Source organism: Erithacus rubecula, assembly GCF_903797595.1.
Source record: "Erithacus rubecula genome assembly, chromosome: 2".
Classification (NCBI taxonomy): domain Eukaryota; kingdom Metazoa; phylum Chordata; class Aves; order Passeriformes; family Muscicapidae; genus Erithacus; species Erithacus rubecula.
Window position 1 is genome coordinate 80,674,964 of NC_136685.1, and position 121,654 is coordinate 80,796,617.

The following is a 121,654-nucleotide window of genomic DNA, read 5'->3' on the forward strand; positions in this document are numbered from 1 at the left end:
AAAAATGGTATGGATATGAGGTTGTCCTATGGTGAACTGACAATACGTCCCTCCTGTTGCCTCTGGGAAGCCGAGGGTGCCACACTAGGGCCAGAGAAGACACAGCTGATAACCCAGCTCTGCTGGAATGGCACTGCTTTTGTAAGTCATGGCAGTATCAGGCTGCTTGGGAATCCTGGCCTTGCCTTGTTATAATACTCATGGCAGCCTTGGTTTAGTGTTGACAGAGGTTGATTTCTGCTTTGGCCTCCAGATGCTGGGAAAAAATTTCAAATGGCACTTGTCACAGAACCACAGAACTGGGCAGATTAGAAAGGACCACAGTGGATCTGTTCTAATCTCCGTGCTCATGCAGTGTTATCCCAAAGTACATGGATTGTGTCCAGATGGCTTTTGAATATCTCCAGTGGGGGACACTCCACAACCTCTCTGGGCAATCTGTTCCAGGGCTCAGTCACTCTGACATTAAGAACTTCCTCATATTCAGGTGGAACTTCCTGTGCATCACTTTCTGCCTTTTATCCCTTATCCTATTGCTTAGCACCGCAGAGAAGATTCTGGAAACATCCTCTTGGCACTCCCCTCTTACCCCCATTTCAATATTTATGCACATTGAGGCTCTCTTTCAGTCGTCTCTTCACCCTCTGGAGTTAAGCGCTGTCCTTTAGTATAAAAATATCATTTCAGGCCTAAGAGAGAAGGGTAATATTTCTTTCAAAAACGCAGAATGAAAACCAGGATTGAATGGGAAAAATTAGAACTCCACACGTTTTTTAATCGAATGCGAAGCATTTTCGCAGCGTAGAGCTCAGTCTGCGCTACCCAAGTAACTTCCACAGGCACATTGAACCACGCCAGCCGCGGGCGGGAGCGGATCCCGGTACACGACACCTTTACGCTGGAGTGTCGGTTCGGATTCCGGGGGTCCGATTTTGGCCGCCCGAGGCGCGGGCACGGCGGGCGAGCGCCGGGAGCGCGCTCTGAGCCCCGCGGGCGCGGCTCCCGGGCGGGCGTTGGAGCCGCCGCCCGAGCCCGCCCCGCGCCGGTTACGGGCTCCCGGTACCGGTACCGGCCCCTCCGCCGAACCGGCAGGAGCCTGTGCGGACCGCCCGCCGAGGGGAGCGCCGGTGGCGCTGCTGTGCCCGGGGGCCGCGCCCCGATGCCCGCCCTGTGAGGAGCCCCAGCTCCGGCCAGGTCGGTGAGGATGCTCGCCTGCACCTCTCTGCCAGGGCTGAAGTGCGAAGGCAGCTCAGCTGCTCAGAAAAGAGCCGAAAGGCTGTATTCCCAATGCTCAGTGTCCGGGAATCCTCCACTTCTTCCCTCTCTCTCATTTTCCTTCATCCTCCTAAGATGCTGCATGCTGGAAGCCAGTCCTACTTTCCTTGAGTGAACAGGTCCTGTAGAGAAAGTCTGGGGCATCCTGGAGGGCAGGAAAGGAGTTTTTGACATAAAAGCAAGTTTGTTATTCCAGCCGGTGGGCAGAGGGAGCTCATGCAGGTTTTTGAAAAGCGTGAGAATCTCACCTGAGGCACCAGCTATCTTGAGTATAGATTTCGGAGAGCCGTAGAAGATGCCAGTATGCAATACAGTCTTTGTGGATTTTTTTTAAAGGAAGCTGCAAAAGCTCTCTGATCTTGTGCTTTAGGGGAAAGTATCAGCTAAAAGCAAACCAATTAAAAGGCAAGGAAATTAACATCCAACCTATTCCACTTGAGTGGAATAATGAAGAGGGAAAGCACCTCTGCTGCTAACCTTGTAGATGACCAGGCCAGTCATGGAAACATGAAGAAAAAGAAATAAATATAATTAATTAACTTGTTTTGTTTTGTGGTTTTCCTAAATTTGTTTTTTGAGTTTTACTACAAGAAAGAAATGAACACTTTCTATAGCAGGTGATTTCATGCCTGTTTGTCACCTACTACATGGGCAAAAATAAGGAGCTAGTAATTTACTACCAGGTGTTACTTTTCAGGTGTTGCTTTTCATGTCAGCCTCACCTTTGATTTTTTATTTCCCCAATCAGGTAATAGTATCTAAGAGAGTATACAGTTACAGCAGTGGTAGGCTGACCTTAGGCCTCATATGAACTACTGAAGAATTCTTGATAGTTATCTTGATCCTTATTGTAATAGTACTCTGAGCAGAATAGCAATTTCTGTATGCAAGTACTTTTGTAAGCTCAGTTGCTGTGTTTGGGTATATATTTTAGAAACTAAAATTTAAATAAGTAATTCATATTTGAAACAATTTGTATTTCTCAGTAATCAGATATGCACTGAAATGATTTCTAGTTTAAAACATTTTTGCTATATAGAGAGGCATTCAATCCACAAAAGGCATGTATATAAAAAATTGTTCTGAAAAATGTTTCCATCTTCATCTTGACAATTTTAACCTATCATAAAAGTGTATATAAATGCTTGGCATTTTTATAACTAGAAGAGGGCTTGATGAGGCTATTAAATTTATACACCTGGGAAGTCAGTTTGGTGATGCTCCTGTCTTCTTGAAAAGGTAGACTTGAAATATCTGGATGGTTATGGACATAATCTTCTCTTTTGAATTTCAGATTTTAGAATGGCAGGAGCACCAAAAAATACTAAAAAAGTTTCGGTTGTTGGAGAAGATATAGCCAGACCTTCTCAAACTGCTCAACGATTAGGGAGCATTTCCTCTTCATCTCGTTCTTTTGGAAGTCAAAGTTTGAATAAGTTTTACCGTCCTAGTGGAGTTCAGAGCCTGCAAAGTTACAAAGCAAGAAAGGTTTCTGATTCTTTCCTCAGATTATTAAATTCAGTTTATCTTAATCATTAGTTAAAATGTTTTATTTATTTATTTTATTTTTGTTTAGACTGAGTTATTTTACTAAATTACTTCTGCCAGAAAGTGAGTATTTCTTTCCATGTTTGTAATATTTTAAAATTTTAAAGTAATAGAAGTGAAAAGCAGGAGATATTAACTGAATAATTTACATTGAAGCAAAGCTGTACTCAGCTTAGTTCCTGCATTATTTACCCACCCTAGATACTTTATTTTAAATGGATGTTTTAACCTTTCAGTATTAATTTAATAAACTGAAATTTTGATCGTGAACAAGGAAACCAGTTAGTGTCACATAAAAATGATAAAATCTAACTGTGCTATTCTCAATGTTTGTTTATCCTTGACATATCCTCAGATTTGACTTCACATCTTACAGTGATTTAATAATTTGTTCTTCTGTTAGCCTCTGAAAATTTAGGTATTTTTAAAGATTAGGGCATTTTGCAGCTATAAATACAAGACACTAGATTTCAGCATTAGTAGCAAGTCATTGTGATTACTTTGTGTATTTTTATCTTGAAAGTCTTGTTTAATATTTTAGATTCAATATGAAAAAGCAAGAGAAGATCGAAGAGCAAAAATTAATGCTACATATAGATATATATTTGAAGCTCTCAGTGCCAGGGTAGGCTTAGACTTGTCAGCTGTGGAAGAAATGATATTGGATGTCCCTTCGGTGAGTCAGTTCTGTATTCCTGTTGATTTAAATTATTAGTTAAAATACGTGGCAGATTACCCCTTTGATAGGAAGTGTTATCCATCATTTTGATTGTTTCTGTCAGAGAATGTGGTTACTAAGGCACACAATCAATCTAAAAGGATACCTGACTAAATCTTTCTACCGAGTTTCCTGGAAGGTTTGCAAACATTCCTGAGGTTTTTGATTGTGGCCTCTTCATCTTTGTTACCTCTAGGAAAATATCAATACTGCTGTTATTTTGACCAAAGTGTTTCTTTTCACATGTACTCATTCCAAACAGTTTCATCCATCTCAGACTGACTTTATTATGCTCTAATTGCATTCACTTTTGTTTGTTAGGCAACTTCTCACTGAAATTTCGAAGATTCTGCAAAAATCTGTAACTTATAGAAGCATTTTGAAAAATAGCATGCTAGTAATAAGATGGAAGATCAATCCTACACCATTTGAATGCTACAAAAATGTCTGAAAGACTCACAAAGCAATTTAAGTTTTGAGCTTTTTATTTATGTTTGGATGTTTAAAAGATTGGGTTAAGTGGGTTTGTAGAGTGTACAGATATCAAACCTGTGAAACCTCTGAAAGCTTTAATTATTTTTGTCTCTGTCGTGTTGTCTTTCATGAAGTTTCAAAGTGATTAAACAAATGGGAGGAAACAGTTAAATTGTACTTTTAGTAGATTATCAAAACTCAGCATGGCTGTTGTAAGAAGATATTACTTAACTTCTCTGATAGTGTTATTTGACTGTTGCTTCATCTGATTGATGTTATTTTTGTCTGTTAAGAGAGACTTGATTTAGCATTTAAAACTCAGCCAGATAATATCTCCTTTGATAAAACAAATAAATTCTTAGAACTCCATTTCTACAGTTACAAGCCAAATTTAGCCTTAATCCAAATTTGTTTTGATTTTGTTTGTTTATTGATATTTTTGTATCATAAAATGTAATTCACCTCATTGGGTTTTTTTTCCTGCTTACACAACATAGAGGTTTGCTAAGTATTGCCCATTTTTTACATTTGCTAAAAGATACATTGTTTTAAATCATTCTGATTTCATGTGAAACTGCTGTTCTACACTAAGTTTGATTAATCCCAACACTTGAGAAATTGAGAAACTTTGAGTTCTTGGGGGATTATTTTTTTTTTTTTTTTTTTTAATATATGGTTTTGGTTTAGGTTTTTCTGTTTACTTTTGTTTGGGTTTGCTTGGGTTGAGGTTTTTTTTTTTTTTTTGGCTGTCACTAGGACCATCAGAAAAATTTTAAGGGTGGCATATTTTCCTATTCCCAGTTTTAGTTTATCTATAAACACTTTAGGGTGTTGGGGCTGTGTCAACATTGTCCCTCAACAAATTGTCATTCAATAAATTCCCATAAACATCTGATGTCTTTGATATCCATGAGTTAGATTTTGCCCTTCGAAGTGTTAACCTGAATATATATCCACACAATGGATGTGAGAACCACATGGGCTTGAAGCAGCAGCTCTTTACAGATTCACTAGCTGTTGGGACAGCTCAAATCTTACCTCCTGTGTAGAATCATACAAGCCCCAAAGTTACTGTTTGTCCTCCTCTTCCTCAAAAGCTGAAGTGCTTCTTGTAGTATTGAATTTTTTCCTGCTTTTTGTCACTACATTTTCAGCACTTTAATGATTTTTTCTTTCACTATTTTGGGAGTGGTTTTTCTTTTTTAATGTATTTTTCTCTGTTTTAACCTTATTATTCACTAGTGTTGTTAACAATAGTGAAATGCACTTCTAGAGCTGGCTTGCTTCTTTTATTTTCAGGCAGTGTTGTCTTCTCACAAGAGTGGCTTTAAATTCTGTCCACCTGGATGTCACTCCCTTTCCCATCACTCTTCTGATTCAGCTTTATTATTTGTTTATTTTGGGGGGGAAAAAAAACATGCTCATAAGAAATACACCACAACTAGAAGTGTATCCTTTGTCCCTGAACAAGTGATGCATCTCCACATATGCTTGCTAACTTTGACCTTTATTTCAGATGAGGAGGAAAAAGGAGATCTCACTACCATGGCTGAGTCCTCCAGATGGACACTTCCTATCTTCTCACAAGATTTGAGGATAAACATTGCATGCCAACAAAACCTTAAACAGCAGCATGGTCAAACTACTTTTGTACATATTAAAGGCACATAAAAATGTTTTGAGTAACACGTGTTCACTCTTTGATTTAACAGTTCGATGCCTTTGATTCCTTTTTTGCCAAGGGAGGAAGAAAATCATTGATAATTTACTATCAAGAAACAAGTGCACGAGGAATAGGTAAATGTTTAGCAATAAAAATATAGGCACATGTAACAGTACATTCTTTCGTTCATTCTGTTTGAGATTTCTCAGAATAAAATATGCTTTTGCCTGTTCAGAATTTTGCAACTTTTGCTCTGAGGGCAACAAATTCATATTTTAAATGCTTGCTTCAAATCAAATTGTTTAGGGAAAATAAAAAAAAAAAATCAATTTTAGCCATTCCTGGAAGAAATAAAAAGTATTAAAAGTGTTATCCTGAAATACTGAATTGGTTGTGACTTTTTCATGCATGAGTTTTGCTCGCAGTTCATTAGAAAGGGCTTCCATCAAACCTGTCTCTGAATTTGCATTTATTATAAATATTTGAAAATTTTCAGGTTTTACATGAGTGGTAGAGAATCAGAATGTAATGTCTGAAATCCCTAATGATTCACTAATTACTGCAAATATTGTTCTGTTACTTATTTATATTGAACTATGAAATTGGATAGGAATATAACCCCAGAGAACCTGAGACCATTTCATTGTCTCTATTTTCTCATTTAGACCTGACATCTTTTTAGTAGGATAAATGAAAACAAAGTACCTTAATCACTAGCAAATTGTTTCAATCTATGGGCCTGAGCAAATTCCCTTTTCAGTGCATTACAAAGCTCCCAAATAGATTTGTAAGATACACATTACATGTAGGTGTAGTTTTCTAATAGTGTGATTAATTACAGCTACAAATTATGCTGGTTTTTGTTCTCTGAAGAAAATAAGTGTTTTATATGGTCAATTTTATTTCCTTATATTGATGTTAAACAATTTATAATACCCTCATTTAAAAAGAGTCATATCTGTGAAATTCCTTTTCAGAGAGTGGTCGGGTAATTCCAAATGTTGAAAAAGGAGATAAAATTTGGCAATTTTATTTGGAGAGGTCACCAGACAAGCTCATAGGACTATGCTTATATTTTGTTCGCTATAAGAATGACACGTCCATAAATGAAAAAACTATACATGAGGTACTCTCTCATATGTTTTAAAAACTAAAAGCTTTATAATCAGCTATTTTTTGTTTCATTATTTTTTTTACTGTTGTCATGTAACTGAAGTTGCTGGTAACTGCTTTGCTCTCCATTTTGGGTAAAAAACAAATAGCTGTATCTCTTCAGCAAAAGCTTGTGAATTTAGTGTCTTACAGGATTCTGGTTAAAGAAATAAACATTAACTTCTCATTCTCCTTGATATTTTTCAAGAGGTTAAAGCTGCTATGCATATTTTAATTGTGTTCAAAATCTCTGAACTACAAGGAAACACTGACAAGACTTTATTGCAATTATCAGGAGACAAAAAGTTTACCTGTACCTTTCTGATTTAGGTGTTTTCATAAATCAAATACAAAATATGCATTTATCCTGTGTGGCATGAGATTTTCTGCTTTACAAGAAAAATTGTTATATAAGTGTGGGCTTCATTATTGTTCATAGCTATATGTTATATGTTCCTAGATATAGTATTTGGGCAGAGCTTAAGGGACTGTAAATTGATTACTAATGGTTTTAAATATGTAAATTAGTATTCATTTACATATGCTAATTAGTATTAATTAGAATTATTTCAAATTCTTCCGACAGAAAATCCATTATTAGTTTACTTGGTTTATATTTCTTATTAAAATATTCCATTCCTTTTGAGAGCAAAGAAGGTGAAAGAGAAAAATGCTATTAGAAGATACAAAGTCCGTCTTTATGAAGCACCTTAGTACTAGTCATAAATATTGCTTTTCCTTCACAATTATTTCCAAATGCTGAAGGGATGAGGAAAGGCAAGATTATGTTCTAGGAAGTTTGTCACATGATGTATGTTAATACTTGCTTATTTGAAGGACATTTAAAAGACTGGAATATTAGAAATAGTTGACCTTGTAAGGTTTTGTTTTGGAGAATAGGAAAAACTTGAACTCAAAATAATATATATTTAGTCAGATAATTTCTTCTAAAATAATTTCAGATAAGGAGATTCAGAGTCTTTTTTGCTACTTCCAATTCATGAATTAGTACCTAATTGTGGGTGAGGACATATTTCTACAATTTAAAAATTTCCAAATTGTGTGATAGATAAATAACTCGTATCAAAAGCATAACTGGACAGCTTTTTAAAACTGTATTATTAAATAATTATTGACTTCCCTTTTTATTGAAAGTAGTATCTTATGGGCACACTGTAGGTGTCTTATGTAATGATCTTTCTTTAATTTAAAGTTTTGTTTGGCACATTGTAGTTCATTTATAAAAATGTGTTGAACTTATAATACTGTTTCTAGTGTAAGTTACTGCTTTGATAGCCTTAATATTTTTGCACTGCAGGAAGTTTCCTTTGGTGTTTTGGATGCCACTGATGGACTGCTACCTGGTGTTAAAGAAGTAATAGAAAAGGTTTTTCTCCCTGCTATCCTTGAAACAAGTAATTGGGGTAATTTAGGTCAGTCCAAAGAGGATACAAAAGACAAGCAGCATTTTGTGGAAACAATTACCAATTACATTTCGTTTTTAGGAGGTAAGCATTGCATTTAGGAAACATATAGGAGCTCTGTTTAAGGATTTCTATTTAAAGGCAGTAATGCATCAATAAGGAACTTTTCTGAGTCTGCAAGGAAAAAATAAAAATACTAATTACTCACATAATATGTACATGGGTGAATTATTTTCTTAAGAAAATAGTGACACATTACTTTTAAGGAGTATCACTGCATTTAAAATTAGATATTTCTGCTTTATGTGAGTGCAGTCAATTGCTATTATATCAAAACAATACTGACTGCAGAAGTATATTTTCAAATTTAAATTGCTTTGTGTGGTGGAAATTTGTTTTAAATCTTAATTGGTTATATATTGTAATTGCCCTTTTCTCAGGTGCTGCAGCATGCATTGAAGGAACAGTTGAGTTGGAAAAAGTAGATGACATTGATTTTTCTGAACTCCAGACCTTTGATAAAATAACTGCAGCTGCTGACAATTATGACACTGTTCATCAGCTAGAGGAAGTACTTACGATATGGTATAAACAAATTGAACATGTAAGTTGCTGTTTTAGCACATCAATTCAGCATAAATATGGATAAAATTTACCAATTATGTGTAAGACTTGCCTGAAGTTAGCCAAAGGCTTCAGTTACATCTCCACCCAAATTAAGAGAAGCACTCTGCTTCCATGCACAAGTGAAGTTAAGTAGATTTTAAGGAATTTGCAGTCTAGCAAGAAAAAGAGTTTTTGAACACTTAATACACAAATAGTAAGAAGAGAATGGACTTATGACACTGGTGAGGACCACATATATATATAGAGTATACCTAATTGTACATCAGCTGTTAGGTTTCTGCTGCCACTTTTGGTTGGAAATACTGCTCTGAAAAAGATTTATGAGCAGGTCCAGAAGGGCATATTTTATCCTGTGTAAGTCTTGCATGGTAAGGTCTCAGTTACCCAAGATATTAGTGTCTGAGAAGTTCCATGAAAAAGAGAGAGTCCTTTGTCAGAATATGAATCTGTGTAGGCAGGGATATATTCTACTTACATGGCATACTGTATTTAGTGTGTTTAGCTCACAAGAATAAAAATGTAAATGACATGTAAAAAGAGCTGATTGCACATTTATCAACATACAAATGGATAAATTTATGACTGCTATCTAATACTTTCATTAATGAAATTATACTTGGTGCATTTTGATCTATAGGTTCTGGTTGAAGACTTTTCTGTATATGCTGATATTCACTCAGGCTATGACACTTGAACACATGTATTAATTGCCCTCATTTCAATTTAAGAATTTGATTAAGTGCAATTCAGGCTTAGAAAACTTTTCCAAATGGGAACTATTTTTGTGTGTCAGTAACTGCAAGCTTGTTCCTTTCTAAGTGAGTTTCCTCAAGAGTGTTTCTTCTCTATAATGACTTGTCAATTTGCTGTAGTAGACATTTGATTTCTTTTTTTTTTTTTCCATTGGGTTGCAGGTTCTGATTGAGAGCAAACAGTTAAGGAGAGAAGCTAAGGATTCAGGTCCACTGATGGAACTGGAGAACTGGAAATACACATCTGCTAAATTGAACTTTATTATCGAACAGATCAAAGGACAAAACTGTAAAGCTGTTATTAATGTTCTGAAAGTTGCACACTCTAAAATGCTAAAGGTAACTTTTTTCTTTTTTATGCTGTATTTTACTATCAAGATTATTCTTTGTTTTTTTAATTTCATCTAAGAGAGATTTGCCAAGGAGAATTAAAAGAGGAAAATTTAGGTATGTTGCTGGTGTGCTGAATGTATCCAGACAAAGAAAAAGACATTTCAGAGATACAGCCAAAAATGAATATAACATACATTATATGTGTAATAAATACAATAAATTAACTTTTATTGCCTGCTTTGACGCTGCCTCTTAAAAACTCATTTACCAAAGTTTAATTCTGGCAAGTGAGTGTAAATTAAAGAAATAGTTCACTATGAAGTTTTTCACAGTACTCTTTTCCCACTAGATGTGGCAAGAATTAGATGGCAAAATCACAGATGCAGCAAATGAATCAAAGGATAATGTGAAATACCTACGCACACTTGAAAAAGTTTGTCAGCCACTTTATACCACTGATGTTGTAAGTATGCCTTTCACCATTCTTTATTCATAGTATAGGTATTTATATAGAAATTCCAGAGCAAAATGAATTTTCCCGTCCTTATATTTGCTTTAAAGTAATTTTTTCTAATTTAAATTTCTAATTTTCCTGTTTTTCTTTTTAAAAGCTTGTGAAGCTAAATGTTGAAGCATTATTTTATTATATATTTCATAAAATACAGTATTTTGAAATATGTATTTAGTAAATAAGCATAAATAATAATAATAAGCTTCTGGTAGTATTTTTAAAAGCCATGAAACCAGCTACATACTTTATAATACAAAAATCTCCAAATATGTCTTCCTCTGAAAATTACAGATATGTCAATGATCACATAACTGTAACTAAAGTACCAAAATTTCTGTTATATACAAAACAGTGAAACCTTATGAGGTCCTAAATGAGAAAATTATTTTTTTAATACAGCATACAGTATTATCTGCTTCTATTTGTAGAAGTACCTGCTAGTCAGAATTTAGACAATTGGTTTTCCAGGTACACCATCCAGTGCTAGTTCAAGATATTAGTTTTTTGGTATAATAACTATGAATTATTATAACAGGTATATTTTCCTATGATTGTTTCAGAATAGGATGAAAGGAGTAAATACCCCAGAAAAGTAGTTCTCATTCTCATTTGTTTTTGAGTCCTTCACATTTTGTTCTGATATGCCTCCACCCCTCTGTCAGGAAGTGCTTAATTTCTTTTGAATCTCTGTCAGCTTAGGGTCCTACTGCAAAACTGTAACTGGGGGCAAGCAAAAGGACTTTGATAATATTTGACATAGAGCTCATATTGCATGGAATATATAAGAGGCAAGTATGATAAGCAGTCACTGAGCTGTTTATCTTCAGCTCTTCAAGGTATCACTAGAGGGTGCCAGGTACCAGGCCATAATGATTAACTACTTCATAAATGTTATGAAAATAAAATTCATTGCATCATGAACAAAGACAGGCATTAGTGGGTGCAAACTCATTGAAGAGTTCATAATTTTACTAATACAGGATAATTAGGCTTGTTTAGTCGGGAACAATTTGGATACGTGATTTTCCGTTTAATTATGTTCCTGAGATCAAGTTAATTTAGGTAGGATTTTCTATGATATACAGCTTAAAAGCAATGATTTCCAAGCTAAATATATCCTGTTTTATACAGACTTTCATTCTGTGTCGAGTTGCAATTATCTTCATTCTGTGTAGAGTTGCATTTAGTATCTGGTATGGACAGCTCTTTTACATATTAGTGAATGAGGAATGGCATACATGTGGATTTATGATGATATTTGGTATGTGCATAAAATACAGCATTTAGTGTACGCAGTACCACACAGTGACATTTGTGCTGAAGTAGGTTAATATATGACAATTCAGACTGAACATTTAACTCAAGTCTTTGAATCAGAAAATTTTCTACACAGTACAGTAATTCAGCATTTTATTTTTGTCAGGGGTTGAAAAAGAAAACCTATAGACTCAGAATCTCCTGATTCCATTTCAGAGATGGTGTTGGTGATGAACAATATGGACACAGATGATTGTTTTTATACTATATAGCATTTATTTCACAGTCTTGCTAAGTGAAAATGCCTTCTATGTCTATTCACAGTATCAGTTTGAATTTGCAACTCAAATTTAATTACAGGAACACGACTTCTCCATTGAGGGGTGACAGCCAAAATAACTTTCTTGATGTTCTGAATTGCAACTTTGACAAGTCCCTGATAATGTTAATGAATTATAATGTTTTACCTTTTCTTTTTCTTTTTTTTTTTTTTTTTTTTTTTCTCTTTACCCTCCCACCAAAATACTTTGGAAGTGTTTGAGCTACTGAGTACTTGTAATTCCAGAATATGATTTTAACAACGTGAACATTGATCTCACAAAATATATGAAAGATTTAGATGTTTGATATGATGCTTGAAGGCATTTCATGAGGTTTTGAAGTGTCTGAATGAAACATTTTATGTAAAGATTGTCATCACAATTAAACTACATTAGCAGCCTTACCTGAAGGAAAACAAAAACATCCATCACAGACAACTGCTTTCAGAAAAATTCTTAAAATTCTTCCTATTGCACAAAAATTGCAACTGTTACATTTTGAATCAGTGTTCAGTTTTGTTAATCAAAATAGGATATTACAGTTATTTTATAATGTAGCATCTTTAATCTTAGCCAATTATTAAGTGTAGCCATTTATTGTTCTTGTTAGTTGATGCTTGAAATCTTTTTGAGCATGGTCTTTTTTCATAGGAAAACTTTTGGTAAGATGCCATGATGTTTTAAAGACTGATTCATATGACTTAGGGAAATATATAATTTAGAAGTTGTGAATAGAATGGAAATATAGTTGCTAAGAATAGGATGTAAATTTTTTCTTGAAACTCTGCTTTGAGGTATTAATGACACAGGGAATACCAAAGTTGATGAAAACTGTGCAAATGATCCACCGTGTATCAAAATATTACAATACTTCTGAGAAAATTACATCATTGCTTATAAAGGTAAGTATACTAAACAAAATAATATTTACAAAAATTGTGTGACTTTTCAGAAGAAAAATTAATTTTGTTTAAATCAGTAGAACATTTGTTTAAAAATGTTAGTAAATATTGGTGTTCTGCATGGGAAAGGAAGATAACTCTGAAAGGCTTAAACTTGGATTATAGACTTCTCTTCTGAAAGGAATGTTGTTTATTCTTGGTTCATCAGTGTTAATTTTTTAATATTCTTGATTCATGTTCTGATCTGAATTAATCTGATAAATCACAAAATCCACAAAGGCTCTTTCGTTCTCAGCTTTGAAGACCTAATGGCAGATGGCCATCGATCTGACTGGGCTGTTCCTCCAAAAAATGTGAAAGATAAAAGGCTCCTGCTTTCTGAACAAGTCATACTTGAAAGTTAATTGAATTTCATGTCATAAACTTTCCCTTCTTAAAGAGTAAATGAAGACTGGCTGTGTGTTTATATGCAATGTCTTTTGCAGAATCCAAGTATTCAGTGCATGCAAAGATGGTTTGTTTAATGGTTTTATAGCAAAGAAATTCTTCATAACTAAACCACTGCACCAAACATTCAGGAGAAATTCACAGTAGATCCTCATTACACAGATAAATATTTTTTGTTTCCTTACACTATGGGATTCAGCATAAAATTTTGTTACATTTCAATTTGAGCTAGGATACTAAGAAGTATGTGCATCTATTCATGGCTGTGGCTGTTTTCTATATATCACATTAGGTAATATATACTTATCATATAATGGATCTTTGTAGGTTTGTATATTTACTCTTGTTACTGTCTATTATTTAATATTATAAGGGAGTGAATATTTCACTACAAAGGCTAATAGCAAACTGGTTACATGAAGCTATGCTTGAAATAGCAAGGAAAAATCTGCATTTTAATCCAGTGGTTTAAGGTCCCTAATTACTGTTTTTTTCCATTTAATGATCATTAGAAGTGACACTAGAGGTCCTACCTCCAACTTTGTCAATAATTTTCTTAAAGTTTGAGGCTCCCTTTGGTATGGGGGTTTCCAGTCTTTTTTAGTTGTAGGAACTTAAGACCTGCTTTACAGTACTCTCATGTCAGTGTTGCCTTTTTCCCAGCTTGCAAATGAAACCGTTTTACTCAATTTCAGTAAGGAGATAATATAAAAGAGGATCTTTAATGTAGGCCTCCAGAGGCAGCTATGGAAAGATGTCCTCAAATGCTCACCCCTATGAGGATGAGTACACATTTATAGCTTTTTGGAAATTAGCATAATTGATAAAAATCACCTATTAGGAGGACAAGTGGTGATGCAATTTTCCCCCAAGTCAAGCCCTTTTTCTGGAGTCCCTCCTCCTCAGCACTAGCTGTGCTTTGTCCATGAGAATATATCTCAAAGAGTTGTTCTCATCCTTGGTTCCCAGGAGAAACCAAGATAGGACTGGGGCCTTGTACCCCTGGGGGTTGGAGCTCTGGAATTTGTTTTGTCTTTCTGCTTAGGGAATGGCCATGGAAAACTCATGGAAGATCCAGCTACTGATACAATAGGTGACAGAGTTACTAATACATGTGTGAAAAATACAGAGCACATATAAAAGAAAAATGGCAAAACCCAAGTGGCATCATCAGGACACTTGTTTTGAATTGTTCATATTATTTAACAGACAAAAAAAATTGTATACCGGTAACTGTTCTCTGTGATATGTCTTCTATATCTGCATATACTCATCTCTTTCTGACATTGCTAACTTTGGATTTTTGTGGTTAAGAAGTAGAAGAATGTTTTTTCTTTTCTATAGCCACAGGAATTCAAGGTAAAGCCATACTGCTAGGATACAAAATTCTTTGACAGCAATTTAAATAAGTGCTGCAAGTGTAAAGACAAGAGTGTAAGTGAAGAATAGTTGGAATTCAATAAATTTCTTTTGTTCTTGAATTTTGATTGATGACATTCTGTGTTTATGTATTACTGAACTTACAGGATTTACAAATATGTCCTGGGACTTAAATATATTTCTGGGAGTATTCTTAGAGTTTTTATAGGGTGTTTATTGTATATATTGGATATATTTTTTAGCCACTGTAATTTCCACAAGTGAGATTTATTCCAAATCTGATAGTATTAACACATATATATGAGAATTTTATTAGATTTTGTGAAACAGCAAATTTACTGTTAAGCTTAAAATTACTGTTAAACTTTTTCCATTTGTCTGCCCTAGGTTACAAACCAAATGGTCACAACATGTAAAGCATACATTACAGATGCTGGCTTGAATCGAGTCTGGGATCAAGAGACACCAATACTCATTGGAAAAATCAATGTTTGTATTTTGGTGTTTTATTATTTACATGTCAAATGATTTCCTCTTGATATGTATCAATATCTTGATATGTATCAATGCTTCAAATCACTTGGCTTTTTTTATGTCATCATGCTTTGAATGTTTTCCAGATTCTTAGCCCATGGCATTGTTCAAATTACAGTAGCTTTATTTTATCATTCACCTTTTTATCTATCACTCACCTTGGAATTGGCATCTTTGTTTTACGTGCAGCCAGGGAATTAATATTCCACACTTTTCCATCTTGAGGAAGAGGGGCTATGGAGGAGAGTATAGCTCTGATATGGTACCATCTTCCTCTACCATGGAAAATCTGGTATTTGGATAGACCCTGACTTTGTTACAGTAGTTCCTTTCCATACAAGATTTCCTTGGCATATCGTGAAAGGGCAGTGTTAAGACAGTCTTCCTCTTCATCTGATTGTGATTAAGAACAAATTAAAAGAATGCAATATGCTATGGCAAAATATGTGCAGCTGTGGTAATACTGGTTGCCACTGTTAACTTCATTTCCACCTTCTTTTCCAGACCTCAGTTTCTGAATTCCTATCTTCCACAAAATATAGGGGAAGAATCACTTCCCTAGTCCTGCTGGCCACACTGTTGCTGATGATGCCATTGGCCTTCTTGGCCATGTGAGCACACGGCTGGCTCCTGCTCAGTCTGCCATCAACATGTACCCCCAGGTCCCTTTCTGCCTGGCCACTGTCCAGCCACTCTGTCCCCCAGCCTGTAGTGCTGCAGGGGGTTGTTGTGGCCAAAGTGCAGGACACAGCACTTGGTTTTGTTAGACAGCAGATTGTTGGATTAAGCCCATTTATCCATATCCAGTCCATGTTCCTCTGCGGAGCCTTCCTACACTGCAGCAGATCAACACTGACACCTACATCTGCAAATTGGCTGATGGTGGACTCAATTCCCTTATCCACATCATCAGTGAAGATATTAAACAAGACTGGGCCCAGCACTGATCCCTGGGGACAGCATTAATGACTGGCTGCCAACTGGATGCAACACCATTCACCTCCACACTCTGGTTCACTGTGCTGTACTACTGTGTGTTCAGTCGTATGTTGCAAACACTTTCTTCATATACTGAAAGAAAACCACTGTGTTTAAGTTGTTGTTGCCTGTTGACTGAAGCCAAATTAAATGATAATTAATGGCTTTGGAAAGCCAATAGGTTTGAGTACTCTAGTCACTCACTCATAAGCATGGCATAATGAATATGGTATTTATTCCTTCACTTTTTAGGAATGCATATGTCTTTTGAAAGAATATCAGAAATGCTTCCGTGAATCTAAACAAGAGACTTTGGCAAGTCTAGGAGAAAAGGCATTGGAAGTATCAGAAGTGTACATTTTTGGAAAATCTGAAGCTTTTTGTAGGAGATTAGAAAAAGTGAGTAATGTTGGGTGCTGTCATTATTGGTAAAGAAGCATTTCTCTGAAGAACAGTTTACAAAGAACAAAAAAAAGTGGATGCTTGCCAACATGCATTCTCTTAATCATCCTTTAAAGGAGTCTGTAACTGTTGAGAAAATTTAGGCACTTCCACAGTGTAAGTTATCCCAATACTTGATGCTATTACCTTGCAATTGCCTTCTCAACTTGTAAATCTATCTCTTTTAGTGTTGTGAGAAATAAGCTGATTGATAGAGACTTAGAGACTTAGCTCATTATTTTAAGAGGTTTAAAATTATATGAGAAATAGCATACTTTTGCTTTACTTGAATGATGTTGAAAACTCATGTTTACTGCCAAACACAATTCTTCAGATGAATTTGCTGCTTGGTGTCATCTTAACATTTAGCTTAGTAATGAAGTGAAAGGATTTTAAACTAACATTCTTGAGTGGAAAAGGTAGTAGACGCTTCTTGGTACAGAGTAAGGTCAGACAAGGGATAAGATAATTGTCTCAAAGAAGGAATTCTGTGAGTCTTTGATGTACTTCATTACTCAATATACATACTAATTTGTAGGGTGTGTTTTTTTTATTCTTTGAGATGTTTTCGTCATCAGTGTGTGCATGCCATGTTTTAACTCCTTTTCTGTATTGTCCTATTTGATCTAGGAGTAAAACATAAAAAACCCCTCTTTATAATTCGGAAAAACAAAGATTATTTTACTTTGTCGTGAGAACTGATGTTGAAAGCTGAATTAACCATGCTTCAAATATTGAAGACACTTGACTCAGAAACATTTGTGAATATTGTGAATGCAATAGCTAGAGGAGTGGACGTTGATAATTTTATTTTGCTCGGGTTTTAGTTTATAGAGGAAATAACAAAAAATTAGTTGTGACCATGAATATAACATCTTTATTTCAGATAATGAGGATGATAGCCATAGAAGAAAATTTCAATGCACTGACTAAGTGTGCAGTTGAAGGTATAGATATTATGGCAGTTAAATTCAAAAATATCTACCACATTTTTCAAAAGAAACAGTATGACAACCTTGATCCCCAAGTAACAGAATTTGATGTGGATTTTGCGAAATTCATGTCAGAAGTTGAACGTTTAGAGGTAAGTAATATTATGACTTAATATACCTTGCTTGGGAAAGAGTCTATCTAACTGGTCAAGAGTGACTTTGGATTGTGAATAGGCTGCACTGTTCTTTGAAACAGCATGGGCTTTGTGTTTGTCTGGAAGGAGTCTTTTTCCATTCCTTCTCCTTCTTTCAAAGGAAGGTGTAAAATATATTAAACAGTGCTCACGGATGATTTTCATTCTGCTGCCAAAATGACAAATACGATGAAACCTGAGGGAATGATCTATGTGGAAGGCGTTTATTAGCCTGAAGAAATGTGGTCAGATTTTGGGCAGAACAAAGTTGCAACTAATTTTGTTTATTTCATAGAATTGTATGACATTATAGAGATTATTTGACTGAAACTGGCTATTTATTAATTATATTAAGCATGGCCTGATGAAGGCTGCTATTCTATGCTTTAAGTAATAACACTTTAAAATGCTACTATGTTAAGAAAATATCATCAAAATGCTAATCTCTGACCTGAAAAATCACACTGAATTATGTATTCTTTAGACACAGCTACAGAATTTTATGCGTACCTGTTTTCGGAAAATTGTGTCTTCACAGAATTCACTTCAGTTACTTCAAAGGTATTGGCAACTATGTTTTAAAATTTTTTTAAAAAACTTGAAATTACTGATTAGCACAATTTAAACAGCCCAGCAAATTTTAGAACAAAGGGCCTAAATGAGAATTTTTTATTACTGGCATAATGAAACACATAATTGTGATAAATATATATCTTATCTTTTTTATGGCAATCAATATATATTGTTTCTTAATTTCATTAGAATATATTTATACACAACATACTAAAGGAAAAGCCTAAAACATACTAAGCAACAACAACCAAAACATCCACCAGGCAGAAATTTTAAACTTCCTCAAAGCAAAAACGTTTACTAAATTCAAAAGCATTTCCTAGATTTTTTTGCTTATTTCACTTTATGCAATGTTCATATTCTCCCAAATCACTTAAAACGATTATTATTTTTGAAATGTTATTTTGGGTATTGATTTTTAATGCAGGTTTCAAAATCTGAATATGTCATGCCTTCAAGAAGAAATAGTAAATACAATTGGTTGTATTCTTCAACATTATGTAGCAGAACTTGAAGCTACTAAAAAGGTATTTCATTTCCTTTCAGTAAGTTGTAAATATCGTGTTAAAATAAGAGCAAGCATTTTAATAGGAATAGTTTTAATTTATTTTATTTCACTAATTTACCTTCAATTCTCAATTTATCCTACTTCTGTTTTCCTGTTACAGAAAACAGGCCTTAGTGAGTGGGCAACATGATAGCACAACCTCTCTTGAAGGCACATTTGTCATCACAATTTTACTTTATAAGCCAAAATATTTTCTGTTATGCCTTCATGAATTAAATTCCAAGAAGCATTTTCTTATCTGGCTGTGTACATTGCTTGCATGTACCTTTTGGATTTATTTATTAAACAAGGCTTCCACAGTTAATTTGTGTTTATAAGCAGTTGTTATCAAATGCTGTGGCAACATAAAATACATGTAAAATACTAGTGAATTGCATTTATGTTCATTAAGAAGTAATTTTTCATTATTTTTGTGCTGCATCCTGACTGAAGTATAAATGAGAATCAAGTTCTGGCAACTGATTGTAACACTTGACTGTAAACTTTTACTTTGTCCATAAAATGTCCCTCCACATCAGAGCTAGATGTCCAAACTCCTTTTCTACTCAAGAAAGGAAGGAAGAATTACTCTAGATAAGTTAATGTGATCAATTTTATGCAGTGTCCTCCAAATTTACCATTTTTATTCAGTGAATATAAAGGGAATCTGGAAAACCAGACTGTTGAAAAAAAAAATTGAGATGTTTACATTTTGTAAGATTAATGATAGAAGTTTGTACCAGGAGCCAATATCTATAAACTCTGTACTTATTAGAAAATTTTTCCTCCAAACAGTGACTTAAAACTGTAGCCTAACAAAGCTGCTCTGAACCACTTTTTACAGTGTCCTTTCCCTACCTACACACTGTATATAGCAATCCATGAACCCCTAACTACTGTCTTAACTAGATGAACAGATTTTCAGCAGCGTTGCTGGCTTTTAAAAATCATGTAGCTTCCCCTTAGCTGTATTTTCCCAAGCAAAGGAAAAATAGGTACATTTACTGAGAGGGTCTCATCCAGCTCCTCTCAAGGTCACTATGAAGCTGCTTGTATTTCTTTGGTTGGGACTGTGCCAGAGACAAGGTAGGGCTAAGAAGACATGCTAGCTCGTGAAGAGTTGTGTTATCAGAGTCTGTGTTGCCACACCCTGAGCTCACATGCCTGATATTGGGTACAAGTACTCCTTTCTTCTGTCAAAGAATATGTCTTGATTCTACTGGCTAGTTCTAACTATTTCTTAGATATTATTAGATTGCCTTTTATCTTTGCCCAGCAAATTATTTCCAATAAAAAGTTGCTCCTACTGCCATGCTGGTTCTAAAGTGACTAAATACTTTGTCAATACAAATTTTGTACAGTATATTTTTTTTTTTACCATAATGCAGCCATTCACTGAGCAGGGGACATTTTTTCTTGTCATAGGCACAGATAAAGCATGGGCTGTGTATCCAGGAGTATCTACATGCATTGTGATTAAAGTTAGTAGACCCACAAGAAGAACTAAGTTCAAACCCTGTAATATTATCTAATAGTCAGATATATGTGTCTGAAGATCTGTGTTGGTGTTGCTGTTAAGGAAAAAACTCTCAGTTAACAATCCATCTTGGGCCTTTCCTCAGGCCAGTTCCCAAGCAAGGGAGGAAAAGCCCCACAAGAGTTCTCCTAATACCACTTCATTAAACAGCTTGCTTTCACAGCAGATGGCTTCAAAGTCAGGTGTCAGACTTGATTCTGAATACCCCAGCCCTGGGGCTCACAATGCCTTTTGGTGCACTCAGGACTCTGTCATAAGTAATCACAGCTGAGAAACAGATGAGATAATGGAGACAGGAAAGGTACCAGCATTGATATGTGGGCATCTTGGACATGTACCAAATGAGGGGAGAAACAAGTGTTTCTCTCCATGAACTGTTGTGTGACTCCACATGAATTTAATCTGTTTGGGAAGAGGAAGAAATTGTGGTATCAGAGAAAACAGTTTAGTATTTAAATAGATTTTTTAATACATGTGTTTAATGATCTTGTTCTTACTGTAGCTTTACCAAACCCAGAAAGAGGACCCTCCTCTTGCTCGAAACATGCCACCTATTGCAGGAAGGATATTGTGGGTGAGACAGCTATTCAGAAGAATAAATGAACCAATTACCTATTTCCATGTAAGTTGATGTGCCAAAAAATTAGGTGTTTTGTGCAAGAGTGAACTGTCCTACTCAGTAGAGTGATCATGAAGTTTCTGGTTCTGATTACATCATTTGTTATATGCTGAGCAACATTTTTTCTTTGTATGTTTATACTGCTCTGCAGTAACCCGTGTTGTAGATCCAAGATGTAGTGTTGGAATAGAACAGACTTATTTCAGTTGAAAATAACCTTGAAGAATTCTTGAAATGTTTGAGTGATTCTCCTACAAAGCATCTAGGGTCTCATGCCAAGTTAACTTCTCTGTGAGAGAGGTTTTCACTTTCCTGTTTCCCTCAGATGTAAGTAATGATAATTTAAATCTGTTTCAAGGAAAACAGGTATAAATATCATTACTGATTAAAAAAGGAAACTTTTACAATAATTTTTCAGTTATTAAATTTTGAGTAGAACTGAGTATCCATTTCACAGCGAATTGCAGATATTCATGACAATGTATTAAAATAATTGCTCATACTGATGTTAAATATTTAGTATTTATTCCTTACAAATTCTTACTGACTTTATTGCCCTGTAAATTTGAATCATAAATATTTGATGCAGCTTTTAAGAACTCTGTCAGTATAATTCCTAGTATTAACCTACACTGTGTGTAGACAATAGTTAAATTGAGAAAAACCCAAGTGGTATGCCAGTTTTGGATATGGTTTTAATTTGAATATACTGTGTTTTAATAGAAACATTCAGATATCTTGGCAAGTCCAGAAGGTAAAGCAATTGTTCATTCATACAACAAACTTGCATATGTATTGGTGGAGTTTGAGATAGTCTATCACAGTGCATGGATGAAGGAAATTTCAAAATTACAATATCGTAAGTAATTAAATATGTGCTTGCCTCTTTAAATTGTTGTTGAATATTAAGTTAACATAAATCAGATACTTTTCTAAGCCTCATTTACCCTTAAAATGTGCAAGTTAGTCATGATCCAATTAGCAGGCTCAGTAATACAATCTCAGTGCCTTACTGACCTTGATACTTGGTTTCGATGCAGGGGATTGCAGATTTGGTATGCTGTTTGACAGATGACCATAAACATTAGTGACACAATTTTAAGACATATATAACCCTGGTATTTAAATTCTCCATGTGTATTATTTAATTTTTTCTGGGTTGGTTTTTTTTGGTGTAATAATTCATAAGGACAAGTATTACTTAATGCCCAGAAATGTTTGAGATTCAAGCATTGTGTTTCTTTCCTGGTCCTTAGAGAATTAGTTAAATAATTTTTTAACTTGAGCTGAGAAAAATTATGACACAAATAAGATTGGATCTGAGACTTGTTTAGTTTATGAAAAGAAAGGCAGAAAGTTAATATGATGGAAGCTGGTTGCATATGTTCTTTGACTGAAAACAATATGAAGCTATTTCACAAGTAAGCCTACATACTTAATCACTATATTGTAATTTTAAAAATCTGGATTTCATAACAAATTATAGAATTTAAACTATTGTTTTTCTGAGAAACTGATAATAGAATGTCTTTTCAGCCTTACAATCCACGATATTTGTGCGTCATCCTACAACCGAGAAGTTCCTGGTTAATTTTGATCCCCAAATTCTAGAGGTTGTGCGAGAGACAAAATGTATGTTAAAGCTGGGCCTGGAAGTACCAGAGCAAGCAGTCAAGATAGCAATAATAGAAGATAAATTGAAGTCAAACAGGTTGCAGTTAGAGGTAAACTTGAAAAGTATCATGATTGCTGTTTAAAAAAATTTAAAAGGAAGTGTTTAAACATGGAATTTTTTTTTTTTCTATAGCTAAAGATTAAAGCTGGATAAGAGGTAGTTTAAGGTAAATTTGCAGAATGCACCTCCCACTAGGTACTGTGTGGGCTGCTAGATACTTAAATATAAGAATATATACTTCATAAACCCAATGGCACACTAAGTATACTTTGGCCATGAAATAATTTGAGCTATACAAAAAGTTTTCACAGCCTGAAAATCAGAAAACTGCATGGTTTTAGAGTTTTTGTGAAGAAATATTGGAGTTAGTCTGGTTTGTAGTATATGGTGAGCCACAGAAATGTGAAGAATTTTGCAGTTTACCTGCAAGAGAAGCTACATTTGTAATACAAAATGTAGCCATGCAATGCACAAAACTGGCTTTCATTCCTCCTTCGGTATCATGATACAAATTCATTACATCCCATAAATTATGTTCATAGGTATGTAATGTCTGTGGAAAATTCTACAATTGTTTTCAAATATAGCATTGTGCCACTTTCAGTATCTTTTTCAGGTGATTTGATTGTATGACAAATTGTTTTCTTGAGTAAAGAAATGCTTGAAATATTCTTCATGATACTACCTGTTCTAATAATCAACAGGGTCTCATCCAGTCTTATGAAGATTTGCGTAAAGCAACACCAAATGTGTTTGTAAATCTCTTGACACCAAATATTGAGAAGGTTGGTAGTTCTGCATGCACTTCAGTATGCTTAATAAGTTAAAATAACTTAATAATAATAATAATCTATAATTCTGGAATATTTAGATGGATCTGCATGTTATGAGTTTAATGGATTTTATTGAGGCCTTTAAGACTAAAAATTTGTTCTTTGCATCCTTCATACAATTCTCAATGTGTTTTACAATCGAATAATCTTAGTGCTTATGAGATAGGAGACCAGTAGAACAAAAAACATGGTCTTTGAGGTCTATTTATCTCCACAAATCTCTGGCATTAACATGAGAGTTTGTTTAGAGTGAATTATTAACCTTGTAAATTCAGTGGTGTAGAATGCTAAACTATGGCATTTTATGTTACACAAAAGGTGCAGTTTTATTGGAGATGAAGAATGTCTATCCCACAACCCACTTTGTTTTGCCATACATTTACAAGTGTATGTATGTGACTCTTTAGGTAACACTCCCCATTTTGGTTGTAAGTAGTCACACCAAAAGGCTGCAGAGTTTGTGTAAGATTGTATAACTACAAAGTTGGACAGAAACGTGAGAAACAAAAAAACTGAGCCTGTAGTATGCACTAACTTCCCCTTCCTTTATTGCATAATTGCATACATTTCTTTGACCTTTTTTGTTGGAAACGTGTAACCTCCCTTGCACACCATTCTGGTTTAAAAGCAGTGTTAGTGATTCTAATAATAGCACTTGTTTTAATTTTTTTCTCTTCTTTTTTTTTTTAATATATTAAATTATATCTTTATGATTAGGTGGAAGCTGTGTTGAGGCAAGGACTTACCTTGTTGACTTGGTCATCTGTCACACTGGAAACTTTCTTTCAAGAAGCTGAAAAAGATCTGCATCTATTTAGACAGCTTTTGAGAAGGGTAAACTCTTGCTCACTAAAAGCTTACAGAAATTATTTCTAGTACAGTATTTTTCACATTCGAACATAATCTGTACTTATTTTTGTACCATACATAGAAATTGTGTTGCTTCTTAAAATAGGTTCCTTTTTTTGGAGTTGGGATACACTCAATGATTCTCTCCTATTATTGCCATCATGTTTGATTTTTGCTTCTGTCCATAAAATACAATCTATTTCCACTTCTTGTCTTCAGATTCTGGGGCTTTCACTCTGATTTTCAGAGTCAATGCCTGTCTTTGAGTGCTTGTCCATTACTGCAGCTGCATAAAAGATACCTTAATATAAAAACTGTAGATGGGGAACTTTGGAACATAAGCTCTATTCATAACGGGCATGTCGTGAAACTCTGTCCTCTTTGAAGGACAGTTTTCCTTTTAATGGAGGAAAATATGTTTTCCCTCACATTTCTGTGCATGCTGCTCTGTGCTCTTTTACTCTTTTGGTATTTGTTGCATAATTTCTGAATTCATTCAATTTCATATTTAATATGTACATAAGTAATCTGGATGATGGGATCAAGTGTACCCTGACAAAGTTTGCCAGTGCCACCAAGCTAAATGGGAAAGTGTAGAGCCACCCACAGGAAGACCTGAATAGGTGTGAGGAGTGGACTAACAAGAACCTGACAATGTTCAGGACAATGAACCTGACAAAGTTACAAGGACAATGTAAGGTCTTTCACCTGGGCTGGCATAATCCAGGAGTGCAGCATGGGCTGAGGTCTGCCTGACTGGGGAAGATGGACCTGGGCATCCTTGTGGATAGCAAGTCCTGTGTGAGTGAACAGTATGCTGCACCAGCAAAGAAAGCCAGCAGGGTGCTGGGTTGCATTAACCAGCAGTGATAACAAATCACCATCCTCCTCCACTTGGTGCTGGAGAGGCCAAACCTGGAACTGTATTCAGTTTTGGTCCCTGCTATACAGAGAGATTTGGAGAGGGGTCAGAGAAGGGCCACAACAATGATCAAGGGACTGGGAAGCCTAACAAATGAGGAAAGGTTGAGAGAAATGTTTTTTTCGGCTTTAAGTAAAGAAAGCTTAGGAGATCATGGTGTAATATTTGAAGATTAGGTACAGAGAAGATGGAGACCCCCTTTTTACAATGATTTACAATGGAAAAGATGGGGGTAATGGGGGTAAATTATTCATGGAGAGATTCCAATTTTACACAAGAGGAACATTTTTTGAAATGAGAACAGTCAGCCACTGAAATAATCTTTCACTGGAAGTGGCGGATTCCCCAGTGTTGGACAATTTTAAGATTCAGCTGGACATGGTGCTGGGCCATCTTGTCTAGGCTGTGCTTTTGCCAAGAAAGTTGGACCAGATGGTCTTTGAAGTCCTCTTTCAACTTGCTATTCTATGATTTAATATGCTTGAGGACCAGTATTGACTTGTTTTTTATCTCAAGAATTTACCTTGACAGTCAGATTGCCCTTTTGGCTTGATGGTTAAACTGTGTGATTATCTCTTCTATGAGTACTATAAATTGTAGCTTCTCTAGTAGGAGATTGTTAGTCACTGCTCAGGGTATCAAGTTCTTTTTATGTATGGCACAAAATCATATTTATGATTAATGCTTTGTTTGCCACTGAAACCCAAAGCTGGCAAAAAGGTTATCTGTGTCAGAAATTAACAGTTTTGTAGGTCTGTTTTTATATAAAAATACTGTTTTCCTTAAATATTTAGGTTGTAGGCATTTTTTTTACCTCTCCTTCCCATAGCAATTAAAAAAATTAACCTTGGTTAGATTCTTGGTTGCTGTGAAAGGGTATTATTGTCAAATAGGAAAAAAGTGATGTGAAATGGAAGCATGAGGTATATTGTGGCAAACAAGATGGAATATCATATATGCTTCAGATAGAAGATTTAAAGATGGACAGAAGTCACTTTTACTTGGATTCTGCCATAGCAAAAACAATTCAGTGTAGTTGATTGTATACTAGTGATGCTGCAATTTAGAATCAAACATCCAGCAAAAAAAAAAAAGAGAAGAACTGAAGATTAACCCACCAAGCAATTTATGGTAGACCCTCCCCTTGCCTTGCTGCTAGACTTGTGGTCAGTAAGATCATGAACGAGAATCCAATTATATTGATGTAGCTTGTTCTATTACTCTGTTTTATTTAATCTAGAAGCAGTGTATCCTGCATGACAGGAATGATCTGGGGTCTGGCTTTTTATTACTGCCTGTCTGCCTAAAAATGCAGTTAAACCAACCAGGGTTCTTTGGGAGTCCAGCCATTGTAAATAACCCTTAAGTTACCATAACTTTTGTTATTATTAATTATCTTAGACAATTTTCTGCTCTGTAGCATTCTTGAATTTATTTTTTCTGCAAAACATTTTTATCTGTTAGAGCTCTCTAAAATAAAATACATTATGCTTTAAAGATAAGTGTGTAGTATTAACGTGATTTTCTATTTTTAGGTTAATGTTATAAGTGACGTGCAGATTGGCTCGATATTAAGAGAAATTTCAAGTACTTCTTTAATTAACTTACCAGCAGATGCTCCTATCAGAGTAGATGATCTCTTGACTGAAAATGAGGTGTGTGCCACTTTACATCTTTAAAATTGAATTCTAGGCCATGTTAGACAAAATGCATTATAAATGAAAATAAAACCAAAAAAATTCTCTATGTGGAAATACAGAGCTTTATTTGTAATTAAATTATTTTGATTAAAATATTTTATATGAAGATACATTGATTCTTTGATATTTGAGATAATTAAGCAGTAATATTTCTTAGATAATCTTATTTAACTGCTTTGTACTTAGATGAGATTTTTTTGTGTATGAAGGACCTCAGACATATATAACCTTTCTTCTCCCTTATATTTCCTGAATTGTTGTTTTTAAGGAGAAGAAAAAAATAGTTTCAGCAAGTATATTTGAAAGTCTGAAAGTTTTCTCATTCCAAAATAGGCTAAAAATGTTTTAATTATGAAATCAGTTCTAGTAAATAAAATCATTAAGCACAGTGGAAGCAGTATTTGGTAATTTCAGATTCAGACTGTGATATCCCTTCAATATTCAGGACATTTTTGAGCACCTGAAAGTACCATTGCATTTCAAAAATGGGATTTTTCTAGGCTTTAAAGATATAGTGATAATACAACAGAGGTTTTTATAAATGTACAAGTAATTTTTAATAAATATATATGTTTCATTGAAATAGTTTTGATCATAGGAAAATGTTTTGAATCTCCATGAAGAGAAACAGTAATAAGATAATCAGTGATACTAAGACAATGCATTGATATTTTTATTTGACAGAATTACACCAAAGAATGTGCTGAGTTACTGAACAGCAAAAGCATGCACGTCGAAGATGCTGTTCAATATTTAATAGATCTACTTGAAAAGAATTATGAATTTCCATCTAAGTCAGAAACACAAGGTAATTAATGTTGCTTAATTAAATAAAAAGTGTTGTAGACTTAGCTAGTTTTTATCAAAACAGATCTGTTTTAGCTAATTTGCTTTAGACTTCTCCCTCCCATTACAATTTCACCTGTTTTCATTTCTGTCACAGTTCTACTTTCTTTAACCACTGTTAAACTAAACCATTGGTTCATGAATAATGGAGGTAATTCATTTTGGTGGGGTTTCTAGAGTTAAAAGATGTCCTCATGTTTAGATTAGCAAAGTGTTCACTCTGGAGGGAAATCCAGAGTTTCTCTTTCTCAGCTCTGGCAGGTATCTGGTACTGTCCCTCTGTTTTTAACTTTCCTGCCATAGTAGAATTATGTGCTTCGCTCTCTGGTCAGTTTAAATTAGTACTGAGTCAACTGCTGACACTTGTATGCCTGGTTCCCACTTCTTTGGGGTGTCTTACATGATTTTAGAAGATCTCATATTGTTGCAAGAGAAATAGTTTATATTTGGAAGAAAAAAATATTTTAAGAAAAAATTGTTTTGAGGTTTAATCAGTAATGGAGCTCATTTCATTAATGGGATTTTTTTCCTTCTGGGTTTTGGTTTCTCCAGCTAAAGAGGCATAGGCAGGGTCAATACTCCAGGTGGTTCAACAGCATGCAAAGAGAAAAAGATGACAAACAAATACTTCTCTGTCTTTTGTTAAATTTTTTATACTGGTTTTGATTATTTTGCCATTTTCACTGACATATTTATGTCTGCCTATCCATATTTAGTAACAGATTGGTACTGCACAGTGTTTGTTAAGCTAAGGCTTATAGGTTGGACTCTTAACCTCATTCCTGGTGTGAAAAAGTGTCATGAAATAAAACAAATTTTTGGTGATCCAGATATTACTCAAATAAAAATCAGTATTGTCTTGCCTTCAATGAGGGGATAGCATGCTGTAAAGCAGAATATATATGCAATTACAATTTTATTATTATTCACAGGAAAACATATAGCATTTGAAAAGAAAGAAAAAACTGGTGAAGGACCTCGAAGTGATGATAGCAGGGCCGGTGATAAAGAAGAAGAGTTTAGAAAGGTATTTTACGAAAATAAGGAAATTATTTTTAGAGCAATTGGATTAGTAAGCAGGATCTTAAGTTTTGGTAGCTGCATATCTGTGTTAAAGAAAGACATCACATGGACAGTATCAAATGTAATGTACAAGTTATGAAATAGCTTATCTAAAAAGTGCATTTAAGATGGTTTTTAGTTTTCACAAGTGTATTTCATGTTATCCCAATTATCACCTTTATTAAGCAAATTCTTGACATGAGTGGAAAGTGTAAAAATTGGAGACTATAATGTGCCTAAGCCATAACACAGGCTTTCCTTCTTGGGTTGGCAGGATCTTTCATCCTATCTATCTTCTCTTACAACTTCATCAATAAAGATTGTCTTTATACTTTTTGCATGAAGAATGCAATCTTGTCATGTTCAGCAGAGAAGGAAAGTAGAAGTAAAGAACACTCTCAAACTTGCAAGCACAAATGCAATAATGCTACAGTGTTGCATTTTTTTCCAATGGCAATAATTTCATATTGCTGTATTTCATATTAATCCAGTTGGATTTTACTGTATTTGTCTCTTATTCAAAATGGGGATGTGCACCAATATTCTTGAGTAATTAATAATCTGCTTTTGTGGCTTGGTTTTGTTCTTTTTTTAATATGCAGAGCTTTTCTGAAGCAGCATTTTTCGAACAGATATCAGTATTCTGTATCTGAATAAGACACAGTTTCTTCACTATTCTCTTTTCCATGCTGCTTTTACTTATTTACTTACTTACAACCTGCCAACTTCTCACTTGTGTTTTTCATGTAGCTTACAGCATAAGCTCCTTCTGACAAAATCTATTAAGTTTGACTTGGAATGGTTTGCAATAATTTTCAGGTTCCTATGTGAATACAATGCTAAAGAATGAATGGTTTATTTCTTACAGAACTGTAAAGACTTGCTTGCCTATTTCAGTCGCCGGCTGCTAGTCAGCCTCCAGAAAGCAACCAGAATGTCTTTGGATCGGATTAAAAGAAGAATGAGTGTTCCAATGTAAGTTGCAAATGAAAGTTTCCTTCAATTCCTTCAGTCTTCCTTCAATACTACGCACTCTTTATGAATTCTTCATGACAATGGCAAGATCCATACAAAATCAGTCTCCTGTATTCAGTATGATTTTTATAGATTCTTCTATGAGCAGGCATACACTTTAGAGACAAAATTGTTTCAGTATAATATATTGTATATTGAAAAGTCTACTTAGAATTCTATTAATAGAATTTATTTCAAGCAAGTGAAGTTTGTGATGTTTTGTCATTAATGTTTGTTAAAGTCTGAATTACTTTTTTGTTTTTCTAAGGACATTTTTCATTAGAAAATATATTGGAGTCCTTATCAAAGCCAATAGGAATTTTTTGGTTGTTTCCTTCTTATTTGTCTATTGTATCATATTGTTGAATCCTCCCTTGTTTGGTCACTATATCATACCACAGCATTTAAAATTTTACTTTACTCCACATTTTTAGGTTTTAATTTTAGTTTTGAGCATTTTTACATAATGTTTTTATCATTTTGCACTAGCTCATCATCTTTGAACCTTTTTTCCATTCTGCTGAATACTTATCTAAAATGGAATGGGGCAGCTTTTGCTCTTGATAGGTTGTTGCATGTAATGATCAGTGAGACTTTCTTATGCCCTATTAAAAGCACTGGCAAAGTTCCATCATTCTGAACCTGGGAGATCAAAATCCAGAACCAGAAAATACTCTGGATAAAAAATTCTGAAAGTAGTGGCTGGCACCAAGCTAACCTTTGTCAGAATGGCAGAACTCTAGCTATTTTCTTTATTCTTTAAACAAGAAACTTCTGTAAGTTTTGGAAATAGGACATGTGAAAATTCCCCATGTGGGTTTGGTCAGAAAATGTAACTCAAAATTATATTTCTCAGACAAACTGAGAAGGTTTTGTGATGAAGTGTTTATGATATGTGTTAAAATTGTTTTACAGCAAATCTGAGGACACCATTGCTTTTCTAGAAGCAGAAATACACCTTGATATTCCCAATCTGGTAAGTTTTATGTCATATAGGTAAGGTAAGAGACACTGTCTTATGGTTATCTCTGCATTTGCCCAAGTGCAGGGTGTGGGCATGCTTCCACTGAGCCAGCAAAGGAGAGCTGTTGCTCACATCTTCTTTGATGAAATGTGCTCACAGTCCAGTGCTCCAGCCCCTGCCTCAGTGGTGCTTGCAGAACCCTGGTTTTTAACTTTGTGTGGTTTAGCAATTACATTGCAATCTGTTCATCCATGTTCTTTGCAGAATGATTACAGTTCTCCTCAAATGCAGTAGTTGCATTACTGGAATAGGTTCATCATCTTGCTTTATTTTTATTATTACTATCACTATTTATTTTAACTCTTACTTGTGTAATCTAAATCCTTTTGTTGAATTTCAATAATTAACATTATCTTTGCTCAGTTTGGTTTTAGTCACCTAAATGGGAAGTTAGATGACCAGAATGAGGAATGCTGAACAAAAATAGAAGATTCAAAACCAAAAGAAGGAGTTGTGGATTTCTATGTACAGGGGGAAAAAAAAGCAGCTCATTTGCAAAGAACTAAAGCATTGGATTGTTTTCCTTTTGTAGAGTAAAATAGCTATGTATCAGCAATATATATTTTTTATTTTATGAAAGAAGGTAACAAAATTTCTCAAATGATATTCCTTTGGCATTGAACTGGTGTTAATACTGTCATTCTGTTACACAATCACACTGTATGTGTGTGTACACATGATATGCAATTTCTGTCAAAGTGTAGAATGTTTACCTTGTTGATATTTGCAGAAGCATAAAGCACCAAGCTCTATCCACTGCAAAAGAATTACATCTTGCTTTCCAGTGCTAAAATGCTTGGCTGATGCAGAGCAGTAATCAAGTAATTCTGGGTAAAATACCACTTTGCTAATGCCATTAATATTTTGCAAGAGCCTTGCTTTTATATATGGAGCTGGTCATACATAAGGCCCAAGAAGAATGGGAAGTAGTGATTGCACTATACATGCAATTTCCAAATCTTTGTTATTCCAGGGTGTGAAAAACAAGGCTTGTAATGTATACCTACATTATATAAAAATAATTATAAAAATTATGCTTAAAATATTGTAGGAGTTTTTAAAATAGCTGTAAAAAAATCAATAAATCTATCTGTTTATATACCTGGTTGCCATTTCACCTACAGTATGACTGCATTGTAGGTCATTACAATGTGTTTCATCTCTTTGGAAGCAGTTCTGAGCCAGACAACCTGCTAAAGTTGTATTTTCCAGCTCCTCTTCTGGGGTAAATTCTGCAATTCACTATGAGTGGAGTAAAACTGAGGTTTCAAAAATGCCAGTCAGTTGCATTTATTTCAACATTTTTTCAACTGTTTTAAACAGGTGATTGTTCCCAGTTTAGATGATATACAGCAAGCCATCAATCGCATGATTCAACTAACACTGGAAGTAAATCGAGGAGTTGCTCAGTGGGGACAGAGGCGTTTGCAAAAGTCTATTTTAAAAGCAGAACCAGGCTCATATCAAGTAGCTTCTGCAGGCTTTGGATCACAAGGAAAAAAAGGCAGAAAAGGAGAAAGTAAGTATTTTGTTTAGGTTTTGTTTTCAATTTACTTTTTGTTTTAATATCTATGCCATATATAAATATTGGTGAATAAGCTCACTTCCTGTCAAAGAAGGCTACTGTGGATTGTTTTACATTCATTTTGGGGGGTTATTTTGATTGAATTACCTGCATTTTTTAGAAATAGCTTTTCAGGCTTATGTAAGTGTTACAACTCTGAAAAACAATAAGCAAAAAACTTTGAACAATTGCTAGATTCTGAATATTTTACTTAATTTCAGGTAAAGTAAGCTGTTGATCAATATTTTTACCTACTTATTGTGGAATGTAGCCATAATGATATAGCTGAAACCATAAACCATGGCTTTATATTAAATCTCATTGAAATATTGAGGTACAGCAAGAGCCAGATTTCAAGAAAGATTTTAATTGCTGGATGTATTTCTAGATTGGATTATAAAACACTTCAAATGTTTTTTTATGTGAATGAAAAAATATTTGTCTGGAGGCAAACCTACATCCATTCTAGTCAAATACTTTATTATTTCTTAATATTATTTCCACGCCTCTCTCCATACATTTTGCAAGCCACCATAAAAGCCTAAATATGTTTTTAGCTTCAGGTTTTCTTAGTTGTTTGGCTGACCCAGTGATATGTGATCCCATTATGACTTTGTTACCATTCCTTTGAAAAATCTGTAATGTCTTGGAAAGTTTTTCTTTCTGACAGTCCAGAGCTTTATGCTTCTACTGGTGTGTCTTGTATGATTCTAACCTCTTTTAATGGGCTTTAAGCAGGGTGGCAGAAGCCAGTCCTCATCAGACACTCAGTCTTTTCCTATGCTGTGTCAAAATACAGTATCAGCAAATGACCATTTCCATCATCTGTAACTAGACACCAGCAACACCTCAGGGCATATATTAATGTTTGGGCAAGGAGGTTATGGAATACACTGGTAGGATGGATGAATCTGAGACTGTTTCCAGTAAGCAGACCCCATAAAAGGTCTTCAGAGTAAAAGAGAACTTGGAGCTGCCTTAAATTCCCCTCATTAAACAATACATGCAGAGGGAAGGGTGAATTTTTCTTCTTTGTTCACTGAAATCTGCTTCAAAATGCTCAGGCAATGTTATGACAGAAGTAGCTCATCACATCTGAAGAATGTCCGTGCCTATATTGACCCTGATTGTCTTAGCAATTAATAAAAGAGTTCAAGAAGCTTACACTGCTTTAAGGAGTATACACAATTTCAAAATTTTAATTGTAAGAATGTTTTAAAATTATGAAATAATTTGGAATGTTTATGGTGTTCTGCTTACAATTAAATTAAAATGGAGAAAGTGAAATTTGTGAATGGAGAAGACTATCTTCTTTCCATTTGAAAAATCATTCATTTTAGACTGAATTTGCTCTAGCTGTATAGTGGCTGGCATGAGCTAGAAGCTGGTACTTCACATTAAGCAGTTTGACACATTTTTGAAGAAGAATATTCGGCCTTAACGGAGAACATCATTGCTCAGTTTGGTATGCACAAATATGGAAGACAATTTTAATCAGACTGTCAACAGTTCATTAATTTATCTATCATTTTATTTTACAGAAGGAGCTGATGATAAGGTTATCAGAAAGCTGAAAAATTTTTACTCAGGTGTTGCAGAAAATGAAGTTATTACTAAAATAATTGTGCTTCTCTCTTCTGCTGGGACTTCTCTAAAAGAAAGAGTTAGTGAAGTCCTGCAAGTGTTTGATAGATATAAGGAGCTGTGGACAGAAGAAAAAGATACCAAATGTCAGGTCAGTTTAATGATGATCACTTACAGGACTCTTCCTCATTAATCTTATGCTTTGAAATTGGAAAACATTGGGAAAATCAAGAGGAAAAAAAGATGTAGAAAATACATTTACAGCTGAAATTTCTTTTGCTAGGAATGGTACTATATCTGCTAAGGAGAAGTAATAGCATTTTACTTCTGTGTAAAGTAATTTTTGTGGTTTGGTTTGCTTTTTCCTGCTTCTTTGCCATTCTAGATACTGAAAACCTGGTAATTGCTTTATTTTGTCTGTGTAAATCTGGATTTTTGGCCACAAGAAACCCTCCCAATTTGATATGAGGCATGTCTCTGTGCAAACACACATAACACAGGGAATTAACAAGAGGAGTTAGAGACATGCACCTGCCTGCAAGGCTGCTGGTATCACAGGGATGTGGTTTATGTGGGTTAAAAACCTCACCAATTCATAAACAGGGCTGAAAATTTGCTGTTAGTCTAATTAAAATTTTAAGTCTAATCAAATTAATATTACTAGCTTGATGTAGTTACTACTGAGGAATAGGACACTGCTACAGTGAAAGCATCAATAGTAAGGCAGTTATAGGCACGTTTAATTTCTACATTCTTCCTTTTCCACTATGCTAACCCTTTCACTGCCTGCCTGTGTACTCTTGGACAGAAGAATAGAAGTGGGATAAAACTTTCAGCATTTATTACTTTCCCTTTGCAGTGTAAGCATAATCAATACAAGTCTTAAATAACATTTCTGAAATGCAGCTTTTCATAATCACAAAATGTTTCTACCCTTGACCTCTGCTCAGGGACCTACTTAGAAAATGTATTTTATTGTGATTGTTTCACACATAATTTGGCTTATGAGGTAGTCTTTCTGTAAGTGTGGGCACGCATTTGATCTGTTCCATCACCTGTTTCCACAAAACAATTAGGCCCTTTATATTACTTCCTTATCTGTTTCTCTTTAAATTTGATTGGAATTTCCCAACAAGGTTAAATGTTAGTGAAAGGGAAATTTAAAGACATTCATTTTACTATGCTAGCAAGGCTAAAAGGCTAGAAGGCTAAAACCAAGTATAATAATGGTATACATTTTCAGTCATTACTGAATAATAGTTACAACATGTTTTACCGAAGGTATGGAAAAGGACATTTGTTGACTGACATTTTAAACACACACAGGAATTTTTTGCTACTGCTCCCACTCTGTCTGAAATTAAAGAGAAAATCGTTCACTACGATACATTTGAGCAAGAGATGAAAAATTTAAAACCAACTCTTCGTCTTGGTCCAATTGAATTGCAAACAGGTATGACATTTTTCTTATCTTAGTATGTACAGTAAGATAATGAGTAAAATAGTCACAGAATCACAGAAGATGCATAGTTGAAAGGGACCCACAAGGATAACTGAATCCAGCTCCTGGCCCTGCATGGTACCATCCCCAAGAGTCACACCATGTGCCTGAGAGCAATGCCCAAATGCTTTTTGATCTCTGTCAGGCTGGTGCTGTGACCATTTCCCTGGTGAGCTGTTCCAGTGCCCAGCCACCCTCTGGGTGAAGAACATTTTCCTGATATCCACCCTAAACCTGCCCTGACACAACTTCAGGCCATTCCCTCAGGTCCTGTCACTGTCCCATCAAAGCAGAGATCAGTGCCTGCCCCTCCTCTTCCCCTCACAAGGAAGGTGTAGCTGCAATGAGATCTCCTCTCATTCTCCTCCAGGCTGAACAGACCAAGTGACCTTGGCTGCTCCTCACATGGATTCCCCTCAAGGCTCTTCATGGCCATCATTGCCCTCCTTTGGATGTTCTCTAATTGCTTAATTTTTTTCTTATTTTGTGGCACCCAAAACTGGACACAGTGTTGAAGGTGAGGCTGCAGCAGTGCAGAGCAGAGCTGGACAATCCCCACCCTGGCTGGGCAGAGCTGCTGTGCCTGATGAACCCCAGGACAGGCTTGGCCCCACTGGCTGCCAGGGCACTGCTGCCTCGTGTTCACCTTGCAATCCACCAGGAGCCCCAGGGTCCTTTCTGTGCCACTGCTTCCCAGCACCTCATCCCCCAGTCTGTGCCTACATCCAGGGCTGCCCATTCCAGGTGCAGAATCCAGCACTTTCCCTTGCTGAGCTACACATGGTTGGTGATTGCCCAGCTCTGGCTTGTCGAGGTCTCTCTGCAGGGCCTCTCTGACTTCGAGGGAGTTAACAGCTCCTCCCAGTCTGTGAACTTCCTTAGTATTCCTTCCAGTTCTATGTCCAAGTTGTTTATGAAGGTTTTGAAGAGCCTTGTTAAAATGGAGTCATTTGGAACCCCTCTAGTACCAGCTCCCCAGCCTGATGTCACCTCATTCTCTTTGTGTCCAACCTGTGAGCCAGCTGCTCACCCATCATATGAAGTGTTTATCCAGCTGTGTGCTTTGTCCACAAGGATACTATGAGAGACTGGTTTATTCTTGTTAATATGAACATATATATTGAAGTGTATCTAGACATATTTCAATATGAATAGAAATCACTGAAGAGACCTCACTGTCTGTCAGCCAGGACTCACTCAGACCCTTGGAAGAAATCTGACTTGAAACAATGCCCCATTTCCCTTGCCTTCTCTGCTTGTAAATATGGACACTAAGTTCAGTCACGACTGTGAAATTGTTTTATGGAGGCTTCCCAAAGAGCTAATGAATGTGTATTGGCACTGATTTGGTCATCCTTGGTGCTCCTGTCTGGCACCAGGTCAGCCAATTATAATAAAGAGGATTGGAAGCATAAAGCACCTCATTTGCTACTGGTGAAAGACTAACACATAACAGCATCAATGTGTTTTTTGCTTTCAGTATTTATTTCAGGAGGAGACATGGCTACTTAGTCATTTCCATGATTAGTATCTCTTGCTCTCAGAAAATTAGGTTCTGAATTAAGTTGTTCTGTGGCATTTGTGTCACAGCTAATTTTGCTAAGGATTCCAATAATAATGATACCTTTCATCTCACAGGTTATTACAAGGCTCACATATCCTCTCTGGACCAACCATCTGGTTGGTATCTAACAAGTAGAAAATGTGTCCCATTGCAAATATCAGTGTGGATGTGTTTCTGATGAGCAACTCTCTTCTGACAGATTTGTTTGATTAGATTAAGAAGTAATCTGTAAAATGCATCTTTTCTTCACGTCAGAGAAGTTCATTTGGAGTTCACTGGAGTTCATTGGAGTTCATTTCAGGATCTTTGTGGTGTGTTAACCCTATTTCTTTCAGTGAACAAGCAAAAATGACAGACTGCTGACTGCACATCCTCATCCAATTCCTGCATGCAGTTTCTTTTTAATGAGACCACTCTGGAAAACTCTATTCTTACGTGACCAAGAGTATTAAGAAAAAGTATATCCAAAAGAATATGGATTTTATTGATGGTCACAGTACTCCCTCACCTGTGACCACTGCATCAAAGGTACCCAAGTCCTCTAGGTTACAGAACAAAGATATTAAATGTGGTTTATGTTCTGGGACAGCAGGTAGTTTCTTGGACTCAGTTTAGGTTTGGGAACTGATTTATTGTGATTTACAGATTTTAACTTCTGGCAGGGTATGGTAATTTTCTTGAATTACTCCTGGGCTTTAGGTATCATCTCTTTAATTTAATAGACATGTAATTAAAGGAGAATCTGTGTCTGCTGCAAGATTTGTTTTGCGAGCAGAAATGTTTTATGCTGTTAGTATATTTTGCTTTCTTTTACCAGAGTACTAAATACTGCACAATAAAATCCTTTATTCTGAGAATAAATTTGAATTCTTGACTTTTCTGTCTCTTCAGTGTTGGTTTGTGTTTATGTATTAACTGCATATAACATGATGTATCACCTTACAATTTTAGCTGTGAACTATTCAATGTCCTGGTTTGGAAATCCCAGGGTGCCATTTCATCAATGACTATAAAGCATTTAAATATCACTGATCTTTATACATTTGGTTAATGTATATTAAAGCTATTCTCTGAAAATCCACATTAATAAGTAGGCATTTTGTTCTTTTTTCATCTTCTCTATGTGCTCTATTAGGTAAGCTTACCAATATGTTTTACAGATACCATAATATACAATAAAACAACAGAAATATATTTTATTATAATTGAAATAGTATAGAAACTTTGGAAATGTTGTAATGGAATTTTTTGTCTGCTGTTTTCTAATTGCTGTTAAAGTACCGTATGTGATGGGGTGGGCTTCTTTAGGAAAAATAAATATATATGAATTGAGTAATTTTTTTATGTTGTTTTTTTTTTTAAACCAGGACCACTGAAAAAAGCTTTAGAACTTGAAGCCAATTCCTGGAAGATGGTCCTCTGTCGTTATTTAAATGAGGAATATAAAACAAAATTGCTAGACGTGGTGACGTTCATCAGTGAATACGTAAACAGATTGTCTCGACCTCTGACTGACTTAGATGATGTCAGATTAGCAATGGAAGCTTTAGCTACCATTCAAGAAAGGAGAGCAGACATAGATATATCTATGGGACCTATTGAAGTAAGATGACTTCTCATTTTTTATATTGGAAAAATATTATTGTTATTATTAATCATAATAAGTGTCACAGGATAAGATAAACTTTGAACTCTAACATGTTCACTGCCTTGAAGCAACTAGGCTGAAGATGGGGAAAATACTATTTTTGTTTTTTTATATTATAAATTATGAATCAGATAATTTGATAGATTCTGTATTAATACAATTCAGAAAAAAATTCTTATATTATAATATAGAAACAATCTAGGAGGCAACATGCAGAAATAAGATGAGAACAGAAGACAAGGGAGCACTAAGCTCCCTTTTGCTCTACATTAGCCTTAATCTTCTTACTTTTTCTGTGTGTGCAAACATCTTGATCATCTAGCTCCTTAAAATTTAGCCAGAGGATATTCATGGAACCACACATCACAGTGTGCTGCCAAAAACTGTCAACATTCTTTTAATTTTTTGTATAAGGAAGTAGCTTAAAGAAGATAAAACAAGCTCATTACAAGCACTTGGTATTTTCTATAATTCTCTGAAACAGTCAGCTTAATAGAAAAAATTAGCTTTATATATTCATTCACCTTTTAAAGAAGCAATTTTTCACTGTATAGAAAGAATTTCTTTTTTGAAGACTGATCTGTGACACTTGAAAGGAGTGTCTGTAATTGTTGTCTCTTCTGCTAGTTTTGTGGTAAGAATGTGGGTTTTGTCTTAGCAATTTGTGTAGTGGTTTGTAAGAAAACAATGAGTTCTGTGTTTAAATGATGTAAACTGTGGAAACACAGCTGCCTTCTTAAGTGTGCATCAAGAATGTTAGAAAGTCTTAGCCATACACCAAATAGAAGAACCTGAACAATAATTTAAACATTTAAAACAAAATTCACATCTACTAAATGTTATTAGTCTGTCTTCAGGGTATGATAATCATACTCATAACTGTTAAATAAAGCAGGAGAGAGGAACTGAGTTCAGCACTACTTGCTAGGTTTTACGTGTGTAGAGAATGATGTAAACTTTGTAAAAATATAAAAGGTATTAAAATATGAAGTATTAACATTTTTATTTATTATTATTGTGCTTCTGCCACTTTGTGATGAATATTTAAGATACTGCTCTTTCCCCAGCTACTTATGTTTTACATATCTCGTGAACATTTGCTTCCTTTCTGTTAATATAATGAGTTCTGTCAACATCAGTAGGGTTACTCATGTTAACAAGTCACCCCTATATCCTTTTTCTCTGGGAGATGAATAACCCTAGGCACCAGTGCAGGCTGGGTAAAAATCAGCTTTGCAGTAAGAGAACAAAGTTCTTTTCTGAAGCCTTTTGCAAGTTGTGTTGCCAGCAGGTTGAGGGACATGATTCCCTCTGCTCTGGGATATGAGATTTATCTGGAGTGCTGTGTCCAGTGCTGGGCTTCCCATTACAAGACAGACATGGACATACATACTGCTCTGAGTCCAGCAAATGATGAATAAAATATGAAAATGGACTTAATTTTAAATAATGCTGTGTGTATAGGAGGAGGATCATAAAGCAGAAGATACACACACAAATTGCAGAGGAGAATGAACAATAAGAAAGGTTCATTAAATAATGGTATTTGTATATGTTTTCCTAGTATTTAATCCAAGACATCTTTAAAGAAATAGTTTTTACTCCTGTTCCCTAGTTCTTCATTCTTCATCCTTATTTTAAAAAAAACCCCGACAAACCAGTTATGCTTAAAATATAAGAACGTATTTTCTTTGAAATGTTTTTTTACAAATCTGATCTATGTTTCTACAAATGAATTTATAATATATTCCTAAATTGTTTTTTCTTTTTTTTTATCTAGGAAGCTTACAGCATTTTAAATGCATTTCAAGTGGAAGTTACAAGAGAGGAAACAGATGGTGTTGATTCAATGAGATATGCTTTTACTAAATTAAAAACTCAAGCTGTAAGTATATAAAATTATGTTATTTTCCATTTTTGGAAAACATGTGTGTTTCTTTAGGTTATAAATGAGAGTGTGAGACCAATTGTTCATCCTCTCTGACTTCTCACCCATGACATCAGTTGTGCAGTAATGTCTATATCTTCTATTAGCATGTTCATTTTTAAATTTCATTTTTATGGTTAACTTTGATATTTAAATATTACTGTAGATTTTAAATGTATGTTTAAAACCTGCAAGTAAATTCTCTTTCTGCTCTCCTTCATTTCCAGTTTTTGTGTCATTCTTTTCTGATCAGGGAGTTTATTATCCTAAAGTTACATTTTTCTAAGATATGCATACTCTGGCAGTGCCCTTATCCCTAAGTGGTGAAAGAACATTCACCTTTGTTATTTAGGACAACCTTATATCCCTCAAAAAGTCCTTGTTTATTGAGTATTTTATGTAATGGAGATGGTTAGATGGAAATATGTAGATATTTTGTTGAATCCATTAAGTTACATCTTGTTCCATAGATTATAGCTCAGGAAAGGACTCAAGAGTACTTTTACATTTTTGTGCAGGCCTTGGTTATTTCTCTGTAACAAATTTTGACCAAAGAAAAAGAAATTTGTTAAAGAGAAAGCTGAGTCCTCTGTGAGGAACATGATTGTTAACTTGGGGTTTGAGGTTTTTTGCACGGAGGAAAGAAAGAGAATAGGATCTTGTTCACCCCCTTGTAATGAAACACATTCCTTTACAGGCCAATGAAAGATTTTGTTACGGTTTTTGATTGAGGTAGTTTGGTTTCCCCCACCTTTTCCTCTCAAAAGTTGAAGATATAGCACCATAAAGTGAAAAAAAAAAAAAAATTGCTTCAAATAATAAATTTTTGTTCAAAAATTTGAGGTGTATTATTCATAATTTTGATTTATATCTAACACAAATATCTCTCCCTGGTTCATACAGAAATAACTTTTATTTTAATCTTTTCCATGTCAGATTGTAGTTCAAGATGAGTTGGTTGAAGTTCAGCCCAAATTCAAGAGTGAATTGCTAGAAGCAGTTGCAGTTTTTCGGGAAGATGTTGCAAACTTTGAAACAGCATATGAAACGGTAAATGAATTTAGTAGTGGCAGGGAAAAGTTGTACTCAGTGTTTCAATGTTTTTGGTTTGCAGGTGTTGGGTGCCAGAATTTTATTCTGCTCAGCTACTGGTGTTTGATGCCATCTGTTGCTGAGCAGTCATCGCTGTAGGTCAAACTTTCCAGTATGAGGAAATAGCAGTGCACACAACTCTATAAAGAAAGAGGAGAAGCATTACAATTTGTAATGAAATTCTAATTATAAATTACAGAATAATTTAGAAACTGTAGTACATGTTGTGGCATCTTTGCACACACATCAACATCAAAAAGAACCGCTGTCCTGTTCTTTTCAGCAAGATAGGGAAGTATGAAAAGTTAGAGTCTAATCTTATTAAGTTTTATTAAGGTAAAGGATTTTTAATTACATAAAAGTTACCTCTTCTTAGATTTGCTGTAAATTTACCATTATGAGTGTTGAATTACCACATAACTGGATTGGAGTTTGACTAACAAAAATAGGAACTCTGTAATGATCTGTACATATAGGGTGGCCTTCAGTCACTTTGAGAATTAATATTCCATTTTTGTTAACTGCTTATTTGAAAGGGGGGGCCTATGGTTCCAAACATTCCACCTCAGGAAGCCAGCAAGAGGCAGCAGATCTTTCAGGTAAGAAAGTAAATTTTTGAATTTGCAAGTAATTAATTAAATCTGCTCTTGCTTATCATAACAGTTTTACCAAATTATAATTTGGATGTTCTGTATAATATTACATTATCTGTAGTTCCTCTCATGCAATGTTTTCCTTAATGTGGAAGGATTGGTTGATTGATTGATCTGTAACCTTTCTTCACTCTTCCTATTTTGTGAGCATAAGTTATCAATTTGAAATAATGAAAGCAGTAGAAAAGGAAAGAGTCAATTATGCCACCTTGATAAGGGCTGAAAAGAAGCCAGGTTACAAAGCAGACGAGCTAATCTTCTAATCTTTTAAAGATCACATTTTTTCATTAGATAATTGTCTTTCAACTTGTTATTTATTTATTATGAACCTTAATTCATAGTTCCAGGAGCAGTATTTTCTCTAGTTTTAATACTTTTTCCTGCAGACTATAGTAACTTGAATAGTACTTTTTTCAGTCTAATGTATAGATTGTATAAAATAAATTCTGAGATTGTGAAAAGCACTGAGTGACTAACAGAAGGTGCTTAATAATTGTAATGCATCTAATGTGTATTGAAAATTGAATGATTCTGGTTAAATTTGTGTGTTTGTTATTTTGCCAAGAGAATGCTCTGTACTTTTGGATCCTAGTTGCAAAAATAAATTTTTTGTGGTGGTCATGTCCTTTGGACAGCAGTTATTCTTTGAAAGTAATTGTGCTACTTGGCACCCTGGTAGTTTTCTTCAAGCCCTATGTTTGTTTAGATCAAAAGTATTTTCAGATATTTTACATATACTTCACGTAGACTTTATAAAAGTTTGAAACTGTTTAATGATTTAGACGATTTTAAGAAAAAACTTATACACTTGTATTTTTGTTTGGTCTGTATGAAACACAACTTAATCAGGCTAACTTTGATGACCTGTGGAGGAAGTTTATCACGTACTCGTCTGGAGAACGACTGTTTGGATTGCCTGTCACAGAGTATGAGATTTTGCACAGAGTCAGGTAATTGTGGAAATAAGGCTGCCTTAAGTATGTTAGAAAGTATGTTAAAAAGTCTTAGGCTTACACCAAAGGCAGAAATAATACAATATGCAAGTTTTCCATTGCCTTGAACAAAATAAATAAATAAATAGATAAATGGATAAATAAAATTTTAAGAGTTCTAACGAATTTGTTAGATTTAAAAAATAGTATTTATTTATTATTGTAACAGAATGATACAAAATTATTTTACTGTGTATAAATACTATATAAAAGAGCAATATGCCCTGTTCTAGACATAAATAGAAATAAAAAAATATATTTCTCTATTAGGATATGGTAGAAAGTGAAGAAGAAAATATAAGGAAAGTTCATTCTATAATGATATAAGAAGAATTTAATAACAGCTTTCATGAAAGTATGAATTTTTTGAGCATCTGTACAAATGATGATCAGATTCTGAAGTTTTTTGCATAAGCCATTTCAACTGTTTCATGATGATTCACACCAGAGGAGGATATCTCTCTTTCTGTCTGGTTTTAGGTCAGAGTTTGAGATCAGATTCAGAGAGTTCTTCTAAGTAAATTGACAGTTTGTTTCCACCAGCCATGCTGTGCTTTGCATTGCAGAGCCAGCTCAGGGCACATAACTTAGGTTTCTTTTGGACTAATGGGGGTTTTGGAGAACTGGGCAAAAGCAAAATTTCATCCAAATATATTTACTGTGGATGTTGGGTCCGTAGAGTCATCTGCTCTTTTTTGTGGATTCTTTTTGATGAAGTATTCTTTTCTACATTAAGAAATGTACTCTAATGTCAACCTCTATTTTTTTGTATTATTATTTTATGTATCATGTATTTAAATACTGTAAGATATCCAGAGAGCTGATGAAATTATTGGCATAATTGCTTCTTTTTTCCCAGGAAGGAGTTAAACTTGCTTCAGAAATTGTATGGATTATATGATACTGTAATAAGCACTATCAATGGATACTATGACATACTTTGGACAGAGATAGATATTGAAAAAATCACTACTGAACTTACAGAGTATCAAAACAGGTATGTTTAAAGTATGAATAGTAACATGGTAAATGCAATAAGATTTAGGTGAATTCAGCAAAGCCATTGATTTATTTATCAAAACCTTCATGAATGAGATTTATTGTAAGCAATAAGATTATTCAAGAAAGAATGAAATGACACCATGCTTCTAGTTAAGCAGCCTTTTACCTGTACCTTTGATAACTGAAGGGCATACGATCAGTTGAAGTGCCCATCTCATTAGCTGAACCAAGGTTAGGGGGCTGAAATTGTATTTGTAAAAGCTAAGTTCTTCAACTGGGGTGATTATCCCATTGATTTTAAGTTTTGCATACAAGAATAAGAGCACAAAATTTTTTTCTCCCTCAGAGAAAGCAGGCAGGTGTTAAACATCCAGTTTTTGCCATCAAATGAGAGCTTACCAACACAAACATACTGACAACCACCCAACACCGACCTAACTCTACGTCACACACATGCTGCTGTGTTGTTCCTGACTACTGGGAATATGAAATCATACCAGTGGGATGTAGAGAAATAAGTGATAGTGGAGGCAAAGCCAAGGATTCTTTTTTTTTTTTGTGATAAGGATATACTTGACCATTTGCAATAGGGCATTCCTGTGGTAGATCACCTGCTCAGTTCCAGGTGTGTTGACTCTTTAAAAGTGTGTTAAAATAGGTGGATATTTATTTAACTATTCTCAGGCTTTCGTCCACATTAGAAGCATATAGTTTTCATTAGTGAATAGTTTCAGAACCACTAACCAAAAATGGAGGAGGCAGTCATATTTATCTAATTTTCATGCCTGTCTCCAAATTGGTATGTTAATAAATGCCATATGTATTAAATTGAAGTAAATATTACATTTGTACAAAGATTTCACATGTGAAATTTAACTAATTTAACTGATTTTTTTCTTCATTTTTTTCTTTTCCAATAATGAGTTTCTGATAATAACCAGGAGGTAACTACGTTTTAATGAAAAGAACAGTATTTTTTATTTTCTTTCAGCGAAAATATCAGTGTTTGAGACTATTAAATATTATGATTCTAAGTAGGGCATTTGTGTTAGTTTTTCCTAAACAGGCAGGCTAGCTGACATAGAAAATGTTGATATTAATCCAATCCACTCTTGTTTAAACAATTCAATTTTGACAGAAGGGGCATTTACTACTGTTTCACTTTAATTTGACTGCAGGTGCCGTAGATTGCCTAAAGGCCTCCACCACTGGCAAGCATTTTCAGATCTCAAGAAAAGAATTGAGGATTTTATTGAGTGTTGTTCTTTGCTGGAAATGATGTCTGCCAAAGCAATGAAGCAAAGACACTGGGATCGTATTTCTGAAACAACAGGACATCACTTTGATGTAGAATCTGAGACTTTTTGCCTTCGAAACATCATGGAAGCACCAATTCTTTCAAATAAAGAAGATATTGAGGTAGGTACATATGGTTTTCCCCTCCTTGTTCATTTTATATTGTCAGCAAAGATCATGTGATTGCTTATAAAACGGTTACTCTCTTTAAAAATAATTACTTTGTTTAAGTCCTTGAATCTCAATCAGACCACATTGGTTTAAAACAATCTGTGTTTTATTTAGAAGCTTTTTTATCTGTGAGCAAATACAGAGGGAGCAGCTAGAATCTCTGGACCCTTATTTTTAGATAATTTCTTCACATACCTCCTGCCATTATTTTTTAAAATTTTCTTAGCTCTTTTTAAGCAGGAAAATAATCCCTAAACAAAACTTAAAATGGTCATAGTATCAAATTTTTTACCTCTGTTGTTGCTTTATAGTTTTGTAGGTAAATCAGAAATTCATGCTTAATAATATTTAATATTAAGAATTTTTCTAGAATATTATGGCTTCTTTTGAACCACACAACTTAAAAAAACCCCACCCCATACAATTTGTGAAAACTCAGTGGAGTTTCCATGTTTTATAAGGTAAATAAGTATGCAAAAACTTATTATATCTCTACTTGATTTACATGGAAACTTTCCAAGGTGCTTAATTTTATAGTAAGCTCTGATTTGAATAGAATATTGGACTTGACCTTTACAATTTCAACTATTCTTAGATTCTGTGATTCTGTAAACTGAAACATGGTACGAGTCAGAGTTCAGCTGATGATGGGTCTAATCATTATCCCTCCTCAGCCTTGTAGAAATAATGATAAAAAAATATTTTTACCCAGAAATAACAAAATGTGAAGCCACAGAAAGTATATATCCATCCATTTCCTAAAGTGTTTTTATTTCAGTTATCCATACAAGTAATTTGAGTGAGTAGCATTTGTAGTGTGATATCTGCACTTTAAATATTCTATGACTGGATGGTGCAGTATTAGGAAATTCATTTCACAAGATTGGAGAGTCTAAATAGTGGTTCTTGCTTTGCAGGATATATGCATATCTGCTATGAAGGAAAAGGATATAGAAGCTAAACTGCTTCAAGTAGCTGAAACCTGGGGAGCTCAAATTCTGAGTTTTTCGCAATTCAAAGCAAGAGGAGAATTACTATTAAAGGGAAATGAATCAACAGAAATTATGATATTGATGGAGGACAGTTTAATGGTTCTGGATTCTCTACTGTCCAATAGGTACTTGGCATTGTTCATGTATGGTGTTTTCAGAAATACTTTGTGATAGTACTATTATTGAGCTAAGTTAGCAGCAAATTTGAATTAAATGTTCTTTAATGAAACAAAGTATTACAAGGTCTAATTAAAAGCATCTGTATTAGGAAGATTTCCATGCACATTCAATAGAGACAACTTTTGTCTCAATATACTTGAATGTCACCAACCTGCTAAAAACTTTCCATAATGTTGTTCTTGTTCTAAGTGAAATGAGAGTTAGTTTGTTCTGGGCTTAGGGCATTTTTCACCATAGCCAAATAAAGCTATTATCTTATAACAGCTTTATTTGGAATTAAATAGTTTACCCTCCTCTCCACTTTTAGATACAATATGGCATTTAAAAAGCAAATTCAGAACTGGGTTTCTAAACTAAGCAACTCTTCACGCATAATTGAAGAATGGCTGGTTGTGCAGAACCTCTGGATTTATCTTGAAGCTGTTTTTGTAGCAGGAGATATTGCAAAAGAGTTGCCCCAGGTAAACTTTAAATGTTTGCCTAACATTGTACACTGAAAGCTTTCTGTGCAATAATTTCCAACAGATTATGCTTTGGTGTTCCTATATGTAGGAAGCAAAGCGTTTTCAGAATATCGACAAATCCTGGGTGAAAATAATGCAACGAGCTCATGAAAATCCAAATGTCATTGCCTGCTGTGTTGGAGATGATACTATGGAGCAACTTCTCCCTTACCTACATGAGCAGTTGGAAGTATGTCAGAAATCACTTACAGGGTATGAATTGTTTGATTTTTGCTTGCTTTGCTATATGTAAATCTTTTGTATGAATCATTAATTGTATTTCAGACTTACTTAAATCCCCATATAGAAAAAATTACAAACTGAAATAGTTTAATAAAAATCTATTTTAATTTTAAAGATATTTAGAGAAGAAAAGACTGCTGTTTCCAAGATTCTTTTTTATTTCTGATCCTGCACTTGTTGAAATTCTTGGACAAGCAAGTGATTCTCATACAATTCAGGTATGAATTTAATTATTATTTTTCTACTTCTATAAGAAAATTAGAATATGGAGGAGCATTTAATAAAATGAGATGCAAATATTTTCTTTTTATAAAGTTTGCTGGAAGAAGCAAATTTTGTTTCTTGCTCTCCATTCTTTAACAAAATATGAAATGGATACCTGTAATTCAAAACCATTTTCATAATTCAGAGCACTAGAACATGGTTTGATCAAGTGATTTGCTGGTGGTTTCTTTCCCAGCTAAACTAATAAAAGGACCCTGTGAGGCTTTCCTGTTTTGCATATTGCAAAATTCTTCCAGCTAGTCTGGATTATTACTGAGGGTTGATTAAGATAAGACAGTTGATCTCTGCTAGATCATCTCTGGAAACTGTAAAAATATATTAGACAAAGATAAAATTCTACACAGCCATTTCTGTAATTATTTCCTACAGATGGCCAGAAAATCATCTGTAGGTTCAGATGAATTTTGCAGGGTAACTTTATTTGAGATTTTTTTCTGTTTGTAATTACTGAATATTTACATTTAATAACTTTTGAATTATCCTTACAGCCACATCTGACTTCCATATCTGACAATATAAATGAAGTAGAGTTTCACTCGAAGGACTATGATCGTATACTGGCAGTCATATCAAGAGAAGGAGAAAAAATTACAGTAATTATCTGATTTTTTTTCTAAAAACATCAATTGATAAATAATTTTATTACTGAAGATATAAGATGTATAAAGGTGAATTATTGTTAATACAAACAAATATTTCAAGGATTGTTGTTAACAAGAGTAGAATATGTCTTCATTAAATAGATTGTTTGAATATTAGTTATAGTAAAATCTGTAGCTGTTGTGAATAGAAATTTAGTAACTATGTAGTAGCTCATATTCTTGAACAGAAGGTTGGTAAATATATTCTATTTTATGCATTTACTTTCATTAATTTTACAGTTGGACACTCCAGTGCTTGCAAAAGGACCAGTAGAAATTTGGTTGAAGATTTTATTGCAAATGCAGCAGAGGTCATTGCATGGCATAATTAGGGCAGCATTTTACCAAATTAGTGACCCAGGATATCAGTTGTTGAATTTTCTTAATCAATTCCCAGCCCAGGTAAGAATAGGAAATGTGGATGTGTGTGTGCAGTCTGGGTTGTATCTGGGGCCAGGTGGAAGGTAAAGAACTTGTGGGATTACCTGTGTGAGGGAGTTTTCATAGAGGAAACAAGGGAAAAAAGCTGGGCAGTAGAAGGTAACCTGAAATCACTTTGATACCCAGTATATAACATAATATTTTTCTTGCCATCTGCTTTAAATTTAGGTTTTTTAGTTTTCTTGCAGAATATAAAATAGAGCTAATATTTTCTGTAATGGATTTTGAATCCCTTTCAGCTGCAAATAAAATTGCATGAGCAGATTGACTTCTCTCATAATTTAAGATTGCAAGAACTATGATTATGATCATTTATTTCATAATTTGCAAAATTTACCTTATAATTAATATATTTTTCACTATGATAATGTAGTCCTAATACAAGGCCATGTTGAATGATTCTAGAAACTCCTCCATCTTACTGATAATTGATAAGTTTCATTAAAAATTAATGAACTGTTTCCCATCCTGTATGAATTCTGAATCTGTAATTTGCTGAGGGGTACAGTACTAGGTGTAATCTTTAAAAATTCTGCAGATATTAAAACTGTCCAGTATGTTGCTATTTAAACAAAAAAAGTCAGTATATTTAAATATTTAATAGAATTATCCTAAAGCTGTATTAATGGGGTCATTGGGTATTGTCTCAGCAGTGTTTACTTGAAATTTTTCACTACCTTAAACAAATAAAGACTGTCTTGTTTCGTGTCAGACATTTTGATGGGGCTTTACTACCATCTGCAAAGATCTTTTCTCACATATTGCTAAGTCCTTATGTTCAAAAAATTGTTTGTGTTGAAAGGGTATGGCCAAGAAATTTTAACAAAGAAAAGCTGTGTAGAAGAAGAAAGAAGAAATTGGGCAAAATAACAAATGAACAATGAAATGTTTTTTTCAAACTGCCTTTTTTCTGGCTCAGAAGCTGCTGCTATAGATAGCATGAAATAGCCACAATCAAATATTTATTTAATTTATTTTTTGTTTTCCTTTGACTAATTGGTCATTCTAAAATTATTTATTTTTAGACTCTACCTATAGCTCACCATTTAAAATCATCAGGCTATCTTCTGATGCACAAACTCTGTAACCACGAGCTCATTACAGGCATAGGGAGCCAGAAAAGTAGAAAGAGATGTTGAGTAAAATTTTTAGGGCTTGGTGCTTTGTGAATATAGAAATGTGGGTAATAAAAGTAATAAAGGGATACAGTGCTTGTCTGTCATTTTTTGTTTGTGAGTATTTTGAATCAAAACCAATCTGAGATAGTAATTTATGTACAACATCCTATAACTCTCTAGATTTATTTGGAAGCAAAATAACTCATAGTTCAGTGTGCTCTAGGCTGTACTCCAGGCACAACAGAATGTTAGAAGGCAAGCCATCCCATGGTCAGTGAAAATTCACAGCAATTTAATGTTCTTTAATTAGTTACAAATTGGCATTAGAGAATTTTCAGAAGGTCTTCTCCCCCAGAACCAGTTTAGGTTTGCATTACTGGAGTCCTCTAATGGATTAGAAGAGAAACTCACAGCAGTCCTCAGTCTGAGTGTATCTCACTATGTGCCAAATTTTTGTGAAATTTTTAAATGCTTTCTCAGCAGGTTGTGCAGCAGAGGAAATTAATTCAGCCACAGTGTGCTGGTGAGATAGATTCATGTTGGATATAATGATACTTTGGAACTGTCTACACCATAATTTATTGTTCCTATTATAATTAAGCCTTCTGTAACACAGTAGAGCACAACAAGTAATTAGTTTTTATATTTTTCATATATTACATTTTTAGGTTGGATTACTGGGAGTTCAAATATTGTGGACACGTGATGGAGAAGAAGCTCTACGCAATGCTAAGGAAGACAAAAAAATCATGGATGTAACCAATGCTAAATTTCTGGATATTCTGAATACACTGATTGGCCAGACCACACTAGACCTTTCCAAGTTTGAGAGAGTGAAATTTGAAACACTTATTACCATTCATGTGCATCAGCGCGATATTTTTGATGATTTGGTAAAGCATAGATTTTTATTTCTGACAACTAAATGCATTTTTTTTTTTCATAATACTCTTTCTTATATGTGGTAGCTACACTTACATGTGTATGTATATAAAAGAGAAAGATGTCCATAATCTCACCACAGTAAAAATAATACAATTTTGCTTAAACTAAATGTTTTTGCCAAATGTTACACTTTTCTTAGAGGTTTTACATTTTCCATGTCTTCCTATAGAGGTTTTTTTGGTAGACAAAACAAAGTATTTCCTTCCTTTGATAAGCAATTGTACTACTCTTACTCACATAACTTCAGGAGCTGAGACACTGAGTGCTGTAACTGTAGCATCATTTCCTCATGACTTTACAGAATCTCAGCTGGCACATGGCTGCACGCTCCTAAGGAGACTACACAGAGCACAAACAAACGAAAAACCTACCAGGAACAGCAGATGGTTGCAGTCCTACACTTGAACTTTTGAGGCTGTGCTAAATTGTTACAGTTCCTTTGGTCTTTGGGGAATGGCATCCTTCCACACTGTCCTGACACATTTCCAGAGTATTTTTAGGTTACACAGAATTTACTTCTCTGCCTCAATCACATCTTTTCCCCACCCACCCTTTGTTGCAATGTGTTTGGTGGATTAAGCAGTGTGCTATTTGCACTTCTCACTTGGAAAGTGGACTGCCCTACCAAAGCAGTGTAGGATTTATTTGATAACACAGATGTCGAGATGATTGTGTAAAGTGATCAGGACATTTTTTAATATCAGTTTAGCATACATCTGAACATGTTACATCATGTTTATTGTATTTAAATTTTCTTATACAGGAACTTTAATCTGAGTAATCACTCATTATTCACATACAAATAAGCACTATATCACAGTTAGTAATGGCAGAAGTGTAGATGCTTGGTTATAACATTTACTTTTAATTTCTTTTAAGGTAAAAATGAACATCAAATCACCGACTGATTTTGAGTGGTTAAAGCAATCTAGATTCTACTATAAAGAGGATTATGATCAAGTCATTGTAGCAATTACAGATGTTGATTTTGTTTACCAAAATGAATTTCTGGGTTGCACTGATCGTCTGGTTATAACACCTCTTACAGACAGGTTAGAAAAGCAATTATAAATAAGGAGTACTTTTCATATCTATAGTGTTTATTTAACATGTATCTTTAAGGAGATCCAATCTGAGTTAAGTCGTGTGAGTAAGATCATTCATGAAACACTATCATAGATTTGCTTAATATACTCTTTTAAAAAAGGTAAAATAGAGTCTCACTAATTTATACACTTTTCTTCTTTCTTTATCACTGCCCAGTCTTAAAAAGAACATTTAATAACAGAAATTTGTTGGCTTAAGGCTATATAGTAACATACAGTTTAGCAATATACTAAAGAGAAGATTAGATAAAATTTTTAGATTTCAAATTTTATAAGAGATTCTATTAAATTTCTGTTGCTTTTTTGAAAGTCTAGGAAAAAGCTGTATGCACTCACCTTCCTTCTTCTATAGCCAGGCAAGTGAATGGTCATTTTGTTTCAAATGTGGCTTAACAAAGAACTCTAATTTTTTTTTTTTTTCCTCTTGGGAATTTATTTGCTCGATTCCTTATCCAAATTCTTTCTCTATTCAGTCCTTTCTTGAGATGTTACTTTTAACCAAATGTGAAAATAGATGACCAACAGATACTTCACTTGCAAAAAAGATCCCCTCAAGAAAAATAACTTCCAACCTACAACCATTTACTTTGATATCTATGTGCTGTATATGCTTCTGTGACTTTTGAAATACCTTGATTTCTCTGGAAGAGGTAGAGCTGCTGTTGTGACATTATGGAAAATTCAGTAGATTTTTGCAGTGAGCTATATTGCTCTCAGCAACTGAGTATTTTTGGTGTAAAATTGTTAAACTCTACCCTAAAATTGACTGAAGTAGAACTGCAAGAGAAAGCCTCCCTGTCACTTCAGAGTTTCTTTTTGTAGAGAAAACAGAAAAGTTCCTGCAGTGCAAGTTGGGTGTAATAAATTACAGTGATTCAAATTAAATTTAGGAGCCAGTTAGTTATAAAACTCTGTTATATTATGGATTAAAACCAGAAATATTTCAGTTCAAATGTTTCCAAACTGTTGATTTGACAGCAAAGATAGCCCATTGCTTAATTCCTTTAGCATTACTCTTCCATGCATTGCCAAGAATATCATAACTATGGCTCACATATAAGTAAAACTGCAGTCTAGACCTTTTAAGACTTAAAAAAAAAAAAAAAAAAAAAAGGAAAAGCTTAGGGTTCTTTTTTCCCCTGGAATCGTAACTATTTCCTCCATAATGGAGGAAGGGGTCATCCATATATTCAGTCAAAGGTAGCATAATTAAATGGATATAGGTTAGGATGCTGCAAAATATGATGATATAACAGAATTCAAGAGGAAAATTGCTCTTTACAGCTGCCAGAAAAGTTAATGAGAAATCCCCTTTATGGGATGTACATTGAGTTGTTAGCTTGTTAGCACCAGAGTTTGTTTCTTTTGTTGTTTGTTTGATTTTCTAGGTTTTTTTTTCTTTTATAAGTAACATTTATATGTTATATTTTGTGCCTTTTATCTCTCTGAACTTCTTGCTGAAATCCATGGAATTCTTTTACGAAGAATTAGCATTTCAACATAGGGGATGTAGAATCTATTGCATAACTTGATCTGTATTTTATATATATAAGCATTTCTATCTTTAATATAATTTAATAAAGAAATTTCAATTAATATTTGTAGGTGCTATATAACTTTAGCCCAAGCTTTGGGAATGAACATGGGAGGAGCTCCAGCAGGACCAGCTGGAACTGGTAAAACAGAAACAACAAAGGACATGGGAAAAGCTCTGGGAAAATACGTAGTAGTCTTTAACTGCTCTGATCAAATGGACTTCAGAGGTTTGGGCAGGATTTTCAAAGGTAGGATTTCTTCCTGTAGGATAGAAGAGAATTCCACAGGTCGCTTTATTTGTGTTGGGTTTTAACTGTCTCCAGGGGTGGATGTTCTGCAGCACCTCTGCTCATGTGTTTTGATCATTCTCATTATCACATTTTTTATACCTCCTCTGGCTTGGAATCTTCCACATTGAAACACATGTCCATTGTCTTCTCTTCTTCCTCTGCACCTCTGAAACAAGCCTGACTCCAATTTCTCAGTGCCTCCCAATAGCCTTTTCCTTTGTCATCTCTTCAGGCTCAAATGCTGTTCTCTCAGCCGCTCCCGCTGTGTCCTGTCCTCCCTCCAGCCACTGACCATCACAGCAGCCACTTGGTGCACTCATGCAGACACATCCATGTCTCTCCCCTGCTGGAACCCCCAGTGAGCGTGGTGCTCCAGCTGCCCTCTCACAAGAGCAGAGTAGAGGTGAACATGAGAGGTGAACAGCCTCACCCTGCAGGCCATGCTCTTGCCCAGTATGCAGCTGGCTTCCCGTGCTGCAAGGGCATAGCTCTGATTCACGCTTAATTAGTTGGTAAATGGAGCAGCAGGTCATTTTCTGCAAATCTGCTTTGCAACCCAGCCAGCACAGAGCTCGTGCTGCTGCATGGGGTTATTCTGGTCCAAGTAATGACTTGAACTTCACGAGGTTTCTGTCAGCTCATTTTTCGGAGTAATGGTATTCTGTGTATTGGAAGTAAGGGGAATAAAGGTGGATAAAGCTGTGGGTTTATAAACATGTTGCCCATTTAAAAGTCATTAATTACAATTTTAGAAAATCTTTGAGTGACAAAATTCACGACAGAATGTCTTTAAAGTGATTTAGCCTTAACTGCACAACATGAATAAACCCTGAATGACTTGCATAAATTATTCAAAATGAAATAGCAAGCTTTCAGTCTACATGAAAGAAAAACATGGCTTGCTGTATTTTAATAGCATTTAATATAATTTAGGAAAAAAAGCTGTTAGAAACTTTCTTCTAAAACATTGTGAAAGGAAAAGCTATTCTCTTAGGTGCTAGTAACATATATGTTACTTTTCCAAACAGAAATTAGGCAACTGTGAAAATAATCCTATACAAAACATATTATTGTTATAAATATAGTACTTCTAGATTTCTCTTTTAATTTATTTTTCTTTCTCTGGGTTTCTCTCTTTGATAGTCATACCCAAACTTTGAATGTTGTTAATATCCTGTACTATGACATGAGAACTTATTTAGTGCAGACTTAAAATGGTAAAATAAAATCAGTGACATTTTTTGGTGACATTTAGGACTAGTGTTTTGTAGCTTATTTTTAATTTTTAAATTTATTTTTATATTTATATTATATTTTTATATTTTTAGACTAACAGTAGAGGTTTTTGCAAATAATTGAATGGTGCTCTAGAATAAAAGGCTATATTCACAGAATGATCTACAAAAAATATTTATCAAATGTCCAAAATTGTCAAAATAATTTTTCAGGCTTTGATTCACTTTTAAGCATTGTATATGAATCAACTAGTATTAATTCAGACAGATATAGAAACAGTCAGTTGGATTGGAGGAAGGTAGGCCTTGACACAGGGCAGTAAATAAAACTAATGCAATTTAATTACTTGCAGGAAAAGTAATTTAGTTCAGCTATTCATATATGCATGAAGGACAAGAGAGAATTGGTTTTTTTTTCTTTCCCTGTTTTAGGTCTTGCACAGTCTGGATCTTGGGGATGTTTTGATGAATTCAATCGAATTGAGTTGCCTGTCTTGTCAGTAGCAGCACAACAAATCTATATCATTTTAACTGCAAGAAAAGAGAAAAAAAAGCAGTTCATTTTTTCTGATGGAGACTGTGTAGATTTAAATCCAGAGTTTGGAATTTTCCTAACCATGGTGAGTGTAGTAATAATTTCAAAGAAGTGACAAATTATACTACATAGAGGTTAAGTGACAAGGTGAAAATTACTAGTTTTATTAATAAAATAACGTCACTTTAGAATTAGATATAGTGCACAATACATAAATAATATGATTATTTGTGAATGGCATGCCTTCATTTTAACTTTAATTTTTTGAAAGGGTTCATAATTATGTCCCTTCATTGCTGTAAGGCTATTCACCATGCAGACTAAGAGTTTGACCAAACTTGCAGAATTCTCTGTGCTCACTGAGAGGACTGAAACACTCATATGCTTTACTACCATATCTTTAATAGTGCTAATAACAATGCATTAATAATTAATGAATGCTTTAATAATATTAACATAATAGCAGTTTAATAGTATTAATACTTTAACATTATTAATGAGAAAGATACTGTAAGGATGGGGGAGAAAAAGAACACTCACTCATAGAAGGAGATATAAGAAATATTTTTCAGACACAGGTCTTGACTAATGGGTACCTACATGGATACGTAAAAATTCTTCCATCTCCTGTAATAATAATTTTCAGAATATGATGTCTTGTTGCCATAGGATTCTTGAGGCTTTGTAGAACTATTTCCTGTAGTTTCATGGGCAGGAAATTTTAAATTGTATGTTTCCTAATGCCAAGGCAGATGGCAATCCAAGATTACTTTATGGGAGATTAAAATTACAATAATTGATAGGCAGGACTTCTAACTCTAAATAGCTTTAAGTATTTATACATGCATTTTTTTAATTGAGCAATAAAATGGAGGCTATTTTGACGATTGCAAATAATAATGATGCATTACATTTTTTTGTTTAGAATCCTGGATATGCTGGACGTCAAGAACTACCAGAAAATCTCAAAATTAACTTTAGAACTGTTGCAATGATGGTTCCAGATAGACAGGTATAATTCTTGACTGAACTGAATGGAAAAAAATGGATTTTAATTTGCTAGCCTGTCTTCAGAAGAAACTAATAGAATGTCTACAAATATTTGTATTTCAGATAATTATAAGGGTTAAACTTGCAAGTTATGGATTTATAGATAATGTGGTCTTGGCTAAGAAATTCTTTGTTCTTTATAAACTTTGTGAGGAGCAGCTCACTAAGCAGGTAATATTATGTATTCCCTTTGCCTTTGTGTATACATAGTAAACCCTCCTACTTTTTGGGTTATGCAGATTGTTTCTGAAACATCACTTCCATGCCTTTTACAAAATATTGAAGTACTTTAAATGTAATTTAAACAAATGCCTCTATAAAAATTCTGAATAAATGTCTACATTAATTCATTAATATGTAGTTGTATATACATCCTTTTTTAAAAAAATTATACATTTTAGTTAGTTGCATGAGGTTCTCTGCCTAAACATATCAGCCAGAAAAAAATTATCCCAGTCATATAATTTTTCTGAAAGAATTATCTAGAGCTAGGGTAAGTAGTTGGAAATTGGGAACTGGAAACCACAGAAGAAATGTCTAGTTGGCTTTAAATTGTTCGTGTCCCCGTAGCACTGCCTTGATCTGAAGTCTGTGCATTAAGATGCCTTAGTTGAAAAGACATGGTCTAGAATGGAACTATTAGTGTTTTAGAACCCTTCTATTCAAAACAATATTTATTTTTTCTATGTGGCATGATAAATGGTGAAACCAATTAAATTAAAATTAGGAAAGAAAAACCTTATAGCACACACACATCTTCCTGAAAACAACTTTATTAGCCTGCATTTATTTTAACTAAATAATTCCTAAACAACAGCAACAATTCCTATTTTACCTATATTTTCCAGGCAGGACAACTGTACTATACAATATGCAAGTAAAGTTTGATATATTGATGAAATAAAGGTAGAGCACTAGTTACTGATATGTAAACCTTCTTCCACCCTCTAGGTCCATTATGACTTCGGTCTGAGGAATATCCTTTCAGTACTGAGGACCCTTGGAGCTCAAAAGAGAGCCAGACCAACTGAAGGCGAATTAAGTATTGTCATGAGAGGGTTAAGAGATATGAATCTTTCTAAGCTGGTAAGAATCTAATCTAATATTTTAGCACCATGTAGAGGCAAGCCTAAAAGATATTTAATGAGTTTTGTATGAGATCAGAAAAATCTCAAACATTCTTTTCTTTAAAAATTGAAACATGATAACCTTCATGTTATCATTAAACAGCATAGAGAGTTTATTAGACTTGTAAAGAGCATTCATTATGTAAGTTTCAAGTAGATTAATAGTGGTTTACCTCTGTATGTGACTTTCAGTGTCCTGACTTATGTACAGACTGACCATTGTACCATAAGTAAAATGAATAATGAGTGTCCACTAAATCAGACTTTTAAAGATTTCTTTCCAGATAGGATGTTTTTTCCAATATATGCTGCAAGTGGTTTACAAATCAATTTTATTAATAGACTCCAGTGTCTACTCAGTGGAAAATTTCTTTCTATTCTGAATTTCTCTTTTGCATGGCTTGTGGGTGACATTTTCAGAATGCTTTTTTGTAGCAAGTTCTCCTGTAAGCTGCCTGTAAGCATCTGTAGCTAGAAAGTAGGTTATTACTGCTTATTCTTTTGTAACAGAGGCTAATTTTGATTTGGAAATGTTCTTTGGATAGCCATCCTTTAAACATTTAATTAACATTTACAAATAACATTAATTAACATTTTCTGTTTCAGATAGATGAAGATGAGCCTTTGTTTCTCAGCCTTATCAATGATCTCTTCCCGGGGTTGCAGCTGGATAGCAGTACCTATGATGAGCTCCAGGCTGCAGTAGCTCATCAGGTTGAAGAGGCAGGATTGGTTAATCATCCACCATGGAATCTTAAGCTTGTTCAGGTAAAAATTTGTTTTTCTAAAATGTTCTTCATAATCAGGAGTCAGAGCAATGCGTTAGTGGCTAGACCACTGTGCTACCCAAGAACCTGCACATGGAATATGGGAAACTGAAGGTTGTGTGTCCACCATACTAAGGAAGACCAATGCAAGGGACTTGCACTGTGGTGCCTGTAGATTTTCATCCTGGACTGGTACAAGCCTTTGTCCAGATTGCAGAGGAAGAGCTGTCTATGCTTCATCTTACAAGGTTTTGGCACCCAGGAGAACTACCACTGCTTCATGCCATTCAGTTCATCCATACTTGTGTAGGCAGACTGACACTTCCACAGCAAATCTGATGCTAATATGAAAAGACAAATAGAAAATTAAGTATGAACTCTCCTGAAACTAAACCCATACACAGTTCTGCAGAAAGTGCAGCCCCTATGTTTGTCTCATATACTCAAGTATTTCAGCACTGTAGTAATTAATCATACTTCTGTAGCATTAATGTTCTGCTACTGTTAATGTTTTCTTTTGAATAATACAGAAAACCCCCCTTCAAATCTCATAAAACTATTTTCAATCACTTTAAAAAGTTTAGGTAAGATTTAGTTCTGTGAACCATTTATAGTAAACTTGTTTAGTTCTAAAAAATTAGGAGCTGAAGATATGTACTCTTCCACAAAACACTAAAATTCAGCAGATGCATGCTAAGTTCAGTCCTGAGCATATAAATTGTAAGTCTAATATATCTTAATTACTACTAAGTGCAAGCAAAAAAATCTTTCTAAAGCATGTCATGTATTTACTTTTACTTTGATTTTGTTAATAGTTGTATGAAACTAACCTAGTGCGCCATGGGTTGATGACATTGGGACCTAGTGGATCTGGGAAGACAATGGTGATCACTGTATTGATGAAAGCTCTCACGGAATGTGGCCACCCCCATAAGGAAATGCGCATGAACCCCAAGGCTATTACTGCTCCTCAAATGTTTGGGAAGCTAGATGCTGCAACCAATGACTGGACAGATGGAATCTTCTCTACTCTGTGGAGGAAAACACTGAAAACCAAAAAGGGTGTGTAAATACTTTTCAGTTGGTGTCATAAAAATGTATCTTGAATGATTTATTGAAAAAAAGCATATTCACAAATGCTCCTCTTGAGGAAAACTACAGAGAACATATGAGATAGGATTACACCTCTTAAGAAAGGACACCGGCTTAAAGATTTATTATTTCAGTAGTATATCTACATTTTAAAGAATTATCATTTTCTTTCCACTTCTGTTCTACAGCGTAGATGTGTTACTTGGAAGCTGATAAATCATAAATTAGACTAACTTGTTCTAATGGCCCTATATAATAATGTTACTCTCTTGGTTTTGCATACATTGATTGCCCATATTTATATTTCAATATTTTAAGAATGGCATACTGAAATTCTTTTTCAGTGTTTCACTTGTATCTGAACAAAAATAAATATATTGAAGAAAGGGAATTCTTCTAGGGAGCTTTCCTAGAAGGATATTAATTTTAAAAGACAGTCAAATTTCTTACACTGGAAATGCATAAGTATTCTCTATTAGAAAATTTCTGTATTCCAAATGAAGCTAGAATTCCAAAATTTAATTGCCAAAATGTACGTATTTACATCTATGTTTATGTTTCAAAGCATAAGAAAAATAACCAGATTTTAAGATGGGTTTCATTAACTTGAGAAGGACCTGTGAACATTCAATATCACTTAGTTGCTCAAAGAACCCTTATTTTAGCAACAACTTCCCAACCTCCCTGTGCTGCTGGAGTAGGGTTGGGGCAGGAGGAGGAAAAAGGAAGAGTTAATTAGGTTGTGAAGAAAGAGATTGAATCTGGAGAAAGAAAACCAAGTGGGGTAAAGGTGTTCTAGGTATTTTTCTTTGCTTCTCATCATCCATATCTATGTTAATTTGCAATAAAATAATGTTTTCCAAGTGGAATCTCTTTTGCCTATGAAAGCTATCAAATGATCTCCTGGTCTTTATCTCAACCCACAAACATTTTCATTGTGTTCTCCCTCTGTCCTGTTGAGGGAGGGTAGAGAGGGAGAGAGAGTAGCACAGTTTCTATTTGGTAGCTAGCCTAGGTAACAAATATCTAACAAAATAAAGGTATATATGTGCCCTCATTTGCTACCAATTGTTTAAAAAACATTTCCTTAACTAAGTATGGAATTTATTCAGTAATAAGCATCCACATAGATGATGGAAATGACAATAAATAAAATAAATTTTGTTATGATTTTTTAGTTCCAAACCATCTTTTGTACATATATTTTCTTGTTTTCTCAGCAATGTGATATGAACTATCTCTCTTTTGATTATTTTTCCAGGTGAAAATGTGTTTCTGGTTTTAGATGGTCCTGTAGACGCCATCTGGATTGAGAACTTAAATTCAGTTTTGGATGATAACAAGACCCTCACTCTTGCAAATGGAGATCGAATCCCAATGTCCCCTTCATGTAAACTGTTATTTGAGGTCCACAACATTGAGAATGCCTCTCCAGCAACAGTTTCTCGAATGGGTATGGTCTTCATCAGTTCTTCTGTCCTCAGCTGGAGACCAATATTGCAGGTAAGATAATTATTGCTGGCTGCTCCTAATTAGACCTTGCTGTACATTTTCTGCAGAACATTATTGTGGATGTTCTTTTTCAGGCATGGCTGAAAAAACGTACTGCTCAAGAAGCTGAACTTTTGCAAAGTTTGTATGACAGAATCTTTGAACCAGCATATACATATATGAAGCTAAACCTTAACCCTAAAATGGAGCTTCTGGAATGTAACTACATTATGCAGGTAAAACAGATACTGCATGAGTCTGTATGAATTGACTGATAATAGTTAAAGTGAAGAAATAGCAAGGACAACATTTGATAGCCATCAAATTTAATTTGAAAATATTATCTCCTGAGAAAGAAAAGCTCAAAATCAATATTTGTTTCTTGGGCAATATAAGAGGAATTGTAAATATATGGAGAAGAAATTTTTCTTCTCTGTCTTACTTCATACCTAGGCTAGTCTTCTAATGACTGGAATTTGCAGGCTTCAATAAATTTCCAGAAGTGTACGTTTAATTAGCTAGTGGATTCATTTTTGTTCTTTTAATACCAAAAATTGTAGTAAAGGTCTTTATATCTGTACTGGCAGTGTCAGCAGAGAGAAAGAAGACTAGATCTATTTATCTTTTTATCTTTGGATGTAATAGGTGTAATTCTGTCCATCAGTTCTTTCAAGATCAATGCAGTAATTTCCTCTCCTATCAGCTGGAATTCTTCCTTGAGTGGAGTCCAAATTATATCAGTGATTTATTATTAATATAAATATGTGTCTGGCAGACTTTGCAAGACTTTTAGTCCTGTACTGCATATCTCCTGTTGATTGGTTTATGAGTCTGTTGTCATCTGCAGATTCTAAGTTTCCAGACTTTCCATTTGTCCATGTAATCTCTCTTTTATTTTGACACACTCATAAAAAATTCAGTGGTGCCCTTGAAGAAGAGTCTAGACAAGGTAAGTCTTTGGATAGCACTCCAGTTTAATTTTAAACTACTGAATTTGCACCCAATATCTTTTTGCTGTTCATTAGAGAGTTAGTTTCAGATTTTCTAGATTGTGAAGTATTTTACTGCAAACTAACAGCCACAGTAAATGCTGGAGAGCTTAACTGTGCAGTATCAAATGCAAATAGAGTATCTTTAGAATTAAAGTTCCCAGGCAGACACAATTGAACTAACCACTTTATGATGTGCACAACATTTTTGAGAGAGGTATTATTTTTCTTCTACATTTCTTATCTGTGAAACCTCTAACTGAACTGGAAGATTTTTCGTGTGATCAAGTTTCTGTTCTTTTTGATTAGTGTTTGTTAGGAAGTGCCTGCAGGTCAGTGGTCTATTCTTGCTGCTTTATCAGGGAAATATTTCCCTGATTTAAGCTGTATTGAATGTTTCTTTGTGTTAATCTCTAGTAAGTTTCTGTCACATTGGTGACAAAGTAAATAACTCTTAGCAGGCTTCTGTTCTTGTGTTATCAAAGAGCCAGTGACACCAGAGACTTTTACCCTCCTTACCTTAAAATTCCAGCTTTGCCACAAATGGTCTCTGTGCAGAAGCCCTGTACCTTATCAGCCTTCTGGTTTGTTGGGTCTTATGTCTCTTTAGCAATGGTAGGATTCAGGACATGCTGCTTAGTTCATGTTTAGCTCATGCATTTTCAAAAAACACAACCAAACCAAAGCAGTTGTATTTGGCAGACTTGTACTTGAGTTCCAAAGCTCAGTTTTGGATGTTCACCCAAAGATGCACATCTACCTGTTTATGTAATGCCATTTGTTAAATTTGTTAACAATTTAAGTTGCCTATTCATACAACAATTTTATAACGGTTTCATATAAATGTGATCTCATCTTTGCTTTCCTCCTCATAATTTCCACTGACTTTCTACCCTTTATGCCTCCTCTGGCCCACTCCTTAGGTAGACAAATATCATTTACCTTAGGAGATTCAATACCAATTTTTTGTTTAGGGTTATCCTGCCTTACAAGCCTGTTGGAAAAGTCAGTAAACTTGTAGGAGATCTGATTGATATAGTCTGCATGAAGGATCAAAGGTGTTTTGACATATTTTTTTTTTATCAGGGATTTACATGGATGATAATTAGTCACAGCAGGAGTTTAATTTCTAAATAAATAATATTGGAAGATAGGAAATGTGTGACTGGATCATCAGTTCTCATGAAAGACAGAAATTATCACTGATTCTGAGGCACCTTTGCTGGGATCAGTGCTGATAAAACTGTTCGTAAACAATTTGGAAAAGTTTTTGGTGAAGAAATTTATTGATGATATTAGATTATTCAGGGTATTGAGGACAAAACAACTAACCATGAAGAACTGTAGACAGACTTTATGAGACTGAATAAATAGGTAATAAAATGGCAAATGAAATTCAGTGAAGATAAGCATGAAGGAGTTCACACAGGAAGAAAACAAACTGTTCAATGCCATGAATAGCAGACCTATGGGACATCTTGCCAAAGGCTGTAATAGACAATAAAAGTTTATGCAGGCGCAAGACCAGTCTTGCTATTTTCAGGGTGGAAAAAACCACATGGGATTATAAAAGCAGAAGAAGTGTGTCTTGTTCAGAAAGTCACAAGCTGAAGAGGGTTCCAACAGGCAGTACTACCCCAGCACTACCACACCCAGGAGAGATTGTTCTCTTTTACTCTTTTCCACTTCTGGCCACTATTGCAAAAGAGATGCTGGGCAAGCATTAGAAGTATTTGTTACTGTATTACTTCCCTCTCCAAATATGTGATGCAAAACACAATAAGGAGTACTAACTCCAAGAGCAGACTGAAAATCTCTTTCACTGTTAAAAATATGCCTTTTGAAACAATATGCTGCACACTGCCTTTTATAGAAAGGGAGTATAAATGGGTTTACCTAAGACAGTCAAACATCCAAATTCATAAGCAACATCTCAAAATTGTAGATAAGAAGTTACTGTTTTTCTAGAATGTGGACTCTAGTTCCTTAGAAACAGAAGGAAGCAATCACATAACAGAATAATTTAATATCTTTTTTAAACAAAAAAATACAAGTTAATATGATAGATACATAAATTGTACCATAATTGAGATAAATACATCTGACAGATGCTGAAAATTCTTCCATGCTTAAAAGAGGAAATAAATGGCTAGGCTTCACCTATTCTTGGTGTTCTAAATATTATAAAATTCCTTATAAAGCTTTGTTACCCTAGTTCACAAATGGCATTTATTTTGGAGGCATAATTTAAAAGGGTAACTGATGATTAAAACACCTAAGTGCTTTTGAAAATTTTATTCAATTCTATATAACTATTTTTAATGCATTTTATTGGGTTTGTTGTTCTGAATTTTATCTTTGGTGTTTTTTGTAATCTGTATTGATTTAAATTTTGAATATTTATAAATAATTCATGTGCATACATGTATAGGTAAATAAAAAGTCATTATGTAATATTTTCTAAATGCATATTTTAAACTATTTTCAGTCCATTAATCTTCTGGAGGGCTTGATTCCATTGAAGGAAGAACGTGGATCAGCTACACAGCGTCTGCATAGATTGTTCAACTTTGCAATAATGTGGAGTTTAGGTGCCCTTCTGGAGCTGGACAGTAGAGATAAACTTGAAGCCTTCATTAGAGCTCATGATAATAAATTAGACTTGCCAAAAATCCCTCGTGACAGCAATCAAACGATGTATGAGTTTTATGTAAATGATCGTGGTAAGAAAAAGAACCAATATTGTTTTTTAAAATGTCATTTTAAAACTCTGTTACTGCTTTAGTCCTTATTACACAGTCCTATGAGTTGAGGATTTCTGACAGTGTAGTGCCAGCACATTTGTGGATGTGAGAAGTCAGAAACAAGACATAGAGTGCTTATTGCTAACATTTTATTTTTTTTTTTTTTAATTTCCTTCTTACAAACTACTTTTCTATTAATTTAGCCAGCCTGCAATTTGTAGATAATTTGTGCATAGGCTGGTTCAGTCTAGCTTAATATTATTTTATGTTTAATTTTCTTACAGCTGGTAGTTTTTGTTAAAGGAATAAAAGCTGATTTTAATTTTGCTTAGTACTTATTACTCACATCTAATAAGTGGTCATAAATCTGAAATGTTATAGAATTATAAGAATAATGAGATATTTTGATTCTTAATATTTTGAATAGTGTGCTGTTTTCTAGAACAATATTTTTAACTAGCACACACAACCGTTGTCCCAAAAAACTTACTGTAATGACAGGGTGTGTTCTTTTCTGAAGAAATTCGTTTCTCTCATATCCAGATTATTTTTTTCTTGCCAGCAACATTTAGTGTACACATTTGCAATCATATTGTCATGTTTTGTAATTTTTCACTAGCAGTGTGAGAATTAGTTTCTAGGTAAGCATTCTTTGGGGTTTTTATTTAGATAAGTATTTATAAATTTAATAAGTATGTCAACATTTAGTAGGATTGTAGTCTAATTACAAGTCATGGCTAAGAACGTCCTTTGTTAGGTGCACTTTAGATGGATTTAATAAAATTTATCCCTTTTTATACTTTGTAGTATTCTACCTATAGTATCTATTTTTTAAATTATTGTATTGAACATGATCAGAATATTATTAAATTTTCCACTACTTTTTTTTGGTCATTTCAGGTGCCTGGGAGCACTGGAGTAATAGAGTTCAAGAATATATTTATCCAACAGATCATGTCCCAGACTATGCATCTATTCTGGTTCCAAATGTTGACAATACCAGAACTCAGTTTTTGATAGATACAATTGCAAAACAAAAGAAGGTAAGTGCAGGATTACATATTTTAGTATATACTTACCATATAAAATAAATAGAAAACTACTTAAAAAGTAACTGGATGTTACAATCATTCATCTTGTCATCATTGACTCTAATCATTGCATCCCAGGTGATTCATTATATTTTCTTTTTCTTTTTCTTAACATGGATCCTCTGTAATTACTTTTGTGCATGAACAAACTTTTAAAATATAAAGGAAGGCATTTACAGAAAACCTTCTTAGGGTCATCCACTAAAAGAAACTGTTGCAGCAAAAACTGGAAGAAGATTGGCAACTGGAAGAAAATCCTCTAGCACGTTTTTGTTTCTTCCTTTCCCATTTAACTCTGCAAAGAAATTTCTTGGAGAATCTATGTGGGATGAAAAACAAATATGGTCTCAGTGCACATGGAGATAAGAAAAACCTATCAAAAATGTAGCATTTGAAAACAGACACAGAAACTATTCTTTCCTCAAAAATAGCTCTGTTATGCATATACAAATATAAGTTTTGATATTACTTATATGGTTTAAATATCTGTTACAGGCTGTTTTGCTCATAGGAGAGCAGGGGACTGCGAAGACAGTCATGATTAAGGGATATATGAAGAGATATGACCCAGAAGAGCATTTGTTCAAAAGTTTAAACTTTTCATCTGCCACAGAACCATTTATGTTTCAGGTAAAAATATAGATTATAACAATCTTGCATACCATTTCCTTGCTAAGTGTATAAAGGGTACTTAATTTCAGTGATAAGTGATAAATTCTAAAGGATCATTTTTGTCTATGCTATTGCAACATTTTAGAAAGTTATATAATTTTTTTTTTTTGTAGATCAGAGTTAAATATAGCGACTCCCATAGAGATGCATCTATTCATGATTGCTGTGTGTTTTTTTATTATGGAATTCTAAGAATCGAATTTTTGCTAAAGACTTTTGATTTTCTTTTTAGATTTTTTGTTATACTTTGGTTTTTTTCTGATTTTTCAGAGTTAATTTTAATTTTTGTTAAATAAAAAACATATTTAAAGCTCTCTTTTCCCCCTTAATCACATATTCTTTGTAGGTATCTTAAAATACTCATCAATATCCTATTGTAAAAAACAATGGGCAAAAGATGTCTCTGTTTTCTGTTTCAAAAATACTATTAATACTTCTAGCTTTATGACAGCACATGCTGCATTACTCATATAGGGTGACATTTGTGCTTTTATAAAGAAAACATTATTTGTCTAAGGAAAACATCTGGTACCATCTTGTAAGGTATTTTTTTTCTGTCATTGTTAATGTGTCTGAAAATATTGTAGAACTTGAAGAAACATTTCTGTTATATATCAGTCTTACCTGTCTATTGCATCCTTTTTCTTGACACCAAAATATTAAAATTTTGCATTACATCCCTCACAAGACACCTGGGAAATCATAGCTAAAGGAATCTAAGTTGCCTCCATGTGCTCTGCAGTTGTATTGCAAAAATTAAACAAATAATACCATTTAGGGAAATGATAATGCTGATAATGAAACAGCAATTTCTAAATTTGGAAATTTTTTTAAAACCTCTGATAGCCAGAGGTGGGTTGCAGGACAGGACTTGGATTCCTTGGGATCTGGATTCCTTAATATTAGAATTAAAAATGAAACTGCTCACAAAAAAGAGGGAATCATTGATGGAGTGCTGTAGCAGGTTTTTCAAAAGTGCATTTTAAATGTTGTTACTTTAGATATAAAATGAGAGCTGTTTTTACCTTTTTAGAGAACAATAGAGAGTTATGTGGACAAACGTGTTGGAAGTACTTATGGACCTCCTGGGGGCAGAAAGATGACTATTTTTATTGATGATATCAATATGCCATTTATCAATGAATGGGGAGATCAGGTAAACTCTTTTAATATTTACTACCTCTCCTCAAATTGCTGTGCTTTTTATATATATACCCATTAGAATCAGTGGACTTCTTAAATATTTTAATTAATTGTTAATTATTGGAAATGCTTTATAATTTTGGGACACTGACACACACAAAAAGAGAGCAAATTAGATTTTCTGATGAGACATGTAATAAAATGATGCCATATTTTACATAGTCTCCACTCCTTATTTTTTAAGACTAAACAAAAATCAGCACCCTGCCAAAGCAGCATATTATCAAGATTGACATTAACATGAGAGCACCATAAAATAAATTTCTGCCAAGAGAAAGGCCAGTACCTTGGAGAGAGAAAGGATATGAAAAACTCAAGGCCTCCACTAGGTCCTGGATTATGTCCCCAAGACATGGCTGAAATATTTTTGATGGGACAATAGTTTGTGATTGGTGACATGCCTCATATGATGTTGGTTTTGGTGGGGCATGTGAGCATATACAGAAGGCTTGCTGAATGTCATTGGAGCACTTGCTATGGGGCAAACTCTGGAGCTGTAGAGTGGAATGGAGAGTGAATAACCTTTTCAAAAGAAGCATTAAAGAATCAGTTGTTTTGCCTCAAAGGATGCCCAAGAGTGACCTGAAAAACATAGATGGAACATCTGTAGCTGAATTTTCAGCAACAAAATAAGGAACAAAACAATTTTTCCCCCAGTTAATTTCTTTAATTTTGTTAGTTCAAAAGAATACAAACACATTTTCTTGATATTATATGGCAGTAGAGCTCTGAAACAGTTTTCCTGCCATTTAAAATCACATAAGCCAAGATCTTCCATACAACTAAGGAAGTTTAATCTGGTTTTAGATTAAGGTAACAATATCTCTCTGTGTATTAGTAGAATTACAAAAATAAGTTCTATGATCATGGTGTATCTTCTTGCAAAAATTCTGATTTGTACAACTTAACATAAATTTACAGATAACAAATGAAATAGTCCGTCAGATGATGGAAATGAGAGGAATGTACAGCTTGGATAAACCTGGAGACTTCCTTACAATTGTGGATGTGCAAGTAATAGCAGCAATGATCCATCCTGGAGGCGGCCGTAACGATATTCCCCAGCGTTTAAAAAGACAGTTCAGTGTGTTCAACTGCACGTTGCCATCCAACGCATCCATCGACAAGATTTTTGGTACTTTTTTTCTCTTGTTGTAGTACAATTTATTTCCCTTCATAATGGACTTAAAATTTATAAAAGTATGCTTTCTTTCTCTCTTTAGTCATGTAAATTCAGAGTTCTTCCAGTAAAACAACTGAAGCTGTGGTACAGCAAAAACAGTGCTGTGGAAGAGAAATGAAACCCTTTAAATGCTTGTCTTTCTAATTTTGGACATACAAATATTAAGAAAGTAATGGCATTTCTTAAAAGACTATGAGCACTGCTAATTCTGTGTAGGTTAATATCCCACCTCTCATCTGTCTGAAATGCACTCTGTTGCTAAATTTCTCAATTCTGGTAATACTGGCAATACAAGACATGGCAGAAGCCCAGCACTTACTGCCTGATGTTTCTATACCAATTCAGAAAAGCCATAGACAACAGAGAAATACAATTTCACCTACAGCTTTTAAATTATGTTTTACCAAATAGTGTTTTAAATAAGCACCTATTTGTCTTGGTCATGACCTACCTTATTATATCATACAACCTGAGACTGTTTATTGCATCTTGTATTTGCAGGTATAATTGCTTCTGGATACTTTCATCCCTGTAGAGAATTCAACTCTGAAGTATGTGAAATGGTGGAAAAATTGGTCTCAACAGGAAGAATATTGTGGCAGCGGACAAAGGTATAGATTCAAGGAAAGTTTTATCTCTGAATAGAGTGACTATTAGTTTAGTTTAGGCAAATATTCCCTAATATCAACTCTAAAAAAATCCAAACAAAAAACCAAACCACCCCACCCCCTCAAAAAAAAAAAAAAAAAAAGAAAAGACATGAAAAGAAAAAAAAAAATTAAAAAACAGATGGTGGGCTACAATGCTTTCAAGATGAAATATGGAAAATATCAGGTTTTGGTATGCAAGACAGATGAATGGAAACATCAGTCCATTCACTCCTACAAGTTAATTCATGCTACCCAAAATTTAATCTCCATATAGCTAAGGAACAGGGAGTGAAATTTTTTACAAATCATAATTTTTAATTTAAAAAGCCAGACCAACACATGAAAAAATTACATGTTGTAAGTAGTGATGTTCTACATTTAATGATAAATCCTGCTTTCAAACAATTAGATATTCTTGGTGTCTTCTTTAAAGAGTTTTCCCACAGTATTATGTGTGAAAATTAGTATTTTTAAATTTGCATGTTTTGTGTTATTAAAGATGAAATTATAAATTTTATTATTATCAATTCTTTCTAGGTGTTACTGATTTTGAATATTAACAATGTTTTTCTTTAGGCAAAGATGTTACCTACACCATCTAAATTCCACTATATCTTCAACCTTCGAGACCTTTCTAGAATTTGGCAAGGAATGTTAGCTATAAAGGCAGAAGAATGCACAAGCAGCACTGTTATCCTAAGACTTTTTAAACATGAATGTACCAGAGTAATTGCTGACAGGTATTATAACTACAGCATTTTATATTTAGTAGGTTGATATGTTCATATATGCTTTTAATTTGTTGTGGTAAATTTAAAAATGCATGGAAGGTATGTATTAGTGCAGATATTAGAAAGAGGGAGAGAGTGTGGTCATGGATTCCCTGTTTCCATGCTGCTCTTAAGTTTCCTAGTGGTTAATATTATAATGTCATTTTTAAAGACCTCTAACAATAGTGATATAATGCACATCTAGGTTGTGTCTCTACCAGTTTTTCAGTTTAACTTATTTGAAAACTCACAGCACTGGGCTTCTTCATGCTTGTTCTACTTTCCTCTCAGTTGTATAACTGATAAGAAAAATAAGTAAATATATGGAAATTTTTTTTTTTGTACTTCAACATTCACAGTTTGAATTAACTTTTTCTGTGGATGAGATGGTTCTTGTCTTTTACATTTACACCTAAGTAATTTTATCTTTTATTCCTAAGTAAAATTATGTTTTACAGTAACTCCTAAGTAGCATTCTTCATTGCTTCACTGATAAACATAAGCAGAGTTGTCGAAGGTCTGATCAGTATTGAAATCAGTATTAAAAACCAGATTTAATCTGTTAAGGGAAGCAGATAAAGTTGTTTGTGCAATGAAATGTAGTCATTATAATATGTATCCAGAATTTAATTATTCTCCTCAACCCCAATGTATATTCCTCTCTGCTAATTATGGATTTTTGTGTAATAGGTGTTGAGAATGGAATCAAGTGGTAGTGGCATATCCTACCTTCCTTTTACTATTCCTTGTCTAAGTGCAGTTTCATAGGCAGTGTTATGATACTGTAAATTATCTGTTCTCCTGCAGGCTGAAAGGTGATAAGGCTCACTTAGCCATGGTTATTTGGGAAAGCATTCACCATTTTTCATCCTTTTTTATCTGAAAAATTACATGGTCTGTCATTGTCTCATTCTTGATGAAAGCTGAAAAATCAAATTATTTTGTTTTATATTTCATGTCACTGACTATAGTATGGAAGCACTTGTTTGAATGTTGCCTCATCCATTTCTGTGACCACTGTATAATATGTATTGTCTAATTGTTTTCTTTAAAATATTTAAGGGTGTTATTGTTTTAGTTTTTTTCTTACTATTTAGTTACCTGTTTTCTCTCTATATAACTAGAAATATTTTTTTAAATTTGTACTAATTTATGGTTTTTAGGTTTAATACACCTGAAGATACAGACTGGTTTGAAAAAACTATTGATAAAACAATTGAGGAATATGTGGAGGCAGATTTAAGCGAAGTTCTCCACACTGAACCATATTTTGTAGATTTTTTACGGGATGAGCCTGAACCAACTGGTGATGAACCAGAAGATGTTGAGCTTCAAGCACCAAAAGTTTATGAGGAGGTATTTCATTTTATGCATCAAATACTAGGCACCAACGTTTTCCTGTAATTATTATGTGTTATATTGCTGAACTCATACAATACAGGAAGTTTTGTTGAATATCTACCATATTTCTTGTGAAAATATATCTAGATTTTCCTTGTTAACATGCAATAAATCATTTTAGTGATGTTAGATTTAATAATGGCATATAAATATGGTCTATTTTTTCCTATTCTCCTTGCTTCTGTTTTTCTTCCACCATTAGCAGAAAAAAACTCTGCTTGAACACAACTACAATGATTATGGTGAATTAGCAAGATAATATCATTGCACGTGGCCAACACATAAAACTGAAGTTTGTGTAAAAACATCAGGGGAGTTTTGAATTTCTGAAGGGTCCTTCTAGTGTGTTATGGACTTTTTTGTTTTGTATTTTTTTCCAGATTCCAAGCTATGAATTCCTTTGTAACAAATTGCGGGCATATCAGTCACAATACAATGAAAGTATTAGAGGGTCGTTTCTTGATCTGGTGTTTTTCAAGGATGCAATGACACATCTTATTAAGGTTTGGTATTGCTACTTTTTTATTTGTTTAACTGTTGTAACAGTGTTCTTTGTTTGGACAAACTATTCTTAGAAGGCACATTGCAAAAAGCTATTCATACCCTCAAACTGCTTTGCCATCTTTGCATGGTCATTGTCAAGAACTAGGAAAGAGCTACAGTCATTTTACCTGTTTGAATGTTTTATAATAAATTCCCCATTTAAATATCTGTTTAAACTACTATGTATTCAGATAGATGAATATTTTCCTCAATGGGAAAGGTGAGACCATAAATAAAGACATTTATATTGTCTATATAAAATTTATTTAATTATTTAGAATTCAGAGAACATGTATCTTTACCTCAGAGGGGATAAAAACAATCTGAGATAGGATCTGATTGGATGAGAGACGTGAAAGAAAATTTAAACTAGAGCTAAATAGAATTAGTGTGTGTGGTAGAGTTTAGGGTATGTGTAGGTCTCAACTAACAATCATTTGTTCTCCTACTCAGAAGAAAAGAATTAATCTGAAATCAAAATCAGATTCATGGGGATGAAATAAAGGCAAAGTATGGGATTTCTGTTCCAGGTTTAGGAAATACTCTCAGGAATTGCATTGTTTGGATGATCTGATTTACTGAAAGACACACAGAAATTGCAGTGAAACAAAAACAGAGGTTTTGCTCTTCTCTAGTTGATGTCAAATTAAATAAATGTTTGTTTGCTTTGCATTTAAACAGAAGTAAATAAATTTCTTTTTAAATATGGTTCACATGATGCTAGGTGAATTTCAGGAGACCTTGAAAGTCTCTGACATTCTGTTTTTATTGGCAAGTTTTGGCCAGAATATCCTTGATATTCAATTAGTGACAGCAGGGCACCTTTCTACCTAAAGTAACAATAAATCTAGTCACTCACATAATTTCATTTTTAGACTTCTTTAATAGAGTTATCTGGATAGGCTCAGAGGAAAATGTGCAGTAAACTAAAATTTTATAAAATATGAAAATGAATATATTTCAAAGACTTGATTTAGATGCCAATCTTTTGTGTTTGTGCATAATTTACATGTGGACCAAAATAAAATGTAGAGTCTTAAAAGTAATAATGCACTAATGTATCATAAATCCAAAGATGTGTCAATTTGTAATTCAGCTTTTGTATCTGGAGACTTGGTAAGGAAACTATCACAAAAGAAATGTTGAAATTAGATAGACTAGAAGATAACATTAAAGCATAGTTTAATCATGATCAAGTCTTTAAGACTACCAAAATTAGGAATGTATTATGTTTGTTCTTCTAGCTGAAGCTTTTTTATTGATATTTTAAAACACATTCAGGATGATGTCTTCAAAATAAATTTGAGCTCAAAATGTCCCCTTTCATGTATATAAATCCTATGTGAAATTGATTATAACCATCCTATATTCTAATATGCAGCTCTTTCTTAGCCACACAAAATTCCTAAAGGAATTCTTTTGAGGAAAAATTTTCTGCATGTATCCTTTTAATAATTTTTGCCTTGTATTGTACTAAATTAAGCATAAAACATAATAGATTTTAAATTTTACTAACTAATATTTAAATTCCTTACTGATATTTTTCTTTATTATTTCCTCTGTAGGTTTCCCGAATTATTCGGACAGCATATGGAAATGCTTTACTTGTTGGAGTTGGTGGTTCTGGAAAACAGAGTCTTTCAAAGTTAGCTTCCTTCATTGCTGGCTATAAAATATTTCAGATCACTTTAACCAGGTAACAAATGCAAGGAATATATAAATCACATTTATGGTATTGCTTTGTCTTTACTCGTAGACAGAGTCTTCTCCTTTTTTTCTTTTACTTTATTTTTGTCACAATTGGAAAAGTATGGAAAACAATACACTCTAATCTGGTTTGTATACAGCAATGGATTTATTTTGACTTGAATGTGTGGTTACAAAGTATGTTTGCAATGTCATTTGTAAAATACTTTAATTAAAAAGAGCAGTATTCTGAGTTTTTTTGAATTAACAAGTAATATTCCTTATCTCTCCTAGATCCTATAATATAACCAATCTGTCAGAAGATTTAAAAGTATTATATAGAACAGCAGGACAGGAAGGACAAGGTATCACCTTTATTTTCACTGATAATGACATAAAAGAAGAGTCATTTTTGGAATATGTAAATAATCTACTGTCTTCAGGAGAGGTAAGAGTCTCAGCCTGACAGGCAGTGTGCCCTAGAGGCAGAGTAATGTAGAATTTGTTCTCACTGCTTTATTTATTTTGATAACACATTGTAAAATCAATAACGATTAAAATATTTCAACTTTCAAAATAAGGAGTGTTCTGGATATGTAATTTCTTTATTTCAGTGTAGGCCAGGAGAATACAAAAGGAGCTGTAGTTGGTATTTCAGTAGCCTTTTATTAAATGATGATGCAATTGCTAGTCAAGTTCTACACTCTTCTGCAGTTAGACTTTTTAGTTTCCACTGGACTTACATAAGTCTAAACCAGTGGCTTTTAGTCTAAACTGTGTGTGTGCAAAGAGAGATAAAGATGTAAACAGGCAAATATTTATAAATTCTATAATAATGACATCCATGCAATTAATTATCTTTTTTTTTTTTATTTTATAAAAAGATTTCCAATTTATTTGCTCGGGATGAATTGGATGAAATCACCCAGTCATTAATATCTGTGATGAAAAAAGAGCTGCCTCGGCATCCTCCTACCTTTGACAATCTTTATGAGTACTTCCTAAGTCGGGCAAAGAAGAATTTGCACGTTGTCCTCTGCTTTTCTCCAGTAAGTTTTTTCTACATACCTGTTTTCCTTTCTTCCATTAGAAAACTTGCCTATGTGGTGTAAGAGAATTATTCGAGTTTCATATTTTTAAGGGAGTTCAAGATGCACAAAACAGATTACTGAAATTTAGTTGTAGTTGCTGAGAAAATAAAAGGAATAGTGCAGCTGTGAGAACTTAATAGCAAAATACTTAAAAATTAAACAATTTCTTATAAGTTGAAATGTTCTTATTTTTTTTTCCTCTCACATATTCTTTCCTAATACACGTCAGTAAATGTATTTTTGTGAAATTATGGCTTTTAACAGGAAAACAGTTTTATTGGTAATTAAACAGCATTTTATGGGTAATTCAAATATATTATTTGACACTTCAAAATATTAAAACATATATTTTTAATATAAGAACATCTTTCTTCAAATTTTATGAATGTTGAATATCAGAAATTTCACAAAACTCCATTTGAGGAGAAAAAAAGTCATGTTGTTCTAAGCAGAAAATGATCAATTAGAAAGTAGACTACTTAACTGTTTATACTCATTAAAGACTGTCATTGACCTTTGCTGAAGAATCATGTTGCTAACAAAGAGTGATTCTCTCTTCAGGTTGGGGAGAAGTTCCGTGCACGTTCTCTGAAGTTTCCTGGTCTGATATCAGGGTGCACCATGGATTGGTTCAGTCGATGGCCCAGGGAAGCTCTTGTTGCCGTGTCCAACTATTTTCTTTCAGAATTTAATATGGTCTGCGCTCCAACAGTTAAAACAGAAATAGTACAAACCATGGGTGTCTTTCATGATATAGTTTCAGAAAGCTGTGAGAATTATTTCCAAAGGTAATATTTTCTACGAATGCAATAATTAATCTCAAAAATGTTGCTACTGACAGTGTTTTTTGAACTTGTGTTATATGTATCAGTAAACATATTTTAAGGCTAATAAAAATAAATCTGATATAGCATTATATCTTCAGACCGTGAAAAAGAACTGCTACTATGTTCCTTCATTCCCATTATTCAACAGTCTTTAATATTGTCTATGTGGATATAAACAATGTATCTAAAAGTATAAGAGATTGCATCATGAAGAAATCTGATTTTGAATGAACAAAGACTTGAGTTATATAATTTTCTCTTTTTTTGGAAGTGATCAAATAGCTGTATATATCAAAAATATGTGTGAAGTTGATGTTGCCAATTACACTTTGGTTTAGGTATCGAAGACGAGCTTACGTGACACCAAAGTCCTACCTCTCTTTCATCAATGGCTACAAGGAGGTTTACACTGAGAAGTTACACAGTATCAATGAACAGGCTGAACGTATGCAAACTGGTAAGCAAATACATTCCATGTATTTAAATATTAGATTTCTTTCTCAGAGATCACTTGTAGGGGATCACAGTCCAAAAGTGGTATGAGGATCTTTACCAGACACTCCACCAGTCACAACTTCACTATGATTCTCTTCTAAAAATACCTCAAAGAATCTACCAGCCTAACCATTCAGCTCAGCATTGTATTAAACTTTAACATTTGCAAATCAGAATTTGCAATAGAAAGTAGAACCTGAAAATGGACAGAGGTAGCATCTGGTTTTACTGGTGTAGAGAGAGATAATTCTAAACATTATTAACTTGCTTCTGGATTTGTCTATGGAAATTCTCACTATGAAATCTCACCACTGGGTTGAAGGCACAGGGTTGGTGGTGTAAGTAGGTAATATTGAGGGTTTCTTCCAATCTAGATGATACTCTGGTTCTATAGAATGGCAGTAACCTAATCCAAGGGCAGCTGTGTCAGAACAAGAGCTATGTTGGGAAAGAAATGCTTTTCTGTTTGAAATGTGGTAGCAGAAAATTGGAAAGCCATCACAGAGAAACACAGCACATCAAATGTGTAGCTGCAAGGGTGTGCTGACTCAAATGCTTATGGAGAGAAGGCAATAAAGGGAATTGCTTCCAGAGAACTTGTAGGATTTGAAGATTCAGTGATGAGAAAGAAAGAGGCTGGAGAAGCTTCAGCATGCAATGAGGAACTCAGGAATGGCCAAATAATCTGTTCTCAAGTCTATGAGCAATAACGAAGAGAAAAAAAGGAACCCATGAGTGGATGGGAAAGACTGAATAAATAACAACCATGCAGGAGCAAGCACATCTCTTTCTGGATGCTCTCAGGCACGTGGTGGGATTCTTAGGGTGTCCTGTGCAGAGCCAGGAGTTGGACTAGATCATCCTAATAGGTTCCTTCCAACTCAGCCTATTCTGTGATTCCATGGTTCTCTGAAAGGCTGGGTGGCCTCTATGGTGGTTTCTATAGCACACAGATGAGCTGTGATGGGACTGGCCCTCAGCACATAGCTGCCTTTTCACCCTCTCTGTCACCAGGGACAAGAGAGGGTAAACTCAATAGGCAGGAGCTGGAGGTCATAATTTTGCAGTGATCTTTTTGTCCACTTTTGACTCCACCTCTTCCCTGTCTTTTCTAGAAGGGACTCTCTATCAGGTTTATCTAAGGCGGTCATGGATCCTTAGGTAATTTCTTCATGTAATGACACAATGAAGCATCATTCAGAAATTCTGATTGTCTAGTGACTTTATGATACAACATATACTTGAAATAACTTACTTTGTTGTTTTCTTATGAAGAATTAAGCTTATTTATCATTATCATAACACAAGGTACAACATATGAGAGATCTGGACCTAAACTGTGTAATGTAACTAGGGAAAAAATGGTTTCTATAATTCTGAGTTTTATCTTTTGCTTAATAGGTCTGTCCAAGCTGATGGAAGCCAGTGAATCTGTTGCTAAACTCTCAAAGGACTTGGCTATTAAGGAGAAGGAGCTGGCTGTGACATCTATTAAGGCAGATAAAGTAAGTGAGTGTTAAATGCCGCAAGAGTATACAGCAGGTAAAATGCTATTGCAGAATTTTATCATAATTTGTGAAAATTTGCCTCATTTAAAATGAGGTTTTACTTTCTCTATAGCATGTTGATTCAGCATTTGCTTCTGAAAGTGATGCACTTTTAGACTGCAACAGAGGTCGAGTGCTCTCCTTGTTCTTCTCATACTTTTTACCCTCTCAGAAAAGCATCAGACCTCATTGTTTCTTGCTTTTTTGAACTTGGGCTTAGTTGACATTATTAAATGTGGCTTTAAGTGCACTTACTAGCAGAGAAAAAGTTGATATGATAATGGGCATTTTCTATTTCAAAATTCCTTTAAAAAGGAATTTATCACAGTCCAGTTTCAAATTTTGTCTTTAACAAGATGTCTGTGTGTTCATGAGATTGGTGGTCTGGTAGAAATCTGGCTTCCAAAATGACTCTCTGGAATGGTATGCCAGTACACACACTCTGTTTTCTGAAAGATGCCATAATGCTCTGATGGTGCACATTTAATATGCACTGGAGAGCAAATTTTGGCTGGTGATGGCTAAGGGACTGCCTGTATTCTTTGAGGCTTTTAATCTCATAAGAGAGGAATATGTGACTGAAAGGGATGAAGTCAAGCTTCTCACTTTTAATTTTTTTAATACTTATATAATATCATATATAGTTAGATGTAATTGGGGTAAGATTTATACATTTAATATACTGTTTTATCTTGTGTCTCACAATCATTTGTTCCAACATTTTGATTTATAGATTTTATGTGTTTATTATCAATTCCAGGTACTAGAAGAAGTCAAAGAAAGTGCTGAAGCTGCAACTAAAATAAAACTTGAAGTCCAGGGTGTGAAAGATAAAGCACAAAAGATCGTGGATGCAATTGATATAGAAAAACAGGAAGCAGAGAGAAAACTGGAGGCAGCTAAACCAGCACTAGAAGAAGCAGAAGAAGCTCTGAAAGTGAATAAATTTCATTTTTTATTAGTATAGTATTATTTGCATCACCTGTGAGAGGCCAGACCCACCAAGATACAGTTGTCTCTTGGTATTGCCTGCAGCTACCATCTCCTCACTGTTGCTGGCCATGTCTCTCATTAATACTTAAGGAACACATATTTTACCTTAAAGACATAGAGACTATTTTATTGTGGTTTTTTTCTTCCATCCCTATACTCAATCATTATGAAAGTGCAGATCTTTCCAAAAGTTACAGATGCCTTTGGAATATCTGTTATTCTGAATTCAAGAAAATACTTCTTGGCTAACAGAATGTTTTTAATTCAAACTTAAGTAGTTGCACCTGTCTTTTAAGGCAAACAAAAATCCATCTCTTTCTCCACCAAAAGTCCTAATGCTTTTAATTTTAAGAAAAACAGGAAACAAAGGGGATTCAAGGCAATCAGAATCAGGATTCAGATATTTGGAGACATTACTGTGCCACATGATTTAAATATTCTGCTCTGAACATTTAAAGAGTAAAACCCTCTGAAACCAGAAATCAATGACAGCCTTTCATTCCAGTTATCAGAATTTATGTGACAGAAGTTCTTGAGTAGATAAAAGCCAAAAAAAAAAAAAGGGGCATTATTTGCTCTTACACTGACATTTAGATCATGACATAAATGAAACTTCCAAAAATAGTCACAAAATTCACTTACAGAATGTATGGACTTAGAAAATGGTTTCTATAATGTACCTGTAACTTCTCCTTCTAGGCAGGTAGTGGTATGCGGTAACACAAATAAATGTTAGTTTTGAAGTTTTAATTTTTTTTTAAATTTTGTAATGATTGTTGAGCTAAGCAAAGAGCCAGTGACAGTGATGCTGTTAGAAAATGAAGTTAAAAATTATATCTCATACCTATAATAACTTAAACTGAACAAAAATAACCAAATCCATCTCAGAATAAACTTGACTGCTAAAAACCTGAACTACTGTTTTATCAACCTAACTGCTCTTAATTAAGTTCTATTACAATTTTACAGTAACATTTCTTTAAACGCTTAGATTGACAATTCAAGTCAATGTTGCTGTACATAAATTTGATTTTTGAATGATGTCATTAATATTGGGAAGATATTCTTGTCTAACATTAATTGAAATTGCTAAAGTTTCACAAAACTATGACATTTATTAATTAGGCCATGTTTCTCACTTTTTTTGTACATACTTAATACAAATGCAGCTCAGAGAAAAGTATTACAAATGCACATGAAAATCAAGATATTGAATGGGAGAAGAGAATAATGGTACTGATGCAGGATTCTATTACATCTTTCTTCAAACAGACCATCAAACCTGAGGATATTGCTACTGTTAGAAAACTGGCAAAACCTCCTCACCTCATTATGAGGATCATGGATTGTTGTCTTCTTCTATTTCAAAAGAAATTGGATCAAGTTACCTTGGACCCAGAAAAGCCTTGCTGCAAGCCATCATGGGGAGAATCATTAAAAGTAAGTAGAGTTTTCAAACAGTGTTTCTTAAAGGTTGCAAATAGCAATTAGCTTATTAAAGAACTTAAGATGCTGTTTACCCAACACATGACAGAATTTTGTTACAAGGCAAACATACAGTTTTAAGAAAAACTGTATCTATACACTATGTCAAACTGGTAGAAATAGTAGGTGAATTGTTAGAGACTTTTGCAGCAGAAGCTTTAGAGTTTCTTTGCCCTGTTGCTGGCACATGGCCTGATGGTAACAGGTAAAAAATAATGCTCTTGTTTTTTATTTAGGCTTTTACAGTTAAAAAAAATAAAAAACTTTTATTTTCCACTGATATAATAAAATGAGATAAGCAGTTATTCCATTAATTACCTTTAGCATTTTGATCATATTTCACAAATGCCCAAGCATTCTTTTGTGTTGTTACAAATATATCCCTGAGTCTTTATTTTGGTCAATTTTTTTTTATTAAGTGATGCTTCTTAGATGCTTCTGAAATGCAACACAGGAATATAGAAGATGGAAAGAACACTAGCAACTTTTGACTCTAGTTACTGGAGCGTAATTGGTTAAAACTTCAAAATAATAGAATGTGTGTGGGAGGAGTTACAACTGAACAGCACATTATAATATTAGCAATATGAATAGCTTCTGTTTACGAAGTATTTTAGGAATATTTATAGAATGTTTAGGAATATTAGGAGTATTTTAGGAATGCTTTTTAGCAGCTTCACCTGTGAACAAGACTTTGAACCTGAAATGTGTAAATAACTCGTGTGCTGTTCTTTGAAGCTTATGAGTGGCCCGTTCTTGAACAACCTACGGAATTTTGCTAGGGATACAATCAATGATGAGACAGTGGAGCTGGTCCAGCCTTACTTTGAAATGGAAGACTATACACTGCAGCATGGTCAAAAAGTGTGTGGCAACGTGGCAGGACTCCTCTCTTGGACAAAAGCCATGGTGGTATTTTATGGTGTTAACAGAGAAGTCTTGCCTCTTAAGGTAGTACATCCTCTCTTGCGTTGTTTGGTTTGCTTACCAAATAATTTAGTTTAGTTTAATTTAATATGATCTTACAAATATTTATGCATATATGACTTTGTTCAGACATGATAGCCTATGACTTCAGTGACTGAAGATGGTAGAAGCAGGAAAAAACCTATTTTCTTCTTGTTTCTAGAGAAAATACAGAACAAAATTACCCTGGATTAAATTTATGTGATCTGGTTTACTGCGTATAGGGAAAGGTGTTTTCAGTATTTTTTTAAATTATGTTAAAATTACTTTATAATTGTTTTCAAAATGTTGTACTAGGATCTTCATTCCTTCTCTAAAGGGGTCTGCAAACAGAGGTTTGCAGCTATTTTAGGTTGTTTTTTCCTGGTAACTTAGTGGCAGTGGAGGAGGACTGACATCTCGCCTAAGTATTGGCTTCCTAAAAAGGTTCAGAGCTCACATCAATAAAGGAGCTATGTTGCAACAGTTGGAAGTGTGAATGTTCTTTAGAGTGAATGTTCTTTTTCAGGTTTATGAAACTCAAAGACAGTGATTTTTTATTCTAAGCAAACTATTTAATCCTTAAATGTAGTATACTTAAAAAAAAAAAAAAAAAAAAAGGTAGTAAAAGGGATGAGCATATGGGAATCCTAAGATATTTTCACATTTTTGTCACTGGTAGAAGTGTTATTTACAGAAGCAACAGTAATACAAATAAATTATTTTAAAAAAATTAATTAATTTCCTATGTTCACCATGAATACAATTTTAGGAGCAATAGGAAGAGTCACTGTTTTAGGACCATTTTGTTAGTGGGTAAAAGCAATATTGTTAGATGATAAAGAACCAATCTCCTGTTGTGGTTCCTGGTCAAAATTCACTAATTAAAAATAAAAATAAAATCCTCTAAACAAAAGAAGAAGTTACATATGGTCAAAACATATAGCCAAGCAAGAATATAGAGTAATTGTTCTTCTAGTCTGACCAATGTGTACAGATCAGAAACCTTACTTCCTTAACCACTTCTTGAAATGTAACTTCTTTTTAAAGGAATAAAGTTGACAAAACCTAGAACTTTAGGTACTGTACTGTTATTGAACAAAAAAAAATCTTTAGTATATATGTGATATAGTTTTCAATTTAAATGTTTTTGTTATTTATGTAAAAGTTACTTTGATGTATTGTAGTCTTGTGATTACCAGCTAAGCAGGCTTAAATAGTTCATTGAATTACACTGAGATCTTATATATGATTGTACTTTTAATTTTCTTTTCTCCTTTGTAGGCTAACCTGGCAAAACAAGAAGGTCGCCTGAAAATAGCTAATGCAGAAAAAGATAAGGCTCAGGCAGAATTAGATGAAAAGCAAGCTGAACTGGATAAAGTGCAAGCAAAGTTTGATGCAGCAATGAAGGAGAAAATGGTGAGATAAAAGTATTTTAGTCATATCAAAAAATGCTTGTACAATATTTTCACGTAATTAGGATTTGCTGCAAACACACATTTAACTGCTACCTTGAAAAACATGGCTAAGATTCAGGTATAAAAGTAAGAGATTTAAGCCTATGTCCTCTCTTTTTCCCCTTCTTTCTGTGAATAAGAACATATTAGATACCCTTAAGTGCCCTCAAGAGTAAGTTTTAAATAAATAAAATAGTTATAATAAATATAAGAGGATAAAAAGATACAAAATAACGCCACATTTTTGCATTCTATGAATAAGTAATACATTTTTTCCATTTTAGGACTTAGAGAATGATGCAGAAACATGCAAAAGAAAGATGCAAGCAGCCTCCGAGCTTATAGATGGACTGAGTGGAGAGAAAGTTAGGTGGACTCAGCAAAGCAAGGAATTTAGATCTCAAATTAAAAGGTATCAAATCCATTACATAAAAATAAAAAAAGAAAGTGCTTGTAAAAACTGAAGTGTGGTACTTCATTTTCTTCCTGGATATCTTAATATAGAAACACAATCAAATGAAATTTCCTTAAATTTGGATTTTCCTTCCATAAGTAAGAATGCATGGATGCTGAGTGCTAGTATTTCAGTTATGAGCAATACCTCTGATTTAGGAATTAGCTTCCAAGGAGTTTATTACAAGGGCTGTTATGTGCCTGTATTACAGCTGCTTCTGCAGCCCCCCTAATACTGCACCTTGCTCTGATGTCACTGAGGAAGTGAAAGCTTCAGATAGTTCAGCTTCTGTAGTACATTCATGTTACTATGAATTTCCTATGGGGAAATTGGGCATTTCTGGTGAGAATTTCAATAGAACTAGGTTTCTATCCTTGACAAATATTGTATTTCAGGCACATTTTTAAGAAATAAACCATTTTCTGGCTTAGTTTACGAAAGAAGGAATACTTCTCATCAGGGCTTTATTGTTTTGTAGGGGTGGACACAGTGTTTTCATAAAATACTTCTCTTAAGTTTTGCCACAAAAATGCTCTGGAAACATGAATTATTTTTTTCTTGAAATCTTCTTATGCTTCAAAAGCTGGTTGTCTAAGCCATAGGAAATTCAGTTTGTGCATCACCTTTTAATGATGATTTTTCTTCCTTTTCTAGACTTGTGGGAGATATATTGCTCTGCACTGGCTTTCTTTCATACTGTGGACCTTTTAATCAAGACTTCAGGAACCTCTTGATTAAAGACTTATGGGAAGCAGAGTTGAGAGCTCACAAAATCCCCTTTTCTGATGATTTGAACCTGATTTCTATGTTGGTAGATCAACCAACAGTAAGTTCTTGGTGCTTGGATGGTTTAATTTGAATTTTCATTACATATTCTATGACTGCTAGCCAGCATTATGCTTGTTTAGAGAAGAATTGTATTCCCCAGTGTTCTAAATATTGCTGTTCTGTGTACATCTGTGGTTTCCAAATGCTCTTGGCAATTTCCACCAAGTCTTGGCATAGTAACAAAACCCGGGAGAAACAAGTGATGCACAATAGAATTTCTCATGCTGACCAGTACCCAGTCAATCCCCAAACCACAATCAAACCTCTTCTGAATAACTCCCCCAGTTTATATAATGGGCATGGCATTCTATGGGATGGAATAACCCTTAGGCCAGTTCAGGTCAGCCTCTCCTGGCCATGCCTCTTCCCAGCTTTTTGTGCACTGGCAGAGCACAGGGCACTGGAAATTTCTTGACTTGTAGTAAGCACTACTGAGCAACAGCCAAAACATCAGTGTGCCAACATTATTCTCACACCAAACCAGAAAAACACACCACTGTAGCATCTACTAAGAAGAAATTGAACTTTCTTTCAGCCAGACCCAGGACATTTCTAAAACAGTAGGTTTGGTTGTAATTTAGAATAGCATAAACTCCTTTTAGTCAATGTGAATGTATAGGAAATGGGCAAAGAATAGGAAATGCCAGAATCTTGATTTCCTTCAGTAAACATTAATTCCCAAAAACTTTCTTAAACTGGTTTTTGCTTAATTGATCCCAATGTTTATTTTGTCTGTCAAACTGTCTTTTGACATCCTTACATTTTAAAATATTATTTTTGTGATTCTATATAGTTAAAAATATCCATTAAAATAAAATTCTGGGAACATTTTTACATCTGTGTTAATAATTCTTCAGCAGGTTCATATATGCATTCCCTTTGATGTCCCTGTTACTTTTTGAAAAGTTTTTATTGAAGAAAAATTCCAGTGATAATTTATTCCAAACTACTCTTTTTCTTCATCTCTCTTTTTTTTTTTTTCCTCTTTAGATTAGTGAGTGGAATCTTCAAGGACTGCCTGGAGATCACCTCTCAATTCAGAATGGTATCATCGTCACCAAGGCATCGAGATACCCACTTTTGGTAGACCCACAAACTCAAGGAAAAGCGTGGGTTAAAAACAAAGAACAGGAAAATGAATTACTGGTAAAGAGTGTCTTAAAGGAACTGTGTGCTCTGTTACACTCCTTCAAACACTATTGCTTTCGAGGGAGGTTGCATTTGAGTCGGTGTGATCTGAGATGATTTTAATATGTATGGAGAATGACAATTATGTAGATGCATCAGCAGGGAACTTGAGAACAGCTCCAAGTCCCCTCAAGGGCTTGGAAAAGACCATTTAACTTGTATGAAACCTAGCAAAAATTAGAAAAGTATTTTGTTTAAGATGAGTGAATATGGTCCCAACACAAAAAAGGATAAAGAGGTTATAAGTAAAGCAAAAGAGTGTAATATGAAATTATTCAATGAGAATAAATTGAGCAACTGTTAGTGACATTACAGATAAAGACAGGATAAGTTACAGCTCTGAAAATGTAGACAAAGTGCCTCAAGTGTTGCAGTCCATAATTCAGGACCTAAGAGGGTATTCATAACGAGGCTGTCACTTCAAAAGAAAGTTGAGGAAATCTAGCTGAAGCCAAACTCATGAAAAAATTTCCTTATCCTAACATTACTGCAATCTTCATAGCTCTTATACAGGTTAAACCAATTGGGTAAAATGCCTGCTCATGAAATATAATATAAAGATGTTCATGTGTCACCATTTGCATCACAAATTATTTTTCCAAAATGATTTGGCATGGTGAAAGGAAACTGCATTTGAAAACCCTTAGCCTGAATGTTGAGAAAACTCGTATGTTCTGAACATCAATGAATTTTGGAGGGTTTAGAATTAGTTAATTATATGGCTTACTATTTTATGCATGCTTTTTAATGATTTCATATAGTTTGAGTCCCATTTCATGAAATATCAATCTGAATTCACAATATCGTAGCACTGATTCATCTTTTAGACTGAGTTCAGATTTCCAGAAAGAATTTCTCAGCACTTCAAAGCTAAAATTACAAAATCTAGTCCTTCCAGAACAGAAAATTAAAGGCTAGGTGTCTCTGATGTCTAAGATATACATAACACCTTTGCAATACATAACATCATATGCAATAAGCTGTACCAGTTTTATTTAGTACATTATTACTCTCATAATGAAGTTCTGAGGATTTAGTTACAGCCAATCTTTTAATTCACCTTTTTATGGTACTTTTCATAGAAGTATTTCTGCATAAATCCCTGCCTGGTCTCCATTCATAGCACCTTTTTAATACGCAACTAACAAAAACAATTAAAAAACTTTCTATGGTTACATCTGTGCTTTTCATGTAAGACTGTGAGAAAATACTTTGTCCTTATACCAATTTATAATTTACTTTTTGAGGTAACAACTCTGAATGACAAGTATTTCCGACAACACCTGGAAGACAGTCTTTCACTGGGACGATCACTCCTGATTGAAGATATAGAGGAAGAGTTGGATCCAGTCCTTGATAATATATTGGAAAAAAATTTCATAAAATCTGGATCTGCTTTTAAGGTTAGTAATCGAACCAAAGAAGTGGAATAAATAGTTAGCTTTGTGGCAAATGTTATCTTACTATTGTTACAATTGCCTGCTGAATCAGGTAAACTTTGTGTTCAGTAAAGACTTGTAAAGAATTAAACTGAACTAATAAACTATAACAGAGCCTCAGCTGTGTAGTAAGTCTAAGAAGCCAAGTCTAAACCATGAGTTTAACTACCAGAGTTATTACTGAAGATTCCAGACTGGAACCAATTGTGCTTATCCGATTAAATGCTTTAAGTTCTATCTACTGATTTTCGAGCAGTGCAAATATGCTAAATGGAGTGGTTTGGTCCTACTCTTTGATAAGCCAGGTGTTTGAAGCTGCCTTGGAGACTCCTATGTTGGAGCCTCATATGCACTCCACTGCCCCATGGCAGGTGATCTTTAAGGTGCCTTCCAATAGCAACAATTCTCTGATTCATACTATGACATACAGTGACCAGATTTCCCTGTGCACATGCAGATTTTGAGTTAGACTGCTGTTCTGGATTATCTTAATTATATAAAAATTTATTTTTAATAATTTGAATAAATTTTTAATTTCTTTGGAAATATTCTTTGAAACCTGCTTAGTCTTAATAAAGATAAAATTTGTGTCCTGCAATTTCTGTTCCATTGTCAGATCCCATAATTCCTTTTACCTTGGACATAAGAGAGTGATGGTATCTACAAAGCAGTTTCTACTACCTCTTCATTTGAGGTGTGATTAGAAACCAAATGGTTCTGAAGCTGTTAACCATAATCCACAGTGGAAGTGATTTCTATATTTAGCTGGAGGGAAATGCTAATTTTATGGCATACTCTAACTTCTAAATTTGGTCATTGACTTTTATTTTTGTGAAAATTTGAATAGTGAAATAGATTTCCTCTTTTTGGCATTTCAAATAATGTAAACTTTTTTCTTCTCAATATTACTAAGTTTAATAAAGCTCATTTTCCTCTGTTTAATACTATTTTAACTTAATCCACAGGTGAAAGTTGGTGATAAGGAAGTAGATGTTATGAATTCATTTAGACTGTTCATTACTACAAAGCTACCTAATCCTTCTTTCACACCTGAAATTAATGCAAAAACATCAATTATTGATTTTACTGTTACAATGAAAGGACTTGAGAATCAGTTATTGAGAAGAGTAATACTCACTGAAAAGCAGGTAAGTTAATAGTACACATAAAAATCATAGTGATATTTAATTTTTTCCATTTAATTTGTTTAGGTATGTAGAAAAAAAGAAATGTTCAATATAAGCCATTTTCTAAAATTATATTGAGATTCAGTATAGACGTTTCCAAATATCAAAAATACATTGGGAGGTTCTTCATATATATATGACTCTCACAATTACTCACCAGCATTTGACATTGATAAGATACATCATAAGAAACTGAATAAATACTTCTTAAAAACCATTCGTTATTAAAAACATGTTTTAGATACCAAGAAAAGTAAAATGCACATTTCATGACTGGATCCAACTCTTCACCTCTATCTTCAATCACAATTCATTCTTGAAAAATCAAAAACCGTATTTTAAGAATTTCTCATAGTTGCAACCCATAAAATGTCATGCCATTTTCTTGGTTTTTAATAACAGGAACTAGAGGCAGAACGAATTAAACTCATGGAAGATGTAACTTCTAATAAGAGGAAGATGAAAGAACTGGAAGACAATCTTCTTTACAAACTGAGTACAACCAAAGGTTCTGTATCAAAGGATTAATCAGATTAGGCAGATAAAACTGATTCCCACTAGAGCCTTTCCTTACAGATTTTGATTTACCACCTAAGATACAATAAGAGACTGTACAATGGCAGGAGTATGAGAGGGATTTGGTGCTATAGATGCCACTATATCAACTCTAGGCACTTCAATTTAACACCTAAACAAGTTTTATGAAATACATCCATTTTTTAGAGAGCTTTCTGCCCCTCAGATAAGATAAGGCATCTGACCATGAGAAGATCTTTAATCCATTGAAATATAAATTGGAATGGCCTGGCTTAAAATTGTCTTGAAACTCTTCTGCAGTACATTATGAGCCTGAACATGATCACTTGCTATCTCTGGTGGAAAAAGAATCTGGTAACAGAAAATTTGTGAGTAACTGCTGGAGATTCATGAATATTGTTGAGTGACCATTTCCCTTAGGACCCCAACTATTGTTTACTTTGAGAGTGCCAATAAATAGACTGCAAAATAATTAAAGTAATTTGTTGACTCTGTAGGTTGTGTGCATAAGATAGGTGGCTTCTCCAGCACATGTTGCAAAGCTTTTGTATAAATACATTTAACATATTTTGAATGAATTTGCTTAAGTATGTTGGATGTAAAAATAATTTTTAGTATTACATATCCTATTTGGTCTCTATCTTAAAATCTTCCTGTTATTCAGTAAATAATTTCATTTTTTAGAATAAGTAATTCCTGTAATGTGACTTTTTGTTTTATATATACACATATGAAGTGAAAATATAGTTACAAAAATTTCCTAAACACCCAGTATTTTACTTTTCAGGTTCACTAGTGGATGATGAATCCTTAATTGGTGTCCTGCAAACAACTAAGCAAACAGCTGCTGAAATAGCTGTCAAGTTGTCTGTGGCAGCAGAAACTGAAGTGAAGATTACCACTGCTCAGGAGGAGTATCGACCTGTTGCTACACGTGGAAGCATTCTTTATTTCCTTCTCACAGCAATGAGCATGGTCAATAATATGTATCAAACTTCACTGGCTCAGTTCTTGAAGCTATTTGATCAATCCATAGCCAGGTAGGAAGACACAGATTTTTCCTGCTATTCAGATGTTTGCCTTTCCAATGTATTTTCTCTTATTAATGTGGTTTCTTTGTGCTTTGTTTTCATGATTTAGATCTAAGAAGTCTCCTGTGGCTCAGAAGAGAATCTCAAATATTATTGAACATCTTACCTTTGAAATTCACTCATATTCTGTTAGAGGCCTGTATGAAAACCACAAATTCCTCTTTACCCTCCTCCTGGCTTTAAAAATTGATATTGAGAGAGGGCATGTGGAAAACAGAGAGTTCCAAACTCTCATTAGAGGTAAGTTTCAAAAATTGTATTGTGTGTATAGCTAATTCAACTTTTTAAACATTTATGCCTTTTCAAAGTCTTATTTCTTTGTCTGCATGGTTTCTATCAACATTTCTGTGGCAACTGGGCTTGTTCAGCTTGGCAAAGGGAAGACTTAGAGTAGACCCAATAGTAGCCTACCAACATCTGTGAGAAAGCCATTAATAAGGCTAAGTTATCCTTTGGTATATTTGGTAAGAAATAAATGGTAATACACAAGAGTACAGCTAGTATGGTGGAGAAAATTACTTAGGTCAAAAGACATAATTTAAAAAGAAATAACAATTATGTCTTGACCCCTGGGATATCATGTATTTCATCAGAAAGTACATTTCATCCTGTGTTTTTATCTACAGGAGGTGCAGCTTTGGATCTACAGGCTTGCCCACCCAAACCATGCCGCTGGATTCTTGACATGATATGGCTAAATCTAGTGGAGTTGAACAAACTGCCACCGTTCGAAGAAATTTTGGACCAGGTGATATTTTCAAATGATCTTTTCAATCTTAATAACCAGTTTCATCATCATAATTGTGTTTCCCCAAAAATGCAGAATAACATCATAGAGACAAACAGGTAACATGAATGGTGGTGTGTGTATTTATCTGCTTTATGGTATTTGGTATTACAGTAATTGAGGTAGAAAAAGGAGAGAAGGAGCAGCAATGAAGAAAAAGGAAGTCAATAAAAGAGAGGCTAAAAAGATAGAGGTATCAAAAAGGCTCATAAAATTAATCTGTGTCAGGTTTTAAATTACAATGCCTGTCTTGATTCTGGTGTATTTTTACAAGTGAATGGGTTGCTGCTTGTTTTTAAATACTCATTTCCATTCCAAGGTTAAGGTGCCATTCAAATGTGATGAGCTGGCTACAAATAGTTTTATGTAGACATACATGAACTTACATGCACACAGCTTGTGACATGTTCAATTTGGTAAATTTATTTTTCTTTTATAGTGTAGTTAAACCACTCCCTAAGCATTTCTTGTATCTAAGGGCTCTTTGTTAATCAGGCTGATAGCCAGGACAGTAAGTTCTCCCTGCTGTTACAGCACTGGCCAGCCAAGTCCCTTTTGTGATGGCACATATTGCCCTGGAGGCTAGCAAACATTTTAGCTAAATGGTGGTCCTGTTTCTAAGTGGCTGTTTCTAAACCCTGTATCAAGGCAAGAGTTGGATACATACCAGCCCAATTCTTCCAGTTTTTGGCTTATTGACATATCAAAATAGAATATTAAGTTAGGAGAAAGTTCAAGAAGCTTTAGTTAAGTTGTTCACTCTGAGTTGTTAGGGCACCAGAACCCTATTTCTAGACAAGTCCTTTCACCAGGGCTTTTCTAGAATGTGTGAAAACAAAATTTTAGACTCTGAAATACTTAGGTGACCATGTTAGCACAAAACCTCTTATTTTAAAATTAATTCGTTAGCACTGTCTTTGGCCATGTAGTTGCAAAGTAAAAAAGTGACTGATTTTTTCAGTAATAGATAGAAATGGAATAAGGGAGGGTGCTGACTAGGATATCAATTAAAAATGCAAATATTTTAAGAACATATTTTTAATACTTATTTTCATCCATTAGAAATGCTATTCTATTTTATTGATCATATTAAATACAACTGTATCATTATTTATTTAGATGAAACAGAAAATTATTTAAAGTGACCAAAAAAGGACTGAGAATGGTATCCTCAGTTCTCAAGAAGTTTCCTATGCTTTTCTTTTTTCATGCTAGTTTCAATTTGCTTTTCTGCTCTAAATAAATAAGCCCCAGATGCCTGATTTAACATAGACATCTTCTGATTTAAACCTTTATCAGTGCATTTCTTGTTCTTTTTCCAGTGATCTGGGAATATTGCAGTAGCTGACCCTCACTCACTGCATCAAAGCCTCAGTTGCATTTTCACTATGTTCTGTCCACTGTTATTCCCTATCCTATTAGGTATGGGGTCCTAAGAGGTGCCTAAAATTGTGGTCATATTGTGGTCAGGTTTATTCTTTCTCAAGCCAAAAGCTTAGTAAAATCTAATTACTTAGTAGAATCTAATCACTTTTAATTAGTGATTCATTGGCTGGCTAGACTGTACTGGGACACATTTTTCTGGCCCTCTTCATATTTTGTGACCAAAAGAAATTAATTAATCACAGGATGTTCCTCTTGTAGCATAGAATCCTCCTGCTAATTACTTTTTTTAAGCAGATGCATGTGTTTGGGAGGGGAATGCATAGATAATTAGCTGGCTTGAGAGCCTGCATCTTAACACTGATTGCAGCAATTGAATTAATATTATTTGTAATATTTTAATAGCAATTCCCATGGCATATATCTTAAATGCTATAGGCAATGTTACTTGTAATATATCCTAATACCATAATGGCCTCTCATTAAAAGCTGCATTTCCAAGGGGATTTTGCTGCAACTGAAATATATTTATTTGTGTGTCAATGTAATAAATTTAGATAGCCAAGCATGATAAGGCATGGAAACACTGGTTTGATAAAGATGCCCCTGAGGAAGAAATTACACCTGATGGATACAGTGATACCCTTGACACCTTCCGCAAGCTTTTACTCATCAGGTGAGCATCTTCAGAAATTTTGGGAAATCACACAACTGCAGCACATCTCAAACTATCAGTATGCTAGTATCGCAATAGTGTAATTTTAGTTATCTGTGGGTGTCATTAAATAGTGATTCAGTCACATGAAATATGTTGTTATTCAATTACTACTAGAACTATCCTCTGCTGTCTAAAGGTATTTATAGAAAATATTTTTTATAGCTTAGCTTTTTATGCCAGGAGGAATGGAAACTGGGAAGCCCATGAAAAAGTAGAATATTCCAGATAAGTTAAAGTTTTTAAAAAATATCTTTTAAAACTAACTATTTAAAATAGCTTTAAACAGGTGTTTTAAAATATTTAAAAAAATAAAAGAGGTGGTGAAATGCAAAATAAATATTCAAAATCACATGTGAAAATTGTGCTATAAATTATATTTTTGCATCATATAAGATCTTGAGACAAAATGTATTTCCCCAAAGAAGCATTCAGCTGCCTTATGCATGAGATCATATCTTCCTTCATTCATTGTATACTTGCCAAGTGCTGTAACAAATAAATCAGAGATACTATGAAATACCCCAAGAATATTATTTATTAGACTGTGGTTTGTCTTTGGAGCAGATTCAACCTCTGCAGTAAAAAAGGCTAGAATCTGATGGAAATACCATATTGTCAAATGCTCTACACCTTAAGAGGGACGGAACCATCTAAATCGTCAAAACCTGAAAATTTTCAAAGTAATATATTTTATCCAAAAGTAGTTGCTTGTTTGTTTTTCCATGGGAAAAACACCCATCACGAACAGAAATGCAATCCAGTGCAAAAGAATTGAGTTTGTACCCTAAAAGGCTAACAGACCAAATGAATCACCCGCAGAGTTTTACTAAAGGTCTAAAACAATCTTCACTTTTCTCTCTTTGTGTTCTCAAATACAAAAATTCTGTTAAAAACCAAGAATGTCTCAACCTAATGAAGGTGCCTAGAACAGTAAATTTCAATGCAAGCAGCTAAGGCAAAACTGTAAGCAACTGGAAAACATTATAAGTAGAGGGAAGACCATCAGCTCTGCCTGATGGCATATGTATACATACATATTATGATTTTTAAAAATCCCTCTATTTGATAAAAATAGAATTTCTAATTTGAGTGTGATCTTGGAGGAAGAGGCAGTGGATTTATATCTTTGTATGTGTTTTAATTTCTAGGTCTTGGTGTCCAGACCGAACACTTTCCCAAGCCAGGAAATATATTGCAAGTTCCTTGCATGAGAAATACACAGAGCCAGTTATTTTGAATTTAAGAAAAACTTGGGAAGAAAGTGACATGCGAACACCTCTCATCTGTTTCTTGTCTATGGGATCAGACCCAACTGATCAGATTAATTCCTTGTCTAGGAAGCTTAATTTGGGTATGAAAGTAATTATTCATTGTCATATGTTAAGAGACAGAGGGGCAGTGTAAGTCATTTCAGAGAGATTTCTTTTTCTGAGGAGTATTTCTTAAGTTCTCTTGCACTACTGTTTGTTCCTGAAACATCACTTTTGAGATAAAATAATATTTTAAATAGAAGACACTATGCTAAGAACAATTCTGTGTAAAGTTGGACAGAAATTCAAGTACTTTTTTAATAAATTGCTCTCATTCTTCACAGTGATGACAGCTTCTAAAATCCCTATCTTGTAAAGCAATTAATTCTTCTTTTAAAATTCTGTTATGGTGACAATAATATTTTCTTCTTATAACTCTTTACTGCATGTAACTTAAAAATCAGTCATTACTTAGAAGATTACTTTGTAACAAAAAATAGCTACAAGATCTACATTTGTGTATTCTGGACTTTATTTCTTCATTACATGGAATTTTTGAAAAAGCATGAATACAAACTGAGTTGGGAGTAGATCCCAGATATTTGTGACATTAGTCACATTAGTATGTTCATAAATGCAGTTTTACATCTTCACATTGTGTTTATGTACACTTTGAGAAAATAAATCTCACATTTGAAATGCTCTGGCGTTGTTAAAATTCAGCACAAATTCACATTTCACAGTCAACATTAGTCACAGTTTTTAACTTTTGTAAGTATTGTGTATGTGTATTTCAATGTTTTTATACAAAATGTCAGTGTTTAGAACATTTATACATAATAGCATACTATGATGGTGCAGGGATTTTGCTTTCATAAGTATATATTTTTGCATTAAATTTATTTAATTGTGCTGCATTGATACCTGGGTTTTGGACTGCATTGAAATTCTTACTTTTTCTCAATAATGTAAACTCATTAATCTTAGATTATAATCATGTATCTTGTATGTTATAGAATGTAGGACCATCTCAATGGGACAAGGACAAGAGGTTCATGCACGCAAACTCCTGGAGGTGTCAATGGAACAGGTAGGGAAAAAAAACATTACAATATGAGTTGATTGTCTGTTTTGTTGTTCTTTTACACCCCTTCAGCATGCAGTCTGTAGTATTTTCCTTTTTCATCTTACTATCAAGCATATCTCAGGGTCACCATGTCTTTTTGAATACTGAGTTTAAAAACATTTCTCTGGCATATATATGTGAGAGTGGAGTGCAAGCCAATACTGCTGGCAGCAGTGCTACACATTCCTTACTTATCACTATAATATTAACAAAGAGTAAAAGGACATTGGGGCTTGATCCTGTCCTGCAGATCTCACCTCTTTATTGGCTTTTTTTTTTTCCCCCCCTCCCATATAAGAGATAACTGGATCTTGTATAGCTTCTACTAAATAAAATGGTGAGGGCACACGTAGCTTAAAGTTGTAGATAGAGAAGGATGTGCTTGCTCCTGATACTGTTTCACTTTTTCCTTACTACTCTGCTAGTGACAGGACATTTTACTCACCAGCATTTGGTGTCTCTTCTTTGCTTCTTTAATTGTCATTTCTTTGGCTTTGAGTCCCAAGCATGTCTAAGAATTTCTAAACAATAGATAAGAATTTTTATTTGAATGTTGTAGTGTATTTTGTTAAGGCAGATGATATACCCCAACAGTAAAACCATTAAAAACCTAAGTAGCAGCTACAGAGAATAGTAACTGAAACCTCAAATACAATATAAAAGTTGTAGTGCAAAGGTGGTACCTTCTGGTCAGCTGGACACTTCAGGGAGTTGTGGACAGTCTTGTAATTGAAGACATACAGCCAAAGTTTCCTGCAAACTCAAAATATGGGGAATCATTCACTTACCTGTATTTTGGAGGGCTAGAATATCTCCACTAATAGAGAGCAGAACATGAGTATTGGCATACAGATGTGTACCAATCTGGAAAAAGAGAAAAAAGAAATCTCTTTATAGCAGATGACAATTTATATTATATGTAAGTGCACACATACATCTGGCATTTCTTTGTATGTCCAGAATGGTCACTGTCAAATCCCAGTTCATTGCAATGGTGAAAACTGGAGCATCCCTTCCTTTCTTTTGCCCTTGATTTGAAGCACAAGGACTCTCAAAACAGCACTCCAGTAGAGCTACCAGTAACAATTTCTGAAATACATGCCTTAGTGCTGAAGGGAGGAACATGTGAACATCAGATTTGAAATTGCAAAACAGAATTAGTGAACATGAAGACAAATACCTATTTGGTTTTTGGTACCTCTGGCCAAGAGCATATAATGCGATTAGAACTGCTGTGCTGTGTTACAAGAGGATAATTTTCAAAAACTAAGTCTGATCATCTGGAAATGTACCAAATTGATTGAAGTTCTCCCTCAAAAAAGTTGATCCCCATAAAAGAAGAAAAAATAACTATCTTTATTTAATCTTCTTTTTTAATATCCATCAATTCACCATAAATATTTCAATTATATTTTTTCACCAAGTTACTGATGTCTTTTTAAATGAGCTAAAACAAAATTGCTAAAATGAAATTACAAGCTCTAATGAAATCCACTGTCCATCACTGTTTAGATCTGATTAAATAATGTCCCATTTTAATATCAGGCTTCTAATTCATCAGGCTTCTAAAGTGATGCTAAAAAAGCTGATTGAATTTAGATTCATAAGCAGAAGTTTGGAGAAATAATAATCCAACTAGAGCTTTCATGCAATTTGAGAGATGAATAAGATCAAAACAAGTGGAGGTTGAATTTCATGCAAATGCCTTTATTGCAGATAAAATAATTGGAGCTAGAAACTTTTAGAGTCTTATTACCACCTCTTTATGCTTACTTTAGATTACGTTATTAACAAATCAGTTTTGAAAAATATGTATCCCTAAAATTTCAGCTGTTACTTTTCCACTTGCATTCTTTTGGATCTGAGGACAGAATTGCTTATCACTGGTATTTTGCTGGGAAAGTACAGGAACTTCTTTTTGCCACTAGATAGCACTGATTCTTTACTTACAATATTGAGTCTGGTTATATTGTTTTCATTGAGAACAAGAGAATGCTGAAGTAACTTTTGCACTGTCTTATCCTATTTGCTTTATCTGTGCCAATATCCTATAATATCAAAAGATAATATATATTCAGGAACAGAACAAAAATTAAAAAAAATATATGGAAAACCACATTTTATTCTTATATGGACAGTTAGTTTTGGCGTTATTAATATCTTGTTCAAAATTTTATATGGTAATAGTTGATATCCTTCTTTAGGGAGGCTGGCTGTTGCTTCAGAATTGTCACCTTGGACTGGAATTCATGGATGAATTACTGGAGACACTTGTTACTGCTGACATCCAAAATGACACATTTCGAGTTTGGATAACTACTGAACAACATCTTAAATTCCCAATTACACTGCTACAGGTTTGTTCAAATATTTAATTCAGGTACTTAATGAAAATTAATCAGATTAATCATATAAATGACAGTGGAAAAAATGGAGGGAAAAACCCCAAAACCCAAGAAAAAAATTAGTCTTGTGTTACAATGTAAATATAATTTTAAACAGGAAGGTTTACCAGTAACTGGAAGTTCTCGATGATGCATTATGTATGTGAGTCCACACTAAATCTGTACACAGAAGCACTTAAATAAAAATTATTTGGCTTGTATCCCGTTTTGCCCAACCAGATGCCTTGTGGACAGATTAATTCCCCCAAAAGTTCTTCCAGAGAGAGATTCCAGATTCCCCTATAACAAATAAATTAAGTTTAAATGGGACAGCACACACATGGATAGTACATCTTAGAGAACACCATCTACCCAATTTCTTTGGCTGAACCATAAATGGCTGTTCTGTAGATCTCAAGGATATGCTTTTTTGTCAGAACCAGGAAAATTGCCTAAACTCTTACAAAGTACACTTAAGTCACTGATGATGGTCCCCAGCACTCTCACAGTGGGACATAATGCTACTTAATATCTACTGTAATAGCTGTATGTTGACATTTCTGTGTTCCCTTTTCTCTAAAAAAGCAGTGGAAATTTCCTTAGTAGTTCCCATTTTTTTCTGAATAAAAATAGATGCCTCACCTGATATCCAGGACGTGGAGGGGAGAAGGAGTGTAGAGACAACCTTCAGTAAGAATTGTGTCACCATGGTCTGTGTATGGAAAGCAAGCTAGGGCCTCCTGTGTTCTCTCAACAGAACATGACATCATGCAAGGGGTTTATCAATAGTGTGGTATATGGACATACACTTTGCTAAAAGCGGGAAAGGAGAACTCAGAAGGTTGCTAGATGAATCTTCACTGCATTTATCTCAATGTGATCTCCCCCTATATGGTGTCACGTTACCTGTTAAACTGTTAACATATTCAGGGATTCCAGAACAAGAATAATTTACAAACCAAAGCCCCTTCTCGAAAGAAAAGAGAACAATTTGCTTTTCTCTTTTTAATATAGAATATTAATCAAAAACTGAGCAGGATATCCTTTGAAATGTGAAAACATTGATTTTTCAAGTGTTCCAATTCAGTCTAAACGTAAAAGGACACATGGCTGCCTGTCCTTTACTGTCCTTTCTGTGCAAGCTACCATGTTACCCAAGCTAGACAGACAAGTACTTACAGTTGGAGCAAAAAAAAAACAAAACAAACCTTTATTTTTATTTGGGTTCCTTCAGCATTTTTAATTGTCTTGAGCAACAGAGATACTGGTTGGGCCAGTCTGTGTTCTGAAGTAATAAATTGTTCCCTGAGCATTATCCAGCACTGGAATGCAATAGCCCATAGGTGTAAGTAGTAACAATATTCTCTGATGTGAAAACCTGTGCTTACTAGCACTTTTCCAAATAATTTGCAGCTATGGTTTGAAAACTGAAATTGTGTAGCCACTCTTCCCATTTGGCAATTTGCATGAAACTAAGGGGCTGAACTCTAACGAGCTATGGCAATTTACTACCATAAATATGGAGTCAATGCTTGCTGATCACAGTGCTCAGGGATATTCTCTGGTGAATCTAATTTGCTGCTGTAGGCAGCCACAGAGTCCACAGCAGCCACTGTGAACACAAAGATCTGATCTGAGGAGGAGTGAAATTTCTTTGTATTTACTGTGAAATTCTGGGAAGACAAATACAATTCTGTTCTTGTCATTTATACTGGATGCTTCTCTTTCATCATTCAGTCATTGAAGCAGGGATACAAAAGCCTTCTTAAAAGCATGGTGACTGCTTTTATGTCATTGAAGAAAATTTTTAGTTCCACGGCCAAGTGTCAGTGATGGTTTTGACCAACAGAAATTAAAGGTCTATGTTTGAAATCCTTTATGACTGCAGAAGAGAAGGCTTTGGGAAGACCTTATTGCAGCCTTGCAGTACTTGAAGAGGCCCATAGGAAGGATGAGGAAAGACATTTTAGTCTGGCCTGTTGCACCAGGACAAGGGATTCTGATTTTAAACTGAAGAAAGTTTTATTTAGATTAGATATAGGAAATGAGTTTTTACAATGAAGGTGGTGAGGCACTGGAACAGGTGGGACTGAGAAAATGTGGTGGATAATCCATCCCTGGAAACACTCAAGGTCAAGTTGGACAGGACTCTGAGCAAACTGATCTATTTCAAAATGTCACTGATCATGGCAGAGGTGTTGAACTAGATAGTCTTTCAAAATCCTTTCCAACTAAAACTATTATTCTGTGTACTCCTTTTATGCAGTACATATCAACTTTATTTCTATAAAGCTTCAGTTATTTACATTTTATTTATAACTAGAAATGTCATTTTCATATGTTGCTATTTTTGCTTCAGTAAACAAATACAATTCCTTAATATTTTTCTTGTGACAGATTGCTATAAAGTTCACAAATGAACCTCCACAAGGTATACGTGCCGGACTGAAAAGAACATTTTCTGGAATTAGTCAGGATCTTTTAAATGCTAGCAACCTGCCTATGTGGAAACCTTTGCTTTACACTGTAGCTTTTCTGCATTCTACTGTTCAGGTATTTCTTAAAGGGTTTGCAAACAGTGGTATAATATATGGGGTCACTCTAATAGAGGTTCCTGAAAAAGCACATTCTGACATTTGTCGTAATGCAGGACTAAAGCTTTAATTTCTGTTATCTGTATTTCAAGATTCATTATTATCTCTCTTTTTCTTAATAGCTTTTAAACAATTCTCATATGATGGGCATTTAGAATTTGTTTTTTCTCATCTAACTTCAGCTGATAGAAAGTTAGTCATAGAGTATATGGGAAAAATTCTCTCTGCAGGTCAATAGAAATAGATAAGCACGCTGAAACAGAAAACTAAGTTATCTGTTGGTTGCTTTCATAGTTGGCTATTTTTCTGTTAATACAAATGTTATCACTTTATTTCCAAATAGGCATGCAATAATATATTTGAATAATGTAATGGTGGCAACCTTAAAATATAGTTATGAATTTTGAAAAAATGAACAGTAAAAAACATATTGAAACAATAAGATGAAAGTGCCAACATAGAACTCTTTGGAAAACTGAGCAAAAATATAGGAGCATGAAAATTTGAAACTATCATTAGTCAAACGTATATGTAAAAAGAAGAGAAAAACTGTGCCTGCTAAATTACTTAATTACTTAGTATAAAAACCTCATTATCCACAGAGAAGTGAGGCACTGCAAACCTGTGAATTACAAATTGATTAGTAAAGTTGTTAATAAATTATTTTGTTGCTTTTTCTATAAATATTTATCCCTCATGGTATAACTTAGCTGTATTATTGATGTGTATGAGGCATACAGTGATTTCTTAGGCTCTCTTTTCCAGTTCAATTCTTTACTCTAATTCTTTACTGGTATTGTCATTACTGAAATTTATTAAGGAAAAAAAACTATAAGTTGTTTCATAAATGTCTTTGGTTTCAATTTTATTCCTAAGGAGCGACGCAAGTTTGGACCTTTGGGTTGGAATATTCCCTATGAATTTAACTCAGCAGACTTTACAGCCAGTGTTCAGTTTATACAAAATCACCTAAAAAAAATTGACATCAGGAAGGTGAATACTAAAATCTTTATGTAGTACATTTTAATGCTTTGTATGGCAGCAGCAATTGTTTTATCCTCATGTTTATCATAATTTACTCATTGCTATTCATTTAGTGCCACTTCCAATGATCAAAGCTTGAGGCTCTCTGCAAGAAAATCCAGCTGAAGTATTTTGTGTGCATGTAAGATACATGCAAGCATGTATTTGTTAAGAAGCTTAAAATTTGCTTTTCTTTTTCACTACTAAATTCAAAATTAACAAGTTCATATGTTATCTGTTTTGGAAAAGGAGCTGAAATATTGAGTTTGACAGAGCCAATCAAACTTCTCCTACATCTACCATTTTATCTTCTACTAATTAGCAGGGAATAGGGAATTCCTTACGAAGCAGCGCTCAGCCAAGAGAGAAAGATGAGAAATAAGGAGAAGGGGTGGGGAGGATGGAAATGGGGGGGGGGAGGGGGGGTAAGAAGAGGGGCAATGTCATCTGTTAGTGATTTCAGGTTAAACAAGTAACAATGAAATGTATTTTATATATATCATATATATTTTTTATATATTATGAGATTTTACTTCTAGAGATCAAGGCATATGAGGAGTGGCTGAGGGAGCTGGAGCTTTCTCCAGTTTATCTTGGAGAAAAGGAGGCTCAGGGGTGACATTGTCACTCTACACCTCCCAAAAGGAGGCTATAGCCAGGTGGGGATCAGCCTCTCTTCCCAGGCAACCAGCAACATGACAAGAAGACACAGCCTCAGGCTCTGCCAGGGGAGGCTCAGGATGGACATTAGGAAGATTTTTTTTTTGTGGAAAGAGTTGCTAAACACTGGAATGGACAGCCCAGGAAGGCTGGGGAGTCACTGTGCCTGTAGATGTTCAAGAAACAACTGGACATGGCTCTTATTGCCATTGTTGGTGTTTGGTCAAAGATTGGACACAATGATCTTAAAGATCTTTTCCAACATAAATGATCCTGTGACTCTATATTTATAACAGGATCAAGCTCAACTCTTCTATAAAATCACAGAGTTGAGCTCAGTAAATACATGAGAAATAAAGTATTATTGTCATATGATTTTTATCAGTTGACGTTTCAGAATATTATGAGTTTCAGATTATATTTAAACTAAAATCTTCTTCTTGCAAATAATAACAACAGCTTCTCATGTACTTTGCTTGTACCCAGGGGATATCGTGGAACACGGTACGCTACATGATTGGAGAAGTACAGTACGGAGGCCGAGTCACAGATGACTATGATAAACGTCTTCTTAATTGCTTTGCAAGGGTAGGAGACCTTGGAAATACAGTTATTTGTCATTTTTATTGGCAGCTGCAATACAGAAATGAGAAAGCCTTCTTTCTGCTGAATATGCACTTTACTATTTTATAAGATTTTTTGAAGTAAAATGAATTTTTCAAAACATTCTTTGGCAGTGTGGATCTTCCCCTTGGTTCCTCTTTGGTGAGGAGCAGAAGCTTCAAAAGACTTAGCTGGAAGTCAAACTTAGGAAACATAATTCTTAATGATTTACAGTTGTATTAAAGTAAAATTAGATGCAGTTGCATCTAATCCTCCAAGAGAGAAAGTGAGATTAAAAAACCAGCTAAGTAGCAAAATAATTGTTGTCTTTCTTTTTTCCCCATGGATTTTTCCCAGGTATGGTTTAATGAAAATATGTTTGACAGTGCTTTCTGCTTTTACACTGGGTATAAAATTCCAGTTTGCAAAACCCTGGAACAGTACTTTGACTACATCCAGTTACTTCCTGCCATGGACAGCCCAGAGGTGTTTGGTCTCCATCCCAATGCTGATATTACGTAAGTAGGTCTCAACATATTGAAAATGGAGAACGTTTCTATTAGTATTTGGAAACAAATCCCTATCAAATGTTTAAGTAAACTATATTTTTCATTGGAAACCTGGGATTCATGTGATTTTTGTGTTGAAGTAGAACAATTCCTGTGCATGTACATTGTTAGAAAAGCAGTATCTTCAGCTACATTTTACATGTCCTTTTAAAGCAGTTAAAACTCTCACTACTTACTCCTCATGATTTTACATTTTTTAATTGAAAGCATTATGAAACTTTTATATGAACATAAGTGATTCTAAACAGTTCAACTAGAGAAAGTTTCTAGCATTTGCCTTCTGTTTCAAGCACTTTATTTTTCTGTGCACACTTGCTAAATGATTCTCTGGATTGTCAATTAGTTTACAAGCATTCCTTTGGATGCAACTACAAACTTATGTTGCAATCAGTCCAACCATTTCCGTTATTTAAAAGAGGCTTTTCAACTGCACCAAGTACTAGCTCCATCTAAAATTTTATCTTTGACTGATTTCACTCTTTCATTCCAAATAATCTGTGCAACAGCTTGCCCTTTATTTCTTTCTAATATTATATGACTTGTGAGAGGATATGAACATCATCATATATTTTTCACTGAAGTTAGTAATTATTCTTCCATGAAATACTGCATTTTCAGATGCAGTTTGTCCACATTCCACACAAATTGTTTCTTCACATAGCTATTTTTCTACTTTTAAATAAAACAAACGTTATTCAAATGAAGAGCTGCTGTGAAAACGTAAGGTCATCTAATATTTTTGGATGAAGCAATAATTTCCCACAATTTTTCAGTCTCACTTTGAGAGGCTGATGCCATGTAAGGAGGCTGTATTCTAAGCATGCTGTGAGAAGAGCACACAGTTTTATTGTCAGCTCTGCTGAGCACATACCGCTGTTAATATATGCTTGTGAAGAAAAGAATCTAAGAGCAGATTCTGTTCCAAGTCATTCTCTGATACTTGCAAGACCTCCTTTCCAGAAATGATTAAAGAAGAACGAAGAGCCAAGATTTAACAGAGAACTAAACAAAGTCTTGAAGAGAGACATGCTGTAGATCCAAAATTAGGCTTGTAGGAGAGCTAATTTATAGGAGGAAACTTGAGACTAGCACTGTTGGGAGGGACATTTAGTGAATAGGAAAAGCTCTCTGGTTTCTGTTCAGTGCTCAGTTTTTCTTCCACTTGGTACCTACGCATATTCCTGCTAATTTAGCCTTATTTTTTTTTTTCCCTGTAGATTTTGCCTTGTAGGTATTTCTTTAGAGTTTGGGGGAAAAGCTCAACAGTTTAATGCTTTTTTCCATGTCTTATCACAGTGTGTTATAAGCAATGATGCACGGCTGCTGTGTCTGAATTTCATCTTTGACGCACAGAACAAATGGATTAGCATCCCATACAATATGAAAAGGTCTATTCAAATTCTCCTTATAATATCTTATCAAGTCATCTCAGAGTATGCAGAAGGCTAACTGCTGAAATTGAATCCCCGAGAGAGCCAAGACCTCTCCATGTTACTATTACTGAGGACAAGAAAAATCTTATTTCTCACTAATTTACTATGGCAGTTTTACAATTCAGCCAAAAGCTCAGTCTCAGGTTCCAATTGTAAGGCTTCAATGAATTTAGTGCTTCCATTTAGGATTAACACCTGAAGTCATTGAGAATGATTTTAACTTGCTGTATGAATCACAGGCTCTGCAAAAGCCACATAGTTAACAGGTATCTGAGCAGGAAAGGAATACGCTGACAATCTTCTGCCAAAAGCCCTTCCCAATTGGCTCCCTACTGAAGCCTTAAATGTAGCTCAATTTTTGTTAAGCTATTGCAAGCTGATGAATGTAAGGTTTTGAACACTGTGCTGCAAGAGATATTGCTGTTTTCTAAACAAAGCTGAGGCAATGGTTCTGTCACATGCATTTTTTCTTAGTTTTCGCTTCCAGTATGAAAAATCCCTGATGGCACATATTCCAGCTATCAAATAATGATAGTATGTTACATCCAAACTCTTGAGAAAATACTCTTGATAATGCTTTTTGAAGTAAATAAAAACCCAAGAAGATTAATTTTCTTTTTTCTTCTTATGACACAATTCACTTTACAGTACTGCTTTGGGGAAAAACAATTTATAAATAGGCATCGGGTGCCTCATCTTACATACTTTTAGGCAACACTGATACTGTAAACGAGATTCATTTAGTGTTGCTGTAGCTCCCTTTTTGGTTACTCTAGACTTCCTTAACAGTAATAGAGAAAAATAGATCCTTGTGAAGTGCAATTTCTCTCATCACAAAGCAGACATCTAAAATACATGAGCTGAATTGGGCAATCTAGACAAAAAGCTGTTATGCAGACCTCTGCACATAAATATGTACATGTGATGAGGGTCAACCCTTCAAGTGCAACTGGTTCTGTTCTCAAGAACACGTTGCTTCCTCTATTTTTGCCATCTTTCTATCATCATTGTTTGCATTTGTACTTCATTTTATTTGCCATCTAAAGGAAAGTGAGGCTTTCCAAAGACTAGAAAAATTTTGTTGCAGAGTGGTTTTTATATTGAATATGTCCCAGTGGTATGTAAATGAAATTTCTTCTGGGTATTTTAATCTCACTTCCACACTGGAAAGTTTTTAATTATGTAAGGATCAAGATACATATTTTCGTCTTTTCTCTTTTTATTTACAAAAATAGTCTCATTCAAACAGTAATTTTTATTTATACAAGATTCACATAATTTGTCCTCTTCAGAAGGATCCTAGCTTGTATCATTGAAGAAAGGAATATCACTAACCTTTGATTCTGTTCCTTCAATACTATTTTTCAGAAGATGTCCTGTCATTTTCCCCAAAGCTTGCATACTGCCTTCTCTTAAATTAAAATTGTTTATATATATATGTTTTAGATTTTGAATGACCATTTTAAAAATTCTGTAATGTATTATAATTTATTTGAAGTAATAATCAAGGAACTCATACCTTCTACATAAAATAGTCTGACAGCAGAATCAGAAGAATGTTGCTTACAGTATGAACAGAAGGTTCATATCTCTCTAATCATTACTTGTTAAATCAGCAAGACACAGAGTAAAGGTTACAACCACCAATATGTCATCCAAATTACCAATGAAACCATGAGTCCCAGAGAAATTTTATCTTTTCTGCCCACACATGGTCTTGAATAAATCTTTCATTCTTTAATAGGGCCATAAATTGAAAAAAAGCTTGAGAGTTTTGAGTCTAAAGTCAAGGGTTATGAAAAACCTTGAAAGCCCCTACCATTCCTACTTTTAGAAGCAGAAATTATCCTCTGAGAAGCAAGCTCCCAGTATTATTCCCAGTAGAATTACTTCTATTTTTCGGATTCATAGTCTTTATAATTGCATTCACCATATTTTTTTTGCTGAAATACTGTAGTATCTTGCTTCTCTAGTACTGTATCCAAGGTGCTTTAGGAGTTCACACATTTTAACTTTGGTTTCATATCATATAATTATGTATGACAAAGTAATAGAAGATGGGTGTCATATGAAAGTAGAAAAGGAAAGCTGACATGCTTTGAATCCATATAAATGTGTGTCCTACATCACTCATTGATGTCTGTTCCTTGTGTAGCTGATTCCATAAGGTAAAAGCAGGTATTGCTGATACTTCAGTACTTCAAGCTTTCTTCCTTATTTCTTCTCATAGCTCTATGCCACTGGATAGCACTGTAACAAAAATACTCCTATAATTCTTCTGTTGAAGGACTGATGTGGTCTACCATCTTTCATTATCCAGTGCACACAAATTTAATTCACATTTTTGTATTGACTCGGAACATTAATTTACATTAGCACTGCCCATGCTTCACTATGGAATAGAAGATTTCTACCTGAGTGCTGTAAATCAGCAGCCCTTGTCACTAATCCTGCAATATCTCAAAGCAAAATGAATTTACTGATTATTAAAGGGGCAGCTTGCAGAGTTGTACCTCCACCTTTTCCTGCTTCTGTATTACAGTTTTAAGAAGTAATTAAATGAGGTAAATATTATTCCTTATTACAAAACTTTTTTTGCTTCTTCTCAACAAATAACTCTTTAGAAGATCTTAATCAGGAGTATTCCATTTCCTTCCCTTTCCTCAGAATCCCTAGTATGGTAGGTTTTTCACCTCACAATCTAAGCTTGCAGCTCTCCTTCTTATCCCTGAATCAGAAACACAGCAAGTGTATGACAGGGAAGAGGGAAGTTCATATTCTTTAAAACTGTGGTAAACCAAACCTTCATGATCAGTGTATAATGGTTGGAGCAGGATGCAAAGGAAAACTTTTTTGTGCAAGTTTTGATTTGACTTCATGGCACACTGTTTTTTTGTGTGTTCTATAAAAGTTATAATTAACTGTTAAAAAATTCTGTGTAACTTATATTTCTCATCCTCTCAGATACCAGAAAAATACATCAGCTGATGTTCTGGATACTATTACCAACATTCAGCCCAAAGAAAGTGGTGGAGGATCTGGAGAAACTCGTGAAGCAGTTGTTTATCGTACAGCTGAAGACATGCTGGAGAAACTTCCTCCAGATTACATACCTCATGAGGCAAGCTAATCTCAGTCCTGTTTTACTGTTCTCTCTGTTGAGTTGTCACACTACACATTCCAAAAAAGAAACACTGAATTGTACAAAAGATCATATAAATAGCAACAGATTCAAGTAAGGAACCAACACCATTATTGAATTCACCAGCATGAATTGGAATGAAGATTTTTTTATCTCAAATCAAGACATCCAATAATTGGCCATGGAGATATGTTAGGGAGAGTATGCTTGGACTTCCAAAGCTACTTGTGAAAACAGAAAATAATCAGTCTTGACATTTTGTGATAGAAGTCTCCTGGGTGGTCTGGGTGAAGTCCTGTTCTAGCAAAATAATGAGTAATTGTGTACTGTCATACAAAAAATGAAAACTGCAGCAGTTTTAAGGAGATAAATGTTAGTTGAACAATACACAAATCCAATATTTACTTCCATGAACACATAGAAAGTTAATATGTTGCATACTAAAATGACATTTCAACAATTTAGACTTAACTAAATTCCTTCTGTGCTTTTATAATTTAGGTAAAGGCTCGTTTAGTTAAAATGGGAGCACTCAACTCTATGAATATTTTTCTTCGCCAAGAAATTGACCGCATGCAGAAGGTGATCACAGTTGTCCGCACCAGTCTGAACGACCTGAAACTCGCCATAGAAGGAACTATTGTTATGAGTGAGGCAAGTAAATACTTCTTCTACATATGGAATACTGTGCTTTAAACTGCTAAATTGATTTATGTACTTTGAATATTACTTAATTCTTTCAGAATTTAAGGGATGCTCTTGACAACATGTATGATGCTCGAATCCCTCAAGTATGGAGAAGAGTATCGTGGGAGTCTTCCACGCTTGGCTTCTGGTTTACTGAACTTTTGGAGAGAAATGCTCAATTATCTAATTGGATATTTCAAGGAAGACCAAAGGTGTTTTGGATAACTGGATTCTTTAACCCACAAGGTAAGATTACTGAAAAGACTTGAGTAGTAATGTACTGAACAGTAATTTAATGGTTATATTGCCAGAGTGTGCCACAGAAGCCAAGATGAAAAATGCTGGAAAGGTCCCTTTCAACCCCAACCATTATATGTGATTCTATAGTTCTCCGATCTTTTAGTCTGATCCAAAAAACCAGTTTATATATTACAAGAAGGAAAACATAGGGTTAATAAATAAAATAATTTATCTTGCCAACATATTTTAGCATGATATTATACAACTTCTAAAAAAAGTACACTTAATGATAATTATACAGCTTTTAAAGAAAATACTGTTTTTCTCTGTTTTGAAACTGTTTAACTCATTCCAAACTGTAAATTGCCAGTGTGGAAGAGCTTTAATCTAGAGCAAGATATTATAGTAGCAACAAAATGACTTCTTACAGTAAGAGCAATCACTCACTAGAACAACTAGAACAACCTCATCGGGGACATGGTAGAGTCCCCATTTCTGTAGGTTTTCAAGATCTAATTGGACAGTGCTAGATAATCTCATCTAGTCTTTCCTTTCCCATGAAAGGTTGGACCAGGTGAACTTCCCATGTCTCCTCCAATGTGGGCTGTTATGTGATTCTGTGAATGTGCAATTGTACCAGATTTATAGCAGTTATTTGTCTTTCACAGAGAATCATCAAAATGTAGTTTTACTGTGTATCCATTTCACAGGTAATTTAATGAACAGTTTCTTCAAATGCACCATAGATATGCTGTGAAGTACAAGTAAACATTATCTACCATTATCTGTTATAGCTTGATATTTTTACCATTCAGAGGAAAGAAGAAAAAAACCCAAATTTTAACCATTTCCATGAGTAAAAAACCTTATTACCTTACGAGGTGTGTGTTCCTAGAAGAATCTCCTTCAGCCTACACAACTACCCATACAAAATTCTCATAAGAAACCTCTGTGTAACAGCTATGAGGTTTTGTTTTTTGCTTTTTTAAAATTAGAATTAACCTCTGGAATTCTTGAATTTTATATGAGCTACCTTTGCTTTGTGATGCTTCTGTTCTTACTCTACTGCCAGAACTGTAAAAAGTTCTAATACCAACATCTATTTTAGAGTAGCTTTCAGAAACAGCTGAGGTGCCTGGAGTACATCCAATTTAATATTAAAAGATGGTATTGAGATGCCAGTATAAACACCACTCCATTTATATCCTAAATGGCACAGCTGAAAAGCATGCTGATCTCTGGTGATTCAAGAGCAGCACTCACAGTGGTATAAAATAAGATAATGGATCACATTCTTTTGGCAAACGAAAATATTTAGCCTAATAGGCAACAAACCTGAGATACAGATGATCTTGAACTTTATTATTGCTTCAACCTCTGTATTAAAAAAAAAGCCCCAAAATAGTCTTGCAGATAGAGAGAGGTTTGCTAAGTGCAAAATGTATGCTGTGGGTAGGGGTGAGGTGAGTGTATTTGTAATATCACACTGTATTTGTAATATTGCTCACCAGGAAATTCACTATTAAGGTTGCAGTTCTCTATGTTAACTTCTCTTTCTTTGTCTTGATCTCTATGACTCTCAGTTACAAGCAGTTATTAATCTCATATCTTAAAATAGCAGATATTGGGCTTTTGATAACTTTATTGTTATCTTCTGACACACACAGAAACAACCAGGTATTTGGTACTAGTATTTCTGTTGCTTTTTCCTTTATAACACATTTAAACCTATTTGCTGCTCAGTCATCTGTGCTTAATCTATTCAGCCTTTTGCATCTCAAATACTACTAATTTCAAACTTCTGTAAAGTCCATTCAAAAGTCAAAAAATCACCAAACTTGCCATTCAGTTGTCATCTTCTACCCTAATTTCTGCCTGACACCCTTTTTCCCCCTAACAAAATATGCATTTTTCATACTTCATAGGCACTGCATTGACTAGATTCCCCACATTCACATAGTTATTTTACTATCCTATCAGATACATATTTTCTGTTTTCCATCAATGAAATTCATTCTACTTCTTTCATTTAAAACACCCCCACCTTTTAGCTAAGTTGTCTTTACATAAACATCTGCTCACACTGTAGACAACTTGTTTGCCTTGAAGTTCTTTCTTGAAAAACACCTTTATCATGGATCCTGTAGTAGATTGCCTTATGATAATTTATAAGTCAGTGTCCTGACCAAATATTTCTTAATAGAGTAATTTAACAGAAGAAAAAAAAAGTCCATACCATTTAAAAATATTTTTCTTAGTGTAATACATGCTTATGCCACTTTCGTTGCTTGTTCCTGTTTTGGACCCAAATTCCCTTTTTCAATACAACTCTGATTATCTGTCAGTTCAGTTCAGAACCATGCTAATAACTGAGAAAGATTTTATTTTATCATGTGATATAAATACTAAATACCTGGTTTAATTTCTCAAGGATTCCTGACAGCAATGAAACAAGAAGCAACTCGAGCACATAAAGACTGGGCTTTAGATAAAGTTGCAGTACATAATGACGTGCTAAAGCTAACCAAAGAAGAAATCATATTACCTCCTTCTGTATGTATGATATGCATTTCAGTATTAACTTTGGTATTTAGTTTATATTATGCATCATCGAGTAATTTTGGATTGATAGAGGAAGAGGTTACTACTGTCCTCACCTTAATGTTTTTGCTCACGACAGAAGCTAAATACTAAGCATGAAGATTTTAATTAAGTAAGAAAAATATTTAGTTAAAAGAACTGTTTCATTGTACCACCTGTTAATTTTTGGGATTTATAGTAAACTTTATGTGAAACTTTGTAGCATATAGATTTTATTAAACAACTTTTGTTGCCCTCCATTTCAGTAGCATTATCTTCTGAAAAAGGATTATTGTTTAAAATAAAATAGTTTGAAGATATTCAACGTCAGATATTTTTTACTATAAAACATATACTTCTTTTAATGATTTAAGAAAATTACTATGCTTCATATGTTGTGACATATCTGCTTACTCCTCACACAGGAAGGAGTCTATATCTATGGGCTCTACTTGGAGGGTGCAGGCTGGGACAAACGAAGAAGCATACTTGTTGAGTCTACACCAAAGATCCTTTTTGTCCAGCTGCCTGTGCTCCACATGTATGCTGTTGATTCAACCAGACCTAGGGATTCCAAGCTTTATGTTTGTCCTCTTTACAAGAAGCCCAAGAGGACAGATTTGAACTTTATTACAGAGGTATTTTTAAAGACAGGAAAGTCTCCAGACCACTGGATTCTGAGAGGAGTGGCTCTTCTCTGTGACATCAAGTAACCTGCTTTTCCTACTGTGGCAGAAGAGAAATACGTGGCACACCTAACAAATTAAATGTGTAATTCCTCCACTGCTCTTTATTTGGAGGCTACTAATGGAGTCATTATACTAAAAACTGCATTTCAGTCTTGGCTAACTGATTTTTTTCTCTGCTTTCAGGAAATTCAGTTTGCCTTGGCTGTTGGTTGATAATTTTAAAATAAATCTTTCCAAATAAGTTCATTGCTTGTAGTCTTTGAAGTATGCATTATAATACTTTAAAAGGATATTTGCTTTAATAATGTCAAATAAAAGGTTATTAAACCTTAAAAAAAAAAGAAAAACTGCTTTTTTACATTCTTTCACATGTACAACTTTTAGCTTGTGTTTCAGTGACATATGATGACAATTAAATTTAAAATCTCCTAGATACAAATTTAAATTCCTAGTTCTGCATGATACACACCTGTGAGTATGCAGGGAAATATATGACAGAAAAATATATTTGATCTATATTTTTTGCTTGGGCTTTTTTAGAACTCACTTGTTCTTGTTAAATTATCTAGATTAAGCAAAACTACACCAGAAATGTTTGTGTCTGGAATATCTGAGAGAGATCAATATGGATTTTGTCAAGTTTAGCTATGTGGGAACAGAAATAGGAAAGTTCAACCACTAAATATGGATTTTTTTTTTTTAATTAGAGAAGCAGATTATTTACAAGTATAATTATTTTTTCTGCATTTACTTGTAGCTCTAAAGTGTGGGTTGCAATCCTTGAAATGATTCTCACAGCATTATTCTGTGATGATACTAAGGAATATCCTAACTATGAGTTTTCCAGATATAATTATTATTAAACTAATTCTATTTAATAAATACTAAACAAGATAAGCAGTCTAAACTATCTCTTTAATAATCTCCAAAATGTTTCTTCCTTCAGAACCTTTATTTTGCACAGTTTTTCATTTGCACCCCAATACTGTTTTTCCTTTTGCCATTCAAGAGTGTTCAAATGCATCTGCTGTGGCAAAGTGCAGCTATTACTTGACAAAGTCCTGGGCATCTGTTTAGATGATAAAAGGCCCTTCTTCCTGCTGGAGTCCTATGGCTTTCCTATAGAGGTCACCATCCCAGGATATCCTCTTGCAGAAAGTCTGTGGCATACAGGAAATAATAATACACAGACACAACATTATGAGCAGATTTTAAAAAAAGTGACATCTCCAAACGCAAGTAAGTAAAAGATTTTTCTCTCTCTCCTCTGTAGATTTACTTTGATTCAAATACAAGAAACCAGTTGTTGTTGGGTAACTTTTACTGTTTTTATGTATTTTTAGAAGTTGTACCACAGAACTACATCTGCAAAAAAGGGACAAAAAAAATCTGACTTTGCAATTGTGGAAGATTTTTTCCCTAAGTAATCACAATACTGATGATAGAAAGTACCCAGAGGCTGGCCCTGAACTGCCCTGGCCAAGCAGAATGGGGCAAAGAATTGCAAGATCAGAAGCAGAATGCAAGAAATTGCAAGATCAGAAAACAAGGAGGCCAAGATGAAGACAGTTTAATAAGTGAAGCAAAGCTGCACACACAAGAAAATTGAATTAAGGAATTTATTTACTGCTTCCCACTGGCAGGCAGATGTTTAGCCACTTTCTGGGAAGAGCCCTAGCACACATAATGGTTACTTGGTAAGATAGATTCAATGAGAATAAATGTCCCTTATCCTACTCCTTTCCTAAAGTCTTCAGTGCTGAACATGACACCATGTTTATAGAATATCCCTTTGGACAGTTTGGGACAATTGCCCTGGTTTTCCCCCTCCCATGTTCTTGCACACATCCAGTATACTCACTGCAGGGGCAGAGGGGAAAACAGTTCATATCCAAAAACCAGCACATGAACTGTATGTATTCATTCCTACAAGTTTGTTTTGTTTTTTTTTTTTTTTTCTTTTTCGTGGTCTAGCCTTTCAGCTTAATTACAATACAGAAAGAGTGTGTAACCTTGAATGCCTCCACTGGTGGAAGATGTGCACTGACACATTTTCAAGTGAAAGCCTATACAGGAAATAGCTGGGAAAGTACAAATTATTGTGCTGAGTTACACTGAAGATGATTTTATTCTCCATCCAAGAATAGAGATGAATAATATATTATCTCAGGTATATCAGATATTGCATCAGATTCTTGAGATCATCTCTTTCTTTTTTGTCAGAGTCCAATCCCCATTTCCCATCTTCTCTGAGTCTGTCTAGGGGTTTGTTCCATTCTCTTTCCTCAATACCATGCATCAGCTCACTACTTTCAGGTTACAATGAATGTTTATTTTCATAGAGCTTTCCAGTTAATTTATGGAAATAATCCATGTTTTTTGACAGCAACAACCTACTATGTATTCAGAAGACTATTTTTTTGTCTCTACATGTTCCAAGAATATTTATGAAATATTTTCATGTCCTGGTCATATGTGGGGTAGTATTTATACTTAATTTGTTTACAGCCAACTCTTCAAACATCTAAAGAGGTGCAGTTAATTACTTGAACCACAAGTCATTCCTCCCAGCTGTCATAATCTATAGGAATTCAAGATCTCAATTCAAAACTTTTCACTCTCAGGAATCCTCTATACCTCCAGGATATTGTATTAAGCATTCAAATTCCTAAACTAACTCTAACACAGTTTGTTTAGTTTTGTTTTTTTTTTAAACTAAGCAAAGTAACTCTCTGAACTTTTTAACTCTCATTTGCCATTCAAGTTGCTGCTGTTTAAGTTGAGACATATTGTGGAGCCTAAACTGACAAAGAAAGGAACACCATGTCAGCAAAACACAAATATTTAACAGATGATCAAGAGAAGAAAATTAATTAGACTCTGAGAGAAGACCTAACTCATAAAGGTCTGTGTTTGAGAATGTGAAGAAGGACTTGTCCAGAACTGGCTTACAGAATGCATTCACAGTGTGCATTTTTTCTTTCCTCCCTTGGTGGAAAGAATTTCCTGCCCTTTTACTCTGATTTTCAGAGGTAATCCAAGCCAGTGAGACAAGGAAAGGCACTTATATTCTTTTTTCTGCTGCTTTAGAGCGGACACCTTAATTGGGAGCCATTGATCTGCTGGTACCTCAAGATACCCACTTTTCACAGAACTTTTTCTTCTTAGGTGATAATTCATGAGAAGCCTGGAGCTTGGCTGTGTGATGAGGTTTCATGTGACAGTGGCTAAGAATTAAGAAAAACCATGGAAAAGAGCATGCAAATGGCAGGAAGGGGAGGATTTATTTTCTGGCCAGGTTTCTAAATCTCACAAAACCACTGACTGGAATAAGCTTGTTCTAAGAAGGTAACATTTCAGCTAAATTTTAACTTAAATTATTTGTTAATTCCATAGAATCATTTTCTTCATCTACACCCTCTGTTTCTGCCTCTAGATTCTGGTCAGCTGTAATCAAAATTTGTTTGGACTATTCATAGTTTATGCCAACACCCCACTGTTTTCTTGTTCAGTAACCTCATTCACTGACCATATCTATTCTTAATGTTTAAAATAATACATTATTTTTGATAGTCTGGAAGAACACCTGGCAGCAGTATATAAGTGTGTTTCTGTTGACACAAATACTGAAAATCAAATGTATGGAATGTGTAAGTTGCTGTTTTAAGTATATTGATGGTTCTGATAATTTTGGAATATTTGAGAGTAACTGCATTGCTGTGACAAATCTCTCATTCAGATTTTTTTCAGAAGCCACTGCTGTTATTTATACTCCTATACATGAAAAATACTTCACCAAACTTTGTAGGTTTGGTACCTATATCTGCATCATACAAGCAGGATATCCCTGAGGTGAGTTTTATAAAAGCCAAAATCCCATGTCTTTTCCAGTGATTAGCACTGCCTTCAGAGCACCAAGAGCTATGCATACATTAAGCCTTAAAATTCAGAAAAACTATTTTTTAACTTAGCAATGGTCCATGATAAAGATCAAATCCAGAAAAAGACTTTGAAATTAGAAATACCTTGTGATTGTTATATAGCAGATATTAGCAAGGGTAAATAAGGCATGGATAGCATTTCTGACTCATTTCTATGTCTTTCTATTTCCATTACAATTTCTAATTTATTTGATATAACTATATGCTGATAATATCATTGGGGACATCAGAACAGTCTCTGACTTACTGCATCAACTATTTAATAAAGGAGTGACTCAACCAAGGTATGTATTAGTTAGTTAGATGACTAGTAATTAAGGAATATCCAGGAATACAAGATCCAACTTATCCGATTTTCACTATCTTCACATTCCCAGGTGTTAAAAAGGATTAGTGATTGCATTCCACCAGTTAAAAACTTAATTTTTAGTACTTTAATTCTTACTGTTTGATCTTAAAATTTGCCTTGTATTTTTGTATCCTTTATTATGAAGCAAGATAGTCTTCTACACTACCTTTTATTATTTCCAGGACAAAATGACACACCTAAAGTTAAATAATTTCTTTTCCCTTACCCCTGTGACTCCTGGACTTTCCCTGTGCATCTGCAACTTCAAATGTCTCAGTACCAATAGGTTGACTCCTTCAATTCACCTTATGTTTCATTTTCCCAAGCAATCATGGCAGGATTAACAAGTAAACTGTCTACAGTTCCTGCATATATTCACTACTCAGTAGTTCCTCCTACCAGTGTTTATGTTTGATATTCAGGTTACTTGAGTGATTGTACAAGAGTTTAGCTGATTAAAACCCCAAATATCAATTTCTCAAAGTCTGCTGGCTAATCACCAAAGTGAGATTCCTGTGAACAGCCACTCATTTGCCTTGCAGACACAGAAATTCAGAGAGCTGTGTTCAGCAGGTAACTGCCTTTGTCCCTGCTCCTTCAGATGACCTGTGAGCAGGCTGCTGGATAGCAAGGGAAATGAAGGATGGTTAGGATCACTCTCTCTTTTTAGGGAGATGTTTATGCTGTGACAGGCAACAGCCTCAAAGATATTGTGGTCAGCAGTTTGTGATCTCCTTCTCACTGAGCAGAGGAAGTCAAAATACTCAATGTAAATGGAAATGAAAGCTATTGAACCTGAATAATTACAATCTAGAGAATTTTATCTAAAGAGTACCCTTCTCTCTCTCTTTAGGCACAGCCATAACACATGGGAAATCCATGAAACAGCTTCCCAATTTCACCCATTCATACGGGGAATATTTGTCTAGGACATGCTAGGACATGCTAGACCATAAAGTTTTATTTCTCAAGAGACATATCCTGTCCCTCTTCAAAGGACATTTTTCTCAAAAATTAATTAGATACTGCAGACAAGCAACTAAATTCTTGTCTACACATTTGGGAAGCATTTTACTGAGGGGACACAGGTCCTACCTATGAGACATCTAGCAGTATGGAAGATAGAAGTTCTCTGTCTCTAGGAAAAGACCAGTATTAGATCATTGCACAAGATGTTCAAGGCAGTCTTCTCCTTCTATACTGAGGTTTCCCTTGGTGGGAAAATATTGAATGGAGGCATTTCCAAATAATTTCCTCACAGAAAAAAAAGCTACCACAAAGGGAGATGGGAGAGTAATATTTCAGTCAATTTTACATAATAAAGAATAAGAAGACTTACAGTTTCTTTCTTTGTTCTGTGGGTCATTGCCTCCCATTTTCTTGTAAAAAATGAAGAGAGAATTTTAAATCTTTGCTGAGAATTTCTTACCATTATTAGTTCATCCTAGCAGCCTTTGTAGTCCAAAACACAATTCTTAACAAAGCTTTTTGAACAAAGGTTTTTAATATGGAAATTTTGAATAGGAATCAGGGGGTTTTGGTAAGAAATTCAAACTGTTCTAAAAAAGTTATTTTCTGTTACATTACAAGATTGCAACTAGCTTTAATATTTCTAATTCTGTAATTCTAACACTTAAATATAGGAATGACTGGATCATATTCACAAATTGACACAGTCATATGAATTATTTAACAACATTTTAAGGAAAATATTTAAATCAATTTCTTCTTTATAAGACAGAGAATTGTATTGTATTACATTAAATTAAATTAAATACCTATCTAAATCATTCCCTCCATGTAATCATTACACAGAATAAAATCCACAAATCAGCTAGACTCCAAAAGTAGATACAACTTCAGTTCATTATGTAATTTAAAAAAACTTATGTTAAAAAAAAATTATATTTGCACTTATTTCTTTAGTAGTCATCAAGACACTTATAGCCCAAAGTACAATCCATACTGTCTGACAGCTGAAAAATGGAGTTGGCCATTACCTGCAACCACACCCTTATGTCTGGAAAAACAGATTATGTTCACTCATCCTGAGCCTGCTGGTTGATTTTGACCTCAGCAGTCCCAGAGCAATCCCCAGCCCTGCAGAGCCACCATGAGACATTTCATGAACTGAGCACATTGTCCTACGTGTAGGCAGGTAACATCAGTAACAGAACAATTAGTACTTAAAAGCACTAAATTAAAATTACTGAGATTTAATGCAAAATGTGTATTATGGTCAACAACCAGAAGAAATTCTCCGGTTTCCTAATGCCCTTTAAAAACATTTAGAACATTTTTTACATTAATCTGTTACATAAGTATTTGCGGTAGTCATGTTCTGATTCAAAATAAGATAATTTAAAGTTTTAATAAGAAGTATAAATTAACCCAGAGTTCAGTTTTCAAGGTGTAATTCATATAATTTAGTATTTTCAAAGATACTGAAGTATATATAGCTCCAAGACTAAATGTTCTTTCTAAGCACCAATGTGCTGTAATCGTGATTGTGGCTTATATGTTTGTGACTCTCATTTACATAATCCTGCTCAGAGACACCTTTTTCCTTTCCCCAGAAAGGATTCCACTTAGATAAACTTTTAGTTAAGAAGTTACAGAACCACAAACACCATTCAAATTCCATGACTGAACACTGAAATTCTTCTTTTTCCTTTCCTAAACACATATTTCAAATTTTTAAGTGATTTATTTGAGTTACTTCATAGGTGCTAGTTCTCAGCTCAGACACTTCAGCTTTTATTGATCTTGGAATGATCTTTACTGACAGTTCCTCAGCATTGTAGATTAAAAAAAAAAATGAGGCAAAGCATGGTCACTGCTGCAGTCCACTACAGGTGTAAAACACAGCAGCAAATGGTCCTTGCCTTTCAGGCACTTGGGCAACACTTGTACAGCCACTGAACAGGGCAGCCACATCCTCCAGTTTTCATTTAAATCCTGAGTCTAGGAAAACACTTAATTCTCCAAATGTCAGCAACCCTGTACCCTGCAACTTTATATACACGTGTACAAGATAGAAAGGAATAAAATTCCACTAAGAGTTCAGATCTATTTGCACTGAGATCCAGGAGTATATCTCTATCCCAAACAAAGTTAGCATGAAAGATGATGTTTATAAAAACTAGTAGTTACTGGTCATGGAGAAGCATGAAGTGCATAACTTGCAATTAAAACTGATAACATTCCTTAGGATAGATACTTCCTATGACAACTTAGGAAAATGTCTGCTACCCAGCAAATGCCACAGCAGAAAGACACAATTTTTCTGTGACACAAATTTTTCCTTCAAGAAAGTTTCAGAGACAAAGAATTCAGTCTCAAAGGACACAGATTTTACTTTCTGCATATATGAGTCCAGTGGTGATAATTTTCAAATAGCAGAGAGCCCAAACCCTTTAGAAGTCTTTGTGTATTGCCTGCAGTTATGTTCATGCCATCTCCACAGAAAGGGATTATCATGGGAGATTATTGAGAGAGACACTGGACTTTTTCAAAATGCAGTTTTGTCCTCAAAACACAGTCAATTGCATTAAGAATGCTTTAATGGTCACAGAAGGACAATAATCCCTGTGTTGCAGTGTAACTGCAAGGCAGCACCCCCTTAATTCTTGAGAAGTCTGTTCCAGATGGAAGGTAAGGGAACAAGAGAGCAGTTACAAAGTCCTGCATTTTAAATACTATCTGCAGTCCCTCAGCTACAGAAAAAGAAGTCCTTGCCTCAACAAACAAAATCCTAAAGTTGAACAAATCTTCATCAGCTCATTGCATTGCATTTTTCAAACTGAAAAATCCCAGCTCCTTTCAAATTTGGATAGTGTGATTTTAATGATTCACTTACTTTTACAGTGTTCTTTTCTTGCATAATCACTGACAAAAGATCAAGTTAAATTTTAACATTATTAAAACATGAATAAATGTAACAAAAATCCAACAGACCTGGGTTTGAAAGACAACTTTCAACAGTATTTTCCCACAAAAAATATTTGAATTTATTGAGAAAATACTTTTCCATCTCTAGGAAGATGAACTTCTTTTAATACAGTCATTTCAGTCAACAGGTTTTTTTTAGTCTTGTGATTATAGCTTCTTAATGTGTTCAGTGAAAACTCACCTGTTCAGAGTTTACTCTGTTCTAGTTTGTTTTTTTCCTCTATTCATACAGATAGCACTACTCTAAGTGTTTTGTTAAGAATATGAAAATTTGGCAAGAAAATAAACTCCCTTGTGCTCTAGCAGGTCCTCAGAGATCAGAGTGTCTGAGTGTAGCTGGGATTGATTTCTGATTATAACCAACTTGGCCCTAAGTCTGGTCATGTTCAGTAGGAACTTCCACAAGTACAGATTCAGTTTCAACCCTGTAGGTCTGGTTGTGGTGAATAGGAACTTGTGCAATCACAGATCCATGAATAGTGTGGTTTAGTGAAGCAAGAGAAATGCAGATTCAGAATTGAGGTTGATAAATTCATTTGATGCAATAGAGATATAATAGTAACAACAATAACTGTGTGCAGAAGCTTACCAAAAACGGCACCCTTGCTTGGGAGGAGGGAGAAGAGAGGAAAAGAGAGTAGCCCATCAATGGTCTCCAAGGTCCTTGTGGGTCCTCTTCCTAACCAGCTGATGTTTCTACCCTGCTTCTACACAACCCAATCTTATACCCCTTCTCCTCTTCTGTATATCATATCTAAGGGGCGAATTGAGAATTACAGTCATGTATGCGGCAGCATGAACTTCACTGAGCTTATTAGCACATGCAGAGTTTGCCTGTTAATATTTAAATGTCCCTTAATTAAGGCAAAAGTGGGTTTTCTGGCCATGGTGTCCTCCAGAGTTCTGGTTATATAACTTTTCTCTGTTCTGTTCATTCTTTGGAGCCTAAACAGAACCATCCAATCTCCACAGCACCTGCTCCTTCAGCCAACTCATCCTTTCTCGACATCAGCCATGCACATCTCCATCCACAGGACAGTGGAGGGTACACAGGGTAGGCTGAGATAGTTAAGCCTCAGTCTTGGCCTGGCTGTTTGGTCATCATCCCTGGTATGATGTCATCATGCTTGAAGAGCTACCTTGGATTATTTCTGGGAAGCAGAGTTATTCTCCAAAGTATAATTCCTGCTTCCAACGGGATATATGCCACTGTCATAGCCCTGATGAGACTTTTTAATGGAGGCATGAGTCTACTAAGGTCTGGCAAAGTCAGCTGGCCCTCTGCTGAAGTCTTCACTGGAAAACTTAATTAATGAGCCTGGTGCAGAAACAAGAGAGCAGTAGAGATCAGCATGTGAAACAGGTGCACCATGCTAAGGCTGGTGGTGCTATCCAGGTAAAAGAGGTTTCTT

The 121,654-nt window shown here is 34.4% G+C and overlaps 1 protein-coding gene across 1 annotated transcript; it reads left to right on the plus strand.

Annotated features, from left to right (window-relative positions):
* Positions 1 to 1,060: 1,060 nt before the first annotated feature.
* DNAH8 (dynein axonemal heavy chain 8) lies at positions 1,061 to 112,323 on the plus strand. Its single transcript, XM_079298932.1, has 93 exons — positions 1,061 to 1,194; positions 2,570 to 2,763; positions 3,365 to 3,499; positions 5,728 to 5,812; positions 6,656 to 6,804; positions 8,149 to 8,338; positions 8,695 to 8,858; positions 9,796 to 9,972; positions 10,316 to 10,429; positions 12,849 to 12,956; positions 15,171 to 15,272; positions 16,548 to 16,694; positions 17,623 to 17,820; positions 18,347 to 18,423; positions 18,863 to 18,962; positions 21,022 to 21,141; positions 21,862 to 21,997; positions 22,675 to 22,862; positions 23,518 to 23,598; positions 24,364 to 24,480; positions 26,953 to 27,072; positions 27,802 to 27,925; positions 28,896 to 28,990; positions 29,894 to 30,000; positions 30,955 to 31,015; positions 32,387 to 32,582; positions 34,169 to 34,362; positions 35,538 to 35,664; positions 38,644 to 38,879; positions 40,705 to 40,809; positions 41,788 to 41,901; positions 42,480 to 42,542; positions 43,446 to 43,546; positions 44,448 to 44,585; positions 45,769 to 46,009; positions 46,975 to 47,174; positions 47,537 to 47,690; positions 47,782 to 47,945; positions 48,091 to 48,193; positions 48,749 to 48,853; positions 49,142 to 49,303; positions 51,129 to 51,353; positions 52,285 to 52,457; positions 54,117 to 54,295; positions 56,005 to 56,192; positions 57,033 to 57,119; positions 57,221 to 57,328; positions 58,109 to 58,243; positions 58,891 to 59,052; positions 59,867 to 60,113; positions 61,405 to 61,646; positions 61,730 to 61,870; positions 65,112 to 65,346; positions 66,268 to 66,410; positions 66,954 to 67,088; positions 68,164 to 68,286; positions 69,255 to 69,468; positions 70,018 to 70,127; positions 70,743 to 70,906; positions 72,100 to 72,292; positions 72,718 to 72,840; positions 74,446 to 74,576; positions 74,861 to 75,014; positions 75,451 to 75,615; positions 76,219 to 76,445; positions 76,823 to 76,941; positions 78,381 to 78,484; positions 79,287 to 79,463; positions 80,792 to 80,959; positions 81,743 to 81,955; positions 83,234 to 83,371; positions 83,694 to 83,821; positions 84,518 to 84,689; positions 85,682 to 85,837; positions 87,127 to 87,282; positions 88,284 to 88,466; positions 88,908 to 89,013; positions 89,830 to 90,082; positions 90,183 to 90,373; positions 90,760 to 90,881; positions 92,861 to 92,979; positions 94,170 to 94,372; positions 95,288 to 95,361; positions 97,602 to 97,754; positions 100,179 to 100,334; positions 101,252 to 101,368; positions 102,545 to 102,646; positions 103,019 to 103,179; positions 107,628 to 107,784; positions 108,307 to 108,459; positions 108,549 to 108,738; positions 111,164 to 111,285; positions 111,738 to 112,323. Exons 2-93 carry the CDS (start codon positions 2,578 to 2,580, stop codon positions 112,023 to 112,025), a joined length of 13,869 nt encoding a protein of 4,622 aa, XP_079155058.1. The 5' UTR covers positions 1,061 to 1,194; positions 2,570 to 2,577; the 3' UTR covers positions 112,026 to 112,323.
* Positions 112,324 to 121,654: the final 9,331 nt, after the last annotated feature.

Excerpts from the sequence above, each read along its gene's own strand:
- DNAH8 (XM_079298932.1), top strand. The coding sequence starts at position 2,578 with ATGGCAGGAGCACCAAAAAATACTAAAAAAGTTTCGGTTGTTGGAGAA. Across the intron at positions 57,329-58,108 it reads AGGAGCAGCTCACTAAGCAG|GTCCATTATGACTTCGGTCT; the intron begins GTAATATTATGT and ends TCCACCCTCTAG. Across the intron at positions 75,616-76,218 it reads TTGTCCTCTGCTTTTCTCCA|GTTGGGGAGAAGTTCCGTGC; the intron begins GTAAGTTTTTTC and ends TTCTCTCTTCAG.